Below are 144,179 nucleotides of genomic sequence, written 5' to 3' on the forward strand. Positions count from 1 at the left end.
CACATATTCATTTATTTGTTTTCTACTCTTTTTCTAAGGTGCCTTGTGCACAAAACAAATATAGCATCCTATTTGGACTTTTAAATGTTTGTTTCAAAGCCTATCTTCTCTGTAGGTCGTGGAGCGTGATACCTGCACAGTGTAGGCTTTTAATAAATGCCCATTGAATGGATTCTTAATTATCTGGGATAGGTGGAAAACAGTGGTATAGGTACGCGAACAGTGGCACTTCGAATGATTTTAAAGGTATTATGAACCCAAATTTGCATGATAAAGTAGACAAACTCAAAGTTTCCTTACCTTTTGCTAGCTTTCAGAAAGATCTACTGTTATATAACTTTTATTCATACACAAATTTAAATTGTTTTGCCTTCCATTCATTTTGGCAGTAACAGTTTTTCCCTCACAAACTCTTGCTATCAGTAGGTGAAGTAAAACCTTAATTCTACCTCACCCTCCAGCACCATCACTAGCTAATCGAGTTTTACAAAAAGGATGTATCTCTTCATTGCTGTATTGAATTTTTAGAATTGCTTCCTCAGTGCAGTTGTAAGGCTTTGAAAATTCTGTTTGTAGAGTTGGTGATTGGGTAACATATTTTGAGTGAAGTTGTAAACAGTCCATGAATAACAAGAGCAGAAAAGAAGAAAAAGATATAAATTGAATCTAAGGATGTTAAAATGCAATTTTAGCTTTTCCTTTCATAACAGGCTTCTGCCTTCATTTTTTTCTACATTTGAATGAGGTACATGGAAGACTGAGCTACTTTTAAAAAAAGCCTTCATCGTGATTCTTTTTCTTTCTTCTTTTTCATTTCTTCCTTCTTTCCTTTTTTTTTTTGATTAATGTAGGCATTCTTTTCCAAAAGCTGATGTCCTGAAGTAAGTACTGTGTAACACTTTTCTTCTTTTGGTGGTTTCAGTAAATGTTTCAAATTGGAAAAGAAGAAAAAGAGGAAATTTGTACTCAGTCCTCTTGCCTTTTTGCAGCTTCGTTTGCATAAATGTGCAATTTTTGTAGGGGTGATGTACTGTATTGAGAAATTCAGAGACAGCTGCCAGGGCCATCTTGCAGGGAAGCTGTGCTCAAGTTGAAATTTAATTTAAATATATCATTTCATTATCATAGATTACAACACTAGTAGTAAACTCACTTCTTTGGAATCAGCACTAATCCAATCCATGAAAATTCAATTGCCCCATCACTCCGCTTAGTCTACACGTTTTGTAACTAAAAGCAGAGAACTGCAAACTTGGCAATGGAGACTGCCTGAAAGAACACTGGACTTTCTACTTAGAAGAATCCTAATCCCAAAACTTCAGATCACAGAATTCAATTTAATTAACGAAAGAATTGTATGTATTGATGTTCTCCAGCTACATTACCAGACATGAATGCAAGTCAAGTGACATCTTTCATTTTCTACTAATCTTTTAAACAGCCATTTATTTGTTAAGTTGCTGCAATTAACTGTTGATTTTTACCTCACCTTGGGCTTTGCTTCAGATGCTGGTATCAACATCATTGAAACCAATGGTGCATGCTGGTGATTAATGGCTACTTTTTTACTCAAAAGAAAGCTCCCTTTTCTTACTAATGATTATGAATTTTTTTAATGAAAATACCATTTCCAGAAATACATGTACTGTTTATTATTAGCTAAGATTGTAGACATTATTTGAATCCAAAAATATAGAGAAATATATTATGATTTCCCTGATATGGTAAAAACCATTATTGCTGTTATTATTGTTTTTGATGAATGGATTCCAGTGGCTTTTCCATTACCCAGCCTCATCTGGTTTAGATGTAATTCTAGCAAATTTCTTCTTGGAAATGACACTTTAACCCCAAAGGGTAATTCTGGTCAAAGGGAAATGACTTGAAGGTAATGATCTTTATATCTAATTTCTTGTAGCTCAGACTGCATCAATGGCATACCAACAGGGCATCAATGAATTAAATGCACACTATACACATACTCATACTTCTGCTAACTCTCACATATAAAACCAGTGGAAAAGACATATCTTTTGGGAATATTTTTCCTCTCTAAGCTAACTACAGGCAAGATTCTGTTTTTCATTTTTAGAAGGGTTGAATGAGATCCACCATCTTCTCCATTTTGGACCTTGACATTTCCGTAAACCTCTTCTCATATATAGGTTTGAATAGAGAGCAGACTGATGGAGTCAATATTCAATCCTGAAAAGACCCTGGTGGGGGGATGCAAGGAGACCTCAGAATCACCACGTAGCTAAATCAGTGTGCTTAGCTTTCCTACTGTGATGGATCAGATCTTTTTGGTCACAGGCTGTTTCCTTTCAGCTATGGAAAGCAAATTTTAACACTTTTATTAAAGATGGACCCTGTCCACACATTCATGACATTGATATCCCAGTATAAAATGCACCTTGTCCCTCTGCGTTTGGCATCTACTCTGCTGACAGTGTTCATATTACGTTTGGAAAGGATTTGCCATTGGTATTGTTTTAACTTCTGTTTTTAAATTACTTTTATTGCCACATAATTTTGAAATTTATAGACAATGTTTAAATGAGTTATAAATGGCTGGAATTATGAAGTAATAAAAATAAATGAAAACTGCTTCCTATCTTAATGATTTTTAATTGGTTCTTAGAGATGAAAGAAAATAAGGATGTGCCACAAGGGTCACAGCTTGGAAGGAGGTAAACCTTTTTGCCTTGTAGTAATATTTTCCCCCAAGTGAAAATGTAGAATAGATCCTAGGAGACTCAAGGGTCATGGCACTATGTTTGACTGGTATTGTCTTCATTGAGAGGGCTTAATGTACACAGGCACTCGTACTCGTTAACAATATTCTGCTGAGAGTAGACAAGAATAGACGAAGGCTAGAGGCATAGAAGTATGTGTGAATTGGTCCCCAACGATTCATATGATGTTTCTCACTCTTGAGGACCTCATAATTTATCATGAAAAAGAAATACACATTTGCAAAACCCAGAACAACATTAGTGGCACTGTCTTCTTAAGTTCTAGGGTCTTGGTAGAATAAAGTACTAAAGGGATTTAGAAACTAGAGAGCTAGTTGTGGTCTGGTGTTATTCAGAAAATGCTCTTAAGAAAGGTGAGCCTTGCTCTGGTCCTGGAAATACTTAAGGGAAAGGAGGATGAGAGGAGATTTCAGATTGGAAATAAACTTGGAGAGATAAGAAAAAATTTGTCATATTGAAGAATAGTATGGAGTTTTTTTTATAAGTGAAGATGTGCTTAATGAATAGCAGGAGATTAGTGCTAATAAAAATAACAAACAATATTTACTGAATGAGTTCTATGGCTCAAAGCAATGTGTTAAGTGCATTTCACGAATTATCTTATGTGATTTATTTTTTTAAGATCATCAATAACATATTAGCTGACTACACATTTATACTTGAGCATCTTGATAGTAGGAACTAATTTAAATCTTAAAACATTGATTTGATTTGGGCGAATTGCTATGAGATGGCAGAAAAGGCAAGAAAGCAGCTGAGAAATTACTCTGAAAATCTGGGTGTCAATGAATTAAACCATTCATGAAAAAAGTGAATTTATCCAATGGTGTACTGATAAATACTTCGCAATTGGCTTTCGGTGGGGGAAAAAGCCGTGATTTGAGAATTTGGCCCCTTCTAGGGATGTAACTAACAATGGCTGAATTCAGGCTACTGGTGTAAGATCAACTGGCTCCCAAAATTTCTGAAAACTTAACAATTGGCTCTCGCAAGTCAGTATGAATTGGCTTCAGCATACCCTTAAATTAATTCTAGACACAGAGAAACTGAAGAAGAATGGAGATTTTAATGGTTGGGCTATATGGAAAGGGAGAAGAGAATATTTCAAAAGTGGCATCCAGTTTTATAGCTTGAGGGAAAGATCCTGGGTGTCACCAACACATGGTGGGGGCAGCACCAGTTGTGTCTGAACTGAGTATCAGTCTCATAGAGACACTACTAGTAGCTCCTGCAGGCAAATGTTTGTATGGTTTTCACTTATTTAGAGGAAAAGGTTTTTTTGCCTGGATGACTGAGGAATGAGCGTGGTATTTGGGTTAATGATAGGATGACGTGGTACAGCATTCTGTGTCCAGTAAAGATTACCGAGCCATTAAAACAGAAACGCTGAGGCTGACTGTGAGGACTCATTTTCACCAAGGATTTCTTTGAAACATAACGTGAAAAATCAATGTTATTTATTTCTCCAGGTAGAAGATATGGCATAGAGCAGGAAAAGGGGCTTGCTTTCTATTTGTGACACTGTGAGGGTTTCAGAGACATGAAACATTTTCTGGAGACTCTTAGAAATGCCCGGTGGGGAGGGGTGGGGGGAGGGGAGCTGGGAAAGTGGTCACAAAAAAAACAAAACAAAAAAAAGAAAAGAAATACCTGGGGGAATTGGAGAAACTCTCAACCACAATGAAGTCCTACTCCTGCAGGTATGAAGTGAAATTTGAATGTTAACCATGTAAATTTGTACCCAAAGTTTTCTTAAGCCTGGGAAATGTAGATCAGGAAAAAAAGACCTGGGAAATTTAGGATGGGAGGAGATGAGCATAAAAGTAATCATATTATGTCTGAGATGGTAACCAAGAAAGTATGTCTTGGTATGCAGTTAAAATAAAAGCCCAGGCTAAGCGTGGTGCCTCACACCTATAATCCCAGCACTTTGGGAGGCCGAGGTGGATAGATCACAAGGTCAGGAGTTCGAGACCAGCCTGGCCAACATGGTGAAACCCCATCTCTACTAAAAATACAAAAAATTAGCTGGGCATGGGGACAGGCGCCTGTAATCCCAGGTACTCGGGAGGCTGAGGCAGGAGAATCACTTGAACCCAGGAGGCGGAGGTTAGGGTGAGCAGTGATCATGCCATTCCACTCCAGCCTGGGTGACAGAGCAAGACTCCATCTCAAATAAATAAATTAAACAATCAAAATAAATAAAAGCCCAAAGCTCTAGTGAAAAGAGCAGAAATAAGGAGGAAAAATGGGAGTCCAACTACAACTTTTGGCTAGGAGGGAGGATGAATAATACAAGTCAGGAAGGGTGAAGGAAGGAGATCATATTGCTTCTGGTGAAGCCTTCAAGGAGAGTATTACTCTAAGTGTAACCAATATATTTGCCAGTATACAATCTTGGGTGCGTACCATCAATAAATTCATTTTCCCTATGGTGCCTTAGCAACAACCATTTCTGTGCTATGTTTATCCGCCTCTTAGTTTACAGATCTCTGTGGGCTTCTAAACTCCTCCTCACTTATGAATATTATCAGACTGGTGCTGGGCAGCAGATATGTCAAGCTCACACTCAATAGTCCATATGTCAAAACAGAATGCCTTGCCTTCCACTGTCTGAAGACTTCACAGTACATTGTGTCTTCACTGATGTTTTGTTGGCAGGTGGTTTTTGTTGTGTTTGAGCTTCAGGAATGATTTAATTCACTTATTCCTTTGAAGGGAGTCCCATTAGCATTTTTTTTTCCTCCTTGTCTGAGTAGAACTCAGAGCAGAGAGGTTACATCTTCCTTCTTTTCTTTTCCTTTTATTAGTGGTTGAAGATCAGGGCAGAGCTCTTCCTAAATGCTTTAATCCCAAGCACTACTGGAAACCCACTTTCCTTTTTGCTTCTAGCTAGCCCAATTCCCAATGTTTGATTAGTAAATTTGACTTAAAATTTGTAATTCCCTTTTAGTCTTTTGATACAAAGCAGAGCATAAGACACACACTCACACACACACATGCGCACACACACACATACATTTACACACACACACACAGTTCCAGCTGAAATGGCTAGACTCACAAGTGTTATATAAAGCTTATGGTGAAAAGTAGCAGTTTCAGGTTCCTGGCCCATTCACAAAGGAAAATATTATCTAGAAAATATTCTCTCTATTGATCTTACCCCTGAAACTCATGGCCTTAGGCCACTGAATTCAGGTTTTATAATTAAAATTATAGAGATTGATATATACAATTTCAACCTGCAGACATTTGGTATGTAGATTTGTTGCTTTAACACCTTCACACTTTATTATCTTCAATTTAAAAAAAAATTTTGCTTGCATTTATGCTAAACTTTATAGCACTTGTTTAAAGAAAATATATTTTCTTTGTGCATATTGGTACTTCTTTATAAAGATTATAAATTCTGCTCAATTTCCCAGTTCCATTCCAAACCATGAGAATGATCTCAATTTGTACTTTATGAATTAGTGGTTCACTTCTTCCTGCTTTGAGATCTCACACTTTAAATTCATGATTTTTTTTTGCTTATTTCTTTCTTTATATAGTTCACTTTTTTATTTCTGAAACTGACTCTTGCTTTCTGTGCTTACCTGGATCACCTGGAGTTTCTTTATTTCATGTTTTTCATCTTTCCCACTCAGATGCCTTCTTTTTTTCAGGGTATCATTGATGAAAAGAGTCAAACTCAATAAAATATTTGAAGAGATTTATTCTGAGTCAAATATGAGTGACCATGGCCTGTGACACAGCCCTCAGGAGCTCCTGAGAATATGTGCCCAATGTGGTTGGGATACTGCTTGGTTTTATGTATTTTAGGAAGGCATGAGACATCAATCAAATACATTTAAGAAATACATTGGTTTGGTTTAGGAAGGCAGGACAACTCAAAGTGGGGCTTGGGGGGATGGGGGGTGGGCTTCCAGGCTATAGGTAAATTTAAGCACTTTCTGGTTGACAATTGGTTGAGTTTGTCTAAAGACCTGGGATCAATAGAAAGGAATGTTCGGATTGAAGATAAAGGATTGTGGAGACTAAGTTTTATTGTGCAGAGGAAGCTCTTAGATAGCAGACTTGAGAGAGAGTGGGTTGTAAATTGTTTTTTATTGGACTTAAAAGGGTGCTTGGCTCTTAGTTGATTATCTCCTGGGTCTGGGAAGGAAGGAAGGAAAACAAAGTGGGAAGAGGATTCTCTATAGAATGTGGATTTTTCTCACAAGAGATTTTGCAGGGCAATTTCAAGGTATGGCAAAGAAATACATTTTGGGATTAAGTATTTTTTTCCTCGTTTCATAATGTTATGCCAGAGTCAGACTGAAAAGTAAGTCACGATATATAGGGTCAAATAAAATCCATCTAAGACACACACGCACATGCACATGCACACACACACATACATTTACACAACACAGTTCCAGCTGAAATGGCTAGACTCACAAGTGTTGTATAAAGATTTTGGTGAAAAGAATGAGAATTTATAGTTTGTAGGCTATGACTCCCTAGACCCCTTAGGTAGGAGTTTGGGTGAGATAAAAAACCAGATCTTAGTCCTCAGTATAAACATCCTTAGATCTTTCCTATCTGCAGAGATATCTTTTCTTGTTCATGTCAACACTTTGCATATTTGTCCATTTCTTTTTCTCTACCCTTAAGCCAATTCTTTGTAAGAATAGTCTGCACAGCTTCATTGTCATTAGTTTTCTATTTTTCTCTAATTCTTCAGTTTTTTACAATTTGTTTTCTGTTCTGATTATATCACCAAAAAATGCCCTTTTGGAGATTATAATAAGTTTCTAATAACCAGTCAATATCCTTGCTTGTCTTGGTTTTGTTGATTTCTAGAGCTGTAGGATTTGACATTATTCGCAGTCCTAATTCCCCCTGAAATTATTTTCTCACTGTCTTCTGCAAATCAGTTCTATCTTGTCTACATTTTTACTTCTCTGATCTTGACTTCTTAGACCTCTTCCTCCAGCTCCATACATTCTGAAACTTTATTTTATTTTTAATTGAGAAATAATAATCATACATACTTATAGGGCACAACGTGATATTCTGATATATGCATAAATGCCTCATATTTTTTCACTGGGATCTGTTCTTTACCTCCTTTTCCCTCTGTTTCATTTAAACAAATGCTTCATTTAGTTAAATTAATACGTATTGAGCACTTATTGCCTGCAACTAATTGGGTGCTAAGCATGCCTTAGGGTGCCTCCTCTGTGGTCCTGTTAGAGACTGAAAAGTCGTCTTGCTCAAAGAGACCTCTGTGACCTTTGATTATATGTAAAATTCCATCATTCTTTACTGCTTTTGGCTCAGGAATTTATGATCCCTGTTAAAATGCAAAAAATGTTCTTCAGTAGGCTTCACACATTAAGTCAGCTACACCTTAAGTCAAAATAGAAAAAATACTCAAGTTATCTAACAGAACACAGCCCCAGAGTTGTAAAATATAGGAAAGGTACATTTTAATGAGGTAAGGGAGAGAAGTGGGAGAATATTGGGTAATATGAAGCACTCCCTGGAAAAAGTAAACCTGTGGTTTGCCCCCATGGGTTTTCTAGGCAAAATTTCCAAGGGCTGGCTGTGGAAATGGGTAAATTAGAAAACCAGAAAATAAATATTATAAGTAAATTCCCTTGACTAAATAAGCTCAGCATTTTGAAAACAAGAGTTCTTTGCAGAGTGTATATTCCTGCTGCTGTTTCATTTTTTTTCCCTGTATACTCTCACAGTTCTCAGTAAATGAATTTGAGTCACAAGAAATCAGCTTCCCAGAGGTGCTTTGTCTAATTAAGAATGATAACAAAAAAAAGTCTCCATTAAAGCCTTTACTCTGGGAAAGCCATTAGGACACTACTAGAGTGACAGCAGGTTTTCTTCCAAGTTGAAGTGTTTCCTTTTACTCTAGTGCAATGATTATAAATGAATATTCTTTTATACCAGGTAGTCATAGTGGACATTTCCAGGGTGAACCATAAGATACTCTGTAATGATAGATGATCCTCCAGTTTAACACAGAGGGTGTTTTTGCCTACCAATGAAAAATGAAACAAATTCAGCTTCCTGGCACTTCTAAGAAAATATTACTATTTTTACAATAGTAACGCTGTAATATTTCAGTATGGTCTGAAATGTGGTGGCCTTGAAATAGATTTTTAACAAATTCGTGGATCTTAAAAAAAAAATTAGAGGGCAATGGTAACAGAAACTCAGTGTTTCAGAGTATTAATTGAAAACTACCAGTTGTATGATGTTTTCTTCATTTTAAACTTACTTTCTGTTCATACAATTTTTAACATAGATTCAGTGGGGATTGAGTAACTCGGAAATTCTTTGTTATGTGGGGTTCTTACTCTAATATTTATGTAGGAATTTTAAGCCTATGTATCTTGGTACTTCCCAGCTTGACTATGTGCATATGAAATTTAACAGAACCTATTATCAAAGTGACAATAATTTTATCTTCTACTTTCTATATTTAAGGAGAATAATGCATTTAGAGAATATCAGTAAGTGAAGAGTGTTCCTGCACAGTAACAGGTCATCGATTATTTAAGGGCTGTTTTTATAAGTATTTTTAAACAACAAATGTTTTAGCAATGCCACTAAAATCAATAAGGATTAGTTTGCATATGATGCAATTTATGGCATATAGTTATCTAATGACCACAACTATCATTTGTGTACCTTTTCCATCACAACATCTTCGCCCTGCCATCCTCCAGTGCCCAGAAGTTCCTAGTGTAAACTGGGTGGCCTCCCTCCTCCTGGTTTTCTCTCTTTCTATCTCAAATTTACGTTTTTTTTTAAGCGTTCTGAATCTGATTTATTAGACAGCACAGAAATAACAGGTTTAGATTATATTACAAAAAGAGCTCAAACTGTTCTTATGCAGCAACTGGGCTTGCTAAGGGATAGAAGGGGGAATTCTTCAGATTACTGCATAAGGACAGAAAGACTCCTCATCCTAAACAAAGTATTAAGGTACATAGACAAGGTTCTTGCAAGACAGAAAACAGAGAACTCCACAGTCACTATAACACATCCCTTAAGGAATAAGCATGTATTTGTCGGAAGCAAACAAAGCTTTCCATAGAGAAACCACTTTCACGAGATGATTAGGTGCACTTGGGTTTTGTTTCTGCCTCTGTCACTTGGTGAATGAAGATACCATCTTCAGGATGTTCCATGTCATCCATTTCATAATATATGATGATGCTATTGCAAGCGTAGTCCCATCATTACTGAAGGCAAGTGATGCAATGCTTATGGGGTACCAATGGAACTGGCACAGTTGCTTTTTGTTAAATGGATTCCAAATATTTACAAAGCCATCAGAACCACCTATGGCAAATGTATTATGGATATTCTGGAAAGAAATGGCATTGACTGGGTAAACCTGCTCAATATTATTTTCTTTTAGTCTGTGACATTTGAAGGCATATTTCTTCTGTACCTCAGGGCTTGGGCCAAGTATTCAACTGCCACTCCACCTTCTATAGAGCTTAATACATAACCCTGCTTGTTTGGAAACGCTTATATGCAGCGAGTCTGGTATTTCAGGCTGGACTCCCTGCTCTGCTGCACGTAATCCATGTTCCATAAGCCCCGCACCAACACTCTGCAGCCCACTGTTCTCACAATCAGCTGGTCTCCAGACACTGAGAAGGTATCTACCTTTTCAGGCTGAGAGAAGGTCCTGGCATTACAAGGATTTCTGGGATCCCGCAATTTAACTGTCTGATCCCAACTTCCAGTAACCATCACGTTCACTTCCGGACAGTATTCAATACATCTGATGGGGGCATCATGGGTCCCAACAAGATATTCTTGATCAGTGTTCAAATCATGCATTTTCAATTGATGATCTAGTCCTCTCCAGGCCTGTGCTGGATCGTAGAAGGCTCAGTCCAGGATGGTGCCAGTGTGCTGGTACCTCAGCGCATGGACCTGAGAGCAAGCGCTATTACCTGAGCACATGTTCCGCACATTGTAGAAGAGCAGCGACCTGTCCAGGAGGAGACAAGCAGGAACTGGGAGGTGTTGGGGCTGAACTTCACCGAGGAAATGACAACCTCGGGTGGCTGGGTCAGCTTGAGCTCATTAGAACTGGTCATCTCCTCTGATCTGCCTTGCCAGCTAATGGGCTGGGAAGTCCCTGGAGAGTCTGCTCCCGCAAGCAGTGCTCTGGCCTCACTCCTGTCGTCTTCGTCGTCGTCATCTTCCTTCTTTCGCTCTGCCTCCCCGCTCCGCCTCCGTCAGAAGATAGATTAACAAGAGAAAAGTATAACAAATTTACTCATTCAAAGTTTTACATGACACAGGAGTCTCCAGAAATGAAGACCCAAAGCCCCAGCGAACACTATTTTTATGCTTGGTTTCTACAGCCATGTAGAAATGGGATTGGACAAGGAGTAGGATCTAATAGTAATAGACTGAGGGGGGAGACCCAGCGAGGCCTGTCCAGATTCTTTTTGGTCTCTCTGTGTGGCATTTCTTCCTCCTGCCTATGGGTCTATGAAGGTCTTCAAGAGACAGAGATGGGAGAAGGAAGAGAGTGACCTTTCTAGGTTTTATGGCTTTCTTTGGGGAAGAAGGGTTCTAGTTTCATATATGATCTGCCATGGAGGGGAAGAATTCTGGTTTCTGTGGCTCAGCTTGGGGGAGAAATGAGGCAGGAGACAAGAGGGCAGGAGAAGGTCAGAGATCTTGCTTCTGAGGTCTTCTAATCTTAATTCAAAGTACTCAGCATGCCAGGGTACCATGCTTTGAGGTATTGTTTTCTGGGCCCCAATACCATTACCACTGTCAAACTCATGAACATATGCTACTCTCAAAAGCTTCGCTCATGCTCCTTTGCAATTTAACTCTTTCTCATACCTCCTGGTCACTTCTTCCATCCCTCCACACAACCAACCAGCCACTGATTTGAAAAGCCAAGAATTGGGCCGGGCGCGGCGGCTCACGTCTGTAATCCCAGCACTTTGGGAGGCCGAGGCAGGTGAATCACTTGAGATCAGTAGTTCAAGACCAGCCTGGCCAACATGGTGAAACCCCATCTCTACTAAAAATACAAAATTAGCCGGACGTGATGGTGCACACCTGTACACCTGTAATCCCAGCTATTTGGGAGGCTGAGGCAGGAGACTCACTTGAACTTGAGAGGCAGAGGTTGTAGTGAACCAAGATCACGCCATTGCACTCCAGCCTGAGCAACAAGAGTGAAACTTCATCTCAAAAAATAAAAAATAAAAAATAAAACACACACTAAGAATTTTAAAACAAGGCTGTCCTTTGTGGTGAACACCCTTAATAAACCCATGAGATTTCAACAAGTGTGGTATTTAGAATTCAATTATTTGTCCCTCTAACTTGTTCTGTTACATACTTGAAATTGAGCAGACATGGTTCTGCTGCAAAACAAGACGGGTGTTTTAGAGTAGCACTGTAAATGGTCTGATTTATATAATGAGGGCAACTTCAACAGTTTTGTGGTGAAAAAATCAGAAAGAAAAATTCCGTGCATGCAGAAACCTGCAGTGGCAGCTTCCGAACCTTTTGAAACTCTAAAACTTACGTTGTGGCTTTAACTGGAGTTTGCAACTCTAGCTGCACATTAGAATCACTTGGGGAGCCTTAAAAATGTTGATGCCTGGGTCCCATCTTGGCTGAGTTAAATCAGATTCTCTGGCAGGGAGTTGAGTCTCAGGGATTATTATGATTTAAAAGTTCCCAGGTGATTTTAACATGCAGCGAGCTTCGAGCTTCATTGCTCATAATTGTACTCATGATTAAGTGTTATTTTTGGAGAGCCAGTTTCAGATTTTATTTTCTTAAGGAGTTTACACAGAATTGATCATTCTGCATCACCATTTCCTCTTAGAAGGTTGGCTTGCTATGGTAAAGTAGTATTTCAACAAGGAAAAGTAAATGATTACTGTTCACACATGCTTGTAATTTATCGTCCTCTCTTGAATAATTTGCATATTTGAATCAAAGTGCACCGTGTTTTGTTATCACCTTTACTGTTTTCTCTTTTAATGTGCATGGGAGGCCACAGAAAAAGCTATGATGTTTAAGTATTGACCTTTCCCATCCCTTCTTAGTTCCACTTCGTCTCCAGTGTTTCCGGCTTCTCAATGTGCCTTCTGGGTCCTTCATTCTGCACCATCCCTGGGGCTTCCCTCTTTACTCTCAGGATTATCCTGACCTCTACAGTCCAGGGAAATGCCCCTGTCCTTCTTATTTTTAATCTCTACTTATTTTTAGTCTTTATTTTAATTATCCTGACATCTATAGTCCAGGGAAATGCCCTTGTCCTTCTTATTTTTAATCTCTACTTGAAGTCTTTTCTAATACATGTATTTATGTCAATGTCTGCCAATGTTTGTGCTGTCTCACATAAGCTACTATCATGCTAATTTCAGCTATTTGCTGCTGATGCCATGACCTAAAGGACTGACTGTATAGTGGGATGTTTCTCTGTTTGTTTCAACCCCATGGGAGAAAAATTCGAAGACAAGTGTGTCAGCCTGTGGCATCCATAACACACCATAGACACAACATTTCCTTGTGCTTCTGCGAAGGAACAGTTTTAGTGGTAGAATCACCTCTGCGGCCCGTGTAAGGAACATTGATTTGTCTACCTTTGAGAAAACTAAAGCATGTGGGCGATAAGTAATAGGGAAATATAGGTGCTTTACTTTGCATTAGTAGTACAATGTTGTTTTTCAAAGTTTTCTGTGACTGTTACACAACCAGAAAACATTATTGCTCAATGACCCTTCAATGCACTGATGAGGCAGCTGAGTGTTTTAGCAGATTGAACTCTAAAGATGTAGGAATCGATTTTTCTCAAGAGTACATCAGAGCTTTGGTCCCACTCCATTCCTACTTAGGTTCAGATATTTGTTAAATGCAGGGATATGTAGAAAAATATACAGATTACTACTGGGGATCATTTGCAATGGGTTAGTTCAGAAGGATTTTTTTCATTGTTCATATCATATATTTACTTCTAAAAGTCAAAATTGCATTTAAAGTGATCCAGTGAATGATGACTGCAATATTTCTGTGTTTATGAATCACAAGTTAGTCTTTTATATTTGCTTTGTTTCTTTTAGAAGAATTTTATTAGCACATATAAAAGTAGCTAAGAGGTAAAACACTTTCTTTATGTTTATATGTAACTTGGGAAAAAATTTTACTGCTGGCCATAAATTGAAAAGCTGTGGTAACCGTGATTAAGTCAGTCCAACATGGGAACATTTATTGGAAACCTGCTACATACACAGCACTCTGATAGGGATGGGGGATATAATATATTACAGATAATTGGGATAATCAAGGAACTTAAAATGTATGGGGGAAAATGTGGCACAACTGAGAATGATGCAAACATCTGTTACAGTAGTGGAGTGAATATCTTTTTGATATATTTAGCATCAGTAAAATTTCCACAAATTCAAGCATCTGAGGAAGCAAAAAGCCAAATTTGTCAACAGGAATAAAAGCAAGATAAAGATGATCTAAAAGCTTAGACACCTAGGCAAATTGATAACTACAAATGAGCAATGCCTTCAACTTTTAAGTTTCCTGGCAGCTAAAGGCCTCAGGTTTTATTTCTGACAAAAGAAAAGACACAATTTGTCTGCAGAGACAAAGATATTTTTATGACACTACATTCAAACAGGAATATATCTCAAAGGTCTCTGTATAATGAATATCATATTGGATAATAAAATCAACTACAGTTTTACAACAGGAAAAGTAAATCCACAGAGGTGATTCCAGGTATGACCATTTGTGAGACAAAGGCATTGCTTGAACTAAAGGAGAGATTTATATGATAAACAACAAAAACATGAAACCAATGTGAAATTTTCCCTTCCTTTCTCTTTCTAAACCCCAGTTCTACTTCTCATGAGTAATTATTTTTAACCCATTGTGTTCAGATTTCTGGCTGTTACCCTAAAAACACCAAGTACTGTTCTCACACAGCTATTTCTTCATCCAACAATTTGGATAAAATCCAGTATCTCCTCACTATGACAGAGGAGTTAGACTAAACTTTCTTCTCCTTTCCACTTCTTCTCCCATTGTTTGTTAGGAAACACAGATAGCCCTCCAAATACCAGGTAAATCTATGATGAACTAGATATGACAAATACTGCTGTCACATTCTCTTGCTTGAGGACTGGTTATTATTTATCTTGAGAATATGTGGGTTATATCTTCTTGGCGTATTAAAGGATATAATTTATTTCTGTCTTTGCAATCTCTTAGTGGATTGCCTGCAGAGAACATCATATTCTGATTTTTTGCTTATTTAACAATAAAACTATTTTCCTTCTCTTCTAACTTTGTGGAGAGATTTTCTGTGTTGATAAAATATTTTTGTTTTTATAGTTCCCCAGCATATACCTTTTTCCCAGGAACTGCTCTGCTTGTTCTTTCTATGGTATTTAATTTTTCTCTTCTTGATTTTTCTTCACTGTTCCTTTTTTGCTACTCATTCTTATTTTTTTAATGAAGAATTATACTTAGCAACAAAGCTACTTGGCATGGATTGTGCAGCTGTGTTAACACACTGCATCTCACTGGAATAAAAAAATTGACCATGGCCTTGGATAAGCGTGTGGATGTGTCATTTGAGGGTATAAAGGGCAAGCTGAACACATCTTGAAAGCTAAACGTTTATATTTGGTTATAACATTCATAGTATAACCTTGGATTCTCCTTGGGCCTCCCATTATTTTATGAAATACTCTCCTGGTTTTGTCTAGAAGAGCACTTCATGAAGGAAGTGGTAGAAAATCTATACCTTGCTCTGCATACTGAGGAGCAAATTGGTCTTCGATAATTCCTTAACTTAATCATTGGAATTTCTGACCCCTTCCCACTGGTATTCTCCAGAACTACCTTTTTCAAATTTTGAACTTCAGGAGTCATCTGGACAGAGAGTCTGCTTCTGCTCAGGCTATTGTCAAAGAGTCAGGTATGGATATAGAGCCAGGTCAGAAGAAATTGGCAGGCAAGAGTTTTCTTCTGGGTTTAAGGTTCTTTTTCAGGTAAATCGGTTTGCTGCCTTTATTTTTTTTCTAACTTCTTTCTTTTTATCTTTTTCAACTTCTCTCCTAATGCAAAAGGAAAAGAAAAACTTTTTTTTTTTTTTCTATCTATGAACTTTTTTCTCTCTTTCATTCTTGTGAATTTTACAAAGCTTCCTCTGATTAGGGAGGAAAAAAAAGTGTGAAGTTTTTTTTTCTTCAAATACACTGACACTAAAAAAACTAAAAATACATTCAACAACATACATCTGTTTGAAATTCACTGGAACATATACTCTAGGTGACAAAAGTGTCTGTCTTCCATTTTTCATATCCCAAGCATATGCCAGGCCATATTAAGTCATGATGACTTGCAGTTCATTACTACAGAGAAATAAGAATTTTACAGCTCATCCAATGAATTCATGCTGAGATCAGAGTTCTAGAGTAACATTTGACCATTTACATAAACTGGCAGTTTAATTTTTTAATAAAGGTTATAAAGTAGGAGCTCTGTCTGCTTTCAAGCAGTATTTTAAAAATTTGACAAATTTATTTAGATTCGTTATTTTGGTTCATTTTTTAAAAATAAATGAATTTCCTACCCTGTCAGAAAGTCATACATATTGAAAACGTTTTCATTTGCCTTGTTTTTTTTTTCTAGAAAGAAGGACGGTTTGCTCAAATCTATCTTATATTTTTCACTTTATCGACAAATGCCCACATGTTTACATTCTCAAGGAGCTTAACTGATGTTAGAAGTACAAACAGTGAATAGTTATTTTATCTTTTCTGCATAAACTTAAAAGGCCAACACGGTGATAGAAAAGCGGTATACTTTATTCTTATAATTGACCCTCATAGTTAAGGTCTCTTTGGTGATGCTATTCTCTAAGCAAAGCTTTTTGGGAAAAAGTGAAATGTTAAAGAACTGGTGAACTTTCAGGGCAAGATAAATTTTCAATCTAAAGCTTACAAGCACAAGTGCAAGAATTTGTCTGCCAGCCTTGGGCTATGGAATGTCCTTTTTTATTTTTTCAATTGGGGACAACCATTGAATTAGCCTTCTTTTATGTTCTATAGGTTTAAAGCTCTTTTATTTCAAAAGGCCTTTGGCATGGTACACTGATTTTATGTTTGATTTTTATTACTGATTTTAATTGCTTCTGCAGTTGTGTATATTTTTAGTACTCTAAGTATATTGTTCCTTGTAAAATACCTGGAGTATTTTCTAAGAAGCAGAATATTTTATGAATCATTTTTTCGTGTAATTAAATAATACATAATCTTTATGATACTGGCTTGAAGTTCCTAAAAATTTTAGAGGAAATGCAATGTGTAGCTCAGAGATTTGAGAAAAAAAATACTTAAATAACAAATTCTTTCCTCAGATATTCCCTTCCACAGATGTAATGTATGTAATGTATTTAATGTAAATAAAATAAAATAGAATCATGTTTTATAAACTACATTTATTATTCCTAGTTGCCTACTGGTGACATCTTGATTTTTCATTTTAAAAATGGTTTAGCTCTGTTCTTTATGGTGACTCAGACATTACAGCTACTTTTTTGTGTGTAGCATATAAATGAAAACTTAAAATTCCCTGTGGAGTATAAAATTAGCAAAGAACTTTTAAGTGCACCTGATCAAAGTAAAAAAGTATACCAATTATTTATTTACAGTGGGATGTTAGAAACACAAATTTGCAGTGGTGGTTGTTATAAACCTTGCGGAAATGAATTTTACTAGACAGACATACATTTTCCAATATGGAAATAGCCCTACAATTTTATAAATTTTGTTTGAAACTATGTTTGGACGTAACCATAGCCAAACATGATGTAATTGTAGGAGTTTTCTATCAGACTGATATTCTTCATTAGGGTTACTTTGTAAGTATTATGGTGTAGTATTTTCACTACTCCGAGACTATACAAAAAATCTAGTGAATCAAGCTGCCTGACTCTCTGTCACCCCAGTTCTCTTGTATTTATTGGAGAGTTCATATAAAAGCTCAACTATATACCAGTTTTAAATGTGAATGGCCTCCTATACTCACAGGCTTAATGCTGCCTAATTTCCATTATAACATAAAATTATAATTTCTTTTGTTGTGTGGACAATAAGTTTCCCCATTTTTTGGAATGGGGGCTAAGGGTGCAATGGGAGAGAGATAAAGAAGAAAACAGATAGCTTGTTTGGGGGTTTTGGGAAAAATTTCTAAGATAGGAGCCCCTGAGCCTTATCTTCAGTTAGATATCACTGGTTATTTTAATGTTATTTTTAATGCATTGAGTAGTTTGTGTTGAGAAGCGTGATATTGAGTTAAGAGGGGATAGCAGATGGTTCTGCCTAAGTTGATATCCATGTATTCTGTCTGTATTACTGGGAATATTGTTTAAAATTATGAAGCTTATTTTACATAAATGAATTTCACTTTCACAAGTCAGAAGTGCATAAAATTAAGAGTACTTATACTTCAATAGAAAACTAGACAGGACAGCCAGTCCTTGTCCCTAGACTTTAAGGTATTACATTAAGGATTAATTTTTCTATATTACTATCAGGAAAAAATTGCAAACGGTTCCAAATTTGCAGAGTATATTTGTGTGACATATGTATATTCACTTAACACTAAAATGTAATGGGGAGAATTTGCATATTTTTCATTAGCTAAAGTTCTTGTATTTCTCCAAGGCTGTCTTACTAAAATGTATATTCTGTCTATTCTCCCAATTTCAGCAATGTTAAATAATGGATTTTGAGAAATGTTTCTACCATTATTTATTTGTATGATTATTTGGATTGTTATGACACTTGTTATAAAACCTTTCGATCTTAAATTCAAGACAATTTCCTAGAAAACAGTTTTTTTTTAGCTTCTGCAATATTCATTTCCTTACATGACATATTCCTTCATAAAATTCCCTCCACTTCTGACTTCCACGAGGATGTACCTCACTGCTTCTTCTTCTCCTCTGGCTATTCTTTTTTTAATAAAAATTCTTCAGTGGTTCTACTTTGCTCTCCAAACCCCGAGACTCAGCTCTTAGTTCTCTGATTCTCCCTCACCGTGTTTAGGTCAGCGATGACCTCAACTCAAGAAGTTAATAACCATCACTGCAGCCCTAGATGTAATCACCTCCTGCACTGATCCCACCTCCCTAAGAGGTGTTGAAACCAACGCAGTTATTCATGACTCCCCTTATACCCCAATAAAATTTTTCCTTTATTTTTCTTTCTTTGTTAATGGTATTTTCATTCTTATGGCTCCCGGGTTTGAAATTCTGGATCATCATTGCCCTCCCTTAATTTTCAGACCACATGTTTAGTAATGAAGTTTAGTTATTATTACTAGGTTATGCCTCCCTGATTGAAATTATTCCTTTTTTTCTCCTTCATTCTACGCCCTTTTCATTTTACACATTGAAAACACCACACACACACACACGCACACACACACACACCCAAAAAAGCAAGCCACCAACCAACTTTGTGCATGTCACTCACAAAAATCTTAATTGACACTTGAACATTATTTGGTGACTTAATTACTCACCCCCTACTGCCTACCCACAAGTCACACACATCATCACTAGATTCCTATTTGGAATACAAAAATAGGGGAAATCCTGAATCTAAATCAAAAATTAGTGAAGGGTATCATTAGATGTCAGAAAATTTCAAGAAATTGTTGCTATTTAGTTTAATTGATCAAAACTTTGGGCAAACCATAGGATTGGTTACAACCTTCTATATCGAGATAATGCTGCAATGCTAGGAAGCCTGTGCAGGAGACTCTTGATTCAGAAATGCCTTCTAATTTTAGGGCTTAGGGTTGGAGGAAGGTCCAGCTGAAGAGCCATTGAAGACCATACCACCTGACATTTCATTTGCGGTGACTCATTAGTAAGAAAAAGCAGCCAGACTGGGAGATTGCAGTGCTCATGAGGTAGCTACCCTGAGCAGGAAACTAGCAGTGCAATGGGGTTTTCATGATTCAGCATCAGCAGAGTCACTTCTCCTCTCACTAATTGAGATGATGGCAGTGACTCATATTTCAAAGCAAAATACAGTTGCATTCTGGAAAAACATGATTATAGTAAATAGGAAATGCATAACACTTAATGTTTATCTATTTAGGGACTTTGACAGCTGACTTAATCCGTATATATCTGGACCAGTTCATTTTTATAAATCTCTATGAGATAACAGTTTATTTTCAGAAGGCTTTTCAGGAAACTCTGAAAATTAGCTTCCAGATATGTGTCATGCTAAGGCCTGTTGTAGAGTAGAACGTGGATGGACTTGGGAATCAGAGAGATGGATTCAAATTCTACCTCTGTCCCTCAACTTCTCTAAGCCTGCAATCCTAACTTTTTAAATGGGAACAAGAATTCCTACCTGTAGGAGTGTTGAGTTTAAATAAAATAATTATGAAAGAACTTGTCATTTGTTGGTTATTTCCACCATCCTTACCTCACATTTTCCAGAGGACTTTCTTATAATATTTTAGCAATGGCTATTTACATATTGTAAGTGTACCTCTTTTTCCTAATTAACAGGATTTTAATTATTCCCTTTACAAAACAATTTAAAGTGTAATCTTAAATTTTAATCTCCCGAAGGCACTGAAATATTGGTTATTTAACAAGCAAGAAGCAAAAAACACCTAACTTGAGTTGAGTCAGTGACGATAGTAAATTAATCAGATAATGAAAATAAAATATGTCAATGATAATTCAGGTCTGTGAAAATGTATGCTTTTACTTACAAATGTTCAATTGACATGCAGTTTTTAGGAATACATATTACTTAAAGTGAGGTGATTCTATGGCAGAAATTCAAGCATGATTAACTTTCATGAGTCCTCTGAAAACTTTATGAGAATTTGCTAATTGGCCGTTGTTAAAATTATGACACTTATCACCTAATCAGTAAATGTTCTTATGCCATCTATATTCTTTAGACCTCAGACCATCTGGCTCTGAGATCTGCCATCATAAAATGCCTGAAAAGTTTTATGAGCCTTAGTTGTAAATAGTAACATTTTTGGTTAAAGAAAGGAGTGGATTCCAATTTGAATAACCTTATAAAAAAGAAAATGCTTGGGATTATCATTTTTACTATTATTGGTTGGATAAGCAGATGGAATTGATTATATGGTTCTATGGAAGACAAATTCAAAATATTCCTAGAAATAAGTGTATGTCTCTGAGTGACTTTTTCTTCATGTACTACCAGTTTAAAATTAAGACAAACAGAAATCTCTGAAATGTTTTATTCTTTTGATAGCACTCAATTCTTGTGTGCATTGCACAGATAATCAATTCAGTTAAAACTAGGAGATTTTGTGTTCTCATTTTCACTTTCTTCCTTATCTCTCTAAATGATATGGAATAGGGGAATAAAGGTTATTAATAGTAGATACGTCATGAAAATATAAGCCCAAGATTTCTTTCAGAAAATAATTGAAACACTAGGCATTAGAGAGTGCAGGCTGAGTTCCACAGTAAATTTATAAAAATTGGCAAGTGTCAATGCCAAGAAGAGAATAGCAAAGGAGTGTGTGTGTGTGTGTGTGTGTGTGTGTGTGTGTGTGTGTGTAAAAGTGGAAACTAGGGAACTGGCAAATAAAAGAGGGTTCAAACCTTATCCTTCCTTAAATGAGGAATTCAGTTAAAAAAATCAATTTCAGGTCCTGATGTTTGTGAAGCAAGTAAAATGTTCATCCATGTATTCATTTATTCATTCAATAAAACCTTTTGATGTTGAAGATAATATTATAAAATAAGACTATCCAAGATTTCCTTAATGCTTACACTTGTTCTCAGAGTCAAAACAATTCTTCCTTTGTGTTCAAAGCCATAAATGCTAAAATAGCAAAAAGGTTAGAATATACTTTTAACTAAAAAAAATATGTTTTTATACTCAAGGCAATCAACCATGGAAACCATTAGTTATATCTACTTATGAATCTAAGAAGTAACTGATGGGGCTCTTCAGTAATATATCAGACTAAATTCACTGCATCTGTTTTTGTCATCAAATACATTTGGATAAAATATAAACACATAAAAATAGCAAATACATAACTGGGTTTGAAATTAAATGAAGAAAAAATCCTAGAGTCAGAACTGAATAGAGAAAAGTCAGTGGATTTTAACATTCTTATGCTTGTGTATTCTTTTCATGTATTTAATCATTGAACCATCTTTCTGAGGTATGTGTATGTTTGGGGGAGCTATTTTTTTGAATTGGGGAAGAAAGTCTCAGCTTTAGGCACTGTGTAAATGGGGCACATGGAACTGAACATCTTTTATAAAACTTGGAGTCATAAGTGATAAGTTCATATGTGAAATAAAGACAAGGAAAGCTTGACTTCCACTCAGGCCTAGGAAGAGCAAGGAAGTTTGTCATGGTAGACATCAAAGTGGAAAGAAGAACTACCTGTTACATCCTTTGCAGGGACATGGATAAAGCTGGAGGCCATTATCCTTAGCAAACTGACACACAAACAGAAAACCAAATGCCGTATGTTCTCGCTTATAAGTGGGAGTTAAATGATGAGAACACATGGACACATAGAGGGGAACAACACACACTGGGGCCTTTTGGAAGGTGGAGGGTGGGAGGAGGGAGAGTATCAGAAAAAATAACTAATGAGTACCAGGCTTAATACCTGGGCGATGAAATAATCTGTACAATAAACCCCCATGACACAAGTTTACCTATGTAACAAACCTGCACATGTACCCCTGAGCTTAAACTAACAGTTAAAAAAAAAAAAGAGCTACCTGTGAGAGGTAAGAAATACCATGAAACCTTTTCCAGATTGGGTCTGTATTCCAGGTTTGTAATTGCAGTGCATGGAGATACCCAAGCTGGAATTCTTGAGACTCTTAGGTCCCCCAGCAAAAGCAATCCTAAAGCCACATTGCAGGGATACTTTCTCAATCCAGGGCATGTAGAAATCCCAAAGAAGTAAACTCTGCTGAAGAAAAGTTTACAGTAAGATAACAAACTGCATGAGAGGAAAAAATGCCATTAGAGGAATCATCAGATCCAACATGTTGAAGAATGTATACCTCCTAGGCTGGAGATTGCAGAACAGACTGAAGACACTTCAGGGCAAATCAAGAGATGAAAGACAAACTAGAAATGAGAAAGATAAACTAAAGTACTTTGGGAAAAAAAGGAAGATACGAAAGAACCATGTAGAAATTTAAAAAATGAAAAACGTAATCTTTGACATTAAAAAGAAACTCAATGGAAAGGTTAAATATAAGACTAGATTCATCTGAAGAAAGAGTGAATGAATTAGATTGCAGATCTAAGGAGATCATGCAGAATGCGGTACAAAGAATTAAAGATAGAAAACACGAAACAAGTTTGAGATGTGAGCAGCAGAAAGAGAAGATCCAACATAATTGTAATAGGAATTTTAGGAAGAAAAGATAGAGAAAATGGGGAGGTGGTGTTTATATGATGATGTAATAGGAAAAAATTATTAGAATTTTTAAAAAAAAGTAATTCCTAAGCAGGTTTAAACATGTTAAGGAAAAACAAGTTTCCCCTGGAAACATTACAGTAAGATTATAGTCCAGAAAAAACCCAGTCAAATTTTAAAAGCTTTCCACTGGGATAGAAAAATACATGTGAAGATTGCCTACAGAGGAACAGCAATCAGACTTTTGACAGGCTCTTATCTGTGTCTTCTTCTATTAGAAAGCAATAGAATTATACTTTCAAAAATCTCTTTAAAAAAAGCCCTGTCAACTCATCTTTTGTATTCAAACAAACGATTACAGAGTAAGAAGGGAACAATGACTTTTATGCATAAACAAAGACTAAGCGTTTACAATTCAAATATTTTCCAAAACAAAAGCTATTTTAAGATGCATTCAACCAAAAGAAAAATAAACCCAGAAAGATGAGTAGGATGCAAAATCAATGCCGACAAATAAATTGGTAAATGTATTGTATTGTTAAGGTTAAAATACCCATTGGCAGTGAAGAAAAGGCAATTTGGAAAAAATTAAAGAGGAACCAGAAAATCAAACTGCAAAAGCATGAGAAATGATACAGGAGAGATTGAATTGAAAGTAGCATATCCTAAATTTCTATAATTGCTTTCAAGGTGGATGGATTAAAGAATAACTTTGTTGAATATCTGCAATAGTTAAAAAATGGAAATAATCTTTCATTAATAGGTTAAAAAGCATTGTATGTTTATATAATTAATATATAGCCATTAAAATAAAAAACCATAAATAACAATCTCAAAACCTAATGTTGAGTGAAAAACAGTTGCAAAGTATACGTAATGCCTTATGTAAACTTTTAAAATAACACTAAGCCATATGTTACATATTCTATGTATTTTAAATGTATAAATTGTACTAATATAGTGACAGAAGAAACACTAAATTCACGATGATAATTGCCTATGGAGAGGAGGGAGGTGAATAGGCAAGTATGGGAGTTGACTGCACCTTTATCTGCAGTATACTCTTTTATATATAGAAAAATAACCTGAGCATGAGAAGGGCTAAGATTAAACTAAGAGATTAGTTTAGACTGACCTTTGTTTTTGATAAAAATACAGTCATCGTTTGCTTTCTGAATGAAGTCAGTGGCTTGGCTTTGAACACTTACAGCTGCTCCTTTGTTGTTGTCCTTGTTGTTTTGTTTGTTTGGCAGAAAAACAAATGTAGGAAGCTTATCTAGTTTGGAAAACTTGCTTCCAGAATCAGTCCTCCACAACACAGCAGTAGCAGCACAGTGGGAAAAGACAAAACATTCTTGATAAAGTTGATGCCTTAGAGATTTAAACTGGTGCAATTAAAAGAGGCCTTGATAAGATTTGATATTACACAGTGATACCTCAGTGTGCGCTAAGACTTCCAAATTTATACTTGCAGATAGAAAGATGCAAAATGACATGCAACTTGGGATTCTAAAATATTTCAAGATCGGTGGTTGTTTCAAATGAGTGGTGTATTTTATTCTGTCTTCTCTTCAGGGGAAAATAGAGAAACTACCTAAAAGCAAATGTAATATTGTTTTTGTTCAAATCCTAGACAAATGATGTATCTGTAATTTATTGATACCATAAACTTTGTTCTTAACAAATCAACTTTCGGAACTTAAACATTACATATGCACTTGATGAGTTGAATGATAATTTATTTGTAGTACGCAGTGCTAAGATAATAGATTTTTTTTCTGTTTTTTTTTTTTTTGGAAATGTGTGTTTGACAGACATAAAATAGATGAGTTCAGTGTATCATCTGTATGAGATATGTACTTGGCCAAACATTTATCAGAAAGAATGCTGGCACGTGTTCTGCTATTTCAGAGAATTATTGAAGGAATCATATTTAATGATGCTTTTTGGGAAAGTAGTATTTCTACTACCCATTTTCATCAAAATGACATCAAGTGACGCATCATCAGAATGTCTCTGCACAGTCCTTTAGATACTCCTAATTTAAAACTGATTAGAACTTGAATATAAATTTGTTACAATAAAGATAATTTTAATCAATGCCCATCCTTAAAAATTCACCTAAAAAAAACCTCCCAAAATAAAAACAGAAAACTGAAAGCAAAATACATGAAGCAGGGAGAGGGGAGGCTTATATATTCAACAAAGAAAGCAGATACATCTGTCATCCACAGTCGATTAAGTTTACTTTCAAATTCTGAAAATTGGGGCCAAAGTAAGCATAAATCTAAGAGCATACACAGACTTCTTTAAACCTCACACCAAAAGCAGCTGTCTTTAAAAGTCGGTTACCGAGAGCTGAAGGGTGTATCTTAAACATTGTGACTCCCATGCATTCAGGACTTCGCATGACCTGTCCATCCTGTTCGGGAGGCTCCTTTCACAGATCATTGTAGGAATGACACCCTTTTAAAATAGTTCCACTTTGACATCATCTCCGTTAAGAGGCTTTCTCTTGTCATTATTACTACAGAAGCACATCTTCCCACTTCCATTTTTCTCTAACTTGAAATCCTATTTTGTTTTTCCTTGACATTTGTCATTTTTGTAGGATTTGAGGTCTGCTTCTCAGTGAAATCCATGCCTTCTGGAGGATTCCTGGGAAATAAATATTAAGCATGACTATTAAAATTTCTCTTTGACTATCAAATAGAGAAAAAGGTATATCTTATTTATTTGCTAATGTGATTTTTGTCCCTGGCTTTTACTGGAATTTAAGTCTGAAGCAGTCAGGAACATTCATATCCCCCAAACCTAGAAGATTGCCTGACATATAACCAATAAAATAATTCTGAATAAATAATGAATTAATGATGAAAAGCTCATAAATTAAGGGTAAGATAAGTAGTGGTATAACTGAAGGATGTCATGTTTGTCATTTCTGGTTGTATTTATTTTGATCTCTCTTTTTACTAATCTAACAGTCTATCAAACTCATTTAATCTTTTGAAGAACCAGCTTGGTTTCATTGATATTTTGTATGTTCGCCTCTCAATTTTGTTCATTTCAGCTGTGATTTTGATTATTTCTTTTCTTCTGCTAGTTTTTGAGTTGGTTTGCTCTTGTTTTTCTAGTTCCTCTAGGTGCAGCATTAGATTGTGAAGTTAAGATCCTCCTAACTTCTTGATGCAGGCATTTAATGCTCTAAATTTTCCTCTTAACATTGCTTTTTTTTTTTTAATTATACTTTAAGTTTTAGGGTACATGTGCACAATGTGCAGGTTTGTTACATATGTATACATGTGCCATGCTGGTGCGCTGCACCCACTAACTCATCATCTAGCATTAGGTGTATCTCCCAGTGCTATCCCTTCCCCCTCGCCCCACCCCACAACAGTCCCCAGTGTGTGATATTCCCCTTCCTGTGTCCATGTGTTCTCATTGTTCAATTCCCACCTATGAGTGAGAACATGCGGTGTTTGGTTTTTTGTCCTTGCGATAGTTTGCTGAGAATGATGGTTTCCAGTTTCATCCATGTCCCTACAAAGGACATGAACTCATCATTTTTTATGGCTGTATAGTATTCCATGGTGTATATGTGCCACATTTTCTTAATCCAGTCTATTCCTGTTGGACATTTGGGTTGGTTCCAAGTCTTTGCTATTGTGAATAGTGCCACAATAAACATACATGTGCATGTGTCTTTATAGCAGCATGATTTATAGTCCTTTGGGTATATACCCAGTAATGGGATGGCTGGGTCAAATGGTATTTCTAGTTCTAGATCCCTGAGGAATCGCCACACTGACTTCCACAATGGTTGAACTAGTTTACAGTCCCACCAACAGTGTAAAAGTGTTCCTATTTCTCCACATCCTCTCCAGCACCTGTTGTTTCCTGACTTTTTAATGATTGCCATTCTAACTGGTGTGAGATGGTATCTCATTGTGGTTTTGATTTGCATTTCTCTGATGGCCAGTGATGATGAGCATTTTTTCATGTGTTTTTTGGCTGCATAAATGTCTTCTTTTGAGAAGTGTCTGTTCATGTCCTTCGCCCACTTTTTGATGGGATTGTTTGTTTTTTTTCTTGTAAATTTGTTTGAGTTCATTGTAGATTCTGGATATTAGCCCTTTGTCAGATGAGTAGGTTGCGAAAATTTTCTCCCATTCTGTAGGTTGCCTGTTGACTCTGATGGTAGTTTCTTTTGCTGTGCAGAAGCTCTTTAGTTTAATTAGATCCCATTTGTCAATTTTGTCTTTTGTTGCCATTGCTTTTGGTGTTTTAGACATGAAGTCCTTGCCCATGCCTATGTCCTGAATGGTAATGCCTAGGTTTTCTTCTAGGGTTTTTATGGTTGTAAGAGTCAAGACCCATCAGTGTGCTGTATTCAGGAAACCCATCTCACATGCCGAGACACACATAGGCTCAAAATAAAAGGATGGAGGAAGATCTACCAAGCAAATGGAAAACAAAAAAAGGCAGGGGTTGCAATCCTAGTCTCTGATAAAACAGACTTTAAACCAACAAAGCTCAAAAGAGACAAAGAAGGCCATTACATAATGGTAAAGGGATCAATTCAACAAGAAGAGCTAACTATCCTAAATATATATGCACCCAATACAGGAGCACCAAGATTCATAAAGCAAGTCCTGAGTGACCTACAAAGAGACTTAGGCTCCCACACATTAATAGTGGGAGACTTTAACACCCCACTGTCAACATTAGACAGATCAACGAGACAGAAAGTCAACAAGGATACCCAGGAATTGAACTCAGCTCTGCACCAAGCGGACCTAATAGACATCTACAGAACTCTCCACCCCAAATCAACAGAATATACATTTTTTTCAGCACCACACGACACCTATTCCAAAATTGACCACATACTTGGAAGTAAAGCTCTCTTCAGCAAATGTAAAAGAACAGAAATTATAAGAAACTATCTCTCAGACCACAGTGCAATCAAGCTAGAACTCAGGATTAAGAATCTCACTCAAAACCACTCAACTACATGGAAACTGAACAACCTGCTCCTGAATGACTACTGGGTACATAACGAAATGAAGGCAGAAATAAAGATGTTCTTTGAAACCAACGAGAACAAAGACACAACATACCAGAATCTCTGGGACGCATTCAAAGCAGTGTGTAGAGGGAAATTTATAGCACTAAATGCCCACAAGAGAAAGCAGGAAAGATCCAAAATTGACACCCTAACATCACAATTAAAAGAACTAGAAAAGCAAGAGCAAACACATTCAAAAGCTAGCAGAAGGCAAGAAATAACTAAAATCAGAGCAGAACTGAAGGAAATAGAGACACAAAAAACCCTTCAAAAAATCAATGAATCCAGGAGCTGGTTTTTTGAAAGGATCAACAAAATTGATAGACCGCTAGCAAGACTAATAAAGAAAAAAAGAGAGAAGATTCAAACAGATGCAATAAAAAATGATAAAGGGGATATCACCACCGATCCCACAGAAATACAAACTACCATCAGAGAATACTACAAACACCTCTACGCAAATAAACTAGAAAATCTAGAAGAAATGGATAAATTCCTCGACACATACACTCTCCCAAGACTAAACCATGAAGAAGTTGAATCTCTGAATAGACCAATAACAGGATCTAAAATTGTGGCAATAATTAATAGCTTACCAACCAAAAAGAGTCCAGGAGCAGATGGATTCACAGCCGAATTCTACCAGAGGTACAAGGAGGAACTGGTACCATCCCTTCTGAAACTATTCCAATCAACAGAAAAAGAGGGAATCCTCCCTAACTCTTTTTATGAGGCCAGCATCATTCTGATACCAAAGCCATGCAGAGACACAACAAAAAAAGAGAATTTTACACCAATATCCTTGATGAACATTGATGCAAAAATCCTCAATAAAATACTGCCAAAACGAATCCAGCAGCACATCAAAAAGCTTATCCACCATGATCGCTTCATCCCTGGGGTGAAAGGCTGGTTCAGTATACGCAAATCAATAAATGTAATCCAGCATGTAAACAGAGCCAAAGACAAAAACCACATGATTATCTCAAAAGATGCAGAAAAGGCCTTTGACAAAATTCAACAACCCTTCATGCTAAAAACTCTCAATAAATTAGGTATTGATGGGACGTATTTCAAAATAATAAGAGCTATCTATGACAAACCCACAGCCAATATCATACTGAATGGGCAAAAACTGGAAGCATTCCCTTTGAAAACTGGCACAAGACAGGGATGCCCTCTCTAACCACTCCTATTCAACATAGTGTTGGAAGTTCTGGCTAGGGCAATTAGGCAGGAGAAGGAAATAAAGGGTATTCAATTAGGAAAAGAGGAAGTCAAATTGTCCCTGTTTGCAGACGACATGATTGTATATCTAGAAAACCCCATTGTCTCAGCCCAAAATCTCCTTAAGCTGATAAGCAACTTCAGCAAAGTCTCAGGATACAAAATCAATGTAGAAAAATCACAAGCATTCTTATACACCAACAACAGACAAACAGAGAGCCAAATCATGAGTGAACTCCCATTCACAATTGCTTCAAAGAGAATAAAATACCTAGGAATCCAACTTACAAGGGATGTGAAGGACCTCTTCAAGGAGAACTACAAACCATTGCTCAAGGAAATAAAAGAGGATACAAACAAATGGAAGAACATTCCATGCTCATGGGTAGGAAGAATCAATATCGTGAAAATGGCCATACTGCCCAAGGTAATTTACAGATTCAATGCCATCCCCATCAAGCTACCAATGCCTTTCTTCACAGAATTGGAAAAAGCTACTTTAAAGTTCATATGGAACCAAAAAAAACATTGCTTTAACTGTGTCCCAAAGATTCTGGTATGTCATGTCTCTGTTTTCATTAGTTTCAAAGAGTATTTTGATTTCTGCCTTAATTTTGTTCTTCGCCTAAAAGTCATTCAGGAGCAGGTTGTTAACTGACCCCATAGAAACACAAAAACATCCTCCGACTGTTGTGAACACCTCTAGGCACCCAAACTACAAAACCTAAAAGAAATGGATAATTCCTGGAAACACAACCAAGATTGAACCCAGAAGAATTTGAAATCCTGAAAAGGCCAATAATAAGTTCTGAAATTGAATTAGTAATAAAATCCTACCAACCAAAAAGAAAGAAAAAACCCTGGACTAGATGTCTTCGTTGCCACATTCTACCAAATGTACAAAGAGCTAGCACTAATTCTACTGAAATTATATCAAAATAATTGAGGAGGAAGGAATCCTCTCTAATTCACTCTATGAAGCCAGTATCATTCTGATACCAAAACCTGACAGAGACAATAAAAAAAGAAAACTTCAGGCCCATATCCCTGATGAGCATAGACACAAAAATCCTCAATAAAATACTAGCAAATTGAATCCAACAGCACATCAAAAAGTTAACTCACCATGATCAAGTAGGCTTGGGATGCAAGGTTGGTTCAACATATGCAAATCAATAAATGTGATTCACCAGAAAAACATAATTAAAAGCAAAACCACATTATCATCTCAACAGACACAGAAAAGGCTTTCAAAATTGTTTAACTTTCAATGCAGTACAGCTCTACACATAACAAATCAAAATAAAGTACCCAGAAAGTACCCAGAAAGAGAAAAGCAGTGTTGTAAGAACTGGTGATGAAATATAGATGTTGACAATAATGTCATTTTCAAAGATTATGAAAAATGGGAGCTGGAAGGAGATTTAAATGTGTAAATGTTCTAATTTTAAAATACAGTACATGGCGTCAGTAGACACTAGAGTTAAAAACAAAAATGTAATGACTCCAAACTCTGAATGATTTTCATAATAATGTTTCTTCTTTAGAAAGATTTTTGAGGCTTTATTATCTTGTATGATGAAGAAACATTTACCTGAAGTTCAGCAATTCTACTTTTATGTGTTTTTCATCCTTAAAATTAAAGAAAACTATATTTAATATTTTTCTTTGGAATGGATCTGTGACATACACCAGTTTTTCTACATTTTCATCTTTAATATCTTTGAATCTGTATATATGCATGGACTCAAGAGATATAAAGAATTATGTTAACAGTGATGACTTCTGTTCAGTAAATAGTGTTTTGTTTTACTTTTTGGCTTGATTTCTTCGGTATATCTGTTTTATATGACGAGTTAATACACTTACAAAAAGTTAGTAAAAGTTGACATCTAAATACTCTTTCGTGGAATCACTTAATTTTTTCCTTTATATTTCAATTAGATCATGATTGTTTATTTAGTAATTAACATTGCTAATGATTGTTCGAATCCATAGCATCGCTAGTTTCTTTTTTCTTTTTTAAAGTTCCGGTTTATACATGCAGGTCTGTTACATAGGTAAACTTGTGTCATGGTGGTTTGCTGCACCTATCAAACCATCACCTACATATTAAACCCAGCATCATTACCTACCCTTCCTGATGCTTTTCCCCACCATCCTCCCCCAGCAGGCTTCAGTGTGTGTTGTTCCCCTCCCTGTGTTCGTGTGTTCTCATTGTTAAGCTCTGACTTACAAGTGAGAACATAAGGTGTTTGTTTTTCTATTCCTGTGTTAGTTTGCTGAGGATAATGGCTTCCAGCTCCATCTATGTCCCTGCAAAGGACATGATCTCATTCCCTTTTATGGCTGCATAGTATTCCGTGGCATATATGTACCACGTTTTCTTTAGCCAGTCTACCATTGATGGGCATTTGGGTTGACTCCATGTCTTTGCTCTTGTAAATAGTGCTGCAATGAACATATATGTGCATGTATCTTTATAATATAATGATTTATATTCCTTTGAGTATATACCCAGTAGTGGGATTGCTGGGTCAAATGGTATTTCTGGGTCTGAATCTTTGAGTAATCACCACACTGTCTTCCACAATGGTTCAACTACTTTACATTCCCACCAACAGTGTAAAAGCATTCCTATTTCTCTGCAACTTCGTCAGTTTCTGTTGTTTCCTGACATTTTAATAGTCACCATTCTGACTGGTGTGAGATAGTATCTCATGTTTTTAATTTGCATTCCTCTAATGATCAGTGATGTTGAGCTTTCTGTCATGTTTGTTGGCTGCATGTATACCTTCTTTTGGAAATGTCTGTTCGAGTCCTTTGTCCGCTTTTCCTTTTCCTTTTTTATTTTGTTTTTGAGTCAGTCTCACTCTATTGCCCAGGCTGGAGTGCAGTGGCATGATCTTGGCTCACTGCAACCTCCACCTCCTGGGTTCAAGTGGTCCTCCTGCCTCAGCCTCCCGAGTAGCTGGGACTACAAGCATGTGCCACTACACCCAGCCAATTTTTGTATTTTTAGTAGAGACGAGGTTTCTCCATGTTGGGCCGGCTGGTCTTGAACTCTTGACCTCAAGTGATCCGCCTGCCTAGACCTCCCAAAGTGCCAAAGTGTTAGGATTACAGGCATGAGCCACTGCACCCAGCCTTTTGCCCACTTTTTAATGTTTTTTTTTTTTTTAATTTGCTTAAGTTCCTTGTAGATTCTGGATATTAGACTTTTGTCAGTTAGATTGCAAACATTTTCTCCCATCCTGTAGGTAGTCTGTTTGTGCTGAGAAGTTTCTTCTGCTGTACAGAAGCTCTTTAGTTTAATTAGATCCCATTTGTCAATTTTTGCTTTTGTTGCAATTGCGTTTGGTGATTTAATCATAAAATATTTGCCCATGCCTATGCCCTTAATGGTATTGCCTAAGTTTTCTTCTAGGATTTTTATAGTTTTGGATTTTTCATTTAAATTTTGAATCCATCTAGAGTTAATTTTTGTATAAAGTGTAAGGAAGGGGTCCAGTTTCAATTTTCTGCACATGGCTAGCCAGTTCTCACAGCACAAGTTATTAAATAGGGAATCCTTTCCCCATTGCTTGTTTTTGTCAGGCTTGTCAAAGATCAGACAGTTGTGTATGTGCGGTTTTATTTTTGAGTTCTCTATTCTGTTCCATTGGTGTATGTGCCTATTTTTGTTCCAGTACCATGCTGTGTTGTTTACTGTAGCTTTGGAGTATAGTTTGAAGTGGGGCAGCATGATGCCTTCAGCTTTGTTCTTTTTGCTTGGGATTGTGTTGGCTATATGAGCTCTTTTTTGGTTTCATATGAATTTAATTTTTTTTTCTAATTCTGTGAAGAATGTCAAGGGTAGTTTAATGGGAGTAGCATTGAATCTATAAATTGCTTTGGGCAGTATGGCCATTTTCACAATACTGATTCTTCCTGTCCATGACTATGAAATGTTTTTCTATTTGCTTGTGTCCTCTGAATTCCTTGAGCAGTGGTTTGTAGTTCTCTTTGAAAGTTTCCTTCACTTCCGTTGCTAGCTGTATCTCCAGGTATTTTATTCTCTTTGTGGCAGTTGTGGCTGGGAGTTCATTCATGATTTGACTCTTTGCTTGTTTGTTGTTGGTGTATAGGAATGCTTGTGATTTCTGCACATTGATTTTGTGCAATCATTTTTCTTGCAAGCTCTGATGTTAGTAATACCATAAGGGCTGGAAATTCCTTATAAATTTTCATGAACTTACCTCTGATACCACAGGCATTGTATGATTAAATGATAGATACACTCATGATGTTATCCATATGTGATAATATTGTTGAACTATGTCCTTCCTGGTTTTTTATCATGGAAATTTGTATTCCCACTAATCTATAAAATTATTCTATAGAGGACCAAAATCCTTTTTAATAGAATATGTTCAAAAATCCAGTTGAATGAAGAAAATTATCTAAATTATCTTCTTGGGATAATGGACCCAAGGTGGATGTGCATAGTTAACGGGGACAAGAGGCAGATGATTCTGCATTTCCTTCCTCATAGTCTGAGATGGATGCTCCCTGACATGTGAAATAACAGTTAAAGGCACAGTATTTAGGAAAAACTTATCAGTATGTTTGAAATCATTATCAAAAATTGCTTTACACTATCAAAGTGCCTTGATAACTTATATGAGGAAATACAATTATCTTTCACTGAAAAATCTTCAAAAACTTTCAGTCTCTGAAATTAAACTTACGTGTGTCATAGGATTTAGGACCCAAATCAGGGAACCCTATAAGCTATTACAATTTGTCTTCTCAACTCTCTCTGGTCATTGTTTCTTCATAGGTAGCTTCAGCTCTAAGAAGATTTGCTCATGTTTTGAACTGAGACTTTCACTAAGCACTTACTCTGTGTCAGGCCCTCTGGTAGGTTTTAGGGAAATAAAGAGATGAGTAAGATTCAGTCCCTGTCCTTGAGGTTGTCACACAGTCTAATGGGAAAGGCAAACATGCAGCTAATTATAATTACAATGTGCTAAATAATAAAATAAAAAATATGAATAAGGTATTCTGGGAGATGTGGTAGTAATTAATTCCGCCTAGAAGTGGTGACAAGAAGACATGGCTAGAAATGAAAATGAAAACTCTATAAAGCTGGTGTAATAGGGCTAATATTTTTAGATTATTATAGCTAAGACATTTTATATACCTTCACTCTCTCTGTCAAGTAAGTGGGCAAAATGGACATTGGCTTTGGAAGAAGAAAAAGGAAGTGGAAATCTGGCTCCTTCACCTTTTCTAGGAAGCAGGGAAAGGAGAAGGAAAAACAGAAAGGCAAGGAGATCAATTGCCAGATTTAATCCACTCCCAATCCAGGACTGATCTAGAAGGTTAAAGGGCTGCAAACCCTGCAGGTTGGTATGGAATTTTCTGAGAACATCATGTTTGTGGCCTACTTTAAAGGCTAGCCTTCATCATTCTGGCCCTGAGAGCAGCCTGATATTTGGCTTGGGACCACTTCCCACATCATGTCATAGGAGTAGAGAACCTTTGACAGGAGGAGGTGGCAAGACTGACATGCTGAGGGAGATAGTGAGGCTCCTCAAACACTACATGGAGTGTAGAGGATCCCCGTAAATTCTTAGTGCCCAGGAATAGGGAGTGGAGGATCTGAGAATATGTGTAGCTGTACAGAGACCTAGGGTCAGAATACAGAGCACAGAGCGCTGACTGCACAAGAGGCTGGAGGTGTGGGAAAGGTGTGATCAGTTATATAAAGTAGCTGAGTTCTTCCTTGAGTTTTAGTGTGTAATTTTGTAAGCTTACCCCAGAAGTGTAGGGCTAGGTGAAAAAAACGTAGGCTATGTTAAGATTTTTGAACTTCCTCTAATTAAAAATGAGAGCTCTGGAAAGATTTTTAATTGAGGGCATGGAAAGTTTTAGGAATGTCTGTCTTTTGGGAGAGTGAAGGTGAATAGTAAAGGCAAAGTGGCTAGGAAGAGGACTAAAACTAGTGACATACGGTGGAAACCTGTAGAAGTAATACACAAAAAAGAAGACCCTTCATTAACTGGGGTAGTTAGAGGATGAAAAGAAGGTGATAGAATTTTTGACTGAGAGGTCCCAAGAAAGCACATGTGTGAGAAGTGTTCCTTAGAGAGGAGAAAAACCCTCTAAAAATGGTTTGAAGTTTCTACCTAGGGCACCTGGATATGTAAGATTATAATTAATTTTTATTGGAAATAAAAGAGGACAAGTGGGGCTAGACAGAAAATGCATTCTGTTTGAGGCATATGATGTTTAAGGTACCAGTGAGGTATTTAATTAGAAATAGTCAAGTTGCAATACAGGTGAGGAGCTATTAATTAATAGATAAATTAATTAATATTTTGAGAGCACACACTAAAGTATCAGGCCCTTGCTCAGCACTACTCATACAGTTGTGAGTAAAACAAGCAAGTCTTATCTACATACAAATTTGTGAGCACAAATCATAGGAATTTAATTCTAAATTAAGTTCAAACATTAATAAAGTAATCACAGACAGAAAGCCTAAATAATAAACTGTGATAAGAGGCATGAGGTAAAATGACCAGAAGAGTTAGAAGCAGGTAACAGGAAGACCTGTTCTAAGCAGATAACAGGAAGCGGATAAAAAGAAGAACTGTTCTGAGCCAAGAGGTAAATGAAAGCTTCATTGCAATATATAAAATAATTCACCTGAGGTCTGAAGAGTGCATGGAGAGACACCATATGTGTGCGTGTGTGTGCATGTGTGTGTGTGAATGTTGGTATGCAGAGCAGGCATTCCAAGGTGATTGAATAATTGTAAGGAGTCTCACGCAGGAAGGGGTTTGAGAAGCTAAAAGCAGGCTCTTTTGGTTGACTACAAAGTGGAGAAACTGGCACAGGTTAAGGTGGACAAGTCCTCTTCAGATAATGGTGAAAGAACTTGTACCAGATGATCTCTCCCAGAGATAATTATTATAAACTCTGGAGGAAAAAACCCACCCACCACTGGAAGGCATTATAGAGCAACCAGAAGGAGGCAGAGACTGGAGGGGAGTAGACCACTGAAAGAAGAAAACTTCCCTAGGTAAAATGTTCTAGGGATAATATTTTGAGGGCCCTCCCTTAGTCTGCATCATCTTGGGGCAGCTACAACTGAGGGAGAAAATCACAATCTAACTAGAGTAGTAAGATGAAGATAAAAAAAGCTGGAGTATCTGGAAAGAGAGGAAGGAAAGGATGTAGAAAATGGGAAGATAAATACATAAAAAAAAGTCCCCAGTTCAGGCCGTGCCTAACTAGTTTATTTTTGATGCTATTCTAAATAAGATTGTTTTTAAATTTCCTTTTTAGATACTGTGTTATTAGTGTGTAGAAAAGCAACTGATTTTTCTATGTTGATTTTGTATTGTGCAATTTACTAAATTTATTAGTTCTAGCAGTTTTGGGGAAAGCTTTAGGTTTTTCTATATGTAAAATCATGTCATCTGCAAACAGGGACAATTTTACCTCTTTCTAATGTAGATTAGATCTTGAATTGGATTTTAAAATTTCTTTTTCTTGCCTAATTGTTCTGGCTAGGACTTACAGTACTATGTTAAATAGAAATAATGAGAGTGGCCGTCCTTGCCTTGTCTCTGATCTTAGTGGAAAAGCTTTTAGTTGTTCGCCATTGAGTATGATGTTAGCTGTTGTATTAGTCTGTTCTCATGCTGCTCATAAAGACATACCCAAGACCAGGAAATTTATAAAGAAAAAGAAGCTTAATGGACTCACAGTTCCACATGGCTGGGGAGGCCTAACAATCAAAGCAGAAGGCAAGGAGGAACAAAGTGACATCTTACGTGGCAACAGGCAATAAAGCTTGTGCAGGGGAACTCCTGTTTATAAAACCATTAGATCTCATGAGACTTATTAACTACCATGAGAATAGTGTGGGGGAAACGGTCCCCATGATTCAATTATCTCCACCTGGCCCCACGCTTGACACCCTTGACATGTGGGGATTATTATTCCCACAATTCAAGCTGAGATTTGGGTGGGGACACAGCCAAGCCATATCAGCAGTGGACTTGCTAGTAACCCACTTAAAAATGAGATAAAGACTGGAATAGACATTTCTCCAAAGAAGAGATACACAAATGACCATAAAGTATATGCAAAGATTCTCAATGTCACTAATCATCAGGTAAATGCAAATCAAGACCACAATGAGATATTATCTCACACGTTAGGATGACTATTATCAGAGAAAACAAAAGACAGGTGTTGCTGAGGATGTAGAACAATTGGAATCCCTGTATAGTATTGGTGGAAATACAAAGTAGTGCAGCTGCTATGGAAAACAGTACAAAAGTTACTAAAAAAATTTTAAAATGGAACTACCATATGATCTATTAATAGCAACTCCACTTCAACATATTTATCCAAAATAATTGAAATCAGGATCTTGAAGAGAGATTTGCACTCCCATGTTCATTTCAGCACTATTCAGAATAACCAAGATGTGGAAGCAATCAAAATGTTCAGTATATAAATGTATAAAGAACACGTGGTAGATACATCCAGTAGCATACCATTCAGCCTTAAAAAGAAGAAAATTCTCATCTATGCAACAACGTAGATAAACCTTGTGACATTATGTTAAGTGAAACAAGTCAGTCATTTGTCTACTTATATGAGGTATCAAAATAATCAAATTCATAGGAGCAAGTAATTGAATGATGATTGCCAGAGGCTGAGGGAGGAGAAGTGGCAAGTTGCTAATTAATGTGTGTAAAATTTCAGTTGTGCAAAATGAATCAGTTCTAGAGATCTGATGTATAACATGGTGCCTATAGATAACATTCTACTGCACACTTAATCTGTTAAACTGCTGAACGCCAAAGAGAAAAATTTATAAAAACAGCTAAACGAAACCATGTATTACATCCAGAGCAATAGTAATAGACGAGATGGGTGGTTTCTGATCAGAAAGAACAGATGAATCAGACCATTGGACCATTCTAGCATCAGAATGACAACTTTAAAGGGATAAAAGAAAGTAAAAAACCTGTCAACTCAGAATTCTACATCCTGTGATTTTTTTTTTTTTTCAAAACTGAAGGCAAAATTCAGACATTTACAGAAAAATAAACCAGAAATTTGTTGCCAGTAGGCTGCATTATAAGAAATGTTAGCTGGAAGACTTCTATGATTTTTAAAAAAGAAAAAAAGGAAAAAATTTGTTAAAGTTATTCAGAGTAAAGGAAAATGACTTCAGATGGAAACTTGTGTTCTATAGGAAAAAGTGAAAAGGGCTGTAAATACTAAAATGTGAATTGTAAAAAGCCTCATATATGTAAATATATACTTCCTTGTCCCAATTTTTCTAAAAGACATATGGCCATTTAAACCAAAAATATGAACTGTATTATAGAGTTTATGATGTATAATAAATATTAATGTAGTAGCACAAAGGATGGTAGCTGTTAAACATATATAGTTGCAAAGTTTTTAAAGCTAATATGAGGTAATACATTAAGTGAACTGTAAGAGTCATGGATGTGTATTATAATTCCTGGAGCACCCATCTCTCTCTCTTACACACATATACACACACACACACCCTCAATAACATGGATTCAATGCAATACAATTTTCAACTGATTTTACTTAGTTTTTATAACTTGACAATATAATTCTAAAATTTACCTAGAAAAACAAAAGGACTAAAAAGACAAATATTGAAAAAAAAGAATAAAAATGAAAGATTTACATGGATTTCAAGAACTGCTACAGCTACAGTATTCAAGGCAGTGTGGTTTTGACATAAAGACAGAAACACAGAATAAGAACAGGCCAGAGAGTTCTGAAATAGACCCACACTAATATTGCCATTGATTTTGGTAAAGGTGGAAAAGTAATTTTGATAAAGAGGTAACAGAAGTATATCTAATAAATGGTATTATAATGGCTGAATAGCCACATATAGAAAAAGTAACTCAAGGTAGATCATAAATGTAAATGTAAAATCTCAAACAGTAAGTTATCCTAGATGAAAACATAGGAACATATTTTTTTCTCCTTGGGAGTATGCAAAAGTTTCTTAGGACACAGAAAGAAATAACCATAAGGTATAATCAAATAAACTCAAAATCACCACTTCTGTTCATCGAAAGATACCACTAAGAAAATGGATATCCAAGCCAAAGATATGAGTATATATTTCCAAATTACATAGTGATAAAGCACTTGGATTGTGAATATATACAGAACATGAGAAATCCAAAATTCAAAACAAACCAGTGAAAATTGAGCAAAAGTCTTGAAGAGACACTTCACAGAGGAAAATATATGAATGGTCAATAAGCACATGAAAAAGTAGTCAACATTATGAATAATCAAGTAAATGCAAGTTAAGCTACCATTTGAGTGTTCCTACTTCAGGCTAAATTGGTAACACCAAAGGTAGGTTTGGATGTAGAGCAATACAACTCTAATTTGTGGGACTATAAAAAATGGCACCACTACTTTAGAAAGGAATTTTGCAGCTCTTATAAATTTCAACTTTCAACTTCTCTATAAACCAGTAATTTTAGTAATTTTATGACTTGATATTCAGCAAAGAGAAATTAAACCAAATGTACAAAAACAACTTGTACACTTGAGACATTTTTAATATTCAACAATAAAATTGCCCCAAACTGGCAATAACCTAAATGTTCATCAGTAAGAGAGCTAACAAAAAATTTGTAGTATGTTTAGGATGATGGAATGCTTTTCAGGAATAAAAGAAAGCAAACTACTGAGACAGACAACGGTATGGAAGAATCTCATAGATAATATTCTGAGTAAAAGAAACTACATACAAAGTACTACATATTGAGTGAGATTTCATTTTAAGACAGACAAAACTAATCAATGGTGAAAAATATGCAGAAAGTGAATCATTCTGTAGGGGAGGAGGATTGATTTGAAAGGGCATAAGGAAACATTTTGGGATGATGAAAATGTTATCTTAATAGAGGTGGATACACCTATTTCATAAGTGTACGTATTTGTCAAAACTCATCAAATTGTATGCTTTATCATGCATTTTGAAAAATCTGCAAGGAAGTATTGACCTCTAGTTTACAGGTTGGCTTTCGGTAGTGGTATGCATTAGCAATTCTGAGACTACTTTCTATGAATTCTAGGTTGAGCAAATGAAAAAACTTATGTGGATAATGAGTTAAATTTCTCACTGTTAGAGAAGTGACAGAGATTACTAGTCTCTCCAGTTTCTTTCCTTGTCTTCTATGTTAAAAATTATCTAGGTATGTAATTACTAACAATGGAGTGGTCATGTTATTTACTAAGATAGAGAATGTTGAGGGAAACCAGATTTGGGGACCATGTTATGAATTCAGTATTGAGCAGAGTGAGCTTGAGATTCCTTTGAGGTATCTTAGCGGAGATGTTGATCTACAATTTATCATACGTCTCTAAACTTGGGGGAACAATCAGGTCTGAAGATCTAAGTTCAGAGTTGTGTAGCTAACATTTATTCAATGATTACTAGATACCAGGCACTCTTGTAAGCACATTATGTGTAAAAATACATGGTTGAAATAGAACTTATTATTCTCATTTTACAGATGAAGACACTGAGGCACAGAGTCATTTCATAATTTACCCAAAGTCACAAAGCTTGTCACAGGAGTGTATGGAATTATTGAAGTCATTGACAAATAATATAACAAATGAAGAAAAGAGGCCTAGACAGAGATTACTAGTTGTCCCTCAATATTCCTTCCATTTTCTTTCATATAAAAAAACTATCTGGGTATGTAACTGCCCAACCTCCTCTGAAACTAGGTTTGATGCATGAGATGTTAAGAAGGACCTGTGTGCCTACTTTATGAAATACATGGTGCACTCCCTTTTGCTGTTTTCCTCTCTTCCTTCCATCTTGTAGTCTGGAATCTAGATGCTACCTTGGACCATGAGGATTCAGATCACACCCTAGAAATTAGAGAGTTCTGAAGTGGATGTGGTTGATCTGTGGGAACTTTATTTAAGCACTGCAACTTGGGTTTTCTTCTTACTCATTGCTAAATCCAGTCTTAATGCATAAATCTGGATAACGGTCTCTAAACAAAAGTGGGAAGACCCAGATGAGCTTGAGAAAGAATGACAGGGAAACCCCTAAAAGTGTTAGTAGGAAAGAGAGTTTGGGGTCACTGAAGCTAAAGAGAGTCCCCTTCAAGAATGGAGAGATCAGCAGTGCTTGGTGCCACTGAATTTGCAATTAAGATGATAAAAAAAATTTCCCCAGGGTTTACACTATTGTGAGAGTCTTTTCCACAGAATGATGAAGGTGGAAACTGGACTGGAGTGATCGAGGTGAAAATGGGAGGAAGAAATGGAGAGTGCATTCATTAATAACTCATTTTAGAAGTTTGGCTTTAAAGATGTTAGCAGTTAAAAAAAAAGGTCAATGGAGAATTCTTTTCAATATTGAGAGATCCTAGTATAAAATCAAGAAAAATGCATGAGAGAGGGAGCTGTTAAAGGTAAAACCAAATAAAGAGATAGGAAAAAATCTGTAGTAATGGGTCTTTGATATAGTAGGAGTGGCTGCCATCCATAGCATAAGTGGGGGGATGGGCTTTGGAAAGTTGTACAGCCTGAATTGTAATGTGGGTGGAGAAGGCAGGAAAGCTCTATCCACCCCAGAGAAATTGGAAAATTGAATATAGTAATTTTGGACATTGAGCATGAACAAACAGATTATGGTAGAAACTGTGGGGATTAAGCTCAGAAACACTTAGAAAAGAGGTTTTTAAGTAGATGTGCTAGGAACATCAGAAATAGCTGGTGAATTTTAAAAATGCTATATACTTAGATTTATGGATATTCTAGTGCCAGAGTGGGAGTGGGAAAGGAAGGTTTGAACTCAATATCAGTTAGGGCATGTTCGATTATGCCATGCTTAAAAAAATTGTCAGTGGATTTATTTCATCCTCTGGCTCCTTATCCATCAGGAATCAGCCAAAGGCTCTGCTCCACACCATTTTCTCTCAGGGTCCTGGGTCTCATGGAGGCTTCACCTCCTTGCATCCATGAATTCTGAGGCAGAAGAAAGGGTGGCAAAACGTATGCTAGCTCTTTAATCTCCCACCTAGTAGTCACAATGGTCATTTCTACTTTTATTGATCAAAGCAAGTCATAGAGTGTCCCAACTTTAATGGAGCAGTGACTTTCAATACTACCATGCCATGCATTTGAAAGATGGGGAGGGACTGGAAAATTTGGATAAGAGCATTGATGTTTACTACTGAATCTGTATTGTTAAAAAGAGGTGTTCAAGGAGAAGTATTAAGTACTTATGTCCCCCAGTGAACTACAGTGGCCTAGAGTAAGAAGTTAAGAAGATTGTGTAGAAAACCTGCCATAACATTAACATTTTAGGAAAGACGAAGTGAGGATTCAAGATAAAGCTCAGTCAGAGGACAGAGGAAAGGAAGGACTAAGTAGTGTATCAGAGGTGAAAGCAATGATTGCTTCTCTGACTTCTGGAAAGAGAAGGGATTTCTAAGGATAAATACAAAAGAAAAAAATTAGAGTGCAAAATATAAATATGACCACATAAAGTATACATTTATAACTTTAAAAATTGGGAAAATATTGCAACAAATCTGAGACAAAAGTTTTAATATATACAGACCTCTTACAAAGCACATGTCAATAAATAAGGGAAATCTGAAGTAGAAAAGGACATTGTGATTTTAAATTATTGTTCAAAAACATTCACTCCCTTCAGTGTCTTACATCTGTCCACCCAAAAGGGAATATACTTTCCAGCCCCTTGACTATGGGCTCGGCCATGTGACATGTTTAGCTAAATAGATAAATATTAGCAAATATAAGGAAAGACTTAAATGTACTTGTATGGAGGGATTGGCCCTTACATCTCTGAAATTACCATGAAAAGGCTCTTTCGCCTAAAGCATGATGATAAAAGAAAGATGACACGTGTGGATCAGACCTTACCCAATATACACATAAAGCTGGGCACAGCCAGGCCCAGCCTAATTCAGCCAACCTGCAGTCAACCTGCAGATATGTAAGCAAATAAGTGTTCCTGTTTTGTGCCACTGAGAGTACATGGTTGTTACACAGAAATAGCAGACTGATACAGACATGTCTTGAGTTAGGTTCTTTAGAAATAGACTCTGTTTTGGCAAGCAGAATATTTATTAGGGATTAACACCTTTGGAAAAAAGAAGATGGAAGCTGAATTGAGCAGAGGAAGAAGTTGAGCTGTGATGCAGGCTCAGAAAAGCCTTGATCAATTTCATGGAGCGCTCTAGGCCAAATATGGCTCATTAGAGTTGTCACATGCTAGACAAAATGGCCTTAATATCACTGCTACAGTCAATCATAAGATATCGGCCACCCCAGGAAGGGTGTGCCATTGGAAAAAGTGGCTCTCTGCAGCTGAGGCAGACTGTTAACAGCTAGAGTCTGTATGCAGACTATTCCCAGTGGTTGGGGAAAACTGGCTTTCCTTGAAGAAGGATCTGGAAAGTGAATCTTTATGTCCACTATAACTTATCCCTTGAGAGGCTCCATAATACTGTGAGTCTTTCTTCTTTGGGGAAAATTGGGAATAACTAGAGCTATTGGCAATGCAGCTGTTTTGGAGGCTGGAACTGATGCTCGTTACCTCCCTCCTCTAATCTCCATGCTCAGTTCTCCTCATCTTCACCTAGTAACTGCTGGGCCTGGTGGTTTACCTGGTGGCATGACACAGATTTTCATTCCCAAAAGGTCTAAGCCTCTGGTCACCCTGTTCTTCTCAGTCTGATATTGCGGCACTTTTTCATTGACCACCACAATTGGGCAAGAGAGTCCTAAGGGGCACCCCAAGCATTCACCTGGTTATCACACATATTTCCCTGAAGCTCATTGTGCAACAGCAGCCCTACCTCCTCCTGACTGCCATGATGTTGATTCCTTTGCCTGCTTCCTAGTATCTAGACATGAGAAGTTCAAAGGGCCCAGGGGCAGAGCTAGCTTATAGTTCAATGAGACTCTCAGTATATCCTTTGGCAGGGTATATCTCCTTCAGGGACCAAGACATCCAATTGCAGAGCCTAAAGTTGAGACTAAAAATGATAGGAAGCAAATTTTCCGTGGTGGTGATCACTTGGTTCTAAGACCCATGTGCTCTTCCCACCCGGGATACAGTTCTGTATAAAGGTCTTTACTGCATCTGGAAGGATGGGACTCCATCTTCACAGAGTATTGCCTCCAAGAGAGTCCTTCAAATGTGTGTTCAGCAGACTGTTTCACTGCTCTCATGGGCCAGCACTTTCTGCATGGTATGACAGGTAATACAATCAGTGGATTCCATGGCCATGGACCTACTTTATGTAGAGTGGGTTCCTTAGTCTGACATGATGTCATATGGCATCTCATACTGGTGATGTATCAAACCGCCTATGAGCTTCCAGATAGTGGTGCTTTGTGGCTTATAATACTGGAGAATTAGTAGCATCTAAATGCCTACTAATAGAATAAATAGCATGTGGTATATTTATACAAAGTATCATTTTCAAAAATATTAAAGTTACATGTATTATCACAGAAGGTTTGCTGAGACACTAAACAAAGCAAGTTTTGGAATTTGATGCTACAAGTTGAGCGGGTGTGTGTGTGTGTGTGTGTGTGTGTGTGTATCAATACACAAAAACTCTAGGATACACACCACCAAACCATTAACTATGGTTTTCAGTGGGGAGAGAAATGGGATTTGGAGGTTGCCAGATTAAGTGGTAGTCACAGAGCAGTGTGGAATTCTTACATTGTACTGTGTAGGTTGTTGAATCATGAACATACATTCAAGCGTTTCTTGTCTAAAATATACAGAATTTAAAAGTTGAAAATAGATTAATGAATCAGGGAATGTTAAGGGATTACAAGGCCTGGAGGGACCTGAATTTTCCAGCACTTTATGACCTCTCTCCAAAGACCTATTTTTAGCACTAATGATCTCCCCTGTTTCTTACCATCTAATTCTATGCTGCTTTAAATTGTTATTTTGGATTTTAATTGTTTTCTATCTTGATTCTTATATTATTACAAGCTCTTTGAGCCAAGGGAGTATGATGCTTTACATATCCAATCCCTTCCTACATACACCTTCACCCCTTTTTCAGGACTCCACAGAAGGCAGGCATGTGGGAGATACTCTAAATATTCATTAAATGAAAAATTGTTTTAAAAATCTTCTGTAGAGCAGTATCTACATTACCCTTTAATCCTTTCCATTAGTGAATAATTTCATACTTTAAAATCCATTTGGTATGCATTACCTCATTTGATCTCACATTAACATAGAGTTCTAGATAACGCAGATGCTATTTCTTTAGTTTTCAGGAGAAGAAAGTGAAGCTAAAGGTCATTTGACCAACTCAGTATCAAAGCTTTGAATGAAAGAGTCTTACGACTCCTCATAGAATAACTTTGTCATTATAGATCACATGCACATATTTTACTCAGATCAGTCTGCATGAAACTCAAAATATGTTAGAATGAATTAAAGTAACTGCTTCGTTTTCTGAAAAAGAAAACATTATCATAGTATTCAGAAATTCGATCTTGACTTAACAGTAGCTGAGACTAAACAAATGCCATTGTGAAATTTATATACAGTATTTGCCTAATTTAGAAGCAGAGGAAAAGATTGGAGTTGTATAATTTTTCAGTATTTCAAAGGCAGAATGATAGTGTCTTTTGTAGGAAACACATATGGAATTAGGAGATGGCCCAGCACTGTTCTTTTTTATGTACAAAGTCACTGATTCTGATCTGGGGTAAATAATTTGCCACATTCTTTCTTTTTTTTTAAATTGATATATTATTGTTGTACATATGTTGGGGTATATGGGATATTTTGATACATGTATAAATGTGTAATGATCAAGTAAGTGTAATTGGGATATTCATCACTTCAAAAATTTATCTTTTCTTTGTATTGGGAACATTATAATTCTTTTCTTCCAGCTATTTGAAGAATACAATAAATTATTGTTAAACTATAATTTTCCTACTGTATTATTGAATACTAGTTCTTAACTTTCTATTTGTTTTTTGGTACCCATTAACCAACTCTATCCCCACACCCTTCCTTTCCTGTGCTCTGGTAACTACCGTTCTATGCTCTGTCTCCATGAAATCTATTTTTTAGCTCTCACATATGAGTGGGAACATAAAATATTTTTCTAAGCATGGCTTATTTCACTTAACATGATGGCCTCCAGTTTTATCTGTGTTGCTGCAAATGACAGAAATGCATTCTTTTTGTGGCTGAATAGTATTTCATTGTGCATATATATCATATTTTAAAATCCATTCATTTGTTGATGGGCACCTAGGTTGATTCCATATCTTGGCTATTGTGAACAGGGCTATAATAAACATGAAAGTGTAGATATCTCTTCTATATACTGACTTCCTATTTTTTGGATATCTACCTGGCAGTGGGACTGCTGGATCATATGTTCATTCTATTTCTAGGTTTTTGAGGAAGGCTTGCACTATTTTCCATAATGGCTGTTCTACTTTACGCTCCCATCAACAGTGTATGAGCATTACTTATTTTCTGCATCCTCGCCAGCATTTATTATTTTTTGTCTTTTTGATGATAGCCATTCTAAATGGGGTGAGATTAAATTTCTTTGTGATTTTGATATGCATTTCCTTGGTGATTAGTGATGTTGAGCATTTTTCCATATACTTATTGGCCATTTGTATGTCTCCTTTTGAGGAATGTCTATTCAGGCCATTTGCCTATTTTTAAAAAATTTTTTTATGATTATACTTTAAGTCCTGGGTTACATGTGCAGAACGTACAGGTTTGTTACATAGGTATACACTTGCCATGGTGGTTTGCTACACTCATCAACCCATCATCTACATTAGGTATTTCTCCTAATGCTATCCCTCCCCTAACCCCCAAACCCCTGACAGGCCCCAGTGTGTGATGTTCCCCTTCCTGTGTCCATGTGTTCTCATTGTCCAACTCCCACTTATGAGTGAGAACATATGATGTTTGGTTTTCTGTTCCTATGTTTGCTGATAATGATGGTTTCCAGCTTCATCCGTGTCCCTGCAAAGGACATGAATTCATCCTTTTTTATGGCTGCATAGTATTCCCTGGTGTATACATGCCACATTTTCTTAATCCCATCTAACACTGATGGGCATTTGGGTTGGTTCCAAGTCTTTGCTATTGTAAACAGTGCTGCAAAAAACATACATGTGCTTATGTCTTTATAGTAGAATTATAATCCTTTGGGTGTATACCTAGTAATGGGATTGTTGGGTCAAATGGTATTTCTGGTTCTAGATCCTTGAGGAATTGCCACACTGTCTTCCACAATGGTGTCATGCTGCAGGAAGGGGATGTGGTGGAAAAAGCATTCTGCCACAGTTGTACTGCTACAATTTGAATATTTGTCCTTTCTAAACCTCATGCTGAAATTTGATCCTTAGTGTTGGAGATGGGGCCTGATGAAAGGTGTTTGGGGCATGTGGGCAGATTAATGCCCTCCCTTAGGGGTGAGTGACTTCTTATTCTATTAGATTCCACAAGTGCTGGTTGTTCTTTCTTTAAAAAAGAAAAAAAATGCCAGAAACCTCTCCTCTCTCTTTTCCTCCTCTCACACCATGTAATCTCTGTAAAACCTGGTTTCTCTATGCCTTCCACCAGGAGTGGAAGCTGCCTGAGAACCTCATTAGAAGCAGATGCTGGCACCGTGCTTCTTGTAAAACCTGCGGAACTGTGAACTAAATGAAGCTCTTTTCTTTATAAATTACCCAGCTTCAGGTATTCCTTTACAGCAATGCAAAAATGAACTAAGACATGTATGCTAATATTGGTTTTGATTATTTCCCTCAACCAAGACATGTAAAGTATAATATTAAATGACATTCTTATTTATGAATCAACAATGTTTTGGTAATATTTGAGTTTACACTATTTCACCGTTTTGGAGGGGGGCACTTCTTTTTAAACATGAATGTATTTTGTTGATCAAATTTGATTTTTTGTCTTTTAATATACTCCAGAACAGATAGACAGATGGCCTAAAATAGCAAATTATTAAAGTTATTTGTATATGGCTCTGAAATTAGAGACTCACACATAAACCCCCACACCTCTGGGTTTGGACAAGACCTACTTGGTACTTAAACAGAATCCTTTTGCCAGTGGGTAGCTGATACGCTAGCTGGTGAGGAAGATGGGAATTATTAGATCTATGGTAGACTTGAAAGCCACATTCCTAAAGAGCATGTTGTTTGAGTGAATTTATTTTTTGAATCTACTGACATTTAATTGCAAGCATCACTTCGTTTGTTTGATAAGTAAGTTTGTAATGCTAAATTTCAAGAAACACATGCATTATTAGGGTAATATTTAAATGCATTTTTGTTTGTTTTTGCCATGAACCACCTTGCTGAATCATACAGGAAATCATGAACGAGTAATATTTGACATGATGCTATGTAATGTTATAAAGCATTTGTATTAATTTTTTCAATCACTGACCCAGGAAATTTTAATGCCTTAAAGTAAAATTAAAGAAAAAAGTCTCAATTAAACATTTTCCTTGCTTCTCAAGTTTCTGAAGGAGCTTGTTAAGATGCTGCATTTCTGTAGGACTCTCAGTTATCTATTTGTAACTGGAGTTCTAGTAAGCAGTGCCATTAGGGGAGGATGCTAAAAATCATATGGCCTTCTAATAGTGCCTCATAGTGGTAATGCAAAATATCACCTAATGTTATCTAACTACTATGGAGTTTTCAGCAAATGCATGTTTAAGGCCAGGAGTGTTCAATAAATAAAGTGTGAAATAAATAGTAGGCAGAAGGTCATATAGCCACAATCTACAAGTGAGCATGTGAATGACATGTCACCTTCTCTCCAAAATAAAAAAAAAAAGCTCCACTTGCAAAAACATATTCTGAGAGGAGAAAAGAACCAAAAAGAAAGGAAGAAGGAATTCCTGAGAACACTGGCTATGAAGAAAGCTGACTGCCAGCATGCCTGAATCTACTATATGCTAACATCAACACATGGTATTACTCATATTAGCCATAGGGGTCTGTGAATAAGATGAAAATTGGTACAGAGTGAGATGATTGCAACAATGCTAACAAATTCCTGACTTGTGTCTGACAGGTTGTGATACTAAGAGGGACCAAAAGGAACTGGAACATAATTCATTTAGAGCAGTGGTCCCCAACCTTTGTGGCACCAGGAACTGTTTGATGGAGGACAATTTTTCATGGGGGGCTGGGGAGTTGCACAATGGTTTTGGGATAATTCAAGCACATTACATTTATTGTGCACTTTATTTCTATTATTACATTGTAATATATAATGAAACATTTATATAATTCACCATAATATAGAATCAGTGGGAGTCCTGAGCTTGTTTTCTTGCAACTAGACGGTCTTATCTGGGGATGCTGGGAGAGAGTGACAGATCATCAGGCATTAGATTCTCATAAGGAGGACATAACCTAGATCCCTCACATGCACAGTTCACAATAGGGTTTGTGGTCCTGTGAAAATCTAATGCCACTGCTGACCTGACAGGAGGTGGAGCTCAGGCGGCAACACGAGGAACAAAGATAGAGAGCAGCTGTAAGTACAGATGAGGCTTTGCTTGCTCTGCCACTCACTTCCTGCTGTGTGGCCCAGTTCCTAACAGGCCACGGACTGCTATCAGTCCTGTTAGGACTGTGGCCTGTTAGGCCTTAATGATGTGGATCAATGATTTTTTTTTTTACATATGTATAGCTATGTGAACAAATATGGTTCATTTTATAAAATAAATTGTAATTATTAAGTGCTGAGTTGTATATATGGTTATTAGATCAAAATTGACAATGGTTTTGTTCTAATCTTCTATAACCTTATCATTTTTCCATTTTCCATTGGCCTTTCAAATTTTGAATATAGAAAGAAATATGATTAAAGCTCCCTTAATGATTTGGCAATTTCTCTTTGTAATTCTCTCAGTTCTAGTAATTTTAATTTCATGTATCTTTAATGTTAATAGACATACAAATTTAGGTTTAATTGCATTTTTAATTAATTGACTATCATTATTATTTGGTCATTTGCTTTACCTATAACAGTGAATTTGGTTTTTAAATCTGTTTCCTCTCATAATAATATTGTGATATAAGCAATCTTTCTTTAGAATTAGTCTGACAAAAAATTTCTCTTCTCTTTCAAATTTTTGATGTTACTACATTTTAGTGGTGTAGGGAAGAAATTGCTAGCTGCTCACCAAAACCTAAGTTTACCTCTGTACATAAGTAAATGCTATATGCATATAGGCTATATTTCTTAGTTCTTTTACAGATAGACACATGTGAATAAGTCCAGCCATTACAATGTATGTAGATGTGATGTGTTTTCAGGTCCACAAAGTCCTTCTGCCATGTAGCATCCTTCTCTCCATGACCTTTTTCCTTCTAGTTGCTGGGGTAGAGGTAAGCCAAAGAATTACAGTGGAAATCTCATGATGAAGGTCACAGAGTTTGGATAGTCCTGAATAATTGTGAAGACAGGCTGTCTGACAAACTCTTCATCCACATTGTGGTGTTAGATGAGGAAGAAATAAACTTTTATTGTGTTTGAGTTATTATGTCTATATGCTGTAGCATTGAAGTTGTTCTAATACAGAGATCGAAAAAGGATTCCCTAAGGAGATGACAGTAAGCAGAGATTTGAAGAATGACTGGGTTGTCTTGCTTGGCTGGATGGTAGAGTCCGTAGGTGGGAATCTGTCCAGAAATAACTTTTTGAACTTTCTAGACTTCAGTTATTTTCAAACATAAACCTCATAGTCAAGATCATCTATTTATCAATCATTGAACATGTCTGTGCTTGCTATGTAGCCCTCTTTCCCTGATATCAAATTTCCACTTACCTTTCCAAGTGTATCTCAAATACCTCCTTTTCTATGAAGCAATTACAGTGGACCTAAAGTTTACCTTCTTTCTATATTTTCAATTTTGACAGCTTGAACGTTTTAATAGAAAACATAATTCAGATCAAACTTCAAAAAATAAACAGAAAAAATTAGAAAAATATTTAGTATTGTGAGTGGTAAAAAAAAATAGATTGTTTTCAACATATCAGCTAAAGTCAAATTGGTGCATTGCATATATTATTTCTCAACTAATATTAGTTGGTAGGATAATAAAATTAAAGTTTTGCAATTACCTGGTGAATGGCTCAGCATAGAAACACCCTAAGACTTAAGACACAGAATACATTGGCCATCCTATATATATCTCTTCCTGAACAAACCTTCCCACTAGATAATTTTTTTTAATTTTTAAAATATAACTTGAATACAATATTTTAAATGAAATAATCATTTTCTTTTCTTTGTAGTTTAACCACCTATGTATGCATATCTAAACAAGAAAACTTGGTTTTGTCTATTTTTGAACATCATATAAGCCAAATCATCTTATCTATATACTTTTGTGACTTGTTTTATTTAACATATTAATTGTCTTTAGCAGTTGTTCGTTCATTTTCAATGTTGTATAGCATTCTATTATATGCCATACTTTTCCTATTCTACTTTTTATGGCTATTTAGGTTATTTCCAGTTTGGAACTATTACAGTGAACACAGGAATGAACACTCTTTTACATGCCTTTTAGTGCACATGTGCAAGAGTTACTCTATGATTATACCTAGGATGAGAACCACAGGGTCATAGGCTATGCATATTTTCAACCTTGATGATTACTGTTAAATGATTTTCCAAAGTGATTGTACCAAATAACACTCAAACTAGCAGCTTATGAGAGTTTGAATTGTTAAACTAAAATTTTTCAATTAGATGACTGAAATTGGTTTCATTTCCATTTTCCTAATTACTTGTGAGGTCAGGCATATTTTATAAATGTCCTCTTTTTGAAGTATTTATGAAGATCTTTTATCCATTTTCTATTGGGTCCCTAGACACTATATATTTTTAATTCCTAGACACACACACACACACACACACACACACTCATACACACACACACAGAGGATTATATTTTAAAAAGCATACATTTATGATATGTATACATATATGTGTGTATATATAAATACATATATATTCCAGTTCTTAGTAAAATGCAACTATATTTTTAGTTTTGCAGTTTCTCTTATCTTTCTTGATGTATTTAACAGAAATTCTAACTTTTAAATTAGTAAGTTTAGCTTTTCCTTTTTGGTCCTATTTAAGAGTTCTTTCCCTGCTACATAGTCATGAAAGTTTTCACTTGTATTATTTTCTAAAGGCTTTATAGCTTTGTTATTTGCATTTAGTTCTGTAATTTATCTAAAATTTGTGTGGATAGGATAAGGTAGAGATCTAATAGTTTTTGCCATATGTATAAAAAATAACCTAATATATTTTAAAAAATGGTTCTTTCCCCAATAATCTGCAATGCTACATTTAACAAATATTTACATTTTCATGGATTTATTTCTGGACACTGTATCCTGTTACATTGGTTTATTTTTCTATTGCTGTGCCAATAGCCATATTGTCTTAATTCCTATAGCTAATTGAGCATGTCTTTCTTCTTTTTGGCTATTTTGACCATTTGGTTTTCTATGTATATTTCAGAATATGTTTTTTAAGTTGACAAAAATTTTAAAAATTTTGACTCAGACTGTATTGAATCTGTAGATAAATTTGGGTATGTTTGGCATCACATTGAATTTTACTATCCATTTGTTTTATATCTCCCTTAGGTACTTTTTTCTTTAACATAAAAATTATTTATCTATTTACTAAATAATTCATCGGAAAAAGCTTCATATTAGGAAGAGTGTGTGTAGGTGAGGGAAATTGAAGGTATATGTATGTGACAGGCATATTTTTAGAGCATATTACCATTTTCTATTTTCAGAGAATACAGAGCATTTACTTTATTGCTTTTAGCCTCCCTCTTCACCCACTGGATAGTTCTTCATTTTGGTAGAGTTGCTATTTTTATTAGGTTGTGTTTTACTTGTGGGGATGGCTCTGCTTTAAAAGCTAGTGCCTGCATGTGTCATGGTCTTTTTACCATATCCTCCTTGTTTCCGATGAATCAAATTGCCATTATTTTATTTGTGTTCATACCCTTTTCTATGATGTTTATTGAGTAAACAGATTTTTTGCCTTGCTGGCCCATGGGAAAAATAAGCCTCAGTTGAGTCTTGGCTTAAGCCACATTCTCCAAATCAGCCTCTCCCAAGCAACCCTGTATTTGCAGGGTTATTGGATAACTGCTCAGCCAGAGTTTACCCTATACCCTCCTCCCCATTTGACTATTACTATATATAAAAGAATGTATAGAAGAATTAGAAAACGGTACAATTCAAGAACTAGACTGTTTCCAAACATTCAGTGCCAGATTTTCCCCCGTGCAAAATCTTATATATGTTTCACAAAGCAATTTATACTTTCGTATGGTGACTGTAACTAATAGAATTATTATTTTTATTTTATACATCATTTTCTTCCATTAAAATAGAAATGTGGACTTCCTTTCTTTTTTAAAAATTAACATTAATATTACTAATTATTAACTTTTTTTAGGCCTGAAAGTGAAGGTCATAGCTAAACATTAGATGAGCATGCACATTAGGGCATATGCTTTTTCAAACCTTACCATGTTGAGTCTATTTGCCAGATGCTGTTATTGTGAACCTTAACAATTAAGATGTTATTTCTAGTACTTTACAGTTTTTAAGTCACTTAAGTATGCTTTATCACATTTGATCATCATAAGCTATTTATATAGGCAAGTAATGCATTTTTAATTCCCTTTTTATACCTGTGAAAATTGATCAAAAGTACTAGATTCATTTCTGAGTTACTAAGATCAAGAGCATCGTTGACTCTGCTTTTTTGAATGGAATGAACAAATGCCCCAGAATTTTAGAGTTGATAAATTGTAAAGCTGTATCTTAAATATAGTTTCTGGTTAACCTAAGAAATAGTGCAAAATAGTAGAAAGCACACAGGCTTTGGAGTCGGACATATGTACATTTAAACTTGGCGGTCTATTAGCTGTGTGACCAAGGATAATGTATTTAACTTCTCTGAACCTTACTTTCTTTTTTTTTTTTTTTTTTTTTTTTTTTGAGACAAGGTCTCACTCTGATTGCTAGGCTGGAGTGCAATGGTGCAATCTTGGCTCACTGAAGCCTTGACCTCCTGGGCTCAGGTGATTCTCTCACCTCAGCCTCCCGAGTAGCTGGGATTACAGGCATGCACCACCACACCTGGCTAGTATTTTGTATTTTTAGTAGAGACGGGGTTTTGCTATGTTGTCCAGGCTGGTCTTGAACTCCAGTACTCAAGCAATCCACCCATCTCAGCCTCCTATAGTGCTGGGAATACAGGCATGAGCCACTGCACCCTGCCCAAACCTTACTTTCTTAATCTATGCAATGTGTGTGGCATTATGTAACCCTTAAATTTGTTGCAGGATTACATGCATGCCTCTAGCATGGTGCTTACCACATGGAAGAGTTTCGGTATATTGAATCAATTATTATAATGTTTAATCCTTTAAAAGTAAAATGGATATCAAACGAAAAAGTAAGGGCGCATATACTAATATATAATATTTTAAAAATATTTACTCCAAACTTGAGTTTGAAATTTCTGCTATTTTAGCTTGGGCAAATTTTCATCTCCTTCTCCCTTGAGAAACGTCTACTTTATGTCTATTCGAGGGTGTCAATGGGAGCTTCATGGCTTGGAGAGAAAAATGATCATCATTAGGGAATGTTGTGATATGCTGCCCAGATCTCTGTTCATCACAGAAGAGCTTGTTAGTCTAATTGCTTGAAACCCTTATGTGTCATCCTTCTTTGGAAACTGCTCTTGGTTGGAAAAAGCTGCATATCCCAAAGTCACACTCCTACCACTCCTTTTTTAGGGGTAGCCAACTTCCAATGACTGATCAATTTGAGGTTATAAGGGCTTGGCTTTCTCACCACAATCTGCGACAAATTGGAAGGAACCTCCCACCTTTAGAATTCCCTGTGGACTTTGACCATTGCTGAGACTATATTTTATTCCAACTTTTCCTGCTGTCCAATCTTGCTTTTCATCCTTCCCCTTCCACAGGTGCTGATTCTAGAACACTTCTCAATGCCTTTTCTAAATGCCAGTCTCTATCCAAGGATATGTTTCCCAAGGATATGTATCCTAACCTGCAACATAGTCTCACTCTACTTTTCTTTGGCTTTCTGAGTCAGGTTTTTGTGCTAAGATTTGTCCCACTATATATTGATTAATAAAGTTGAAGTACTCAAGCTATTAATATTTTAAAATCATTCCCATCAGATGCCATGTTTTTCAAAAGTGAGCACAACTCCTGTGCTTGTTTTTTTCTGGTAGTTGTTTCCTTGATGGCATATTGAGCTCATAGTCAAAATGTTTTGGGATAATCCATTTATGCCACCTAGGTAGTATAAGTGGATGGTGGAGTGGAGGGATGGAAAAGCAGGAGACATGGGGACATGTCTCAGAAAGAGCTGGAGTGCTCTTAAATTTCCCGGTCATCACATGAAGACTAACATGTTTCCAGGAATTAAGTCCTGGGAACATAGTCTTTTCCTCTTTTCCCCTATAAACCCTCATCTACAGCAGCAGGAAATGCTGAAGCAAGCTTTCCTGAAGAGAGTAAACGCTATTTTTCTAGAGTTTTAAGAGGTACCATGGCAGGCCGGGCACGGTGGCGCACGTCTGTAATCCCAGCACTTTGGGAGGCCAAGGCGGGCGGATCACGAGGTCAGGAGATTGAGACCACGGTGAAACGCAGTCTCTACTAAAAATACAAAAAATTAGCCGGGCGCAGTGGCGGGCGCCTGTAGTCCCAGCTACTCAGGAGGCTGAGGCAGGAAAATGGCGTAAACCCAGGAAGCAGAGCTTGCAGTGAGGTGAGATCACGCCACTGCACTCCAACCTGGGCGACAGAGTGAGACTCCGTCTCAAAAAAAAAAAAAAAAAAAAAAAAAAAAAGAGGTACCATGGCATAAATTGTATCCAGGTAGTCAGCTATGGATAGAAAGATGAAAAGAGAACACAGAAATATACTTTATCAGGTCAGGAGATGGGCAACTTGGCTTTTAGTAAAATATGACTTGAATGCCTCTGGCATAGCTCTTCCATGTCTCCTGGGGCATCTTTTTTCTACTGGGATCTTCAAATTGGAGAATATGGACACACCTGTGAACAAATATGTGCACAGCTACAAGAAAATTACCTTTCTAATTGGAGATTTTTTTTTTCAAAGATTTGGAAAACATCGAAGTTTTATTTTCTTAGAATATTCATCATGTAGTATATTCACAGGTGAAATTATAAGAATATAACTTTTCTATTTTGGTGAATGTCTATTTTGTCTCAAAAGCCTGGAGCATGGAAACTTTTAAAGTATAAGCAGTGATTGAAAAATTATAGTAGTTTTGTGTTATGAAAAAACCTAATGCTTCATCCTGATACCAAAACCTGGCAGAGACACAACAAAAAAAGAAAATTTCAGGCTGAGACCCCTAATGAACATTGATGCATAAATCCTCAATAAAATACTGGCAAATCGAATCTAGCAGCACATCAAAAAGCTTATCCACTACCATCAAGTCGGCTTTATCCTTGGGTTGCAAGGCTGGTTCAACATATGCAAATCAATAAACGTAAACAGTCAACACAAACAGAACCAATAACAAAAACCACACGATTATCTCAATAGATGCAGAAAAGGCCTTTGACAAAATTCAACACCCCTTCATGCTAAAAACTCTCTATAAACTAGGTATTGATGGAACGTATCTCAAAATAATAAGAGCTATTTATGACAAATCCACAGCCAATATCATAGTGAATGGACAAAAGCTGGAAGCATTCCCTTTGAAAATCGGCACAAGACAAGGATGACCTCTCTCACCACTCCTATTCAACATAGTACTGGAAGTTCTGGCCAGGGCAATCAGGCAAGAGAAAGAAATAAAGGGTATTCAAATAGGAAGAGAGGAAGTCAAATTGTCTCTACTTGCAGATGACATGATTGTATATTTAGATAACCCCATCGTCTCAGCCCAAAATCTCCTTAAGCTGATAAGCAACTTCAGCAAAGTCTCAGGATACAAAATCAATGTGCAAAAATCATGAGCATTCCTATATAAACAGAGGGCCAAATCATGAGTGAACTCCCATCTATAATTGCTACAAAGAGAATAAAATACCTAGAAATCCAACTTACAAGGGATGTGAAGGACATCTTCAAGGAGAATTACAAACCACTGCTCAAGAAGGTAAGAGAGGACACAAACAAATGGAAAAATGTTCAATGCTCATGGGTAGGAAGAATCAATATTGTGAACATGGCCATACTGCCAAAAGTAATTTACAGTTTCAGTGCTATATCCATCAAGCTACCATTGATTTTCTTCGTAGAATTAGAAAAAAGTACTTAAAAATTCATATGGAGCCAAAAAGAGCCCATATAGCCAACCAACCCTAAGCAAAAAGAAGAAAGCTGGAGGCATCATGCTACCTGACTTCAAACTATACTACAAGGCTATGGTAACCAAAACAGCATGGTACTGGTACCAAAACAGACATATAGACCAATGGAACAGAACAGAGGCTTAAGGAATAATGCCATACATCTACAACCATCTAATCTAACAAACCTGACAAAAACAAGCAATGGGGAAAGGATTCCCTGTTTAATAAATGTTGGGAAAACTGGCTAGCCATATGCAGAAAACTGAAACTGGATCCCTTCCTTACACCTTATACAAAAATTAATTCAAGATGGATTAAAGACTTACATGTTAGACCTAAAACCATAAAAACCCTGGAAGAAAACCTAGGCAATACCATTCAGGACATAGGCATGTGCAAAGACTTCATGACAAGCACCAAAAGCAATGGCAACAAAAGCCAAAATTGACAAATGGGATCTAATTAAACTAAAGAGCTTCTGCTCAGCAAAAGAAACTATCATCAGAGTGAACAGGTAACCTACAGAATGGGAGAAAATTTTTGCAATCTATCCATCTGACAAAGGGCTAATATCCAGAATTGATAAAGAACTTAAATGAATTTACAAGAAAAAAACAACCCCATCAAAAAGTGGGCAAAGGATATGAACAGACACTTCTCAAAAGAAGTCATTTAAGTGGCCAATAAACATATGAAAAAAAGCTCATCATCACTGGTCATTAGAGAAATGCAAATCAAAACCACAATGAGATACCATCTCATGCCAGTTAGAATGGCGATCATTAAAAAGTCAGGAAACAACAGATGCTGGAGAGAATGTAGAGAAATAGGAACACTTTTACACTGTTGGTGGGAGTGTAAATTACTTCAACCATTGTGGAAGACAGTGTGGCGATTCCTCAAGGATCTAGAACCAGAATTACTATTTGACCCAGCAATCCCATTACTGGGTATATACCCAAGGGATTATCAATCATTCTACTATAAAGACACATGCACACTTAGGTTTATTGCAGCACTGTTCACAATATCAAAGACTTGGAACCAACCCTAATGCCCATCAATGATAGACTGGATAAAGAAAATGTAGCATGTATACACCATGGAATACTATGCAGCCATAAAAAAGGATGAGTTCATGTCCTCTGCTGGGACATGGATGAAGCTGGAAACCATCATTCTCAGCAAACTAACACAGGATCAGAAAACCGAACACCTCATGTTCTCACTCACAGGTGGGAGTTGAACAATGAGAACACATGGACACGGAGGGGAACATCACACACCAGGACCTGTCGGGGTGGTGGGCTGGGGGAGGGATAGCATTAGAAGAAATACCCAATGTAGATGACAGGTTGATGGGTGCAGCAAACCAACATGGCACATACTTACCTATGTAACAAACCTGCACATTCTGCACATGTATCCCAGAACTTAAAGATTAAAAAAAAAAAAAAAAAAAAAAAGGATGCTTTTAAGACTAGGGCAATGTAAACGGGAAGAGATAATGCACCAGAACAAAAATATGGAAGTGACCAGTCTTCAGACTCATGTACAAGAAGTCTAGTCATTTAGTCACTGTTTTTTTTGTTGTTGTTGTTGTTTTTGAGATGGAATCTCGCTCTAACACCCAGGCTGGAGTTCAGTGGTGCGATCTCAGCTCACTGCAAACTCCACCACCCGGATTCATGCCATTCTCCTGCCTCAGCCTCCTGAGTAGCTGGGACTACAGGAGGCTGCCACCACATCCAGCTAATTTTTTGTATTTTTGGTAGAGATGGGGTTTCACCGTGTTAGCCCGGTTGGTCTGGATCTCCTGACCTCGTGATCTGCCCGCCTCGGCCTCCCAAGAAGTCTAGTCATTGTTGAGACTGCATTTTATTTCAACATTTCCTGCTCTGCAATCTTGCTTTCCTCCCTCTCCTTTCATAGGTGTTGATTCTATAACACTTCTCAATACATTTTCTGAATGACATTACATTTTCCGTTTATCAAGGAGCTGGTACAGGGGAGAATAAAGTATATGAAGTACAGGAAGCGAGCTAATGGAAAGAATGAAGGATATGAAGAGCCACACAATTTACTGAAAAAAAAAAAAAGGCTGCTTCAGATCAGTTAAACATCTTCAAATATGTTTGTGAAGACATGTTAAGTTCACCATGATTAATGATAAAAAACAACAAAACTTGTGAACACATTTCAGCAACAAATGTGTGATTTTTATAAAGCATTCCTGATGAGCAAAAAGTGTTTCTAAAAGATATGTGCACAGATGGAGCCAAATCACGACAGACAAAACATGGTACCCTGAAATGTACTTGCACCCTCTTCTTTATCCGTCATAAATCAGGAAGAAAATCACAAGGCAATCTCATTGTAGCGGTTTGTTTATTAAGGTAGCAAAATGGTAAATACTATTAAGAGGGTTTCTTTAAAAACATATATTAAAACACCACATTATACTCCATAAATACATAATATATACAGTTGTCATTAGCGCAAAATAAAATAATTTTAAAATGAAAAAAATTTGGTGAGATGTCAAATAGGAAGTAACTCAGATTCTTGCATAACTATGACCATGAATGAAACTGTTTATGTATTTTCAAAGTCTTAATATCTATTTTCCTTTAATGAGGAAAAAGGCACTATAATAAAGGGCAAGAATCTGTCCACATGAATTAATTCATTGCCAACTTTATTGAAGAGTGTGTTACAAATATTTGCTTACATAGTGATTTTTTTTTTCAAGGCTGAATACTTACAATCAATTAACTGTAAGGCAAAAATTGAATGATCTGACTGCATACAACAAAATGGCTACTGTGAAAATGATGTTTGAGACTTAGATGAGAAGTTAATTATTGATAAAATGAGTCATTTACGATTTTTAGTCTATTTACATGGAAGGAAAATGAGAGCATTAAGAGTAAAGAACATCAACAGTAGGTTTTTCATTTTTTCTTTAACTAAAAAGACCTTTGTTTAAATTTTTCCCCAAGAGAGTAATATAGCCTGACCAGTGGAACGGAAACACTTTCAGCCCAGAACCTGACAACCATTGCCTTGAGATTTCAATAAGAAGATGCATTTATTAAAATTTCCATTAGGAAAACCCCCTAAACTTTGCATTGTCTTTTCTAAGTGTATGTCTGAGGGTCTTCCATCAGAATAAGCACCAAAGATCATATAAAGGGGAAGAGTTGCTGATTGTTTCTTTTTTGGTAAGAAAGAAGTCTTATAAAATATGGCTCTGAGACAAACAGGCAAAATTGTATGGGAGATGTCAATCAAGATTCAATTCAAGCTAATTTTCCAAAGTTGACAGATTCATTAAAATAACATACTGTGCATTATCAGTGAGTTTTTTTTTAATTAAGGTATATTGCTTATCTAATTGGAAAATAAAGCAATTTGGCATTCATTCAACAGGTATTTTTTGATTGCTTATTAGGTGCTGGGCCTAGTGATAGACACTCAAGATCCGGCAGGAAACAAATACTCCTTATGGTCATTAAAACAAGCACAAATATGAAATAAACTACACTGTCGAATTTGCATGAGTTTTAAGGAATGTTTTCAAAGAAATTTTATGTTTATATAGCACTGCTTCAGGCTATGTCTCCAGACTCCCAAGCAGCCCACATTATCTTTACTCTGTATTAGACATACTAAGCTAAACCTTTGTGAATTAATATACATACAAACATTGCTTCTATATTATTTGTTACTTATGTTCTCTGTGGTTCTATGCAATTCAGATGGAGTGGTTCCCAGGCCTAGATATCTTGAGTCTTTGAAGAAATAAAGAGTCCCAACTAGTTGTACAGTTTCTATCTCTGGCCCTTGGACAGGCAGAACATCTATCACTTTTTCTCACATGCCAATTGAAAGCTCTACATTAGTGTCAACTCTTCTGTTTTCCTAACCGACCTCTCTGTCTTTCACATTCAGGCTATAGTATCATTTGCATTGGCCAATTTATTAAGCTAAGGATTAGGATCAATGAGTCTAATCACCCCTTCATAAAATTCCTTCATCAAGTATTGTTGAACATCTATTTGTGATTGAGAAAATATACTCCTTGTACTTATGAGATTTAAAATTTAAGAAGAGATAAAAAGTGTCATTTGATTACTTGGAGTCATTTAGCATGTATGTATAGATAGTATCATGATTGTAGGTTTTTTTAACATAGAAGTTTTTTTTTTCAGTCATCAAAAAGTAAAGAACACTGAAGAAGATTAATTTCCTGCTACTATATGATATAACAGTATCTGGTTTCCTTGGACAATACAGGAGATATAGTAACCCACATTTTCCAATAATCTTTCATTTTTAGTTTATATCTTGTAATTTCTGAAGTTTTGTGTCATAAAGCACCTTTCTACATCCCATAGTAGATAATAAGTCTTTGATTTTATCTTTTATTCCTGATTTTCTAGCACTGATGCCTACCAGCCATATATATATATATATATATATGTGTGTATATATATATATTTACCTATTTAATATTGTTACAAAGTAAACTGAGGCACAATACAATTTTTAAAAATTTATTTGCACATACAGCAATTCATGAATTGGGTAGCTCTAAATGAGGGGAAATGCAAGGAGGAGGCTTTTATAGGGTGAATATATAAAATATTTGACTGGTTCCAAATATATACTTGCCTTATTTGGTCTATTCCTTTGAAAAGTCTAATTATATAAGTAGAAGTTTGTTGGCTATCTCAGATTGGTTGAGTTTAAGTTTTCCTTTTTAAGAATATAGGCATTTATAAGAAATAGCTCAAGTTAAGTTTTGCTTATGTTTACAAATCAAAGGTTGAGGTGACTTATGAGGCTTAACTGGCTTTGTCTGCTGAAGAACTCATCAGGCCTTCATTCTAATTTACTTTAACAGTACATGTATATACATTTATATACATTTAATATTTACATGCATTTACTAAAATTTATACACATTTAAAGTTGTATACATTTACTAAAAATAGGGCATATTATTTTTAAATGGGTCTTTTATGGTGTGCCTTTCCAATTAGTTCAGGAACTCTTAATAAGAGAGATACATGTCTTAGATCTGTATTATAATTCCCTTAGTGTATAGCATATTTTGAACCATTCTCATAAATAAATGCTCAATTTGTAAAAGAGCTTATACATCCAACTTCTCCATGAAGGAAGGATCCCTTTTTTTTCCTCAAAGAGCTAACAATTAGACTCTAAATTAAGAGCCATTGTCAAGGTTGACAGATAAGGTTAAGGACAAGATCAGGAAGTAAAGCAATTTTGAGGGGGCAATGTGAGTCCTCACCAGATAAGACTTTATTTAGTCCACTATAGGGATTGGCCTAGATGATTTGTAATGTGCCACTCATGGCAGTTGCGAAACAGGAGTTAACAAAATGATTTGAGTAATAGCAGTGTCACTGAAATGAGTGCATTGCTTCTGCAGAAGCTCCAGCACTAAAATTCATTTGAATGTAAAAGATGTTAGGTTAAAAAATTTTTACCATTTCATTGCTTTTGCTAGCACAATTAAACTGTAACACAATGTTTCATTAGGTGTCTAAAATGAATAAGTGCTGAAAAAGAATTCCAAAAAGGGAAGGAAGGTCTATGTGTGAGAGTGATCGGGTGAGGTTTCCTGGAGAAGGTGATTCTTGTCTAAGGCCCAAAATGTTGGTGTTCTAGATGGAGACTGGGATACTCCATAGAAGGAAGCTCAAATTCTTTGCCTGACAGAAGCAATAGACTAGATTATGCTGAAGCAGTATGAATGCTGATTATACATTAGCCAATTTAAAGAGGTTTGCATACTGTCATAATTATTCAATACATCTAAATTATGTTGACTAAATTCAATAACATATGCTATACAAGTGCATATACATTTCTACAATCTCAAAAATGCAGCATGGTACGAGTTGGCATTATGAATTTATATTCAACTGACTCTTCAAGAACTGAATCTAAAAATGTGACTATTAAAAATGCTAATTATACTACTACCAAGAGAAGAAAAATTTGAGAAATAAGCTGTCCTTTTCAATGGAAAACTTTACATGTTGATTACTATTTAAAGTTAACTAGAAGTTGAAAACAGTGAAGGAAACACTTCTTTTATTTTCCAATAGGAGTTGGATTTGTTCAAGTCTATCTATTTGAATGTTCAAGTCTATCTATTAGGGGATAAGGGGAGGGGGAAATTGGGACTAAGTGCTAATAGGTACAGGATTTTTGGGGGTTGATGGAAATGTTCTAGGCTTAGATAGTGACAGTGGTTGCACACATAGTGAATGTACTAATACCCAATTTAAAATGATGGATTTTATGCTATGTGAATTGCATTTAAAAAACAAACAACAAAATGTTACAGTTTATTAAATAAAAGAATAATTTCATGTATCCTGTATGAAAATTGTATAATCTATACTTGGAAACCATTGAATATCATATTGCTAAATGTATCATTTGTTTGGTAAATTACAAACATTAAGACTTTACTGTTGAGTATCATCAAATGCATTGTGATTGTCCATTTAGGCAGCCTGGTTTCAAACTACTTTTTTTTTTTTTTAGTTAAAGCAAAATGAGTTGAAGGGGGAAATTCTACTACTTCACATCTTAGGAAGTCACTCTCTCTCTACTTGATAAATGGAGGCCATTCAGTTACTTCCCCTTATTGCTAAGCGGTACTTAAAACAGACTTCTACCTGTGCCTTAGACTTATTCCTTTTTCATGTCTGTGTGCCTTACTTTCTCAATTAAGCCTGCTCTCCAGTAACTCCCATATACCCTTTGCACCTGCCTCCTTCTGATTTAAGACATTAGGAAGTTTATATAAGTTTGCCTCCACTTTCCTCACCAGCCTCATTTCTGACTACTCTCTTCCTTGCTCTGTGGAGTTCAGCTTCACAGAACTTCTTTTAGTTCCTTGAACTTTTATAGTCTCCCACAGAGTCTCCACTGTCTCTAATTCCTCTGCTGTGTCTCCATTCTCCTTTGCAAGGGTAATTCTTTCTTATCTTTTAGATCTCAGTTTGGAAATCCCTCAAGTGAGCTTGCCTGATTACCTGTACCTCTCCCTAACCTCCAGTCCAGATTATCTGGCCAACCTGTGGCCCTAGATATATGCTCTACTCCCCAGCAATTGCTCTAATCATCATGCATTTCAATAATTGGCTTATTTGTCTGCTTTCTCCACCACAATGTAAGCCTATGAACAAAGGATTAGGTCTCCTTTGCTCCTAGATGCATCTCCCTTACCCAGCAGAATTCATTCTCTCATTTACTTAACACATTAGTTACTGTTTATGCAGGTTTTATATGTCCCAGACACTGTTCTAAGCATTGTAAATAAGAAAGACAGGGTCCCTAGCCTCAAAAAACTTAAATTCTAGGTGGGTGAGATATACAATACACATGCGAACAAACACGTCAAATAATAATGTAGTGATATAAAAGGATGCATCTGGAAGACAGTAGTCTATTTTAAATAAGGTTATCAAGAAGGCAGTTATTGAGCTTGGCCATGTGAACATTGGAAATAAGATCCTTGTTGGGAAAAAAAAACCAAAAACAAAACTCAAGTACAGAGCCTCTGTGATAAGGAGGAGCTTGGCATTTTCTAGGAGGTGAAAGAAAGCCGGTGATAGTGGAGCCTGGTGATCAAGAAGAGAATAGCCTAAGAGGAAGAAAAAGGGCTTGGGCCATAAGAAACTCATAGATCAGGATTAGGGAGTTATATTTTCATTCTATTGCAATTGAAGTTCTCTGATCAGTTTTAAAGCAGGGGAAATGGGAGTTTTTATTCTGATATGGTTAGACTTTGTGTCCCCACCCAGATCTCATCTTGAATTGTAATCCTCATAATCCCCACATGTCAAGGGAGAGAACAGGTGGAGGTAATTGAACCATGGGGGAAGTTTCCCCCATGCTGTTTTCATGATAGTGGGTGAGTTCTCCTAAGATCTGATGCTTTTGTAAGGGACTCTTCCCCCTTTGCTCAGCACTTCTCCCTCCTGCTGCCTTGCAAAGAACATGCCCTGTGAAGAAGGTGCCTTGCTTCCTCTTCACGTTCCACCATGGTTGTAAGTTTCTTGAGGCTTCCCCAGCCATGCTGAATTGTGAGCCAATTAAACCTCTTTCCTTTATAAATTACCTAGCCTCGGGCAGTTCTTTATAGAAGCATGAAAATGGATTAATACACATTCTTTCCCCACAAAGTTTCAGCATGGATAGTTTCTGTTGACCTGTCTTCAAGTTCATTGTTGCTTTCGTCTGTGGTCACCTATTTGCTGTTAAGTGCATCCAGTGAATTTTTTATTTAAACTATTTTATTTTAGTTCTAGATTTCGATTTGGTTTTCTCTTTCTTTCTGTCCTACTTTCCTTTCTTTCTTCCTTGCTTCCTTCCATCCTTCTCTTTTCTCTTTCTTTTGTTCCTTTGTTCATTCTTTCCACTTTTCTCTTTATCTCTTTTTTTATTTAAATTAACACAGTAGAATCATTTATGTATGCTTAAGTGTACCTGTATTTGAAGTATAATTTGATAAGTTTTCAGAAATTACTTGTGTGTGTGTGACTGTGTGCAACCAGAGCTGTAATCAAGATAAAGCATATTTTCATGATCCAGAAAGACTTCCTTGGTGCTCCTTGTCAGGCAATCTCCTCCCTTCATTCCCACCTCCAAGAAACCATTGTTTTGCTTTTATGTAACAATAGATTCAAATTTGTTTCTTTTCTGGAGTTTCATATAAATGGAATCATATAGCATATATTCTTCTTGGCTGATTTATTTCACTCATTATAATGATTTTGAGATTCATTTTGCTTGAACCAGTAGTTTTTCTCGATTGCTAATTTATATTCCAATGCATGAACACATCACATATTTATTAATTGATCTCTTCATGAGCATTTGGGTTTTTCCAGATTTAAAATATTATGAATAAAGTGGCCATAAACATTTATATGTGTGGATGTATGTTTTCATTTCTGTATGGAATATACTAATTGTGGAATTGTTAAGTTAAATGAGAATTATTAAAAGCTGTCAACTTTCCAAAGTAGATGCAATAAGCAATATAAGAAAATCCTAATTTTGCATTCTTGTAAACACTTGGTATTGTCAATGTCTTTAAATTTTAGCAATTTAATGAATGTACAGTGATATCTCATTATACTTTTAACTTTTCTTCTTTAATGCCTAATAATATTAAGTATTTCCTTATGTTCTTATTTGGAATCTTTAAATCTTCTTTATTGATATGTCTTTTAGCTCTATCAACTTTTGCCTTATGTATTTTGAAGTTTTTTAATAAAATAGCTATTAATGAACAGTGATGATCTTTTATTTTTCTTGGTCTTTTATCTCTCTGTTTCATTTTGAATAGTTTTCTTGCTATGTCTTCAAGTTCACTAATTTTTTTCTTCTGCGGTGTGTAATTGGCTGTTAATCCCATCCAGAGTATTTTCCTTCTAAATGTTGTATTTTTCCATCTCCAGACGTTTGACTTGGGTCTTTTTCATTCTTTCATTTTTCTTCCCATCATATTTTTTTTCTTTTACCTTCTTAAGCATTTGAAATTTAGGTATAAGAACTCTAACATTATTAACATTACTAACTGCTAATTTTACCATCTATGTCACTTCTGGTCTGTTTGTATCTATTGGTTTTAGTCATATTTTCCTGATTTAATTGCTTGCATTATAATTTTTTATTGGATGGCCGATATTGTGAATTTTGTACTTTTGCATGCTAGCTTTCATTGTATTACTTTAGATATTTTTGAGTTTTGTTGTCAGTTAGAGTTAAGTTATTTGTAAATGGTTTGATTCTTTTATGACTTGCTTTTAAGTTTTCTTAGCGAGTGTTCAGAACAGCTTTTATCCTAGGGCTAATTGGCACTACACTTTGGTCAAGATTCTTCCCAGTGCTTTACCTTCCTTTTTTTTTTTTTTTTGAGACAGAGTCTCCCTCTGCCCCCTTGGCTGGAGTGTGGAGTGTGCTGGTACGATCTCGGCTCCCTACAACCTCCGTCTCCCTGTTCAAATGATTCTCCTGCCTCAGCCTCCTGAGTAGGTGGGATTACAGGTGCCTGCCACCATGCCCAGCTAAGTTTTGTATTTTTAGTAGAGACGAGGTTTCACCATGTTGGCCACGGCTCCTGGCCTCTTTACCTTATTTCTTATTTCATTAGAATTCTTTTCACCTTAGTTGGTGGGAACACAAAATATTTTCAGTGCTGCGTGAACCCCAGGAATTGTTCTGACTTCTCTTTTGCGTGTGAGTGTGTGTCTCTGTGTGTGTGCATGTGGTATGGCTTTTTTCTCCCTGGTTTTAGAGTTTGCCCACATATATGTGTAGACGAATACTCAGCTGAAGATTCAAGAGGGCCTCTCTGATGATTTCTGGACCTCTTTCTCTAAGCTCTTCCCTTTTCTTCAGCACACTTTCCTATTAATCGTAGTTACCTTTTTGGACTTGCCCTTCCTTCCCTCAGTCTTGGATAGTCTCTCAAGCTGGTGAACTGTGGCAATCATAGCATCTACCTCATGTTTTCCCTTCTCTTAGGGACCGTTATTCTGTGTTCCCTGTTGTCTAAAGTGTCAGTTGTTTTGAATATTTTTTCTAGCTTTCTAGTTTAAATCAGTATAGTAAAGCTGTTCCACCTTACTTCATTCTGTTAAAAGTGGAAAATGTATATTTATTTTAATGAGTGTCTAATTTTGACTTTGTATTTTTGGTTGTTATTTCAATTGCCAACTGTCTTTAACTGCTTATGTGGATATATCACCTGAAAATCCTGATGATTTCCTTTCAAGTTAAGATATCTTTTTCTCTATTTGAATTTTTTCTTTTTCTATTTCTTCTTTTCAGCCTCACCCGCATCTTCTCAGATGATCCTAAATTATCCTGCTTGGGGTTTCATTTGGATTTCTGGATTGAATTCTTTAATTACTTTTGGAAAATTCACAGCTATTTATTACTTGAGTATTAGTTATTCCTCATTGTGTCTCTCCTCTCTGGAACTTCAATTAGATCATTACATGGTCTCACATATGTTTCTTAGATTCTTTACTACATTTTCCTTTTTTCCTCCTTAATTAGATATTTTCTGTTCCATATTCTAGCTCATTAATCCCTTTCCCCTGTCTATTATGATTTTAATCCTTTACATTAAGTTTTAAATTTCAGTTACTTCTTATTTATAGCATTTCTATTTTATTCATTATTGGTAGAGTTAATGTTCTTGTGAATACATCCATTTTTCTATGTTTTTCCTCCAGTGTTCCATTTATTTCCTAGAACTCCTTAGTCATGGTTATCTTACAATTTTTATTTGGATTGCTCCTGGGTTATGTGTTGTCTGTATTTTCTCTTGGGCTTTTATCATGTGGTTCTTGCTCATGGCATGCCTGGTAATTTTATATTAAATATCAATACCTTTGTATGGAAAGGTGTAGAGGCTCTGAGTGCTGTTTTCTTTCTCTAGAGAGGGTTTATCATTCCTTTTGTTAGATAAAAATTGGAGTTTACAATATTAACCAATCTTGGGTTAAGCTGACTTAAGACTGTGTTACAAGCTTGCTAAGTGTTTCTCTACCTTTGGTTAATTCCACGTTCCTAGAGTGTAGTCTTGCAGGTGCTATGATTGCATACTTATACATATTTAGGGGAAAACAGTCCTAAGGCAATGCTTAATTTTGGATCTCACTAAAATCTTGGTCTCTCAAGTTTCTCATGTTCGTTTTCCATGTTTGTGAAACTGCAAATGCTCTCTTGGTTTCTCTGATTCTAAGTATTTTCCTTCTTATCCTTTCATTTGCTGAACTCTCAGATTCTTTCCCAGTATCTAGAATTAGCAAATATAGCAAAGCTAAAAAGCAGACACAGAATGTTAGTTTACCTTATCACAGTTTTCCTATTTATTAAGATCTTGTCTCTTTAAGACTTGGTTAAATCAGCAGCTCTCTGATACCTTAAAACAGATAATTTAAAGACTTATAGTTAATAAAAGTCTCCGCAAAAGGAATTCGAGGTCCTCAAAGAGGTGACTAATATTATAGCTGGGATAGGGCATAAATGAGATGAGGCTGGAACATTTTGTTATGACAGAAAGTTAGAAAGTGCTCAATAAATGTTGAGGGCATGTAACAAAGACTCAGGAACATGTTTGAAGGAGCTCCCCCTGACTAAATTTAGGAGAACTTGAGCATTAAAATACTGAAGCACAATAATACATTTGAAAAATAGGATAAATAGATATTTAATAGTCCCTACTGATAATAAATAGGTAAACCAATAAGTAAATAGTTGAAGAGAACAGAAAGCTCTTGCTTACAATAGAATTCTAAGTTCCAGACTAATAAAAATGGAAGCAGTGCCCACAGTAGACTCCTTCTTAGCTACTACAAGAGTTGGGGGGGGGGGGCAAGTGTAATTATACAATGGATAAATCAGAAACAACTTGATTAGGTGATCAAAATTAATATGTTCAACGAGGAAGAGATAGATATGATGTTTCTCCATTGAGGCAGATACCACATCACCTGTACAGTATTCTGGCTGAGAATGTATAACCTAAATCTAATTAGGAGGAAACCTAAATCTAATTAGAAAACACATCAAAATGTGGTACATTTTATTTTTTAATGAGGAGATATTTTTTAAAAATATCAGTGCCATGAAAGACGAAGGCTGTAGAAAGGTCTAAAATTGAAGGATAAACATGTATGACAAATGAATGTAATATGTAACCCCACACTGGATATTGTAATTGAGAAGAAAAAAATTCTAAAAGAAAAGTAGTGGGTCAATTAACAAAATTGGAATATAAAGGGTAAATTAAATAATAATACTTTATCACTGTTAAATTTACTGATTTTGATAACTTCACTGTGGTTATGTGAGAAAATAAATATTCATATTATTGGAAATAGTAAGAATAAAGGGCCATTTTAATATGTAAATATGTATAATATATATGCTAATAAATGTATATAAAGTTATATATAAAAATCTACAAATGGTTCAGAAAATATAAATGCAGAGACACACATATATACATATATGTATCTATATATGTGTTGATATTATATATATATGTATATACACACACACACATATAAAGAGAATGAGACAGAGGAGAAAAGCATTTTTAAAAAATGGGAAAAAGTTAAAATAAGTGAGTATTTTGGTAAAGAGAGCTGGTTCTTGTGGCAGGTGGGAAAAAAGAGGCAGAAAACAAACCATATTTTAAAACTTTAAAAATGATTGAAAGTTTTATATAACTTGTTAAAAAGTATAAGAATGATATAACACATGCATATCAATACCTAGGTTTAATTGATGTCAAAATTTTCTTATATTTGCTTTGGATTTTTAAAAATAAATATCACTTTCCCCTACAGGCAGTGATGTGGCCAGGGGCTGAGGATATGGTAAATATCCTCTCTGTCTGTGTCTCTGTCTCTCTCTCTCTCTCTCATCATAATGCGAAAGGACATAATCATAAAAACAATCTCTTTCTATTATTTTCATGTTATCATAAAGATTTGTTAGGCTCATCATTTCTATCTATCTCCGTCACTTATTTCTATAGAGTAAATGTGGCAAAACATTAACAGTTTGTGAAAATAAGTGCAGTGATATGGCTTTAGGTGTACTCCTATAACATTTTATAGTTGAAAACTTCCGTAATTATAATTTTGGTGGCAAGGGACACATCAGCTCAGGTCATTTGGATACCCTGAAATGTAGTTTGTACAAGAGAAGCAGGTTTAAAGATGAATTATGTTCCTTTCATTGCCAATTCACAGAGTAGCATGCAGCGTTATGTTTACTTCCAATATTGACAAGCTTTTTAGCCTGTTTTTTATTTTGTTATTTATTTTGAGTTTAGTTATGTTCTCATAGATTTAAATATTCAATTTATTTTCATCAACTTTTGTCATTTTCTGGAGGGAGACGGAAAGGAGACACCCCAGGCAAGAATACCACAGATTCCCACATTTCTTACATTACATTTAAGAATTTTTCATGAACTAATGCTTCTTGAGTTGTTCTTTGCCTTCGTTTTATATCCAAAAATAGAAATGTTTGTTTTAACAATTTTGTCAAGTCACATAGTGGTTTTTTTCAGGGGGAAGATTTTCCATCTTCATCCTTTCTGCACTGAAAATCTTGCACAGTTTGGTCTAGTCTCAGTTTGATAAGAATTACTTTTTAAAAACATGAATATATAGTCAATGTTATAGATCCTTCTTCATCCATTGATATAAATGTGTAGATTTAATTGTTATTCATGTGATGAGTTATACTAATAGATTTTTGGATACCATATATTAGACCACCCTTGCTTTTAAGTATAAAATATGTTTGTTGATGTATTTTTTATACTAGTTAAAAATTTTAATTAAGATTTTGCATTTATGCTTATGAATAAGTAGGCTTATTTTTTCCTCAGATTACTTTTATTCAATGTTGGCAGTTAGGCTATCCTGGCCATATGTAATATATTTGGGAATATTTTCTTTACTCCATGAAAAAGTTCATGTAAAGTTAGTGGTATTCTTTAATTCTTTCACAGTCTCATCCTTTGAGAGAATTGTGATGTTGACTGAATTTTTTAATGGTTACACTTCTGCCTTTCTATTTATTCTTGAGTCCACCTTAATAACAATTTGTTAAAAGTTATTTTAATATACATTTTAATTTATTTGATAATTTTATAGCATTTTCTTCAATGTTTTAACATATCTATTTGTAGTTATGTCCCCTTCAACCTTCCAAAACAAACAGAATCTCTCTTTAATTTTGTTGATCAGTTTTGCCTTCTGTATCTTTTATTACTTTTAAAGCTTTTTGCTTTCATTAGTCTCTATTTTTTTTGTAAAAATCTCAATAGCTTTGGGGGTACAGGTGGTTTTTGGTTACATAGATGAATTATATAGCGGTTAAGTCTGAGATTTTAGTGCACTCATCACCCAAGTAGTGTATATTGTACCCAATATTTTATTTTTTAACCTCTCACCTCTGTCTTATCCTCTCTCCTTCTGAGTCTCCAGTGTCCATTATACCACTTTGTATGCATTTGAATACCCATAGCTTAGCTCCTAATTACAAGTGAGAACATACAGTATTTGGTTTTCCATTCCTGAGTTAGTTCACTTAAGATAATGCCTCAAGCTCCATCCAAGTTGCTGCAGATGACATTATTTAATTCATTTGTTATGGCTGAGTAGTATACCGTGGTGTATATATACATTTTCTTTATCCACCGGCTGGTTGATGGGAACTTAGATTGGTTCCATATCTTTGTAATTGTGAATTGTGCTGCAGACATATGCTTGCAGGTGTCTTTTTGATATGACTTCTTTTCCTTTGGGTAGATAGGTAATATCCCCTTTGCCATTTATGATTGTGTTTATTTGGATCTTCTTGCTTTTTTCCTTAATTAATTTAGCTAGTGGTTTATCTATCTTATTAATTCTTTAAAATAACGGGCTCCTGGATTCATCAGTCTTTTGTATGATTTTCTGTGTCTCGGTTTTCTTCACTTCAGCTCTGATTTTGTTTCTTGTCTTCTGCTAGCTTTGAGGTTGGTGTGCTATTGTTTCTCTAGTTCCCCTAAGTTGTGATGTTAGGTTGTTAATTTGAGATCTTCCTAACTTTTTGATGTGGGCATTTAGTGATATATACTTGCCTCTTAAACGCTTTGGCTGTATCCCAAAGATTCTGGCATGTTGTATTTTGTTTAATTAGTTTCAAAGAATTTCTTGATTTCTCCTTTAATTTCATTATCTATCCAGAAGTTATTCTGGAGCAGATCGCTTAATTTCCATGTAATTGTATGGTTTTGAGCAATTTTCTTAACACTGATTTCTATTTTTATTGCACTGCGGTCTGAGAATATGGTTGGTATCATTTCAGTTTGTTTAAATATGCTGAGGATTGTTTTATGCCCGATCATGTGGTTGATTTTAGAGTATGTGGCGAGTACAGATGAGAAGATTATATATTCTGTTATTTTGGGGTTGAGATTTCTGTAGATATCTATTAGGTCTACTTGATCAAGTGTTAAGTTCAGGTCCCAAATATCTTTGTTAGTTTTTTGCCTTGATGATCTGTCTAATACTGTCAGTGGCGAGTTGAAATCTATTATTATGTGATTATTTAAGTTTCTTTGTAGGTCTCTAAGAATTTTTTTTATTAATCTGGTTACTCCTGTGTTGGGTGCATATATATTTAGGTACTAAATTATCTACATTTCTTTGTAGGTCTCTAAGAACTTTCTTTATTAATCTGAGTACTCCTGTGTTGGATATATATATATCTCAACAAGAAGATAATTAGGTCTTCTTGTTGAATTAAACCCTTTACCATTATGTAATGCTTTTTTTTTTGTATTTTTTGATCTTTATTGACTTAAAGTCTGTTTTGTCTGAAATTAGAAAAGCAACTCCTGCTTTTTTCGGTTTGTTTTCCTTTTACTTGGTAGATTTTTCTCCATCCCTTTACTTTGAGCCTATGTGTGTCACTGCATGTGAGATGGGGTGTCTTAAGGGCAGCATACCATTGGCTTTTGCCTTTTTAAATCAAACTTGCCACTCTGTGCCTTTTACTCGGAGTATTTGTCCCATTTGCATTCAAAGTTAGTGTTGATATGTGAGGATTTGAACCTGTCATCATGTTGTTAGCTGGTTATTATGCAGATTGTTTGTGTGGTGGCTGTATAGTGTCACTGGTCTTTGTAGTAAAGTGTGTTTTTGTAGTGGCCAGTAATGGTCTTTCCTTTCCATATTTAGCATTCCCTTCAGGACCTCTTGTAAGGCAGATCTGGTTTTAATGAATTCCCTTAGCACTTGGATCCACTCTGCATGTGCACCAGCAGAGAGGGAGTCAAGGTCCACCCATACATAGACACACACTGGCAAAGCATAGTGTGGGGTGTCTGTGGGCAACTGCATGCTGGGAAAGAGGCATGGGGGCCACTGTGGTTGGGGGAGGGCATGGACAAGATGTACAGATTGGCTAGGACTGCTCTGCTGGAGCTCTCTGATGGTGAGGCATGGTCTCTGCCAGTGTAGGAGCTATGATGCGGCCCCTAGGAGGAGCCTCAGTGAGCATCCTGCAAGCAGGCATGGCCAGGCTGGGGCCCCAGGAGAAGCCAGCAGACAGGAGGGCACTCAGGTCAAACCAGCCCCATCTCATAGGCAAGATTGCCCAGCGCTGTTGAGGTGCAACATTTTCCCTAAGGTTAAAGTCTCCTAGGGGAGCAAGGCTAGCCTAGATGGATGGGCATCCCTGGCCCTGCTCCTCTACAGACACTACTCCACTAAACTCTCTGGGCTCCATACTGGCTGGAGTTCTGTATCTGCCATCTCTCTAAGCCTCTCCCTGCCGGCTCAATTGTCCATGGGAGTCATGGGGTCTCCTGTTGCCAGGATTCCAGAGGTCCATGGTGAGAGCTGGTCATTCTTTGTCTGCTCAACTCAGCCATCCCCAGGAGTCGTTCAGGGGCAGGAATGAGTCCCAGTGCAGAGTAGCCTCATGCAGGGTTCCCAGCTTTCTCCCTCTTCAGCCCAGCATCTGTGTCTTCTCTCCATCTGCTCTCAGTGCCTTCCCTGTGAAGATCTGCTCAGAGTATGCCAGTCTTTCCAATGTCATGGTCTCTCCTAGCCACATCTAGTCAGCCATCTTCCAAAAAACTGGATTGATTTTTTCTATTCTTCCTTAAAAAAAAAAAAAAAGTTTCTGCTCTTACCATGATAGTCTCCTTTTTCTTTGAGTTTTTTCTTTTGTTTTGTCTCTAACTTATTGATTTGAATGCCTGGCTTGTTAATTTTTAGTCTTATTTATATGTATATTATGGTGTAAATATTTCCTGTTTTTAGAGACGTTTTAACCTTTATTGTTTTCATTGTCATGCAGTTATAATCATAACTTGTATTATAAATTTTCTTTGCATAGCAGATTGTGTGGAAGTATATGTTTAGTATTTTAGTGTATTATTTTCTTTAGTGATTCCTTTATATTTTAAATCTTATCTTAAAAATATCTAAAGCTAATTAATATGTCCATCATATTGCATAATAATGCAAAGAGATGTAATTACAAAAACACTAATCTCTTTCTATTATTTTGTTATTATCAGGTTTGTTAGGCACATCTGTTCCTACTAATTATAATTACTGATTTATTTTTATAGTCTGTAGTTAAATAAATTTACCAACATGTTTATCCATTTTTTTATGTTCATGACTTTTTTCTTGCATTTTACTATTCTCTTTTGGGTTCACAGTTTTTTGTTCCTTTCTTTATTGTTTTCTTTCCTCTTTTCTTCAAAAATATTAATTTAAGACTTTATATATATGTTCAGATATGGCTGGGGGTGACAAATGATAAACACTAACATAATAAATAGTTAAATTACATTGTTAGTAAATTATAAATATTCTAGATAAATGAGAGCAAAAAGCCAGAGATTAGTGGCATTTTTAGACATGGTGGTCAGCATTGACCTCACTAAGCATACAACATTTAAGTAAAGTGGGCCGTGGAAGTGCTAGGAAGAACAGCACTCTAAGCAGAGAGAAGTAGTTAATGCAAAGTCCCTGAGGTACAAGCCTGACTGCAGTATTTGGAAGAACAACATGGAGGACAGTGTGGCAGGAACAGATGAAGAGAGAGGGAAAGAAGAGAGAAAGGAAGTTGGAGCAGACACAGGTCAAATTATGTAGGCTTTGCAAGCCATTACAAAGAGTTGGGATTTTGGTCTGTAGGAGATGGGAAGTCATTGGGTGATTCAGCAGACCTACACCTTTTAAATTACTCTGGCTCCTATGTGGAGAATTGATTGTAGGAAAACAAAAATAGAAACAGGAAAACCTGTTAGAAGACTGTTGCATGATCTACGTAAGAAATGATGACCAGGCAAGATTTGTTGCTATGGAGGTAGTGAGAGATAGTTAGAGAGTCAGATTCTGGATAAATTTTGAAGACTCAGCCAGCAGAGTACTTCTGAATTTGATAAATAAATTACTGTGGCTATAAGAAGGCATCCTGATGATAACTAGCATGTGATAATTAATTACAGTAAGATAAGTTTAAAGGATAATTAGTTATTATCCACCAAAATTATATGTTATATATAAACAATTTTTTAAAACTCTTGCTTAAACAAACAAATATCAAAAAGTTGAAACTTCATAGCTCACAATTTTTACTGGTTGCAGAATGACAGATTTGTTTTATTACTTTTACTAATTAGAACATAACATATGATATTATGTGGTAATCAAAGATAATAATACAGGTAAAAATATAAGAATATAAAAATTAGGGCAAGATAAAGCAAATAATATGAATACTTCTATAAAGTATTTAAAATTATTTTTTGGGTTTATTTATGTTTTATATTGTTTGTATTTGTTGATCTTATAAGAGATAGAGTTTGTTAAATGAGAGTTTGCTGTAATATGCGTAACATGAAAAAATAAGGCTTTTAAATTTAATTGTTATACAGATCACATGAAAAGCCATGATTATGGTCAATACTATGTAGCAGTGTTAAAAATATAGGCACAACAGCAAGGCATTAAATAAGGGTAATTGCTTTCTTGTGGCAAACATTCTGAAATAGAGAAAATGGGCATCCATCTATTTCAAAGATTACCAGGACATAGTAATTACTATGGATATATAAACCTACATTTCATTAACAGTGCATTTGGCTAAACATAACCTCTGAAGAAACTTGCATAAAGTCCAGGTTAGGTGGAGGAAGATAAAACCTTATGTAAGATAATTAGTTTACCAGCTTTGTTCTTAACGATAAAGGTATGTGACCAGTGAAGTGGACAGAGAAGTGCGAGAGATCAGAAAGCCTGGATTCTAATCGTAATCTTGTGTTGTGCTGGTGAATGTCATACAATTGGCTCCCTGGAAAAAAATGCTGATTTTTAATGTTGCTGGATTTCCATGGTATAAATATTCCACTGTCACTGATTTCACGATCATGACCTGATGTCACCGAAAGCAGAGTTCAGAAGAGATGAGGACACTTAACCCTTGCAGGTCTGTGAAAGTCAGCTCCAGCATGTCACTTCCCAGATTTAGAATCAAATGGTCATGAAATTTTGAATAACTCATGTAAAAGTTCTAGACCTAAGTTTCCTCACTCTTCAAATCAAATATTGGACTGTTGTCTAAAATCCTTCCCAGACTTAACATTCTTTTTAAGGATAGAGGTAAGATGATTTTTTATTATTAAATAAGATTTAAAAATATATAGGATACCCTTACTTTTAAATTGTATATAAAACTACAGGTGGAAGTAACAGAATAAAATCTATTTTCCCATTAATGACTGTTTTAATACTCCTTATCTCTAAATGGAGATAGAGTTGAGAACATCATGTAGAGAAATTGGCATTAAGTATGTAAAATACTAATTAGATGAAACCTAATTCCAATTGTTACAGTATTAGTTATAATAATGCACAGAGGTGCCTTTGGTAGTAGAACATATATTTTCTGTCACATTCTTCGTTTAGCCTAAATCTGTACAATGTTGTGGTGAGCTTGTAAAATTAACCCAACAAATTCCACTTCCTGATATTCGTACCCTTGTGTAATTTGGCTCTTTGAGTGTGGAGTGGAATTCTTTTTTCCATTCTGATGGATGTAATTCAGCAAGTATCGGATGTTACTTCCACAATTAGGCTTCAAAAGGACTGTGACTTCCTTATTGTATGCCCTCCTTTATTCTCTGCTGGCTCACCCAGGGAAGCATTCGGATGATTGCGACCTTAGCCATTTTCACTGAAACTTCACAAGAGACCCTGAAATGGAGGATCCTCCCAAATGAGCATCTCTCAGATTCTGACAATCAGAAACCATGTAAGATACTAAGAGCTTGTTATTTTAAGCTGCTACATTTTGATGTAATTTAGCAATTAAAAAATCAATACAGGGGTTGAGGAGAAATATGTTTGAAATTGAAAGGCAGGAGCTCCTTTTCTCCATATTTCCATGCAGTTTTATCAAAGTACATGGAAAAGTACAGCAACCCAATATACATTGTACCACTAATGAAACAGTCCTTTCAGGAATAAAGGTTAGGGTCACCCCACCAGGCAAGGAACCTTAACCTGCTGAGGTGCTTGCTTAGGACAAAGGACGTATGGAATGGTTAGTGGAAGAAGGTTATTAATACTATGATGATGGAGTTGGTTATAGAAAGAAGATCTATAATAGTTATGACTATTATATTTTTCCATATTTTAAATAAACATATAAATATTGATAAAAATCTTTACTTCCTCATCTCCCATTTTCCTGTCAACTAACATTACAATAATGTTAACTTTTTATCTCAGTATTGAATTTATATGACTTCAAAGGCAGATTGTGACTCAGCTAGAAAAATGAATAAACGTTACCCAAAGATGGATAAGGTATATTTTTCCTCTTGAGGGGCAGGAAGGGGGCAGGTTGCAGGGCGGCGGTTATATTTTTCCTCTTGGGGGCAGGTTGAGGGGGTGGCGGTTAGTGTGTGTGTGTGTGTGTGTGTGTGTGTATGTGTCTGCTTTGTATATGGTATAGTAGCTGTATGGTGGGCAGAAGCAAGACTTTGCTCATCTTTATTTGAAATTTGAGTATGATTTAAAGTGTCGTCTATGGATACATGGTGACAAGGACTGTGACGGCCTTAAATTTTGTTAAAACGGCTCAACTGAACAATGTTCCCAAGAATTTCCTTCCCTGTGTGTTTCTGATTAGGGTTGACTACAAGAACAATTTGTGTAAGATTTGGAAGGTAGAGTGAAAAAGTAGTCATGTTTGTTCACTGAAGGTTTATGTAGGCCAACCTTTTTGCAGTTCATGCATGTTTTTGAGTATCTGGGTGGCAGCTGGACCTAAGGGTTATGTTGCTTCCATAAGATATTTTCCCTAGTTTTCTTAAATCCTAGGTCAGGTGCTATTTGACTCTATGACAAGTGCAAACTTCTCTTTTATGTCATCCATGGCACTGATGAGGAGAGACAAACATAGAATAGATACAGGTTCGGCTGGGCATGGTGGTTCATGCCTGTAATCCCAGCACTTTGGGAGGCTGAGGCGAGCAGATCACGTGGTCAGGAGATCGAGACCAGCCTGGCCAATATGGCAAAACCCCATGTCTACTAAAAATACAAAAATTAGCCAGTCAAGGTGGCATGCAACTGTAGTCCCAGCTACTCAGGAGGCTGAGGCAGGAGAATCACTTGGACCTGGGAAGCGGAGGTTGCAGTGAGCCAAGATCATACCACTGCACTCCAGCCTGGGTGACAGAGTGAGACTTCGTCTCAAAAAAAAAAAAAAAAAAAAAAAGATACAGGTTCTCGGTTATACTTTGCAGATTTCAGTTGTTCCTAATCTCTCTAACTTCATGTCAATCTTTCCTTATCCATCTCCTGCACTCTGACTCCACAATCAGCAATAGAAACAGAAGAAATAACTGAACCAAGAATGTTTTACCAGTTCCTACAATTGTATAAGTTGAAATCTCCATGATAAATACCTTATTCTAAATCATTCCTAGTGACTCTGATTCTCTGGAATATGTATCTCTGAATAATACATACATTTAGCTAAGAAGAGTGGCTTTTCTTTGGTTGAGCCAAAAAAACAGTCTCCTACCTTCAAGATTATCCCAAGACTTACTGCCCATGATTATCCTGTAATAGGTTTTGATCATTCATAATATAGCCTTTTCTATGCTATTTACTTCAACCATCAGATTGTAATGGACATTATAATATTGGCTTCTCTGAATTTTAAAGTTTCATGCAAAAATTTGTTATAGCTGAGATCCTATATATTTATTCGGACTTAGAATCTGAATACTCATTTTTAAGGAATACCACTAGTTCTGAGCAAGTAGAATATGATATTGAGAATTTTATGTTCCCTAAGGCCATGGGATGGGGAGACAGAAAGCAATGAATGCTTCTGTTAGGGGTAAAGGACACTACCTGACTATCCTCAAGAAGTGGAAGCTCCTTGGACTGATGACTCTCATTCTATTTCTAGGACAAGTATTTAGTGTCCATATATGCTTTTCAAAACCATAGTTAAATGTGAAATGAAGTAAAAAACAAAGTCTTGCTCTCTGTCTAGCATGATATTGCATACCTGGAATGAATCCTGCTTGATCACAGTGAACGATCTTTTGAAGGTATTGTTGAATTTGGGTTGCTAGTAATTTGTCGAGAATTTTTGTACCTATTTTCATTAGGGATATTGGCCTGTAGTTTTCTCTTTTTATATTGTTGTGTTCTTGTCTGGTTTTGGAATCAGGATAATGCTGGCTTCATAAAATGAGTTTGGAACAATTCCCTCCTTTTTAATTTTCCAGAATAATTTGAGGATAATTGGTATTTTTTTTTCTTTAAATGTTTGTTAGAATTCAGCAGTGAAGTCACCAAGTCCTGGGCTTTTCTTTGATAGAAGGCTTTATATGATTTATTTAATTTTCTCTCTAGTTACTGGTCTGTTCAATTATTTTATTTCTTCATAGTTAAGCCTTTAAAGGTTGTTGTATGTATCCAGGAATTAGCCCCTTCTTTTATGATATCAAATTTGTTGGCATATAGTTGTTCCTAAGAGTTTCTTATGATTCCTTGTATTACTGTGGTATCAGTTGTAATGTTTCCTTTTCCATCGCTGATTTTATGTAAGTCTGTCTCTTTTTTAAGTCTAAAGGTTTGTTGATTTTGTTTATCTTTTCAAAAAACCAACTCTTCATTTCATTGTTTCGAATTGCATTTTTAGCCTCTGTTTTGCTTATTTCTTCTCCAAGTTTTATTATTTCCTTCCTTCCTACCAATTTTGGGTTTAGTTTATTACTGTTTTCCTGGTTCCTTGAGGTACATCATTAGGTTATTTACTCTAAATCTTTTTTTGACATAGAAATGTATTGCTGTACACTTTTCTCTTAGGACTGCTTTTGCTATATTCCATAGGTTTTGATATGATATGTTTCCATTCTTGTTTGTCTCAAGGAATTTAAAATTTTTCCTTTTAATTTCTTCATTGACCCATTGGTTATTTAGGAGCACGTTGTTTAATTTCTATGTATTTGTAAAGTTTCTAAAGTTTTTCTTGTTGATTTCTGGTTTTATGCAATTGTAGGCAGAAAAGATATTTGATACAATCCCTGTATCATAAATTTGTTAAGACTAGCTTTGTAGCCTAACATATAATGAATCCTGGAGAATTCTCCCTGTGCAGTTGAGAAAAATATGTGTACTGCAGCAAGTGAATAAAATGCTCTGTAAATGTCTGTTAGGTCCATTTGGTCTACGATGTGGTCTCAGTCTGATGTTTCTTTGTTGATTTTCTGTGTGCCCATTGTTGAATTTGATATAATTGTTGAAAGTTGAAATTTTTTCCTAAATCCTTTTTTTATTATTTTTACACGGTGGAAAATAGTTAATCTTCCTTGATACATTTATATTTTCTAATTACAGATTATTGTATTAATTCAAGTAATTTTTCACTTTTGGGTTTTTGTTTTTTTCTCTTTTCCAAAATTTATCTCATGCTTTGTTTTCTTGTATTAACTCATTGGGCTTTCCAGGTAAATGTTCAATTATCTGACAACACAAAAGGTTGCGTTGAGCAGACTCATATGAATCATAAACCTTACCAGTAGCAAATTTGCCAGTGACTCAAACATGTGTCCGTCAAATACCAGGCAAAAGTGAAACATTCTTTACTCGGAGAAATTGAGGAGTCAAACACAGCTCCCCAAAGTGCCTTTCTCTTTGAATTAGGAAACGTTTTAGTTTTGGACTAATGAATAAGATTCTTCCTAAGCAACATGTGCTGCTTAGAAAAAAAGGGAGCCATTTCAGTTAAAGAACATCTCCTCTTTGTACCTCATTAATTCACAGATAAATTGGTTATCTTCCATTTTCTAGAGAGTCATGCTTGCCATAAAACCATACATTTCAAGTTTGCTTATAATAAGTAATATAAGCAGAGCAGGTATATTCTTCTGACAATATTTAATACATAAGGTTGCTCTATTCTCATGAGTGAGTACCACCAGTAAGTTTACCATGAGATTTGGTCTTTGGTATGTTTAACAAGATATTTGATTGAGGCCATTCCTTCTTGCCAGGACTACCAGTTAGGGAGGCAATTGGTTTCAGGGCTGCCGTTAATTCCTTTCTTCTCAAATCATCATCATAATAACAAATATTGCTATCTAGGTACTATTTATTTTATAACAAAAATGTTTTTAGCATTTTGGTAGGGTACTTTGCTTTGTTACTTTTAGAAAAATGATTATCTTACAGTTTTGAAATATCCTTGTGCATTAGTTTCCTGAGGCTGCAACAAGAAATTACCAAACACTGGGTGGTTTAAAACAGTAAAAGACTGGATGCAGTGGCTCACACCTGTAATCCCAGCACCTTGGAAGGCCGAGGCAGGCGGATCCCTTGAGCCCAAGAGTTCAAGACCAGCCTGGGCAACATGGCAAAACCCCATCTGTACAAAAAAATATAAAAGTTAGCTGGGCATGGTGGCACATGCCTGTAGTCTCAGTTGTTTAGGAGGCTAAGGTGGGAGGATCACCTGAGCTGGGGGAGGTCAAGGCTGCAGTGAGTTGTGATTGCACCACTGCACTCCGGCCTGGGTGACAGAGTGAGACAGTGTCTCAATCAATCAGTCAACAGAAACTTATCCTCTTATGGCTCTGGAGGCCAGAAATCTAAAATCAGTGTGTCAGCAGGACTGTTCTCTCTGGAGACACTAGGAGAGAATCATTACTTGGTCCTTTAACTTCTGGTGTCAGAGTTCCTATAGTTGTATCACTCCAGTCCCTGCCTCTGTCTTTACATGGACTTCTCCTCTGTGCCTGTCTTCTCCTGTTTGTGTTCCTTATAAGGACACATATCATTGGACTTAGGGCCCTCCTGAATAATTCAGGATGATTTCATCTCGAGATCATTAACTTAATCATGTTTGCAAAGACTCTTTTCCCAATTAAGGTTGTATTTACAGGTTTTGGGGATTAGGACATAGGCCTAATATCTTTTTGGGGGCCACTATAATTCACATTTCTGAATTAATGCTTCATGGTATTAATATACCATTCTTTTGATATACTGCTATTATCAGATTAAGAATTGATGCATCCATATTTTTAACTGTGAGTAGTCTAAAGTTCTGCATTAGTTCTACCCTGGTAAAGTTTAAAAATTAAGATTATGCTGACTTTTAAAATTAATTAGAGATATTTCCATCATTTTTCTAAGTGTTCAAATAAACTTAAATTTAATGTTTTAAAATGGATTTTAATGTGTTCCAATTTAGCCCTGTTCGCATTGGCCCTCATTCAATTTTGGTCTTTAATTACTTTTAAATTTTTTCTATAATTGAGCTATTCCAATTTTACTAATTTGAAACTTCATAGAAAATTTTTCATCTCTTCTAGTTTTTTTAGCTATTTTCTATTAAGCGTGTTTAATCATTTTTAAGACTGTAAATGGCATTATTTTTAAGTTTGTTTTTAATTGCACATTGCAAGTATATAGAAATAAGGTTGATTTTTATAATGCTGACCTTATATCCTGAGACTTTATTAAACTCATATACTAGTTCTGGGAGATTGTTTTCTTTTCCGTAGATTTCATGGGATTTCTACGTAGACAATAATGTCATCCATTTCTTTCTTTCTAATCTGTGTGCCTTTAACTTCTTTTTCTTGTCTTATTGTACTGGTTAGGACTTCTGTTAAAATGTTGAGTAGGAGTGGTGATAAAGGACATCTTTTCCTTGTTCCTCATCTTTGTTGGCAAATATTACATCTTTCACTATTATGTATATTGTTAGCTGCATGGTTTTTGTGTGTGTATTGGTTCCATTTTCTTCCTTTCTGTGGCTTATTTGAACATTTTTGGATATCCCATTTGTCCATTCTATTTTAAAATGTCTTTCCTTTTCCCTTTCCTTCCCTTTCTTTCCCTTTTTTTTCTGTCCCTCCTTCCTTCCCTCCGTCCCTCCCTTCCTTCCTTTCTTTTTTTCTCTCTCTTTCTCTCTCTCTCCTTTTCTTTCTTTCCTTTCTTCCTTCCTTGTCTCTCTCTGTCTTTCTTTTTCTCTTTCTCTTTCTCTGTCTCTCTCTCTCTCTCTCCTTTCATTTCCAGGCAAAAATTCTCTTAATTTTCTTTCTTTAGAAGTCTTTATTTTACCTTAATTTCTGAAAACTATGTACATCGTGGGATATAGATTATAGATTTGCATTTCTTTCAATATTTTAAAAATGTTATGCTACTTCCTTTTACTCTCCATGTTTTTTAATGAGAAATCTGCTATTTAAATCATTGTTTCCATATAGATAATATATTTTTTACTAGCTATTTGGAACATTTTTTCTTTTTTGTTCAGTTTTCAACAGGCTGATTATGATGTATCTGGATATGGACTACTTTGGATATTTCCTGTTTGGTGTTTGTTGAGCTTTTTGAATATCTAGTGTTACGTCTTTTTACCATATTTAGGAAGTTTTCAGCTGTTATTTCATCAAATATTTTTTCCATTCTGCATCCTTCTATTCTTCTGTGACTCCAATGGCATAAATGATAGACCTTTGTTAATGTTTCACAGTTAGTTCGTAAGTTTCTGTTCATTTTTATCTAATGTTTATTTTTCCTCTGTGGTTCAGATGGGATAATGTATTAGTCCATTCTTGCATTGCTATAAAGAACTACCTGAGGCTGAGTAATTTATAAAGAAAGGAGGTTTAATTGGCTCACAGTTCTGCAGACTGCATGGGAAATATGGCTGGAAAGACCTCAGGAAACTTGCAATCATGGGGGAAGGCAAAGGGGAAGTAGGCATGTCCTTCATGTTTGGAGCAGGAGGAAAAGAGAGTACCCGGGGGTGCTACACACTTTTAAACAACCAGATCTGGTGAGAACTCACTATCATGAGAACAGCAAGGGTTAAATCTGCCCTCATGATCCAATCATCTCCCACCAGGCTCCTCCTCCAACCCTGGGGATGACAATTCGAATTGAGATTTGGGTGGGGACACAGATCCAATCATATCAGATAACTTCCATTGATATATCTTTTAAGTTCACTGCCCTTTTCTCTGTCCTCTTTGTTTACTGAGCACCTCCAGTACATTTTTATTTTGTTATTTTATATTTTGTTTCTTACATCTTGTATTTCTTTGAGTTTTTTTTTTTTTTTTTTTTTTTGAGATGGACTTTTGCTCTATGGCCTGGGCTGGAGTACAGTGGCAAGATCTTGGCTCACTGCAACCTCCACCTCCCAGGTTCAAGCAATTCTCCTGCCTCAGCCTCCCGAGTAGCTGGGACTACAGGCATGTGCCACCACGCTTAGCTAATTTTTGTATTTTTAGTAGAAATGGTGTTTCACCATGTTGGCCAGGATGATCTCGAACTCCTTACCAGAGGTGATCTGCCTGCCTCGGCCTCCCAAAGTGCTGGGATTATAGGCATGAGCCACCACGCCCAGCCGAGAATTTGTTTTTCTGTTTATTTCAAGTGTTTCTTGATTATTGCAGCATTTGTATAATAGGTGCTTTAAAGTCTTTGTAGATGTTTTCAACATCTGTGTGATTTTGTTGTTGGAGTCTGTTGGTTGTCTTTTCTCCCAATAGCTGAAATTTTCCTAGAGATTTTTGTTTTAGCAGTCAATAGACGTGGTTAGGTTTATACTGCAGGTTTCAACTTACCTATAGTAGGCTGTGGTTCCAATTCCAGTCTAATTTTAAAAGACCTTTGATGTGCTGATTAAGGTCTGGTGTACACATGCAAAACTTGGTAATAAGTTTATAAATAACTTTGTAGGGTTTCTTTTTTGAGCCTTTCACTCTGTCTGTAATCTCCCTGGTTCCATTATTTTCTTAGGCCTCTTGTTTTTCATCCTCTGGCTAGAAAAGGGTCCCAAGTAACTAAGGCTTTTATTACCCCCTCTCCATCACCCACTTTTAAAACTGTGTAGCATTCAGGGCCGAACGAAGAAAATCTTAAGAAAAAAATGGTAAGCTCAATGTATGTCAGGTAGTTATTCAAATGCTCATCTTCTTACATAATGTGTCTGTTAATATTTATTTTTTGGGCACCCTCAAATAGATACTGCATGCATTCTGATATTTTTTATAGTTGCCATCAACGTGAGTGAGAGGGCAGAGCATGCGTAGGTATCTTATACAGAATAATAAGTCTTGTTCTTTTATTTTTAGCATAATTATTGATATGGATTTGTTTAAATGTACCAAGTGTAGAGAGATAAGTGTTGAAGGGATATATTATCCACCTGGATGTTAGTTATTTAGAATAATTCTCGATTTTTGTATTTTATGTTAATACTGTATTAACATAAAATACAATTTGTATTTTATGTTATTTTGTATTTTATGTTAATATGTAAATTTTTCATTAGTAGTTAATGCTCACTGATTATAGGAAAAAAATGGAGAATATAGAAGGGTGTAAGTTTGATAAAAACCAAACCTCCTCTTACTCCAGCTATTCGGTGACAAGTTTGTTTAGTTTTTTTCTTTACCTTTATAATGTGCGTGTGTGTTTATAAACAAAATTAAATAGCATTGTGTTTACAGGTTCTTTTCATTTTATAATATAAGCAATTTTTATATAATTGAATTTTAATTCTGTACAATATCCAACTGTATGGAATTATATTAACTTTAAAATAAACCTACATTTCTCCAGAGTTATGTATTCTCCTACAGAGTTATATACCTTCTAGGTCCCAACTCCTCATAGAGTATTTTTCACATAAAAAAATATGTCTGGTTTTTAAAAATGAATATATATGGATTACAAAAATAATATAATAGATTTACCAAACTGTTTTCTGTTGGGCACTAGTACATTACCGTTTACTTTTCTTGGTCACATTGGACTTTACATTAGTCTAAAGCTCTTTAATTTCATGGCTTGCTTTCTCTGTTTTTTTTTTTTTCCAAGTATTTAGGAAGCAGTGTGTTAATACCAGGTAGGCATTTTTCTTTACTAGTTATGATGGTTCTGATAAAAGTAATATTTTTTCTATTTAAAAAATTACCTATTTGCCATACCTTAACTTGACTTCTATATAAACACACATGCATGCACACACACACACATACACACGCACACACACAATTGAAGAAAAAGAATATTGCTTTAGTAGGACTGTGAGAGACAGTAAATGCTGAAACTTCTGTGATTCTGTAAAAAAGAAAATTAAATAAGAGAAGAATCTGAGTCAAATATGTTTGTATATTATTATAGTTTCTATTAAAGATTTTAATACATTATATTAAAAGTACAAAGGTGCATAGCAAGTGTGGAAATGAACCTAAGTGTGTCCAGGAACATTGTAGCTAAAAATAATGGAACATCTGTTAATTTCATAAATTCTGTAATAGTAACACTATTTACAACCCATTTTCATAATCACAGTTTTATTTAGTATTTTTAGGAAAGTTGTTTTAAAGACAATCTGTTATAGTAACACTATAATGTAAAAAGTATCACTGTTATTTATGAAATGATTTAACTATTTGAAATATACTCCTGTATTTCACTTTGGACCATACATAACTTTTCCCTAAATAACATGTCATAAGTTATTCATTATACTAGACCTTTTTATGAAATTATATATTGATATATATTTTACACACACACACACACACATATATATATATATATATATATATATATATATATATATATATATATAGTTTTTTTTTTTTTTTTTTGAGACAGGGTCTCACTCTGTCACCCAGGCTGGAGTACAGTGGCACAATCTCTGCTCACTGCAACCTTCACCTCCTGGGCTCAAGTGATCCTCCCACCCCAGCCTCCCAAGTAGCTGAGACTATAGGCACACACTACCACACCTGGCTAATTTTTGTAGTTTTCTTTGGTAGATATGAGATTTCGCTATGTTGTTCAGGCTGGTCTCAACTTTCTGGGCTCAAGCAATCTACCTGCCTCAGTTTCCCAAAGTGCTGGGATTACAGGCATGAGCCACCATGCCTGGCCTATTTTTTCTGTTTTTTTTTTTTTTTTTTTTTTGAGAAAAGCAACCACATTTAACATTTACCAGGGAATATTACTCATCATATTGAAAGAAGTTTTATGTTTTCACAATTTTTATATACAAATATAAAGGCCTTTAAATATAAAATGAATAATATAAAGAAATAAACTATAAAATAGACCATTGTAAAATAGCTAATGTTTTAGACTATTTGAAAAAACTCACACAAAATTACCAAAATATATATTACAATTCAAGAAAATTTGATTTCCTATTCGTTTTAAAGCTGTCCAACAAACCCTGTGGGAGATATTTTAAGTTGTCAATTTCAAGGTAAAAGTTAGAATTTATATTTGATGACTTTTGTCAATTTCTGCTAAGGCTGTTTCCTTCTTCCTAATGTAAAGTAGCATTTTTACATTTTTATATACCCTCATTCACTTATCACTGACAAGTAGCATTTCTTAAGCTGACAAAGATAAGCATGAAGCAGATGTCAGGAGATGGAAATGATCACAGTATGGAGCACTTCTTTTGTAAAATATGAGTTAATTCACCAGTCATGAAAGCAAAGGGCTGAGAAATGCTTTCTTTGTGTGTACTGTTGACAAGTGTCACGAAAGTTCCGCCGAACAAGATTATTAATTCATGACCTATTTCTCTCCCTGCCATAGCACCTTCTTCAGAAAGGACTACCATTTCTACCAGGCAGAGCTTCCAATTATGCATGAGATATGAAGTAAAGGCCAAACTCCATCAAAAACTTAGAAGCAAATAGTCCCCTTGACAACCAGATATCTATCTTTCCAGGTTAAAGCTTTCCAAGTTCTGATGGATGGTTTCTGCAACACTGTGTTTACCTTCAAACTCATGTTGCTTCAAGATCTGGTTGGCAACTCATGGAGAAAAATACACTATTCTTGAGAACAAGCTGTATCTTTTATGCAGTAAAGGTTAAAGGAAAAATTGTATTGGTAATATCCACATACCGACAGATGAAACCATTCCAAAGGTCTTGTAGATTTGCTACAAAAAGGAAGTCTGGCTAGAGTACTAGACAGTGCATCTATATACCTTTCTTTTTTCATTTCCATTTCCCTATCCCTAACAAAACACAGCTTAAAATGTGGCCAGTTCAAGTTGAGATGTCTGTAAGTATAAAATTCCCAGCAGATTTCAAAGATTCGGTACCAAAAAAGTAAAAATATTCAATAATATTTTTACATTGATCATGCGTTGAAATGATAAAAATTGGATACATTGGAGTAAATAAAATATTTAACAATGTAGAAAGAGGAAGTCTGGAGAAAGTGTTATATCAGGTGTCTGCTTTTAAATATGTGAGTGTTACATTAAAAAAATCTGTTATGGCTCCTACTAGTCTATAGGACAAAGTTCAAAACTTTTAACCTTATGTTCTTGGGTAAACCAGATAATCAACGCAAGACACACCAGCACAGTGTCATTCCCCCAAGACTACTTTTTTGTGCATTGATACGCTACCGCTGGCCTATGTTAGGGATGTTCTAAAAAACCGTTCTGTCAACTTTATTCCTGTGTTGTTGAGGATGTTGTTTATCATATTTTTTGAGGTCTTTGGTCTTAATATCAGTTTTGAATTTTCTGAGTATTTGATTTGTTTGTGCCTCATTATCCTTAACTTGTTACTTCTTTTTCTCTTTTGGTATGAGTTGCCATAAATCTTAAAACTTAATTTTTTCTATCACTTTAAAGAATATATAACAAGTTATAGTATCATTCTTATACATTAACTTCTTTCCTAGGTACATCTCAGGTATGTTAAATCTTAATTTCTATTTTGAACCATTTTTTCCTAAAATGTAAACTAGGTTATTTTTCTTGGTTAGCTTCATCTTTGTAAGCTACCCCAAATCATTTTATTATTTTATTTTATTTTTTGAGATGGAGTCTTGCTCTGTCGCCCAGGCTGGAGTGCAGTGGCACAATCTTGGCTCACTGCAACCTCCACCTCCCGAGTTCAAGCAATTCTCCTGCCTCAGCCTCCTGAGTAGCTGGGATTACAAGCGTGTGCCACCACACTTGGCTAATTTTTGTATTTTTAGTAGAGATGGAGTTTCACTAAGTTGGCCAGGCTTCTCTCAAACTCCTGACCTCTAGTGATTTGCCCACTGCGGCCCCCCAAAGTGCTGGGATTAGAGGCATGAGCCACTGTGCCCGGGCTCAAATCATTTTAGACCAAGCTAGGATACAAGTTAATAACATTACATGTATACCTTAAACTGAAATTCAAATCACTTTACGATGTAAATCCAATTGACTTTTCAAACCCTAATTTTCAAGAACATCTTTTTATATACCACTAGCTATAATCAGCTTTGTCACTTACATGGTTCCACACAACCTCGGTTCTCATTTTCATTTGGCCCATATTGAGAATGCCTTATTTTTTCACCCCTATCCATCTAAATATTAACTATTTTTCAAGATCCATTTCTCGTTCCACCTCATCCTACCTCTTTTTCTAATGATAAACTTGTGGCATTTATTTACTTAACCATTCATCTGGATCTTGACTTTGTCCAGTCTACTGACAGTTCTCGCATTGTTTAACATGTCCTGAACCTTCTTAGTATGTTTAGTACCAATATCTTGGATTTCAAATAGACCATGAATTCCTAAAAGGAGTTAGATCTTGTCTAGAACCCAAATTATCTTGAATTCTGGTGCATTTGTGGAAGGCACAGACATTTATAAAATAATAAATCAATATATAGGATGACATTAAAGTATTAGAATGAGTGGTCATAGTAGATTTTAACACAGTATTATGAAATCAACTGGAACCTCTAGAGATATTTACAACTGTTGCAATACCTGAGATGGTACTGAGCACTAACCTGAGCCTTAAACAGAGTTCCTAGATCTGTTCTGTACATTTTATTATTCTATTCCATCTTTTTGTAAAAATAGGAATGGCTATGTGAACTCTGAGTTTTCCTGGAATGCAGAAACTTACTCAAGAACAGTATCTAAATTCATCAGTGACAGTAGAGCTTATACTGAGAAAATGGTCAATCTGGTGCTCTTATGACAATTTATGTTGGTTTGTGGCTTGGTGACATTGAGAAATGAGTCACTGTAATTCTCCTGGATGATGACCAATGGTACAATCACAAGGTTCAGAGTAGGCAACCCAAGTGAAACAGTTATTTTCTAAACAATGTATTCTGATATCCTATGCAGGAGGAAGAATAAAGCCTAGGGCATATTTGGAATTTCAGAAAGGCAAAAAGACAATTTCACTGCCATTCTGAATGACTGCCATCTTGTTGCATGCTGTGATACGTTTTCTACTCCAAATGTACAGTTGAATAGGCATTCATCCTACATTCCTTCACGGGTTTTGTTTTTGAAGATTTACTTCTTTTCTTTTCTTTCTTCTTTTTTAGCATAGATGGTAGCCTGCTGTTGATAAAACACTTGAACTCCTGCTGTTTAAATTGCTACATTCTGTTCTGAGGAGTGAAATAATGTTCTGCCATTTGCTCCCAGGTACTGGAACTGCTACTGAAATGTACACATAAGTGCTCTAATGTTGGTAGAGAATAGCTTTTCGTACGGCTTAAGGCAGTAGGGAAGGAGCGTATCTCACCCCTTTCCTTATGGGAGGCTGAACTGCTTATTTCCCCTGCTGTGACTTCTATCCCCCAGAAACCCCCTTCTCATGTACTGGCACCTGGATCACTAGAATTTCCCCCCCCCCCACCCAAAAAACAGCCCAAAGCTTGCATTGTCAATGAGGTAATTCCCAAAGTTGCTAGATCAGGCTTCCTCACTGAAGAAATTTCCAAGTGTTTTAATCTGCATTATAATTAACATAGATATTCTGAATTATTACAGTGCTGAAAGCCTTTATTTTTACTACAGAGAAGGTTTACTATCCTCTCTTTTGGCTTTCTGATTTTTCACATTTTGAGGGTGAGCTTTTCTCAATACTAAAGGAAACTTAATGTCATAGGTTTTTATCAATTTTACTTCAATGATTAAATTCTACAACATGATTTATTTTGGATCTAGAAATACTTTGATTAAGCAGACTATACTCATTCACATATTACCTACCAATGGAACAAATGTACAGTTTACAGTCCAATCTTTTAAGATAAGAATTGTTTTGCATCTGGTACATGCTTCCCCACTTCCAACAACAGATACTATTTTTCTCCAGATTATACTTATCCTCTTGTGGGAAGCATCTTATTTTGTAGATCCAATTGTCTCCCATATCTTTACAATAAAAACTTTTCTCATGCAGTCATTGTATATCTAGTAGGCACCTAACAATCCTAAAAACTCTGATAAGCTTAAGTATTACAAATTCAAATTAAACAAAATCCTTGATAAATGAGCTAAAAAGGGTGTTGTGAAGTCAGGTTTGTCAATAAGCACTATGAGAGTGCTGCAACTGTGATCATGGTATTCAATGTCTTCTGTAAAAGATCAATAATTGTGTTTTATCCGCATAGTACATAGTAAGGTTAGGCCCTATAACATTTTATATAATTGGATATATATTATAGAAAATAGAATGTATAAAATGTGTATGATACCTGTACAACTATAATGTGTTATAAATATTACATATAATAAACATTTTGGGCTGGGTGCATTGGTTCATGCCTGTAATCCTAGTACTTCGGGAGGCCAAGGCAGGAGGGTTGCTTGAGTCCAGGAGTTGGAGGCTGCAGTGAATATGATTATACCACTGGATTCCAGCCTGGGTGACAGAGGGACACTGTCTCGAAAAAGAAAGTTTTCTGATGCTGCATTACTAATCAATTTCTACTACAATTAATTGGATAGAATTGGAATCAAAGGTTCAAGGACCCAAATAAGGGAGTTACCTTAGTGTGGTTATATAGGTCACAAATGTCTACTGACTCAATAAATACAAATTCTCACCAGAAATGAATTTGGGGTGTTGGAAAATGTGGCCACTTTGGATATCTTTGGGGGCCCATGGGGGGGTTAAGGGTGAAGACTTGATTCTAAATGTCAATTCAGAAAAGATATGATATTTCATACAATCTAATTGAAGTGCTTGTGTTGATGGTGCAAATCCCCTTGAAGCTGTTTATTTATAAGTGAGAGAGATCCCATTTGAGCATTTCTTACAATGATGCTTTCTACTTAAGGATTATCCTTTTTATCTTTGTTGTGTATGTATATTAAGATCACCCTTCTCTGTAGTTTCTTTCCAAGTGCCATTTTTTCAAAACTCCTAAGAATGAGACTGAATGAGGAGAATTGAAATGATATTGCAGCTGCAAAGAGGGGCAGGGGGAACCTAGGTTTTATTGTAACTCTAAAGGCACATTTTAAACCCTGCAATATACTTAAGAATAAAAATTTTAAACTCACCTGTCATGAAATGTATAGTTAATAATCCCTTATTGTTAATATTTCTTAAATCATCATTACTTGCTAATGGCTACATGTTGATAAAAGATGCCTCTTTTATCTGTTTGTCTCCTTACTGGGTTTTATGACTTCCAAAGATGAGGTCACTGGGGCACCTACTCAGGCAGTGGGAATACCGCACCTAGTTAAGGAAATTGACACTGATTTGGATATTAAAAAATCCTCTCTATCCATTTTGACATTTTCTACTTCAAGACACAGACTGGGTCAAACTTAGAGACTTGGAGAATAATAATGAGAAAATTTAAGAGGTACTTTAAGACTTCTCTTCTCCAAAATAATACTTTAAAAGAGTTTATTTCCCACTTGTATTACAGAAGAATTTTTCTTCTATTGCCCTTTAAATACAGGTTCTTCAGGTCTCAAAACATATTTCAGCACAATTATTTAGATTAATGACTAAGTAGATTGTGTTTGTAGTAACTGCGCTGTGGGGTTTTAAGAGCTATCAGACAGTTTGACAAAAGCAGTGGTCAGAAGGAATCATAGCAAATTGTGTCCACTGAATCTTCTGGACTGTACAATTCTCCACAGTTATGCCAGGTCCATTTTCAGAACCAAATTTTCCTCTCTAGGCAAAAAAAGATTTACTTCCAGAAATCTAGCACAGCAGAGTTCCACTCTGGGGTTTGAAGTTATAGCCCCAAATAGCAATAGCATCAGCTTGCCCACTTTACCTCCTTTTATCCACATGTCTTCTCTTTCAGGGGCCTCTCAAAGTGAGTGGCTGGGTCTCAGTAAGATGTGAGTATTCCTGGATACCCTGTTGTGTCTTGACCAGACTTCTTAGGATAACAGTGTTCCCTCATTAAAACCTCAGTGTGTCTCCCTCTGGAAAACTATGTGTAATTATGTTAGATTGATGAGTTATAAATAAAATCACAACAACATGTTTTGTTTGCATTGTATCCTTTCTTCTACAAATACTGTTTCCATATATTTTAAAACCGATCCTCCCAATCATTTAATTAGGTAAGTAGGGGTGTATTATTTATCTCCACTTTCCAGATGACACTAAATGTTGTGACAAGTCTGAGGTCATTAAACTACTATGCAGAAGAACCGACACTGGTACCTAGTCATGAGGTTATGTTATGATATAAAACTGAATCTAATGATATTCCAATAAGAAGTGGCAGGCAGTTCATATCAACTTATTTTTAAATTTATCCTTAAAGCTTCATCAATAGTAATTGAAAACGAATGTGGATGAAATGAAGAGCATAGAGAGCAGCAGCAATAGGAATCAACTTAATAACTTTTTTTTCTTTTTTTGAGACATGGTCTGGCTCTGTTGTCCAGGCTGGAGTGTGGTGGCACGATCAGTCATAGCTCATTGCAGCCTCAAACTTCTGGGTTTAAGGGATCCTTTTGCCTCAGCCTCTTGAGTAGCTAGGACCACAGGTGCACACCACCTCAACAGGCTGGCTGGCTTGCTTATTTATTTATTTATTTATTTATTTATTTATTTATTTATTTATTTTAGAGATGAGGTCTTGCTATGTTGCCCAGGCTGGTGTGTAACTCCTGGCCTCAAGCAATCCTCCTGCCTTGGCCTCTCAAAGCTCTAGGATTACAGGTGTGAGCTACCTTGCCCAGCCCCCTTGTTTAATAAATTCTAAAATACTGGAATTGTAGATTCTGAGGTGTAGTACAGACGTTATTGCTAAGAACACCTAGCATTAAAAGTGAAGCAGGATATTTTGAGAAGGCTTTTCTGGCATGGAAATATAGCAAAGTGAATCACCAAGTAACACAGACAATTAGCTTCTCTGATTAGTATCCCACGAAGCAGGAAAACTGGTGCCCAAGAAGCCAACGTGAGAAAGACTATGTGGAGAAGAGCAGTTTGAGCAAGATTTCCAGAACTTCTCAAGGCCAGTATTTATCTGGGGACAGAGAAAAAGGACAGGAAAGGAAGAAGATAACTTCCTCTTGTTTCCCTAAGGCTGGGAACAAGCTTCTATTTATTTTGGGATTGCAAAGCATGTAACTTGCGAACAAATACACGAATGTTATTGATTTGGAGAAAAAACAAGAAGTGGATTTTGTATAAGTTAAGCAAAAAAGCTGCTTATATAATATTTTGTAAGCAAAGAAAACTTAGAGGAGAAAGAAAGAAGTAAAGCAATACTAGGTAGATGCGTATTTTATCAGAACTGTAAAGTGATTCATAGATAAAAATGGTCCTGTTTTTAATCACGGCTTATTCCCACTTGGCTTTGGGGTAATCAAGAAAATTATGGCCAATAGACATTACATTCTACCTGATGGCACTAGTAAGCTTTCTTAAACCTGGTAGTAGGAACTAAGTGAGGTTCCATCAACTCTGAGGAAGAAGAGGTGTGAGGAGGGGGGAATAGCAATGGTGCCATAAGTATCACTCTGTAGTCTCAGGAGGAAGCTTTTCTACATAGTGAGACCAGTGTCCTGAGGAAGGTTTGAACTTCTGCTAATAGTCACATTGCCTCACATCATAATTCTTGCTAGCTTTGTCAGCAATGGATTCTTAGGATAGAGGAATCCCTAAAGAGTGAGAGTTCTGAAAACAGAAAGGATGCTAATGGATGCTGCTGCTTCTGTTAGTCTGGCTTTAAGGAGAACAAAAAGTAGCATTTTGGTTTGTTTTTTGTGATTCTCCCCAGAACAGGCAGATTATAAAAATGAATTCAGAAAGTCTCAGCTAAATTTATATGTGAACTGCATAATGGCTGTTAAGGGAAACTTAGGCATATTTGGAAGTTTTTGAAGCTGACTTAAGAAGAGCTATCATGGCCCCTCCCAAAAAAGCCCCTTGATACCACAGACAGAAATGCTGAATTGGGCTGGATAGTACCTTTAATTGCTATAATGCTGTAAGAAGAATAGGTATAAGGTAAACAAGATTCAAAAGAAACAACAAGAAAAAGATGAAAAGGAAGAAAATAAAATGTTTATCGATCATCTAATACATGGCGGGTTCCAATGCTGTGCTGTAGTTAGCTAGTACTAGCTCATGTTAGAGAGCCCATTGTTAAAGTTTCAAGCCAGTTGTTAAAATAATCCTTTATTGAAAATCAAGTTATATAAATCTACACTTAAAATATATTTTAAAAAATCCAATAAATACTCAAAGCTTATTATTTTCATATTGATTTTCTATATTTCATTTTCTATGCTGTTGAAGAGAGTGTTTACATCTATTGGACGGGAATGATGTAAATTCTAGTTAAGTGTGCTAGTGCACATCTTTCTCAACTCTGGGTTCAGTGATGTCACATTGGTAGCTTGAAATTAGCCATGGTTAGCAAATGCTATAAATCAGGCTTTGTCTTGATTTATTGTTTTGTTGAATCTTAAGAAACATTCATAATGCAGATTAAAGTTTAACATATGTCATGCAGTTACACTGTGTATGGTATAAAATTGAGAAAACACTCCTCCATCATTTGAAAACTATTATCCAATTCAACCAAAAAGTGCCATTGAAATTAATAGTAATCAACTGAAGGTCTGACACACATCTTAGTTGTATATCTTTCCTCCTAACTTGTTAAACTAAACACAAATATCAACCAGCACTCATGTTACATATCAGATGTATCAATGATGTATTTATTGAGGAAAGAAATTCTGGTATCTCTGCCAGGTTTTGGTATCAGGATGATGCTGGCCTCATAGAATGAGTTAGGGAGGAGTCCTTCCTTTTTAATTTTTTGGAACAGTTTTAGTAGGAATGGTGCCAGCTCTTCTTTGTACTTCTGGTAGAATTCAGCTTTAAATCTGGTCCTGGGCCTTTATTTATTTATTTGTTTATTTTTGGTTGGTAGGCTATTTATTAGTGCCTCAATTTCAGAACTTATTATTGGTCTATTCAGGGATTTGATTTCTTCCTGGTTCAGTCTTTGGAGGGTGTAAGCATTCAGGAATTTATCCATTTCTTCTGGATGTTCTAGTTTATGTACACGGAAGGTTTATAGTATTCTCTGATGATTGCTTGTATTTCTGTGGGGTCAGTTGTGATATTTCTCCTTATAGCTGATCGTATTTATTTGACTACTCTCTTTTATTCTTTATTAGTCTAGCTAGCAGTCTATTTTACTAATTTTTTCAAAAAACAGCTCCTGGATTCATTGATTTTTTTGAAGGAATAGTCGTGTCTCTATCTCTTTCATTTCATCTCTAATCTTGGTTATTTCTTGTCTTCTGCTAGCTTTGGGGTTTGTTTGCTTAGTTCTCTAGTTCTTTTAATTGTGATGTGATGTTGTTAAACTGGGATCATTCTAGCTTTTTGATATGGGCATTTAACACTATAAAATTCCCTGTAAGCACTGCTTTGGCTGCATCCCACAGATTCTGGTACATTGTATGTTTGTTCACGTTAGTGTCAAAGAACATCTTGATTTCTGCCTTAATTTCTTTATTTACCCGTGAGTAATTCAGGAGCATGTTGTGCAATTTTCATGTAGTTGTGTGGTTTTGAGTGAATTTCTTAATCTTGAGTTCTAATTTGATTGCTTCAGACGAATATCTTGCTGAATATTGATGCAAAAATCCTCAACAAAATACTCAATGAAATGCGGCAAACCAAATCCTGTAGCACATCAAAATGCTTATCCACCACAGTCAGATAGGCTTCATGCCTGGGATGCAAGGCTGGTTCAACAATGAAAATCAATAAATGTGATTCATCACATAAATAGACCTAAAGACAAAAACCATATGATTATCCCAATAGATGCAGAAAAGGCCTTTGATAGAATTCAACATCCCTTCATCTTAAAAACTTTCAATAATATACTACTGGGGTCCTGGGGGAAATGGCCAAATAGGAACAGCTCCAGTCTGCAGCTCCCAGGGAGACCAATGCAGAAGGTAGGTGATTTCTGCATTTCAAGCTGAGTGTAAACAAAGCTGTCAGGAGGTTCGAACTGGGTGGAGCCCACCACAGTGCTGCAAAGCCACTGTAGCCAGACTGCCTCTCTAGATTCCTCCTTTATGAGAAGGGCATCTCTGAAAGAAAGGCAGCAGCCCCAGACAGGGGCTTGTAGATAAAACTCCCATCTCCCTGGGACAAAGCATCTGGGTAAAGGGGCGGCTGTGGGTGCAGCTCCAGCAAACTTAAACATTGCTGCCTGCCGGCTCTGAAGAGAGCAGTGGATCTCCCAGCACAGTGCTCAAGCTCTGCTAAGGGACAGACTGTGCCTCCTTAAGTGGGTCCCTGACACCCATGCCTCCTGACTGGGAGACACCTCCCAGCAGGGGTATACAGACGCCTCATACAGGAGAGCTCTGGCTGGTATCTGGCAGGTGCCCCTCTGGGATGAAGCTTTCAGAGGAAGAAGCAGGCAGCAATTGTTGCTCTTCTGCAGCCTCTGCTGGTGATACACAGGTAAACACGGTCTGGAGTGGACCCCCAGCAAACTCCAGCAGACCTGCAGCAGAGGGGCCTGACTGTTAGAAGGAAAACTAACAGAGGAATAGCATCAACATCAACAAAAAGGATGTCCACTCAGAAACCCCATCCAAAGGTTACCAACATCAAAGACCTAGGTAGATAAATCCATGAGGATGAGGAAAAACCAGCATAAAAATGCTGAAATTTCCAAAAACCGTCTCTTCTCCTCCAAAGGATCACAACTACTTGCCTGCAAGAGAACAAAACTGGATGGAGAATGGGTTTGACAAATTGACAGAAATAGGCTTCAGAAGATGGGTAATAACAAACTCCTCCGAGCTATGTTACCATGTTCTAACCCAATGCAAGTGAAGCTAAGAACCTTGAAAAAAGGTTAGAGGAATTGCTAACAAGAATAACCAGTTTAGAGAAGAACATAAATGACCTGATGGAGCTGAAAAACACAGCACGAGAACTTTGTGAAACATACACAAGTATCAATAGCCAAATCAATCAAGCAGAAGAAAGGATGTCAGAGATTGGAGATCAACTTAATGAAATAAAGTGTGAACACAATATTAGAGAAAGAATGAAAAGGAATGAACAAAGCCTCCAAGAAATATGGGACTTTGTGAGAAGACTAAATCTAGGTTTGATTGGTGTACCTGAAAGTGACAGGGAGAATGGAACCAAGTTGGAAAACACACTTCAGGATATTATCCAGGAGAACTTCTCCAAACTAGCAAGACAGGCCAACATTCAAACTCAGGAAATACAGAGAACACCACAAAGATACTCCTCAAGAAAAGCAACTGCTAGACACATAATCACCAGATTCACCAAGGTTGAAATGAAGGAAGACATGTTAAGGTCAGTCAGAGAGAAAGGTCGGGTTACCCACAAAGGGAAGCCCTCCAGACTAACAGCGGATCTCTCTGCAGAAACTCTACAAGCCAGAAGAAAGTGGGGGCCAATATTCAACATTCTTAAAGAAAATAATTTTCAACCCAGAATTTCATATCCAGCCAAACTAAGCTTCATAAGTGAAGAAGAAATAAAATCCTTTACAGACAAGCAAAACATTCCATGCTCATGGATAGGAAGAGTCAATGTCATGAAAATGGCTATACTGCCCAAAGTAATTCATAGATTCAATGCTATTCCTATCAAGCTACCATTGACTTTCTTCACAGAATTAGAAAAAACTACTTTAAATTTCATATGGCATCAAAAAAGAGCCCGTATACCCAAGACAATCCTAAGCAAAAAGAACAAAGCTGGAGGCATGCTACCTGACTTCAAACTATACTACAAGGCTACAGTAACCAAAATGGCATGGTACTGGTATCAAAACAGACATATATATAGACCAAGGGAACAGAACAGAGGCCTAAGGAATAATGCCACACATCTACAATCATCTGATCTTTGACAAACCTGACAAACACAAGCAATGGGGAAAAGATTTCTTATTTAATAAATAGTCTTGGGAAAACTGGCTAGTCATATACAGAAAACTGAAACTAGATCCCTTCCTTACACCTTATACAAAAATTAACTCAGGATGGATTAAAGATTTAAATGTAAGACCTAAAACCATAAAAACCCTAGAAGAAAACCTAGGCAACACCATTCAGGACATAGGCACAGGCAAAGACTTCATGACTAAAACACCAAAACCAATGGCAACAAAAGCCAAAATTGACAAATGGGATCTAATTAAAGAGCTTCTGCACAGCAAAAGAAACTATCATCAGAGTGAATAGGCAACCTACAGAATAGGAGAAAAATTTTACAATCTATCCATCTGACAAAGGGCTAATATCCAGTATCTACAAGGAACTTAAATTTACAAGAAAAAACAGCCTCAACAAGAAGTGGGTGAAGGATATGAACAGACACTTTTCAAAAGAAGACACCTATGTGGCCAACAAACATATGAAACAAAGCTCATCATCACTGGTCATTAGAGAAATGCAAATCAAAACCACAATGAGATACCATCTCATGCCAGTTAGAATGGTGATCATTAAAAATTCAGGAAAAAACAGATGCTGTTGAGGATGTGGAGAAATAGAAAAGCTTTTACACTGTTGGTGGGAGTGTAAATTAGTTCAACCATTGTGGTAGAAGTGTGGCGATTCCTTGAGGATCTAGAACCAGAAATACCATTTGACCTAGCAATCCCATTACTGGGTATATACCCAAAGGATTATAAATCATTCTACCCTAAAGACACATGCACATGTATGTTTATAGCAGCACCATTCACACGTATGTTTATTGCAGCACCATTCACAATAGCAAAGACTTGGAACCAACCCTAATGCTCATCAATGGTAGACTGGGTAAAGAAAATGTGGCACATATACACCACGGAATACTATGCAGCCATAAGAAAGGATGAGTTCATGCCCTTTGCAGGGACATGGATAAAGCTGGAAACCATCATTCTCAGCAAACTAACACAGGAACAGAAAACCAAACACTGTATTTTCTCTTTCATAAGTGGGAGTTGACAATGAGAACATATCAGCACAGGAAGGGAAACATCACACACTGGGGCCTGTCACGGGCTGGGGGGCAAGGGGAGGGATAACATTAGGAGAAATACCTAGTGTATATGACAGGTTGATGGGTGCAGCAAACCACCATGGCACATGTATAAATATGTAACAAACCTGCACCTTCTGCACATGTCTCCCAGAACTTAAAGTATAATAAGATAATCAGGAACTCTCAAGCATTACTAAGAATAAAAACTGGTACACCCATCAGGAAACCATTTCTTCTAGAAGTATATTCAAAGGAAATGTTCAGAAGGCTGCTCACTACATTATGTTTATAGTATCAAAACATTAAGATCCTAAATGTTTATCAATAATAGGTTGGTTAAATAAACTTTGGTTCATCCATAAAACAGCTATAAAAGAGTTTAAACTAGATCTATATTTGTTACCGTTGAAAGATTCAGAGAAAAAAATTGCTCAATAGTGTATGTTATTTCACTTATTTAAAAATTAAATGTACCTCTTCATATATATTAAAGATTCTGTATAATTTTTAAAAATAATCTAGTATTGAAGGAACATACCAAAGGTAAAAAGAGCCATATGAGACAAACCCACAGCCAATATCATACTGAATGGGCAAAAGCTGGAAGCATTCCGCTTGAAAACTGGCACAAGATGAGGGTGCTCCCTCTCACCACTCCTGTTCAACATAGTATGGGAAGGTCTTGCCAGGGCAATCAGGCAAGAGAAAAAATAAAGCGTACTCAAATAGGAAGAGAGGAAGTCAAATTATCTTTGTTTGCAGATGACATGGTCCTATCTCTAGAAAACTACTTCATCTCAGCTCAAAAGCTTCTCAAGCAAATAAGTAACTTCAGCAAAGTCTCAGGCTACAAAATCAATGAGCAATAATTCCTAGCATTCCTATACACCAAGAACAGGCAAGCCAAAAGCCAAATTATGAATGAATTCCCATTCACAATTGCCACAAAAAGAATAAAATATCTAAGAATAGAGCTAACAAGGGAAGTGAAGAACGTCTTCAAGAACTACAAACCACTGCTCAAATCAGAGATGACACAAACAAATGGAAAAACATTCCATGTCCATGGATAGCAAGAATCAGTATTGTGAAAATGGCCATATTGCCCAAAGTAATTTATAGATTCAATGCTATTCCCATTAAACTACCACTGACCTTCTTCACAGAATCAGAAAACCTATTTTAAAATTCATGTGAAGCCAAAATAGAGCCTGGATAGCCAAGGCAATCCTAAGCAAAAAGAACAAAGTTGGAGGCATCACACTACCCTACTTCAAACTCTACTCCAAGGCTATAGTAACCAAAACAGCCTGGTACTTGTACAAGAACAGACACGTAGACCAATGGAGCAGAATAGAGAGCCCAGAGATAAGACCACACACCTACAACCATCTGCTCTTTGAAAAACCTGACAAAAACAAAAGCAATATTGAAAGGATTCCTTATTTAATAAATGGTGCTGAGAAAACTAGCCGTATGTAGAAAATTAGAAACTGGACCCCTTCCTTACATCATATACAAAAATCAACTGAAGGTGAATTAAAGACTTAGATGTAAAACCCAAAACTATAAAAACCCTAGAAGAAAACCTAGGCAATACCATTCAGGATATAGGCAAAGATTTCATGACGAAGACAACAACCCAAATGTCCATCAATGATAGACTGGATCAAGAAAATGTGGCACATATACACCGTGGAATACTATGCAGCCATAAAAAAGGATGAGCTCATGTCCTTTGCAGGGACATGAATGAAGCTAGAAGCCATCATTCTGAGCAAACTATCACAAGGACAGAAAACCAAACACCTCATATTCTCACTCATAGGTGGGAACTGAACAATGAGAACACTTGGACACAAGGCAGGGAACCACACACACCGGGGCCTGTCAAGAGGTGGGGGGCTGGGGAAGGGATAACATTAGGAGAAATATCTAATGTAAATGACAAGTTAATGGGTGCAGCAAACCAACATAGCACATGTATACCTATGTAACAAACCTGCACGTTGTTCACATGTACCCTAGAACTTAAAGTATAATAATAATAATAATAAAACCACCATGAGATACCATCCCACACCAGTCAGATGGCTATTATTAAAAGTCAAAAAAAAAAAATGCTGGCAAGGTTGTGGAGAAAAAGGAACACTTTTATGCTGTTGATGGGAGTGTAAATTAGTTCAACCATTTTGAAAGACGGTGTGGCAATTCCTCAAAGACCTAGAGGCAGAAATACTATTAGACCCAGCAATCTCATTATTGGGTATATACTCAAAGAATATAAATCATTCTATTATAAAGATACATGCACACATGTATTTCTTGTAGCACTATTCACAATAGCAAAGAAACTGTGTATTAGAATTTTGTAGAGGGACAGGACTAATGGGATAGATGTATATATGAAAGGAAGTTTATTAAAGAGTATTGACTCACATGATCACAAGGTGAAGTCCTACGATAGGCCATCTGCAAGCCGAGGAGCAAGGAGGCCAGTCCGAGTCCCAAAACCTCAAAAGTAGAGAAGCTGAGAGTGCAGCCTTCACTCTATGGCCAAAGGCCTGAGAGCCCCTGGCAAACCACTGGTGTAAGTCCAAGAGTACAAAAGCTGAAGAACTTGGAATCCAATGATCGATGGCAGGAAGCATCTAGAACGGGAGAGAGATGAAGGCTGGAAGACTCAGCCAGTCTAGTCCTTCTGCATTCTTCTGCCTGCTTTATTCTATTGGGCTGGCAGCTGATGAGATTATGCCCCCCCAGACTGAGGGTGGGTCTGCCTCTCCCAGTCCACTGCCTCAAGTATTAGTATCCTCTGGCAACACCCTTACAGACACACCCAGGAACAATACTTTGCATCCTTCAGTCTAATCAAGTTGACACTCAATATTAACCATCACATAGAATCAACCTAAATGCCCATCAGTGATAGATTGGATAAAAAATGTGGTACATATACACCATGAAATACCATGTAGCCATAAAAAGGAATGAGATCATGGTCTTTGCAGTGACATGCGTGGAGTTGGAAGCTGTTATCCTCAGCAAACTAAAGCAGGAATGGAAAACCAAATACCACACACACTCATTTATAACTGGGAGCTGAATGATGAGAACACATGAGCACATTGTAGGGAACAGCACACACTGGGGCGTGATGGAGGATCAGGGGTGGGAAGAGGGAGAGCCTCAGGAAGAATAGGTAATGAATGCTGGGCTTAATAACTAGGTGATGGGATGATCTGTGCAGCAAACCACCATGGCCTACATTTATCTGTGTAAGAGACCTGCACATATACCCCTGAACTTAAAATTTGGAAATTAAAAAAGAAATTGTGGATTGGGATGCAATTTTATCAAATCCCAGTTGAATTGCAATCATAATTTTGCTACCAAGATAAGATTTTGGAAAAAAAAATTAATAGAATTATTCTATTAGAATCAACTGTTCATGTAGAAATTATAATGTGCATATATCTTTTATTGTTACTTACTGTATGCTATGTATCCTTTATAAAGTTTATAATAAATTTAGGTATATATATACATGCATACTATTTTTGGAGAACCAGTTGTTTGTATTTGTCAACATATTAATGACAATAATTAAAATTTTCTTTTTATTATCTTTTTTAATCCTGTAACAACTCCTTGAAGTAGGTATAGAAAATGAGGCTCAGAAGAGATTGGCAACAGTACCAATGACAAGCAAACGAGAGAATTTAGTTGGGATGGGGTCTCAGGTATTCTAGTCAAAGTCTAAGCTTTTTTAACCATACCACAATGACACTGATATTTACTAAAGACCTTAGTTAAGTCACTTTTTCTACACTCTGGCCTCAGTATCCTACTCTGTGAAATGGTACTATCTATGCACTCCTCAGAACTGTTGTGAGAATCAGATGTGAAAATCATTTGTGAAATTTACTGAAGAGGTAGACAGTTGAGAGAGTATTTTGCTTGAAGAGATTTACTATTCTGGGCCTGGTTTATGCTCCTCGAAAATAAACTTTTCCATATACTGCCTGAAAAACAATATGCGTTACATTGTCCCTTGGAGATAATTTCCATTATAAATTGCTAGATATTTTCCTGCTTTGAGCTTCTTTGCAAATTTCCAACACCTTTTTGTTTAAGAACTGTTAATTTTTCCAATAATAGATTGATGAATTCTTAAAGTGTTTGGCAACTCTGCATCCCTGAGTTTTCATCAGCCTAGAGCATCCCTGGAGGTAACATATGACCAGTGGATACTGGGGAAGAAGCCAAAAGCTAGAAACCAATGCATAAATGGAAAGAATAAAAAACAAATTTTTTGAAAAGGAATCAAGTTGTTTACATTTGATTATGGTTACTAATAACTGAATAATTTGAAGTTGTTGGAGAGTATAAGCACATTTTAATACCCTCTGATACCTAGGTATTAGATTGCTGCATGGATAATAGATAATTTTGCCCTAAATCTGTCTCCCAATGCCAAAGCACTTTCAGATGATGACATTTTCTATTGCAATTCTGAGTGCTTATAGGCCTTGATTGCGCTAGGTAATTATAATATCCACCATGGCATTAAGGCTCACTGCATGAGCCAATGCCTTGATATGGAATTAATCAAATCTGAAAGAAAAGGTCATTAGAAAGTTAAATTATGTCATTGATACAGGAAAGCACCATATAAGCAGGAATTATACCCTGTTGTGATATAATAGATCACAAAATTCAGTAATTAGTTTCACCTCACGAGGGACATCTAATTACTGATGTGGTTAATTACTTAAGTCCATTGACCAGTGTCTAGTATTTTATTACTTACATGTTTAGCTCTTTGAAAAACTGTTATTTAATGTTCTTATATACTTATGATTCACCTTAATTATAATTTGCTATGGGTTAGTAAAATCAGATGATCTAATAAATCGAACCAACAGTTATTTCTTAAAATCCTACTATATAGGAGGTTGTGCATAGGTGTAAAGGGTAATTGTTACCTTGGTGAAACAAGTGAATTTCCTACTACATTAGAATTGTATTCACTTCCTCAGGGGAGTCTTCATGACCTTTTCTGGCACTGTCCTTGACCAGAACAGACCAGACTATGCCTCTGTGAAAATGAACATTAAGGGATTCTAGATAATTTGAAGAAGATAAATGGTTTGGGATCACCTAACTGCTGAATGTCTACTTTCTCTAGCAGATTAATGCAGATTGCTAATGTAAATCTAAATAGTGATGTCATCTCCTTTTATTTAAAATGCTATATCACAGCACGATATTAATTTTGGTTCTGGAAAGACCTCAGGATGCTAGCAGCTTCCTGCCTTGTATTGGTCAGGACAGTCTTGGGTTAGATTGCACTAACAAAAAATCCCAAGAATTTATTGAAACAACAATGGCTTATTCTTGTTCATGCTACATGTCCTTTGTGATTTGGCTGCGGTCTCTGCTCTGTTTCTTCAGTTAGGAGCTTAGGCTGACAGACACTCTATCATCATGGTAGGGTGAAGAGTAGAAGGTGATTTACACACTTAGTTATTCCCCAGAAGTACAATGTTACCATGTGCCACAAAGAATAGGACCAGATTATTTGGGCTTAGCCATGATGACTATCACCTATCTTTACTAAAGACTTCTGTGGGGGAAGTAAGAAATGGAGCAGGTCTCAAACTGTTATATCTGCTCTTGCTCTGTGTGGCAGTCTTACTTCAGCTAGAAGTCTCTAACCTTTGGGCAGTACTTAATAAAGTGAATTGAACATCTTTGGTGATGTCTTTTCTGTGCAATCCTGTAGTCTATCTGAGATGTTTCAGTCCCCCTGGTGGAACCTCACTGCATTCTTCAGTTCCCATATACAGCTGATGAAAATAAAAAATTTAATTATTTCTAATTGTTTCCCTACATTCGATAAGGGAATGGATTGTAATCACAGCTTTTGCCACAACATCTCACTCTGTCAATCTCAGTGTACTTGCAAAAAAAAAAAATGCAGGCTGTGTGAACAAATGAATAAATGAGAAAATAGAGAATTCAGCCAAATAGGCTGCCAGTTGCATTAGCTCTAGGTAGGTGTACAGGACATTAAAGACTGAAGATGCTGTTAACTCAGAGAAGGGCAGACTAATAAGATTGGTTGACAGAGACCAGATGTTTTCAGAGTTAGGAAAGTCATACTAATGGGTTGTGCTATTCTGTTTTAATGCTTTCTCTCAGTATTGGTAGCTGTAAACAAGCACACATCTACTTAGTGTAGCTAGAAGGGGGTGAAAAGTCCATAGATAAAACTCCATTTTGTGTGAGATAGAGGTGCAAAAGCTAGTATCATTTCAATAAAATGGATCTAGGAAATAGGGCAGCATGCAGAAGGTTTATGGAAACTCTCTGAGTTAGTGAAAATGCTACTAATTTGAGTCAGATAACTATGACAAATCCTAGTTCCAAAATGTACTCTGAGCTCTTGCTTTGTTTATTTCAAAGTATTTATTAAAGACTGACTATGTGCCAGGCACTGTTCGAGGATTTGGAGACACATTAATGAATGCACACAGACAAAATCCGTACTCTCCTGGAACTTGCATTTATCATAATTTCACTGAAGGTTTCCCTCTTATATAAAATACAATAGAGAATTATAGAGTGATGTGGAAGATGTATGTTAAGATTGTTTGTAGAATGTACTTTTGTTAGAAAATGCATTAAATAAAGTTTTGAGAATTGAAGCTGCTCAGGTGATGTTCACTGACAGTTAAGCAGTATGTATATATGACATATGTAAATATGTCATATATGTATATATGCATACATATATGTGTGTATATATGTATATATGTGTGTGTATATATACGTATATATGTATATATGTGTGTATATATGTATATATGTATATATGTGTGTATGTGTATACACATACACACATATATACATATGTATGCATATATGTATATATATGTGTGTGTGTGTGTGTGTATGGATTCAGAGTTGTTTGCCCATGTTACAGAAGGATGCCGTTTGGAAATATTCACAGAGAGAGCCATCCCCTCCATTCTGTATACACCTATGTTTGCTAACTCGTAGTATAAAGGGAAAGTGAAGCTTTAGGTCCTAAATTAATGCTGAAATTAAGGACCCTCAAAAATACTGATGGGCTTTGTTGACTTGTTAAAGTTGGTCTTGTTTAAACGTGACCATATTGACTGAGTTTATTTCCTATACTTACTTATAGCTCTACTGTCAGGCAGCCTCTTCTTTTATAGAATGAATAATTATTTAATTAATTCAACAGGTGTTATTGAAGGTCTATTATGTGCCAAAGACTGTTCTAAAAGCTGGGATAGAGCACTGAAAAAAAAAAAAAAACAGCAAAGTTCTTGTCCTCATGGAGCTTACATTCTAGGGAGGAGGCAGAGTGATAAAGTAAATGTGATACAATATAAGCAATTGCCAAATCTTGGTAAAGATAATTCAGCAATTCTTTGTAGTATTATTTCAGCTTTTTCATAAGTTAAAATTTCATACAAATTTTAAAAATTGCAAAAGATTGTGAAAGAAATTTAATGTTTTTTCTTTTTTTTCAATTAAACTGAAATTTTAATGTAACAAAATTAAATTTTGCAGCTGAAGCTGGGATGCAACTAATGCATTCTCTATAAGAAAATTTATGTTACATATACTTACATTTAAAAATAAGAAATGCATAAAATAAGAAACCTGATCGTTTGCCTTAATGAGATTCTTTTTTTTTTTTTTTTTAATCTGAGGAATCACCACACTGTCTTCCACAATGGTCGAACTAGTTTACAGTCCAACCAACAGTGTAAAAGTGTTCTTATTTCTGCACATCCTCTCCAGCACCTGTTGTTTCCTGACTTTTTAATGATCACCATTCTAACTGGTGTGATCTAACTGGTGGTATCTCTTTTTTTATTTTTTTAATTTTATTATTATTATACTTTAAGTTTTAGGGTACATGTGCACAATGTGCAGGTTAGTTACATATGTATACATGTGCCATGCTTGTGTGCTGCACCCATTAACTTGTCATTTAGCATTAGGTATATCTCCTAAAGTTATCCCTCCCCCCTCCCCCCACCCCACAACAGTCCCCAGAGTGTGATGTTCCCCTTCCTGTGTCCATATGTTCTCATTGTTCAATTCCCACCTATGAGTGAGAATATGTGGTGTTTGGTTTTTTGTTCTTGCAATAGTTTACTGAGAATGATGATTTCCAATTTCATCCATGTCCCTACAAAGGACATGAACTCATCATTTTTTATGGCTGCATAGTATTCCATGGTGTATATGTGCCACATTTTCTTAATCCAGTCTATCATTGTTGGATATTTGGGTTGGTTCCAAGTCTTTGCTATTGTGAATAGTGCTGCAATAAACATATGTGTGCATGTGTCTTTATAGCAGCATGATTTATAGTCCTTTGGGTATATACCCAGTAATGGGATGGCTGGGTCAAATGGTATTTCTAGTTCTAGATCCCTGAGGAATCGCCACACTGACTTCCACAATGGTTGAACTAGTTTACAGTCCCACCAACAGTGTAAAAGTGTTCCTATTTCTCCACATCCTCTCCAGCACCTGTTGTTTCCTGACTTGTTAATGATTGCCATTCTAACTGGTGTGAGATGGTATCTCATTGTGGTTTTGATTTGCATTTCTCTGATGGCCAGTGATGGTGAGCATTTTTTCATGTGTTTTTTGGCTGCATAAATGTCTTCTTTTGAGAAGTGTCTGTTCATGTCCTTCGCCCACTTTTTGATGGGGTTGTTTGTTTTTTTCTTGTAAATTTGTTTGAGTTCATTGTAGATTCTGGATATTATCCCTTTGTCAGATGAGTAGGTTGTGAAAATTTTCTCCAATTTTGTAGGTTGCCTGTTCAAAAACAACATGGTACTGGTACCAAAACAGAGATATAGATCAATGGAACAGAACAGAGCCCTCAGAAATAACGCTGCATATCTACAACTATCTGATCTTTGACAAACCTGAGAAAAACAAGCAGTGGGGAAAGGATTCCCTATTTAATAAATGGTGCTGGGAAAACTGGCTAGCCATCTGTAGAAAGCTGAAACTGGATCCCTTCCTTACACCTTATACAAAAATCAATTCAAGATGGATTAAAGACTTTAACATTAGACCTAAAACCATAAAAACCCTAGAAGAAAACCTAGGCAATACCATTCAGGACATAGGCATGGGCAAGTACTTCATGTCTAAAACACCAAAAGCAATGGCAACAAAGCCAAAATTGACAAATGGGATCTAATTAAACTAAAGAGCTTCTGCACAGCAAAAGAAATTTAATGTTTTTTCAACATATTTCAGTTAAACGTGGCTTACCTTTATAAACAGCATATTTATTTCAAGCTATAATTATGTTTTATTTTATAATCTGTAAATTTTTAGAAATTTTAAGTCTAACAATGAAGCTTTCATATGAGAAAGTGCACATTTTATATATGTTTAAAATATTAATTTTTCATTAAAGTGTGTAATACATGAATAGAAAGCATAAATTAAGTCATAAATTTAGACAAATATTTTGAATCATTAACTTTTTTTTTTTTTTGCTTATCTCTGAGTCTGTTAAAAGTACTTTGTTCTTACACAATAAGAATTGAATACTTTTTGGAAGAAGTGAGATGCTTTTTCTTTTCATTTTCTCCTTTTTTCTTTGAGTGTGAGTTGATTTTTTTTTTTATAAGGTAGTTAGTTGTTCATGCTGCTAGTGACTTTACCATCATACTGATATGTTTTGACCTTGGTAGAAAATGTCCTGTTCTTTATTTACTTAGGTCCATGCCTGAGAGATGTAGTTATAAGGAAGCAAAAAGTTCAAGGCTGTATCTACAGCCATGCTCACCATATCAAATACTTATGTTCTCAACTAACATTAAGCTTGGTATCCAGGAGCTCCTCTGGCTGGCATTGGAGGAGTCACAGCTTTGTGGTCATGTCAGGGAAGGGGAGGGTTCTTATTTGTAGGCAGAATCAGGTATGATGTCTTGTTCACCTACCAAATGCAGGAACCTGGGACAAAATGAAATAATTTTCAATGACTGGGAACAGACTGAATTGCTCAGTCTTGGCTTACCTGTGAATGTTAGGACTAAGGGCAATAGACTCAAGGGATCATATTCAGAACACAAAAATAGCAGGTTTTCAGGTGCCCCAGAACAACACTCCTCCCCTGCTTTTGGTCCCTCAAATGCACTTCTTGTGTAGATCAGATATCCTACCCCTAAGGTTAGGCACACGACTCGAACCAAGTCCCCAAGAGGCTTTCCCTGAGATTTAAAGAAAAAAGCTCGAAGTTTACTATGTTTTAAAGGAATATTTTATTTGCACATAATCTAAAACTTATAGAAAATGGCAAGAACCTTATAAAGAACTCCTATGTACATTTTATTATGATTCACCAATTGTTAACATTTTCCCCAACTGTTTTGTTATTCATTTTTTTATCTCTTTATCCTGTACTCCTAAACCATTTCAGAGTGTGTATGGTGTTTGTTAGCCCCCAATATTGATAATGCTAACATAATTATTTATTTAGGGTATTGTTTAACAGGTCTCTCCACTGTAAAATTAATGTTTTCTCCTTGGTGAATGACAAAGATTCTCTCCATGACCAAACTTTCATCAGGCTTCTCTGAACTCTGTTCTTCTCTCAACTAGGTCCTCACTTGTGGGCTTCTGTGTTCATCTTTGCATTGTCCATTTTTAGCAAAAGTTCTTCTATGTCAGTTTAACCAGAATCCCTCACTCTTGCTATCTGATTACCTTTGCTATCTGACCAAATTCCTTAACCCCTGCTATCTCTCAGGCAATATCTGATCACCTTGGCCTGCCTTCAGAATTCTGTTAGGTCATTTCAGCAAAGAATTATCCCACTCTCTTAATTTTTCCCTCCACTGGCCCCTCTACGAACCTGGCTTCTTGTCTATAAATTCCTATATTTCCTTATTGTTTTTGGAATTAAGGCCAATCTCTCTTCCCTACTGCAAAACCCCATTGCGGTAGTTTCTTCTTGAATAAAGTCTTCCTTATTGTTTTTAACAAGTGTCTGAGTAATCCTATATCCTGCACCATTACATAACTAATATGTTTTTTTGCATCAGTGTAGATTCTATTTCATTCACTGGATTATAACCTGTTACTATCATTATTTTGATACTCAAATGGTACTTAGTGTAGAGTTCTTATATATACTTTTAATATTTAAATCTAAATATTTTTGAAATTGTAGTAAATTGAATTTTAAATTTTATGTGTCCAATTATTTGCTTCTAGAATCAGAAATAAACTTCAGCATATTGATTTTGCATTAGTTATCTATTGCTGCATAACCAATTGTATTCAAATTTAGCTCCTTAAAACAACACATTTACTCCACCTTTTCTATATGGGGATTCACGTGAAGCCTAGCTAGATACCTGGACTCAGGGTCTTTCATACAGCTGCAATCAAGGCGTTGGCCAAGGCTGCAGTCATCTTATGATTGGATGGTGGGGCCGGGGTGTCCACTTTTAGGTCCACTTACATGGCTATAGACTGGCCACAGGCCCTTGCTGGTTATTGGTTGCTGGCATCAATTCCTTGCTATGGGCCTTCCCACAGGATAGCTCACAATAGAACTGAGGGCTTCCCTTAGAATAAGCAAGTGATGCAATGTGAGAGGGAACCCTGGTGAAAGCCAGAGTTTCTTTGTAACCCAATCTCAAAAATAAAAAGTCATTATTTTAGCCACTTGTGGTAGGCACAATAACACAAGCCTTGTTCCCATGCCAAAAGAAATCCACATCCTAATCCCTGGAACCTGTAAATATGTTATCTTACGTAGCAAAGGGGATTTTGTAGTTGTGATTAAGTTAAGAACCTTAAGAGGATTATCTGGGTGTTCCCCAGTAATCAGAGATGGAGAGGTGCCCCAACAGAAGAGTCAGAGAGAAATTTGATACACTGATGACTTTGAAGATGCAGGAAGGGATCACAAGTCAGGGAATGCAGACATACTCTAGAGGCTGGAAAAGGCAAGGGAAGTGATTCTGCCTGGAGCCTCCAGACAGAAGGAATGCAGCCCGCTAACACCTTGATTTTTGCACATTGAAATGCCTTTTGGACTTTTAAATTTCAGAGCTCTATGAAAATAAATTTGGGTTGTTTAAAGCTACTAAATTTGTGGTAATTTATTACTACGGGTATTAGGAATTTAATACATGGTCATTTTATTTTAGAAATAATTCACTAATACAGCCACACTCAAAGGGAAGAGATTACACAAAGGCCTGAGTGCCAGGGTGTGGGGTGGCCATGATAAAGACTGCCTACCACATCATTTGAATACTGCAAGCTTATAATTTATTAATTCTAGTAGTTGTTTTGTAAATTTATTATTTTCCACAAAAAATGTTATGTAAATTATGCCTACATGATTTTGCCTTTAAGAAAACATGAAGTAAAAGGAAATATCTGGTCTTCGATATAGATAGTTATACCATGCTCTTTCAAATATTGCACCGGGAAGGGTGTCCAAAATATGTTGAATAGCAATGATGCCAGTGGATACTCTTGTCTTGTTCCTATTCTTACAAGGAAAGTATAGAATATTTTCCTATTTAGTATGATGTTAGGTATTAATTTTTGTTGTTATTTTAACTTAGATGCCCAATATCAGATTTAGGATTTTTTAGTTCTCTATTTATAGTTTGCTAAGAGTTTTTAGCATGAATGGGTGTTGAATTCAATAATTTTTTTGGCATTCATTGAAATGATCATATGATTTTTTTCTTTGTTCTGTTAATATGTGCAATTATGTTGTTTAATTTTCAAATATTAAACTAATGTTGCATTTCTGGGGTAAATCAACTTAATCGTGATGTATTACTTTTACTATATGTCCCTGAATTCAAGTGAAGTTATTTTGATGAAAATTCTAGCTTCTCTTTTTCAATGATGTTCTTTTTTTGTAATGTGTTTGACCGGTTTTCATATCACGGTTATGTTGCCTTATAAAATTAGATGGGAAATGTTCCTTTCTTATTTTTTCCTCCAAGAGTACGTCTACAATTGGTATTATTTCTTCCTTAAATCTCTGATAGAATTCACTAGTGAAATTTTGTAGACTTTGAATTGCTTCCTGGGAAGAATTTTAACTGAAAAATAAATTTCTTTAACCAAGATAGTGACATTTTGATTTTGTTTTATTCTTCCTGTGTCAGTTTTAATCAGTTATTTTTTTTCCCAAGAAATCTAGCCATTGCAACTACACTATTGGCAGCGAGTTTATAATATTCCCATATTTTCCTTTTGATATCTATTAGATCTTTGTAGATAACTCACTTTCTATTCCTAATATTTGTAATTGTGTGTTTGCTTTTTTTAATTGATCAGTCCTGTTAGAGGTTAATACATTTTATTTTTCTCCCAAATTACCCATTTCTGGTATTTTTTTCTATGGTAATTTGCCTGATGTCTATTTCATGGAAATATTTTATATCTATTTGTATTTCATTTTTGTTTTTATCTTGATTATTTCTTTCTTCTACTTTTTTGGGATTAATTCGTTCAGTTTTTTTCTAGCTTCTTAATGCAGAAGCTTAGTTCTATATATTACACCTTTCTTTTTTAATATAAGCATTTAAAGTTATGCAATTCCCTGTATTCACAACTTTTCCTGCACTACACACATTTAGATATATTGTATTTTTATTATTTAGTTCAAAATATTTTCTAATTTTTGCTGTAGTTTGTTCTTTGATCCAAGTGTTATTTAGAAGTGTTTGGTGTGGACATTTTGAGATTTTCCTGGATATCTTATTGCTACTGAATCTAATTTAATAGCATTATTTGATAATTATAAAAACTTACTTTCTGGCTGAGCATATAGTCTGTGAATATTCCATGTGCACTTAAAATTGATGTGTATTGTTCAGTTGTTGCTATGTTCTATAATTTGCAGTTAGTCAAGTTGGTTCATGGTGTTGTTTAGATCTTTTATATTGTATTTTTACTGGCTCTCTAATTGTTCTATTTAGATAGAGTCAGGGGAATCACCAAATATGAATGTATCATATTCCTTTAGATCTAATTTTGGCACTTTTGAATAAAATTTACAAAATTATGTTGCAAAATAATGACTTTTTTAAAAGTTCTTTTGTTCTATAAGGAAGATCTCTCACTCTCTCACAGCCTCTCCCCCTTTCCTAAAACTATCTCTCTGGCCATATTGATCCTTTTAATTTTCTTAGTCAATGTGTTATATGCCATTATCAGTATTTTCTGATGTTTTATTTGCTCTAAATTTCAAGAGTGAAAGTCTTTTGAGGTAATCTCCTGCGTCTTTTCAATGTGCCCCCTTTGTATCTGAACACATCTTTGCTTTCTGATACAACAAACTGTGTCAGGCTTACTTTTTATTTTCCCAGTGCCAAACCGATTATCTTTTAGTTGGAAGTGATATTTAAAAACCAAAATCTAGGCATTATATTGTGTATACTAATTGTTTAGATGATATTTCTTCTAAGCCTTTCAACTAAATAGTTTGGAAGTATATTTCTTAGCAATCATTAGTCCATACTCATACCTCTTACTGGAATTCAACAACACAGGGTTCACCTTCACACTTTCCCATTCCATATTCCTGTTTTCCTTTTCTCAGTAAATACTAATATCCACACATCTAAAGCTTAAACAGAAGAAATAAATGAAATACTAACCATAGTCTGAATAACACTAAAGTGGGAAGAAAAGGAAGAAAAGAGAACTGAAAACATGGCATAAATAGAAGACAAACAGCAACATATTAGAAATAGTTCAACCACATCTGTTTATTTTCAATTTAAATAAAGTAACACTGCAATTAGAAGTCAGAGGTTGTCAGAATGAGTAACAAAAGCATGATCAAGCTTTGTGCTATCTAAAGTAGATGCACATTAAATATAAAGACAAAATAGATTGAAAGTAGTAGGATGACAAATTATATGCCAATGTTAAGAATAAACATAATAAAGCTGATGCATGTATAGTCATGTCAGATGGAATAGACTTTCAAACAATGAATATTGTTAGGGATAAAAAATATTTCATTATGATAAAAGGATCATTTTATGAAGAAGACGGAATGCAATTGTACTTAATAACAGGATTTCAAGGCCGGGCGCGGTGGTTCACGCCCGTAATCCCAGCACTTTGGGAGGCCGAGGTGGGAGGATCACAAGGTCAGGAGATCGAGACCATCCTGGCTAACACGGTGAAACCCCGTCTCTACTAAAAATACAAAAATTAGCCAGGAGTGGTGGCGGGTGCCTGTAGTCCCAGCTACTCAGGAGGCTGAGGCAGGAGAATGGTGTGAAGCCGGGAGGCGGAGCTTGCAGTGAGCTGAGATCGCACCACTGCACTCCAGCATGGGTGACAGAGCGAGACTCTGTCTCAAAAAAAAAACAGGACTTACAATACATGAAGCAAAAACTGGCAGAACCAATGGAAGAAATAGAGTGATCCTAATAATTGAAGATTTTAAACACTTCTCTCTCAGTAATTGATAAAACAAATAGGCAAAAAGATCAGTAAGTATATAAAAAATATGACCAATGATAACAGCCAACTTGGCTTAATTAATATTTAGAGAAATTATAGCCAACAACTGAACAAGAAATGCTCACCAAACAGATCAGTGCTGTTTAAGAGGCATTTAATTTGCCATTAAATAGATCACAATATTTTTAAAAAGATTAAAATCATTCAGGGTATGTTGCCTTGCTATAATCCAATTAAATTATATAATCAGTACAAATAAGATATGTATAACTCTCATAATATTTGAGGGAAAAAATGACACAATTCTAAACCATCAATGGACTAATGTCAATATTAAAAAAGAAAATAGGAAACACTGAGAACTGAGTAATAGCAACAATGCAATCTATCACCCTTTTTTTCTTATATTATTTATCTTACACTTAAAAAAATTTAAAATCAACAAACTAAGCAGACAAAATAAGAAAAATAAAGAAAAAATAATAACAAAAGAGATAGTAAATAGGAAGTGAACAAATAATAGAAAAAAGTCAAAATTGTTTCTTCGAATAGGTTAACATAATTGGTAAACTTTAATAAGACTAATGTAAAATACAAATTACCAATATTAGTAATGAAATAGGGATATCTACAGAGTGTACATACATTTAAAAGAGAAATATTATAAACAACTGTAAATTTTACAGCTTGTGTGAAATGAACAAATCTTTAACAATCACGCATACTAAAACTAATCAAGAAGTACAAAAATTTTAACCACCATATGTTAATTAGAATCATTAATTTTGTACTTTAAAGTTTTCATACAAATAATTCTGGGTCTTTGGCATATTCTAACAAATATTTGATGAATGTAATACAAATATTCCAATATTTAATACAAGTGAAGCAATAACAGTATTGCACAAATTCTTTCAGAAAATAGAGGAGGACAGATATCTTCCTCAATTATTTTATACATCGAGGATGTCAGTGATATCCAAACCTGGTAACAATGCCATTGCAAAAAAAGAAATGTGTAGAACAATATGCCTCATAAACACAGCCACAACATTTGTTAACTAAACATGGCAAGTAAATATAGAAATATATAACAAAATATAGCAAAATTATACTATGACCCAGGTAGGTTTTAACTTAAGGGTTTAAGATTAGTTTGTTATTAACAAATCAATCTAATGGAATACTACTAAGTAATAAAATGGAACAAACCATTGCTGTTTACAACAGCATGGATAAATCACAAATGCATTAGGCTAGATTAAAAAACCCAATATTAAAATGTTACATATTGTATAATTCCATTTATTTGACATTTTAGAAAAGGTGATATATGAGAAGACAGAACAGATTAGTCATTGCCAGAAGTTAGGCTGGGAGGAGGTTCAGAATAAAATGCAATAAATGAGATAATTATTTGAGCTGTAGAATTTTTTCTGTATCTTCTCTCTAGTTCTGGTAATGATAATCCATACAGATATAAAAATTCATAGAAATTTACAATAAAAAGTGACTTTTGCTCTATGTAAATTCAAAATATTAAAATCCAAAGAGTCAATGTAATGTTCTTAAATAGAGTAAAGCAGAAAAGCAATCATCTTTTAAAAATTCAGACTATCCATTTGACAAAAGACAACACTCCTTATGATAAAATATCCAAGACCCTTTGGAGTAGAAGAAAACTTTCTCACTCTGTTAAAGCATATCTGCAGCAAACCTGCAGTTAATATCATACTGATGACATAGTGAACACCTTCCCTCCAGGATCGAGAATGAGCAAGTGAGTAAACACATTGTCACTACCTCTACTCATTATCACACTGGGCAGCAAGGCTAAAAGAAAACCCTCAAATCCAGAAAGGAGGTGTTATCGGAAAGCAAAGAATACTTTCAGCCATCTAAAAACCTGAAAGCCAGGCTGTGAAGCAGGGGAAGTACTGAAAGCTCTGTTCTGAAAGCTAGCAACTTACAGGTGACCCTTAATGCAGATTTGAACTGTGTGGGTCTAATTACATGCAGGTTGTTTTCAAGCAAATGTTGTTGGGGTGTGTATTATAGGATGTTCTGGAATGTGAAACCTGCGTATATGGAGTGCTGACTTTTCATATGTGTCAGTTCTGCAGGGTTGCCTGTAGGTTTGAGTGTGTACAAATTTTGGTTTATGCAGAGGGCCTGGAACCAATCTCTTGTGTGTACTGAGGGATCACTTACAAACTTCACATCACAGGCCTTAATGCCAGGAATAGATTCATGTTACCCTCAAAATGGTTAAAACTAGAAGTAAACTCAATCAAACTAAATTTGCCATGTGCCAAAACTGTTTGACTATAGATTTGATTGACTCAGCCCACAATCTGGTAACCTAGGAGAAGAAGGTGCTAATTCCTGAAGAGAGATATTAATGATATCACTGTCTATTGTGTTATACAAAATCTCTATGATATAAATAATAATAATACTAAAGACATAAAGAAGCAAGAAAACGTGACCTATGGCCAAGACATAAAACAGTCAATAGAACAGACCTAGAGATAGCCCATATGTTAGAATTGTAAGAAAGACACATTAAACAATTATGATAAAATAGTAAAGTTGTTAGTGAAAATGGTAGCCAAGTGAGAAAGAAATGGTGAATTTTAGCACAGACATAGATGCTAGTAATATACAATTAAAATACTAGAAGTGAAAAATATCAAAAATAAAGACTTTTCTCATGGGCTTAATAACAGACTGAATATTGCAGAGAAAGAGATTAAAAAAATTGAAGACAATTCAATAGAAAGTATCAAAACTGAAAAACAGAAGACAAAGTTAAATGAAAACAAAACAAAATATCTGAGACCTATGCAACAATATTGCATGGTCAAACACAGGGTTTCTAAACCTTGGCACTATTGACATTTTGGGTCAGATAATTATTTGTTGTTGGGGATATCCTGTGCATTGTAAGATGGCTGGCAGCATCCCTAACCTCTATCCACTAGATGCTAGTAGCAATCTGCCTTCTAGTCTTGACAACTAAATATGTGTCTAGACATTGTTAAATGTCTCTTGGGGGACAAAATTGCACCTGGTTGATATCCTCTGGTATAAAATAAATCCCAAAAGGGATGAGGAGAAAAGAGAGAAAATGGATGGATCAAAGGAAATATTTGAAAAACTACTAGATGAGAGCTTTCCAAAATTGATGAAAGACCTCAACCTGTATTTCCAAAGAGGTAAGTAAAAATTTAAAAGCAGAATAAATAAATAAAAATCCCCATATTGGCATATTATAGTCAATGACACAGAGCAGATATGAACCCATATAGAAAGACATATTATACACAAGGTAACATGAATGTAACTACTGCTCATGCAGCAGAAACAACAGAGATGAGAAAGAAATAGGACAAAGTTTTTTAATTGCTGAAAGAAAAAAATCATACCAACCTAGAATTCTTTTCCTAGACAAATATCCTTCAATATGATGGTGAATAAAAATATTTAAGAGCGTCAAAACTTGCGAGAGCAGGCTTGCACTACAATGCATGCTAAAAGAAGATACTCAGGATGAAGGGAAAGGGTGCCAGATAGAAGCATAAAATGAATTTGCAAGAAGGAATAAAAAAAACTCCAAATTATTAAGAGATGCAGTGTAATCCACACCAAATTCAAGTGGGCTCTTTTGAAAAAAATAGTTAAGCTATTTCTAAAATTTAAAAGAAAATACCATCTAGAACAACCACAACAATGTTGACAAAGAATAAACTTGGAGGACCTTCACTACCTGATTTCAACAGTTACTACAAAGCTATAGTAATCAAAAGACCGTGATATGGGTGCAATGGGGACACAAATACATCAGACAAACCAAATAGTCCAGAAATTGACCCCCACACAAATGAGCAATTGGTGTTTTAACGAGCCACCAAGGCCATTTGTTGGGAAACTTTAACAAATAAATGGTGCTGAAACAGCTGGTTGTATGTATGAAAAAATTAGATCTTAAAACCAATCTTACTCTGTCCACAAAAATTAATTTGAGATTAATCATGGACATGAAATAAAACCTAGAACAATAAAGTATTTAAAAGAAAAAAAAACATAGTGAATATCTTCAAGACTTTGGGGTAGGAAATGTTTACTTGGTCAGAACATAAACTTATCATAAAAGAAAAACACTGATAAAATGGTCTTTTGTAAACATGATAATTTCTGATTAAAACAAAACTCTAATAGAAAGCTATAGTCTGGGAAAAATACATTTATAACACATATATTTAAGAAAGACTTTAAGACAGTATATGGAGACCTACGAATAACAATAAAAAGATTAACAACCCAATTTAAAAATTGACAATCTAAACAGCCATGTTATAAAAATACATAAGAGTAGTCAATAAGCAAATGAAAACTCAAAACTGCACTGATATACTGTTCCACAAGAGTGGGTAAAATTGAAAAGACTGACAACACTAAATGTTTTCATCAATTTGGAGAAATGGAGCTCTCCTACATTGGTGGTGACAGTGCAAAATGGCTCAATTAGTTTGGAAAATTGTTTGGCCATTTCTTATAACATTAAATATAATCTACCCAATGACCCTGCAATTTTACTCCTTGGTGTTGACCCAAGAGAAATGAAAACATGTCTACAAAAGAATTGCACAAGAAAGCTCATATTAGCTTTATTTATAATAGCTCACTAGTTGAAACAACTCAAAGTCCATTTACGAAAGAATGGATAAACTTACTGTGTTAAAGAAAGTAACACTTGTCAGGATTAAATGAAAAAATACATAGAGAACAACCTCTATATCTACTGATATAGGGAGCAACACTGATGAATTTCAACATGGATTAATCATGTGAAAGAAGTCAGGCACAAAATAGTATTTAAAATACCATTTGTATAAAGTCCAAGACCAGCAAATCTTGAAATTAATTGTGTTAGAAAGTTTTTGGTTTTGAGCGAGTGTGGATTTAGTGAAAGGAGAAGAAGGAAAATTTCTGTAAAGATGAAAATACTCTATATTTTAAGTGAATTAGTTCACACAGGCAGATGCATAGGCCAAAAGTCATCAAAAAATATATGAGACAGGTGCATTTTTTTCATGTTAATTATACCTCAATATGGACAAACAACCCAATAAAACAAAACGGCAGAAGACTTGGCAGTTCAGAAGAAAAGACACAAGAATGAGAAGAAAGCACATGAGAGATGCTTAATATCATTAGTCATAAGGTAAACGAAAATTAAAACCTGGAGTAGCTACCACTTTATGTTCATTAGAATAGCAAAATTTAAATAGATTGATAAGAATGTGGAAGAAATGGAACTCTCATACATTGCTAGTAGAAGTGTAAAGTGCTAAAATCAGTTTAGAAAACTATTTGGTGGCTCCTTATAGTTAAACATAAATATCACCTTTGACATAGAAATCGTACTTCTAGGTATTTACTTAGGGGAGGAAACATGTCCACAGAAAAAATTCTTACCAAGAATGTTTATAACTGTTTTATTAGTAATATTCCCAAACTGAAAAAAAGTTCATCAGTGGAATACTATATTCCATTAATATAGCAATGAAAAATGAATGAACTATACACACAGCAACATGGAAGCGTCTCAAAATTATTTTGATCAAAAAAATCCAGAAGCAAAAATACACATACTGCCTGAACCTATTTATATGATTTCCTAGAGAGGCAAAACTGGTTTGTGGTTGTAGAGCTCAGAAGAGGTGGCCTGCAGAATGTAGAAATGGATTGGAAAGGGCCATGAAGGAAATTTCTGTGGTGACGTGGTGACAAGAATGTTTTGTACTTGATGGAGGTATAGTCAATCATTAATAATTTTATCAAAACTCATCGAATTTTATACTTCAGATCTGTATTTCACTGTCTATAAATTTTACCTCAATAATAACAAGGAGATTGAACATAGGGAATTAGGAATTCCCTAATGAGGGACTAGGAATTCAATTGATAGGCTTGATGAATGGACTTTAGGGTGAGCTTACAGGAATGGTCTCCCAAGCATGACATAACTGCCCCACTAGGGTAGCTACTACTTCTGCCAAAATCAAAGACCACTATTAAATGTACAAGTTAAAGTTCAAGGACTATGAGGTGGCACAGTTATAGCCTAACCAACAGGTTGGGAAACCAGCATCAGCAAGCCACTGATGGAGCAACTGCACTATCAACTCACGTGAAGCTGGTGCCTGGAGACTGGAATGCATAGTCTGGCTGCGGTCCCTCCGCAGTGGACTCTTGACCATCATAAACTGGGGCTGAATACTGGAATATGACTGGAGAGAAAAACAAAATCCACATCTTTATGCTCTTGTTTTCCATAGCCAAAAAGCAGCAAGAAGGTAGTCTGTGCCTCATTTTCACTTTCAAACTTGCAGAGATACAAATAATTGGTGAAACATATCTTGAAGGCAGAATTCTAGCTCTAAGAGAGTATGGGAAATATTGTTTTCATTTTTCAGTGTCTCTAGAGGAGGAAGGCCCAAAAGAAGGATGTTGCAACGGAGACCAAGCATTTATCAACCATATCCAACAAAGGTTGAAGTACCGTTATGATTTATATTTTGCAGATGCTGAGCCTTAGCAATGCTAAAACTAATTTCTTATTAGGGCTGGAAATTGAATGCTAAAATCTGTAACCACTAAGCTCTACTCCATAAGTCACACTCTGCTTTTCTTTGCATTATAATTACTCTACCCCAGTATTTTGTCTATTCTGATCCAAGGTCTGTGATCCAGTGAATAATGACATTGGAAGTTTAGTTTGGAATATTGAGAAAGTGAATTTGAGAAAACTTTCATCACCTGAGGTTTGCTTTTTAAAAAATATCCAGACATTTTTAGCTACTCATTTTCAATTAAATGAAACATAATTATATGATTAGACTTAGATGAGCCACTGAGAAATTCACCAATCTAATTGAAACTAAAAATAATTGGAAAGCCTATCTATGATGCCTCAAACTGTAGGAAATATTAACTTTATCAGTGACTCTGCACTGAAAATTATTCTGGGCCTGCAACTGCCAGGCTTACTATAGAGAATGGTGTTGCAGAATTTTGAGTCCATATGGCAAATTAATAAAGGTCATCATTCTGGGTCCTTCAAAGTTATATTTCACATTTTACTTTGCAAATTACTTCAAAATTTATTTTTCTGTCTTGGCATGAGATTAGTTTAGCCACCTAAAGGCTATCAACAGTGTCTTTTGACTGACAGTCTCTGCGTTGGGAGTTAAGTTTGAATTTGCATTTCAAAGCATCAATTTGTAGGCAGCAGAAGCCAGAGACCTCTAGAGCCCATTCTACCTTGTTAAAGAGATAGTTCCTGGACACCAAAATGTTTGAGCTGTGCTTGTGGTCACTGCCAACTTTCATAGATCTTCATTTCCTTCTGACCTATCAGAGCCTGTTAGGTAATGAGAAGAAAATGGACAATGCTGTGCTCCTACTATCATGTACTATTCCTTCACTGTCACCTCTACTGGCTTCTAGGAAGAAGTACAAATCTTAGAGGAGTAGTTTGATTCCTTGTCACAGTTAAAAACCGATATAATCAAAGAATGATCTTCTTGCTGGTGTCTAGTTTTTGTTATATTTTTTTTTTAATCCAAGAGAAATATTTTTTCTAGGATAAGATTTGGAATTACCCTCAAGCAGTTACTTAGCTCAGGAACTACTTACTGAATACCTAAATCAGTAACAACAAAGGAATTTTGTTGAGAAGGAAATTAGTGCAAATGAAATACTCATGGCTAGTAAAATAGTATTAATAATTACATGGATGAAAAATAATGTTAAAATGGAATTTCACTAAGTGGCCTTGTGAAAGAAGAGTGAACACAAGAGGATATAATTGTTTATTAATTTGAAAAATAGGAGGAGGTGTGGACTTGTGTGAATATTGTTTCTTATATTTATTTCTGTCTATAAAGAATGATTTTTTAAACACTTGCATAAGCAGGAATCAGTGGATAGAGAGAAATAACAGTGACACAGAAAATTACAAAAAAAATTTTAGGTAGTATAAGATAAAAGAAAGTACCAGATAGAATGAATCACATAATATATTGCCAGTTGCTGGTGTAGCCAAATGTCCTCAGAAGGGAGTTGACCAAGCAGAATTGATCTCCTTTCTCCAGAATACTAACACCTTGCATAGCCCTATCACATGTGATAGGATGCCAAAGAGGCAAGAAGTAAATCATAAACTAAGGAAGGGCTCAGTGAAGTAGTTAAATAGAACTCAATAAATACATGTGCGATATGAGCTATGGCAATGTTAGGAATTAGAAACATGAAAAATTAGAAAACAGAAGATCGTATGTATGTAATTAATTAATTTCTGTATAAGCCAAACTTTCCACTATGTTTTTGAGTTAAAGTAGGCTATAATGCATTAAACTGAAACTTGTGCAGGGTGTAAGCCTGAGTTTCAGCATATTTTATCTCTCATAAAGACTCTTACTGATTAGTGGTAGCTACTTGAATGGCTCTATGAGGATATATTGTGAAACTACACCCAAACATTGTAAGAGTGTCATAATCAATTACTTATGTCTGCAGTGATTATAGAAATGGAACATGGGAGCATGACTTCTTACCATGAACAAGACCTTTCAAAACAGGAATTTTATATAAACTAGGGCTCAAATCAGACCAGGAATGAAAATTTGTCACACTTCTAATGTTACGAATTTGATAGGCTTGATGATAAATAAATGGCTAGTGTTTGTATATTCTAAGGACCAGTTAGAATCTAAATCTGTGCCTAACAGACAGCCTAAACTCTGATTTGAAGAAGAACCTGAAGTCACATTAAATCAGTTGATTTTTGGTTTGGAATCTTAAAGATTTGAGGAGCAAGCAGATTCAGCTAACAGAATCTTTCTGGCTGATGAAGGCTGAGATTGGCTGAACATTAGTGTATCTTTTTGGATCTCTGGTTTATGAATTTATAAATGGCGTTTTAAAATCTTCTTCCTGAGCTTAGGAACAAAGGTCATAAGGACTCCATAGGCTTAGGGCACATCACTGAGGGTGTTCACTTAGGTTCAGATAGTATAGCACATTCTGGCCAGGAAACTGGTTGGCAGTTCTTGCAGATATTTCTTTGATGGCTTGTTTGTTTGCTTTTAAACTAGGTATATTACTCAGGGTTCTCTAGAGGGACAGCACTAATAGGATAGATGTGTATATAAAGGGGAGTTTATTAAGGAGTATTGACTCACACGATCACAAGTTGAGGTCCTACAATAGGCCTTCTGCAAACTGAGGTACAAGGAAGGCAGTCCAAGCACCAAAGCTGAAGAACTTGGAGTCCGATATTCAAGGGCAGGAAGCATCCAGCACAGGAGAAAGATGTAGGCCAGAAGACTAAACCAGTCTAATCTTTAAACATTCTTCTGCCTGCTTTTATTCTGGCCACATCGGCAGCTTATTAGGTTGTGCCCACCCAGATTGAGGGTGGGTCTGCCTTTCTCAGTCCACTGACTCAAATGTTAATCTCCTTTGGCAACACCCTCACAGACACACCCAGGATCAATACTTTGCATCCTTCAATCCAATCAAACTGACACTCAATGTTAACCATCACACAAGGCTTTTAGGAAAAACAGGTATAGTAGTAGAATGCTTCAGAATATCAGACAAAATTGGATGCAATTTGTGAGATTGTAGGCCAAATTCAATGGTTCAGTTGGAACGTCTGACTTTGAGACTATCTGGATGTGCAAAACCAAAAGATACGTCAGAGAAAAGAAATGATTAATGCAACAGTGCTCTTAGCAATTTTAATTATAATGGAAAACTGTCTGCTGGAGCAGATAACTGGCAGAAATTCTAGCCTGCAGATATTTGTTTGCTATGGAAGAGTGGTAACTTTTGAAGTTGGAAGGCTGGGAATCCAAGCAGGGTACTTGCAAATGAGACAGGGTCCCAGTTGTCAGTATACTCTAATCAATGAATTGGTGACATTGGGCTGATGAGTAATATCATGAGGCTCCTACTTCTCTTACCTGGACCCAGTTTTATAAGGCAAGTTAAAACCTATGGAAGGATGCTATCACCAGGCTCAAAATCAAGGGCTGGAAAGATGTAAGGAGGAGAATGTGACATGAATGTCAAATTCTATTCAATTTTTAAAGTTTTCTGTAGATGTAACTTTTATAATCTCTTTGCAAGTCTATTCTATTGATTCAGGAATTTAAAAATAATTTTTATAGTTATAAAATTGATTGCTCTTTTAGAAATAAAATTATTCTTATTATATACCTATGAGTGTGGGAAAACAGTGTACTGAGAGAACAAGAGCAAACCAAACCTATAATTAATCGGAAGCAAGAACTAGCCTTGAAGTATCTTCATGGATCCTGAGGAAAAATAGGAGTGGAGTTTGAACAACCATTAAGCTTGTAAAGCTCTATCATATATATACAATTTTCATTGTCATCTAACATTTTATAACGTATGACATAAATATACATCCTAAGTTTTCTGAAACTACATACATCTGTGTAATCAGTGACTGGAACATTGGTAGCATCCTGGAAAGCCTCTTTTGTGCTCCTTCTAGTCACTAATCCCCCAACAAGGATAACTGCTATTCTGACTTTTAACCCCAGTGGTTGATTTTTGTACTTGATAGAAATGAAATTCTATGGCAGGTGCTTTTTTTTTTTTTTTTGGTCTGCCTTCCTTCATTTTACTTGTGAGGTTTACTCATGTTATTATGACTAGTTACAGATTGTTTATTCTCATTCCTGTGTAATATTCCTCTGTGTGATATATGTCATGGTTTCTTTAGTCTACTGTGTTTGGGCATTTAGATATCTTGCAGTATTGAGCTATTAGACATAGTACATCTATAAAGATTTTAGTACATATCTTTTGGTAAATATATACAGGTATTTTGGTCATAAGCCAAGGAATGGAAATTCTGGGTCATAAAGTCTAAATATATTCAGCTTCAGGAGACACCAGCAAATGGTTTTTCAAAACGGTTATGCAATTTACACTTCCTCTAGCATGTCAGAGAATTCCAGAGTCTCACCAACACCTGGTATTATCTGTGTTTCCCAGTTCAGTCTTTCTGGTAGATATCATATTGTGGTTTAAATTTGATGTCCCTAAAATCTAATGAAATTAAACACCTTTTCATGCCTTTTTTCATTATAATTTTAAGTTATTTTTAGTGTTTACCTATGTAAGTTTACCAACTTCTTAGTCAATATCCATGAATTTATCAGATTGATTACTAAATATTATAGTGTGATATTTTATAGCAAAATTGATTCTAATTATTGGATATTTGGATTATTTCTAATATTTTTCTTTCTAAATTATATGAGGCTGTTTTGCTTAGATGATTTCCATAGGGATATGATCCTAATAATGGATGGAATTACTCAGTTAAAGCCTATGCTATAAACATCTTTATTTAATGGGAAAGAAAACTGAAGCCTTGAAAGGTTAAATAATTCTATCCAGTCACATGGTATGTTTGATTACAAGGTTGATTTAATTAGGGCACCAGACTAGAATAAACAAATGTCATTAGAATCCACCATCGCAACTACCATCACTTAGCAAAACGTGTGGACATTCTAAGAGAAATGATGAGTTTAAAACAATCAAATCTCCTTTATGAAATGAATAGTTTATTAACCTTAATCTATCCTGCCATTTATAAATCAAATAAAGATATATCATTAACTGATCATAAAAGGCTTTAGCTAAAATTAATTACTGTACTTCACGTGTCTTCTACTGTAGACTCTGTACTTTCACTAGTCTAATTCTCTAATTTCAGTGTTCACTCTTCTGTCTTCTCAAAATGACATAGTAAAATAAAGTGTGTGCTTCAAATTCCTCTAATGTTTTTGCAACAAAAATGTGGCAGTAATAGATCAAACATTAAAAATGGAAATAAAAAGATATATCAATGCTCAAAAATAGTTATTTCTCTAGATTAGAAACGGAAGGGAAACATGAAGCATCAAAGCAGAAGTCTGAATCTGGAAGTGGGAAAAGTTTATCTTCTATGGAGTGACAGTGTTCAAGTATATAAAATATGGGGCGACAGTGTTCAAGTGTATAAACTATGGGGTGACAGTGTTCAAGTGTATTTGAAGCCAGGAAGGGGGTGGAGCTAGGAACATGGCATAAAACCAGGTTCTTAAAACATTTGGAAGGAAAGTTGTGATTGTTAATTGCCTGCAATATGGCTTTTATGTACTTCAATACTTACAGAAATAGGAAAAAAGGTAATAAGACTTATGGTCATTATTATTAGTACTTACCTGTCCAATGGGAAGATAAATATCCCCGAGCTTTGCACCAAGGGATAGGAGCTTCAAGGTGCCGGTGTTAGACCTACTTCTGCATAGGACAGACATTATGGGTCAGGGTAGTACCAAAACAAGAATAGGTATGTAGAAGAGAAGAAAAACTGCAACAGCAATAACAAAAGCAACAACAACAATAAAATTGCTTAAGATGAGCCTACAAACCAATCTTCCAAAGCTTATAAGTCAAGCCAAGGAAGATTGCTACTGAATTAGCTAATGAGGAAATAATTCATTCATACAAAATAAAAATAAAGAACCATCTAAAAATTACTTAGAAATATTTCATTGTTAAATTCAGAGGTTTAATAATAGAAATTAAATTTATAAAAATAACCAAAAGCAAAAAGGAAGAAAAAATATATATGAAAAATTAATAAGTTGTAGAAATGAAAAATATATTGAAATAAAAACTCAATATTCTAGCTAAACTTTAATCTGTACAGAGTTGAGGGAATCCAAAGAATCAAAAAATGATTGTGAGGTACCTTCAATCTAACATAGTGAGATACTGAGATAAAGTCAAAATATAAAGGAGAAGTTAAGGACTAGAGAAGATATTATAGAATAACAGTACCAGAATGCAACAGACACATATAATCAAGGAACAGGACTAAAGGAAATAAAATATCAATACTTCAAAAAATAATGGCTGCAATTTTTTTAAAAAAAAGCCTGTAAAGATTGAAATGCATGTTCATGCATCAGAATAGATAATAAATCCACACCAAAACATTATCCTGAAACTAGCAGATACCAAGAAAAGTGAAATTTTATGTGTGAGTAGGAAGGAAAGACAAATTTTACACAGTGATTAGAATTACAGCAGATTTTTTCATCAGCAGTGCCGAGTACTAGAAGACAAGGAAATATTATCTTATATAAAATGCCAAACAAATTTAACACCAAAATTAAGGTATTGCCATGGATACAAAAAAGAACTGTTTTCCCTCCTGTAAACAGCTTCTGAGAGAATTATTAAAGGATGTATTTCAAAAGGTGGGTTATACAGAAATTCATAAAAACATGACCACAGTTTAGCTCAGATGTCTTTAAATGTTTACTGTAAAGGGCCAGTTAGAAAATATTTTAGGTTTTGCTGGCTGGGCGCGGTGGCTCACGCCTATAATCCCAGCACTTTGGGAGGCCGAGGAGGGCAGATCACGAGGTCAGGAGATCGAGACCACCCTGGCTAACAAGGTGAAACCCCGTCTCTACTAAAAATACAAAAAAATTAACCAGGCGTGGTGGCGGGTGCCTGTAGTCCCAGCTACTTGGGAGGCTGAGGCGGGAGATTGGTGTGAACCTGGGAGGCAGAGCTTGCAGTGAGCCAAGATCGCACCACTGTGCTCCAGCTTGGGCAACAGAGCGAGACTCCGTCCAAAAAAAAAAAAAAAAAACAAAATTGGTTTTGCAATTCATCATTTCTGTGGCAAAGGATAAGACATAGAGGATGGTATGGTGGTTATGTCCCAATAAAACTGCTTTTTTACATAAACAGGAGACAGACCAGATATGACCTACAGCTGTTGACCACTGTTCTAGATCACAGAGAGACTCAAAAATTTCAACAATGTAATTACCTCTCTCTGTCTCCTACGTGGTCTGATGGTACTCAGCATCAGAATTAATATAGAAATGGCACGGAATTTTCAATCTCTGTATTTGCAATATCCACACAGTCATGTGACGCATAATGGCATTTTAGTCAACAATGGTTCACATACATAACGATAATCCCATCAAATAATAACACCATATTTTTGCTGTAACTTCTTTATGTTTAGATACACAAATACTTACCATTGTGTTACAACTGCCTCCAGTATCCAGTAAAGCCACATGCTAAGGTTTCTAGCTTAGTATGGGGTTATACCATGTTGTGGAGGTGTATAGTAGGCTATACCATCTAGATTTGTGTATGTACACTTTATGATGGTCATACAACAACACAATCACCTAATGAATTTCTCAAAATGTGTGCCTGAAGCTAAGTGCTTCATGACTGTATTACAAACTTATACCTGTATGAGAATTTGGCAACAATGTGCATATCTTGATCATCATTTGTATTTTACCTGTCTAATTTTGTATAATTCTCATCTCATCAGAAGAAGGGTTTATGTATGGAGAGGCTGTCATTGTTCCCTGAAACACTGGGGTCAGATAGGTCTCTCTAGATTTTTATGCTTTTGGATAAAACAAAATTGTCTTCTAAACTGAAAGCCACATGGAAAACTTCACATGATTACTCAGATGCCTTTTGCTGTTTCAATTTCTCATTACAAAGAGCCTTACCACAGAGAAACAACTTTCTCTCAGAGCTGGATTTAGCAGAATGTGTTTGTTCATTTAATTTATTCATACCCAATGCAAAAGGGTTGCTTTCATATTACTGGTTATTGGCAGAGTTGGCAATTTTTTAAGTTAATTGACTTCTTGGCACTAAAGATTATACTTTTAGACACACTTTTATCAGAAGAAATATGAAGCAAAAGCTGAACCTAAGTTCCTAAATCATTCTCGGGTTTTATTGTGGTTCTCTCATTCATGCAATTTGAGATAGAAACTCTGGACCCAGGCAAGCCAGACATGCCTGCTACTGTTAACAAAAAAGATGTATTGTGGAAAGTTCTTATCTGCCTATGCCTAGAAATGTGTTTTTTTCTGGCTCTGCATGATTCTAAATACTTACTGAAAAATGCATGTTTCTTTTAATTTTTTACTGACTTCTTTTTCAATAATATTAAATATGTAACATTAAATGTTAAATTTATATAGTGTAGGTTTTGTATAGGAGGTCAAAATATAAAATTTGTACAATAAAAATTATGTAATGTTAAATGTTAAATTTGTATAGTATAGGTTTTTTATAGGAGGTCAAAATATACAATTTGTACAATAAAATTATATTTGGTGGATTTCAAGTGGTTATGAATTTATAAATCTCAGTCATTTGTATGATAAAAATTTACTTATTTCCTTCATTGGTCCAAAAATAATTCAAGAAACCTCAGGTGTAAAATATGAAATGCAAGATGAGAATTAAAGTAAGTGAAGGAAACAGGTGAAAAAGAAAATTAAAGAGGGGAAATAATGTCAGAATTAAAAATTATTATAAAATTTGTGATATTAGATACTTCATGCTTACTACTGTGCCATAAATTTGGCTCTTAGCTTCCAGGTAGCCAAAGCAAAGAGAGAAAATATGATGGTTAAGGACGCGCTACTTTTTCCTTGGTAGCAAACCAGGGGTCTTCATAAAGCAAACATTGTGATGTACTGAACGTATGCCTGCAATAAACATTTCAGAGAAAGCTTGCAGCTGACACTCTATACAACAAAGTCTAGTTGTAAAAGTAGTTCAGTTGTTGTATTAGGGGTTAAGATGGCACAGGTCAAGTATAATTACTGCCTTGTAATCTGGGTTGACAACAAGGAAACTACAAGGATAATTTTAGAATATCTGTGGGGAGAGATAAAGTGAACATCCTTTAGCTAATACTCCACTAAAATTCTGTAATTGAGCTTTTGAGATGAGTAGTTTAACAGAAAATTCAATGCCATATTCTTTAGTAAATATCAAAAGCACAGAATTTTGAAGTGTCTTTTTTCTTAACTTTTATTTTAACTTCAGGGGTACAAGTGCAGATTTGTTATGTAGATAAACTTGTGTCATGGAGATTTGTTGTACAAATTATTTCATCACCCAGGTATTAAGCCTAGTACCCATTAGTTATTTTTCCTGATCCCCTCCCTCCTCCCACTCTTATGCTAGGTTGTTATACATTAACGTTCTTTTTTAGGGCAAATAAAGCATTTAAACTAATTTGTCTAGAGCTGACCAGTTTAATTTCACTGAATCAGGCTGACAAGGATATAAAGCTTATGTCTGTGTTTATGATTAGAGATAGTGCTTTGGGGAAATCGAGATGACTTAAGTTTTGCTTATGGGTTTATGGGATTTGGCTTTGGAATATATCTGAACTGTGGCCTTTATTTTTATTTTTCTTGAACAATAAGAATCTACATTTTGCAGTGTGCTTTGGACACATTTTGCAAAGCATTGCTCTAGACATGGTGAATCTCTCCTCTGGGGCTGAGATTACTGCCATGTTAGTAAAAATTGTCACTGGGCTATTATTAACAAATTTTGTTTCTTTTAATTTTCCCCCTTTGGAGGTGAAAGATTATGTCTTTTTCTTAGGATTTTTATAAGATTGCCTTCATTCATTTAAATCTAGATGTTCAGGGAAAGATAAAGGAGACTCCCTGGGGGTAAGATAAAAATCTCTCCTAGTTAAGAATTTTCAGTGAATGCTGTACAATGGAATTGCCAGGCAACAACTTTGTACTTATACTGTATTAATATAGTTCATCGACTTTTAGTATTATTATTCTTGAAAACTTTTTATTGTTCACAGTACGCCTGAGGGAGACCATATTATTTATAGTTGTGTAGCTATAAACAGACATGAGCTGCATTACTCAGTATCAAAAAAAATGGGGCATAACCGGGCAGAGGAGGCAGTTTTGCTTCCAGCATTCCACGGATGTGCTGGTGAAGAATGGATCACCCGGCTAGGCTACCTGCTTGAGTGGTTCAAGCAGGTGAAGAATTTGCATATTTTAGCTCATCTGCAATCCAGTCATTTGCCTTCTTAAAAAGAGAGCTGCCAAAAACATTGTGTCATGCTTAAATTCCCACTAACAGCAGTAACAAAGAATGAACTTTTCTTTCTCTGTCTTAAACTCTGGATTAATTTACCTAATCATTTCCAACATTACATTTTCAGAGTCAAACACTGAAGAATGTAAATTTTTGACTAAAATATTAAAACTGACATGCGTTCTTTCTACCATTTCCCAGACAGTGTGTTGGGTTGTGGGGATGAAGGGATGAATAAAGCTGATAGCCCCAAGGCATTTATATCTAACACTCACTTCATCAATGGGTTCTGCACTGGTTTACATTACTCTCTGTCCACTCAGATAATTTCTCCTTGTGAGAAGAAATTTCTTCACTAGTTTATTTTCTATTACCAGGGCTTTTAAAATCTTATGTTTGGGCAGCAAATGTTGCTATATTTCTAATATCAGTGAGTAGAGGTAGCGAATGAAATCAACTTTTTCAGAAAAATATCGGAAGGACAAAAGGAAAAATGTAGAGTAGGCAATGAAGCGGCTATGATTTTCTTTTCACCCAAAGATAACTCAATCCACAGAGGTTTCGTGTTGCTTATGTTAATGTTGTAGATTTTCTTTCCAAGTGAGTGAGTGAGTGAGTGAGTGAATGAGATGTTGGCAGTTATGTGCAGATGATACAAAATTCTGGGACTCTTGAATGAGAGCAGTTTTCGTCAGTTAGTGTGCTGCAGTCTTCCCTTCTTGTAAGACTGGCCTCAAATGAAAGCCCCTGCAAAATGGCTTTGGATGCAAACTTGGTTCCAACTTCTGTAGAAAAGCCAAGTGTAAGAAACACTGAGCAATCAAGAAGATGGTTGATGAGTTAAAAATGGGTGATGACAGGAGTTTGACACTGCAGTGGGCTATGACTGTGTCACTGCACACCAGCCTGGGTGACAGAGTGAGACCCTGTCTCTAAAAATAAAAAGGGGTATTCTATTCCAGCTGGGTGACAGAAAGTAAAGTTACGCCAAGTAATAACTGGTAAAAAATGATTTTAACATGCAACATTAGTGAGAAAATTAGATATGTGTCCCTGGAGTACTTAAATATTTATCTAATTGATAGATCATCTACTTTAGTATTTTCAGTGAATTTGTAGTGTATACTTGTTTCCATTTTGTTAAATTATTTTATTAAAAGCCAACCAAAAAGAACTAAGAGTTTAGAAATATGTTAAACACACACACACTTGCCTGTGTTAATTTTATCTATTGGGGTGTTTGGTTATTAGGACAAAAGACCACAGGAAGAGATCACTGCTTTACCTACAGTACCTTTCTTAAGAAAGAAACAACTTTATGCAGATTGGTTGTCAGATTGAATTAAAGAAATTTTCGCCAAACATGGCTTCTTCAGCTGATACTCTTCACATAGGCATACAACATGGGCTTCCCAGACTGATTTCTGTGCTCATTCTCCCTTGCTTTTCTTGAAGAGGACATTTCTTTTCCACACAGACTTTGCCTCTACTCAATATTCACTTCAAATCCTTCCTCAGAGCCTACGTCCTTCAGGGAGGCTTCCCTGAATCCCTCTTTTTGACCCTGATCATACATTTCCTTCAACCTTGGCACCAACATATTACAATAATTCAGTGGCTTTTTGCTGTGTCAAGGATTACACAGAAAACTCACCCAAAGGGCAGACAAATGCGGTCTCTTCCTCTGCAGTCTGATGGCTCTTCTCACAGCGGAAAGAACGGAAGTGTGAGCTGAGGACTGAACTAGGGAATGCAATGCTTGGCTTCTAGTCCACATTAGGCACGTGGTCAGCCATGGAACTTGGGCTAGTTAGGCATTTCTCCAGTTCTTTAACGAATAGTGCCTGTTCACCAGCAGACAAAACTAATGTGACAGTTCAGAGGTAAAGGGTAAGAATGTGTTTTGTAGACTATAAAGTGCTCTATAAGTGCAAGAACTTTGTGTTGCTTTCATTCTCCCTTGTCTGCAGCTCTGGCCTCGTAAGCCTACGACTTGTGCAGTCACAGGGTCCTTGCTCTCAGAAGGTGTCACGCCTGGTTCAATGCTCTGCTATCACCATCTTGAAATTCTCAACAATTCTTTTAATTTGTATTTTGTAAGTGAACTCCAATGGGAAAATGGAGCACCAGAGATGTACGCAATATGTGTAACATGGATGTCCACAGTTCCTTACTGCCTCATTTGCACATAGCACAGAAGTCTAGTGAAATACGACATATGAGAGTTCAGTAATACTCAAAGCCACTAGGAGATAGAATGTTATGTCTATGACTGACTTCCCTAGAGGCCACACTTTTCTTTTGAACCAAAACTTGCTTTTAATCCAGCAAGAAGGCAATGATGGCATTCTCAAAACACAGCCAAGGAAGCCTATCATGCTCTTATTTGTGTTACTTCCTTGCATTAGCTAACCATTTATATTGAAAATATTGACATAAAAGGAAATACAGAGCAACTGGATTATTTCATTTTCAGTTCTTCCTTACTCATCACTCAGGTAGAGTGTTGCTAGAATGTGTGTACATCAAGAAGTGAAATGAAGATGGTGATGATTGCACAGCAATATGAATGTACCCAATACCACTGAATTGTATACTTACACATGGTTAAAACAGTAAATTTTATGTTATATTTATTTTATCAAAATTACATTTACCAACATGATTTGTTTTCACCTAATTTTTAAAAAGCAGTAAAATTAAAAGAATCAACTTAATTTAGAGCAGGAAGTTCTCAGCATTCTGGCTGGGCCTAAAAATAAAACTGACAATGAGAGACAGGAGAAAAGCCTACTAATTAATAAATAAATAAATGTTACATGACATGAGAGATAGCCTTTAAAAGGAAATCAAGATCAAAAGAAACAGGGAAATCTGTGTATATTTTGTACTAAGTCTGATTAAAGAATCTAGCTATGAACCAACGTGGTTGGACACAAAGGGTTATGCTCTGATGATAATACGTTGGGAATTCATCAAGTCCTGTTTGTTCAGATTCTTTTCTGTGTCTCTGTGACATTCTCGTTCTCCATGTTTAGGGCAGGATGCCTGCTACATGAAGGTGTTTAGGGGAGAAGGAGGGGAGGAGGTCAGAGAGTTACCTTCCTAGGTTTTAGGGCCTGCTTTTAGGGAGAAAGGGGGATTGAGAAGATCAGAGAGACCATCTATCTTCTATAGTTTTCTTAATTTTCTTCATGTTAAAATACTTATTATGCTAAGGTGCCTTATTTTGGGGTATCACATTCTGAGCCCAACATTAGTTTTGTGGAATCATTCCACCATTCTGGTAAGATTGATGTACATATACATATACAAGATAAGGAATACAAATTGTGTAATTTGGTGATGCTACATATAAGTAAAATGCACTCATTTTTATTTAAAATGAACATTGTGTAATGTAAAGAAGAATGGTAAGATTCATACAAGTTATTTAAAATTTTAACTTTTAAAAATTTAGAATGCTGTTAAATGGCAAATAATAAACACCATAAGTCGAGTGAGAGACTGTAGAAGAAAGGAAAAAAAATATCTAATTTAGTAATTTTAATAGCACAGCTTTTTTCCTGCCTTTTGAACAAGAGGCCCCACCTGCCATTTTGTACTTGACCTCACATTATGTAGCTAGCCCTGTTCATCTGTAGCATGTTTACATTGGTGAGGAATGTTTTTGCAAAAGGTAAAGAATACATAACCCCACATATGTAGTGTGAGCCTTTTATTCATTTTATGTTGTTAACAAGCTTATTCTGTGGGTTCTCTTGACTTGCTTTTTTCCTTTGATCTGTATTTTGATATATGTGGTCTTTGGGAGACATATTCAATGTCTCAGCCTCACATTTAATCAGTGACAACATTTAACCATAAAAACCTAACGAAACAGAAAGGATTTTAATTGTTCATAACCATCTTTTCACTTTCCCTAATTACCTTGTGGGTTTTTCGTACATCTTCTTAAGGTTAAAATAATTCTCAAAAAGAAAAGAATAAAGAAAGAAAGACTTTTAAATTCCTACAGGTCTTTTCAAGTTGTTCTTATCAATTCCATGGCAATAAAAAGAAAAAAGGAACGTTTCCCACTGCTATGAAGACCCCACAGTGCTAAGTTGGGCATTGAAGTCTGGTCTGTCTCCTTTTTAATCAATTTTTACATCTGTGGTTCTTTGTTGTAACTTTTTGTATAGAATTTATCTTTAAATGTTCCTTATGCTAATATTTCCATATATTACTGATTACTGTCAGGAAGAAGATAGGAATTATCAGTAAGTTCTTTTCTTTACTATATTTCCTTTATTTCACTTTATCTTTTTTTTCTCCCTTCCTGGACCTACATGACTGACTCAAGTGCTTGTCATCTTCAAAGCACACTTGGGGCCTGTGTCACAGCTGCCGGGAACTAGGCAGACAATGATCCTTGGAATCTTGCTGTTCTTTTAAATGTGAAAGGGTCAGGAAAGTCTGCCCTGTTGCCCACTTGGTAGGTATGTCTAAACTTAAGCTTTATTTTTATTTTTAAGGGATATAAAGTAGGCTGTCTTTTATAGTAAGAAAGATCCTACTGTCCTTCTATCAATAAAGCCTGCACTTCGAATTGTATTTTTATATGGAGCAATGATTCATCAACATCCCTTTTCATCATCCACTCTGGGACTAACAGCATGCTGTGAAAGGCACACTTGATGGGGTTGTGCATATGGTCCAGTGTGTGGATGTGAAACAGATTGTTGACAGACAGATTTGTTAGAACCTGATTCCTGTTCCACTAACATGCTTTATCAAACATCACCAAATATCCCAAATCTAGTGAATAATTTTCTGTGCATGGTGTAGGGGAAGAAAAAATAATTTTACTTCTACACTTCTAAATTTTCAGCTGGGACTCCTGTAACAGAAAACAGATAAATAAGGGAAAAGTAAACAAGCTTATTAACATCTATATCTCATAAACACATGGGAGATACTCAGGGAATGAGTAATTCTCAAAGGGTTAGCCTAAAACTCTGGTTTACATAGCATCTTCAACTGAAACAAAGAAAAAAGATATGAGGAAGTTTAGTTGTAGGGAGGCGACCAGGAAAAATATGGTAAACAAGAATAAGATTTGTTATGCAGATTTAAGTCCCTGCCTTCCCTATTGATGAATCTGTTGGGATTTAGTCATCCTTCTTTTCCTGGTACAGAGAGGGAGACACTATTGAAAGGAGATTTTCTTTATAGATGCATTTTTTTTCTTTTTTTTTTTTTTTTACAAAAGGGTATGTTCTACTCTGTGTTTAGAACTTCTCCTGTGTCTGCTGTTTCTCAAAATAATCCTTGTGCTAAAAAGACATATTTTGGGCTGGCATATTCTGGTCTCCTGCAGTGGTTAGTTCTACTTCTTTGTAGCATTTGAACCCTGACATGTTTTCTCTTGATTTCTAGGACATAATTTTCTCTTTTCGGTCTCTCTCTTTATGGTTGTATGCCTTTCTTCATCTGCTCCTTTCTCCTACCAGTTTCTCTGACATGACAATATTATACAACACTTGATTCCTCGCCCTCTTTTTATTTTACTCTATAATATTCTCTCTTGGTGATCTTATTCAAACCCAAGGCTTCAACTGCTATAACTACCCAGCTGATCTGTCTCCTGCCAAGCCCTCTTTCTAGAGTTGTTCTTTAGGTATACCCTATATCAATTAGGAAAGTGTCAGCTGTAACTAACAGATAATTTGACAAACAGTAGCTGAAAGAAATAGGGCATATTTTTTCCACACATATTAACTATTAATTCCAGAGGTAGGCAGCCAGTGGCTTTTGCAGGAGTCCGTCTAGTCATTAATATCCCAAGTTCCAGCTGCCTTTCTGCTTCAGAATTATTACATTGTTTTTGTCAATAATGCTTATTGCTTCCTAGTCACACAATGGCTGTTGCATCTCTTGGCATTGCATCCGTGATCCAGAAAGAGAGAAAAAGGAGGAAGTCTGTCTCTTTTTATTAGGAAACAGAATCTTCACTAGAAAACTCACCAAGCACATATTCAGATATATCTCTGATAAACTGTCTATATGGCCACCTATAACTTCAATGTGGGCTATAAGATTATTAAGATTTTTCTCCTTTATAATTGAGAAAGGCAAGGCTGAATGTAGTTATGAATAGCTCATCTACAGTTTGGGTATCCAATCCACAGTTTGGGCCCATTTATTTACATACTTTACATCTCCACCTGGATATTCCATGGACACTTTAAACTCAGCCTGTTGATGTAAAATATATATCCCCTCTCTTGTAATCCCTATCTCCATGAAATTTATTATTGTTTAAAATGGAAACTCAAAGTCCTTCTAGACTCTTCCTACCTCCTTACCCAATTATTTACCAGGCCCTATAACATTAGTATCTTAAAGAAAACTTATTTCCTTTGTTAATGTATGCCCTTGGTCAACAGACAAAATGAACTCCGTATGGCCAACTGAGGTGCTTAAAGTTAAAACAGAACCTGGTAGCCATAGTAATATGCCTCCGATGACTGGAGGGACACCAGGGTTCTTGATCTCACATGGATGGGATTAACAATACAGACACATATGGAGTAGTTTCAAGGAGAGAAAAGTTTAATGGGCAAGAAAGAAAGAAGGAAGGAAGAAGAAAACAGCTCCCCCGTACAGAGACAGAGGGGGGGGGGATTTGAACAAAGAGAAAACCTGTGTGGTGTGGAAAAGTGGCTGCTTATATTGGGATGCTCTAGGAGGCGGTGTCTGGTTTCCATAGGGCCCAGGGGATTGGTTTGACCAGGTGTGTCATTCATGAAGCCCACGAAAAAACTCGCCCTCCCACCCTAGCCTTTTAATATGCAAATGCAGGGCACCATGATGTTCTACACACATGGGGATATGCGGGGTTGCCATGTCATGTTGCCAGGCACATGTGGGGGCAAGGGCAAGAAGAAGATGGCAGGAATCACCATGTTTAGGTGGACCCCGTTTCTAATGGCCAACATTTGCATATCAAAGCTTGCCAGCCAAGCTCTAAGAGCTGGTGCTTTCCTGCTAGTCAACAAACATTTCTAGAGCTGCTTTAAAAGAAATGAAAACTTCCCAAGGACCCCCTTTCCCTCTATCTGCCTAAAATAATTTCTTAATAACTCCTATAACAATAGCAGAGTGAAGGAGTGGTCTTGTACTTTATATTTTCAGAAAGATGTAAAAGTGTCACAGGACCTCCCTTTCTGCAGTCAAGCCAAACCAGTTCCTGTTGTCTGTGCAGAGATAGACATCAGCTAGCTATTCTCCCAAGTGGCCACCAGCAGACCATTTGATGCCAGCCAGTAAAGAAAGACTTGTAATGTCTGACTTAAAGACCATTCCATTGAACCCTGCACCTGATTGCTCCCCGCGTCCTATGCTTTTTGCCTTTTTAAACTTCCGCTCCCTAAACCTTCCTCAGACATCACTTAGTGTTGCACTGAAAGCTGCATCTCCCCAGTCTCCAAGTTGCCTTTAGAAAATAAAGTTTCCCTTTTGCCTCTGCAGATCTTACTGGTCTGTTAATACCTTTGCTCAAAGAAGGACAGATCTCGGCCCAGATCTTTATCATTTCTCATTTGGATCACAAAAGTAATTTTCTAATTGGTTTACTTGTCTCTTTAAACCACTGCAAGTCATCCTCTACAGTAGTGTTTCTCAAACCTTAATGTGGAGATAAATTGGCTGAGAAACTTGTTAAAGTGCAGATTTTGATTTAGTAGAGTTCTTTTTCTGAGACGGAGTCTCGCTCTGTCACCCAGGCTGGAGTGCAGTGGCTCCATCTCGGCTCGGCTCACTGCAAGCTCCACCTCCCAGGTTCACACCATTCTCCTGCCTCAGCCTCCTGAGTGGCTGGGACTACAGGCACCTGCCACCACGCCTGGCTAATTTTTTGTATTTTTAGTAGAGACGGGGTTTCACCGTGTTAGCCAGGATGTTCTCAATCTCCTGACCTCGTGATCTGCCCACCTCGGCCTCCCAAAGTGCTGAGATTACAGGCCTGAGCCACTGCACCCGGCTGATTTAGTAGGTCTTTAGAGGGGCTGAGTTTCAGCCTTTCTAAAAAGTTTCAGCATTTCTTTATTTTTTTAATTTTTTAGAGACAGGGTGTTACTCTGTCACCCAGGATGGAGTGCTGTGGCACAATTATAGCTCATTGTAACCTCGAACTCCTAGGCTCAAGGGATCCTCCTACATCAGCCTCCTGAGTGGCTGGAACTGCAGTTGTGTACCACCACACCTGGCTAATTAAATATACATATTTTTGTAGAGATGGGGTCTCTTTATGTTGCCCAGGCTGGTCTCTAGCTCTTGGCCTCAAGCAATCTTTCTAACTTGCCTTCCAAATTGCTGAGATTACAGGCATGAGCCACTGTGCCTGGCCAAGTTTCAGCATTTCTAAAAAATTTCAGAAGCTGCTGTCCTGTGGGCCACACTCTGAGAAACAAGGCTCTGCAATGATGTGATGAAATGCAAATTTCATTATATTACACTACTGCCTAAAACCCTACAGTCAAAATTCCATTTTAACTATGAAGGAATAAGGTTGCAGTACACTGAAACTTTTCATAGGTAAGGATAATCTTTGGAGAAAGAAAACAAAACAAAACAAGTGCTTGAAGGCTCTGGAGCATGACCCAAGGCAGACAGATTCTGAAGGGGATAAAAACTTGGAAAAAGTAAGTGGTAAATAATAAGCCTCCTGACTTTGTGGTTGTAGCCTCATTTCTTGGTGTATGACAGCTGACACTTCTGTAGAAAACCTGCTGGCTTTATATCCAGAAGCATCAAGAGACAGAGCCTGTGGCAACCACAGCTGGAGGAAAGAGAGGAGTTCATCCCAGAATGGAATGATCCAGAAAATGGAAGCTGAGGTATGTGTGGGAACTTTAACCAAATGCCTGGCTGACTGAGAACTGCACCTGAAACAACAGACTCAAAGATGTTAAAAATGAAAGGATTGAGATTTGAATTGT

At 35.9% G+C, this 144,179-nt stretch overlaps 1 pseudogene; it reads right to left on the reverse strand.

Annotated features, from left to right (window-relative positions):
* Window positions 1–9,734: 9,734 nt before the first annotated feature.
* Window positions 9,735–10,885, reverse strand: LOC472600 (mitotic checkpoint protein BUB3-like; annotated as a pseudogene).
* Between the last annotated feature and the right edge of the window lie 133,294 nt (window positions 10,886–144,179).

Source organism: Pan troglodytes, chromosome 6 (assembly GCF_028858775.2).
Source record: "Pan troglodytes isolate AG18354 chromosome 6, NHGRI_mPanTro3-v2.0_pri, whole genome shotgun sequence".
Taxonomy (NCBI): domain Eukaryota; kingdom Metazoa; phylum Chordata; class Mammalia; order Primates; family Hominidae; genus Pan; species Pan troglodytes.